Source organism: Pseudoliparis swirei, chromosome 1, assembly GCF_029220125.1.
Source record: "Pseudoliparis swirei isolate HS2019 ecotype Mariana Trench chromosome 1, NWPU_hadal_v1, whole genome shotgun sequence".
In the NCBI taxonomy this organism is placed as follows: Eukaryota; Metazoa; Chordata; class Actinopteri; order Perciformes; family Liparidae; genus Pseudoliparis; species Pseudoliparis swirei.
In genome coordinates this window covers 11,071,493-11,198,438 of record NC_079388.1, presented here as the reverse complement: position 1 = coordinate 11,198,438, position 126,946 = coordinate 11,071,493, and the positions used below count along the sequence as shown (strand labels likewise).

The 126,946-nt window shown below is 41.1% G+C and overlaps 8 protein-coding genes across 13 annotated transcripts; 5 read left to right on the top strand and 3 right to left on the bottom strand.

Moving 5' to 3' along the window:
- Positions 1–438: 438 nt before the first annotated feature.
- LOC130194358 (catenin beta-1-like) lies at positions 439–8,752 on the top strand. Of its 4 annotated transcripts, XM_056415360.1 has the most exons (18): positions 439–554; positions 1,266–1,344; positions 1,493–1,542; positions 2,098–2,307; positions 2,430–2,680; positions 2,836–3,074; positions 4,300–4,501; positions 4,615–4,759; positions 4,872–4,975; positions 5,298–5,432; positions 5,564–5,767; positions 5,912–6,070; positions 6,157–6,276; positions 6,520–6,670; positions 6,769–6,890; positions 7,106–7,163; positions 7,546–7,740; positions 7,842–8,752. In XM_056415360.1, exons 3-17 carry the CDS (start codon positions 1,530–1,532, stop codon positions 7,734–7,736), a joined length of 2,304 nt encoding a protein of 767 aa, XP_056271335.1. In that variant the 5' UTR covers positions 439–554; positions 1,266–1,344; positions 1,493–1,529; the 3' UTR covers positions 7,737–7,740; positions 7,842–8,752. The 4 variants fall into 4 exon arrangements, with proteins under 4 accessions (XP_056271335.1, XP_056271310.1, XP_056271319.1 ...); XM_056415335.1 differs by lacking the exon at positions 1,266–1,344; XM_056415344.1 differs by lacking the exon at positions 1,266–1,344 and having other exon boundaries at positions 439–563.
- Positions 8,753–11,849: 3,097 nt separating this feature from the next.
- Positions 11,850–12,966, bottom strand: LOC130198048 (forkhead box protein Q1-like). Its single transcript, XM_056421099.1, has 3 exons — positions 12,811–12,966; positions 12,601–12,696; positions 11,850–12,488 (listed from the first exon to the last, which is right to left on the bottom strand). The coding sequence occupies exons 1-3, from the start codon at positions 12,964–12,966 to the stop codon at positions 11,850–11,852; spliced, it is 891 nt and encodes a 296-aa protein (XP_056277074.1).
- A 2,284-nt stretch (positions 12,967–15,250) lies between these two features.
- On the top strand, positions 15,251–16,591 carry si:rp71-45k5.2 (uncharacterized protein LOC560783 homolog). The gene is made up of 3 exons (XM_056419033.1): positions 15,251–15,357; positions 15,472–15,567; positions 15,680–16,591. Exons 1-3 carry the CDS (start codon positions 15,340–15,342, stop codon positions 16,316–16,318), a joined length of 753 nt encoding a protein of 250 aa, XP_056275008.1. The 5' UTR covers positions 15,251–15,339; the 3' UTR covers positions 16,319–16,591.
- Positions 16,592–26,100: 9,509 nt separating this feature from the next.
- Positions 26,101–38,243, top strand: ndrg1a (N-myc downstream regulated 1a). 2 transcript variants are annotated; one of them, XM_056425529.1, is made up of 16 exons: positions 26,101–26,208; positions 30,189–30,260; positions 31,198–31,233; positions 33,098–33,203; positions 33,491–33,611; positions 33,949–34,011; positions 34,108–34,168; positions 34,790–34,876; positions 35,013–35,069; positions 35,168–35,271; positions 35,410–35,466; positions 35,556–35,607; positions 36,039–36,086; positions 36,462–36,497; positions 36,819–36,870; positions 37,355–38,243. In XM_056425529.1, the coding sequence occupies exons 2-16, from the start codon at positions 30,204–30,206 to the stop codon at positions 37,591–37,593; spliced, it is 1,176 nt and encodes a 391-aa protein (XP_056281504.1). In that variant the 5' UTR covers positions 26,101–26,208; positions 30,189–30,203; the 3' UTR covers positions 37,594–38,243. The 2 variants fall into 2 exon arrangements, with proteins under 2 accessions (XP_056281504.1, XP_056281584.1); XM_056425609.1 differs by lacking the exons at positions 26,101–26,208; positions 30,189–30,260; positions 31,198–31,233 and adding an exon at positions 32,440–32,588.
- Positions 38,244–38,779: 536 nt separating this feature from the next.
- Positions 38,780–45,135, bottom strand: ccn4a (cellular communication network factor 4a). Its single transcript, XM_056425743.1, has 5 exons — positions 44,923–45,135; positions 42,100–42,388; positions 41,017–41,271; positions 39,731–39,924; positions 38,780–39,640 (listed from the first exon to the last, which is right to left on the bottom strand). The coding sequence occupies exons 1-5, from the start codon at positions 44,968–44,970 to the stop codon at positions 39,341–39,343; spliced, it is 1,086 nt and encodes a 361-aa protein (XP_056281718.1). The 5' UTR covers positions 44,971–45,135; the 3' UTR covers positions 38,780–39,340.
- A 23,889-nt stretch (positions 45,136–69,024) lies between these two features.
- sla1a (Src like adaptor 1a) lies at positions 69,025–73,257 on the top strand. 2 transcript variants are annotated; one of them, XM_056415310.1, is made up of 8 exons: positions 69,025–69,120; positions 69,583–69,675; positions 69,930–70,029; positions 70,230–70,316; positions 70,587–70,690; positions 71,069–71,200; positions 71,647–71,776; positions 72,478–73,257. In XM_056415310.1, exons 2-8 carry the CDS (start codon positions 69,612–69,614, stop codon positions 72,677–72,679), a joined length of 819 nt encoding a protein of 272 aa, XP_056271285.1. In that variant the 5' UTR covers positions 69,025–69,120; positions 69,583–69,611; the 3' UTR covers positions 72,680–73,257. The 2 variants fall into 2 exon arrangements, with proteins under 2 accessions (XP_056271285.1, XP_056271293.1); XM_056415318.1 differs by lacking the exon at positions 69,025–69,120 and having other exon boundaries at positions 69,422–69,675.
- Positions 73,258–80,706: 7,449 nt separating this feature from the next.
- abitram (actin binding transcription modulator) lies at positions 80,707–82,723 on the top strand. The gene is made up of 6 exons (XM_056414773.1): positions 80,707–80,874; positions 81,049–81,100; positions 81,646–81,775; positions 81,899–81,975; positions 82,061–82,130; positions 82,276–82,723. The coding sequence occupies exons 1-6, from the start codon at positions 80,793–80,795 to the stop codon at positions 82,411–82,413; spliced, it is 549 nt and encodes a 182-aa protein (XP_056270748.1). The 5' UTR covers positions 80,707–80,792; the 3' UTR covers positions 82,414–82,723.
- Positions 82,711–125,399, bottom strand: ctnnal1 (catenin (cadherin-associated protein), alpha-like 1). The gene is made up of 19 exons (XM_056414762.1): positions 125,049–125,399; positions 100,445–100,634; positions 97,030–97,217; positions 95,861–95,980; positions 94,585–94,674; positions 94,143–94,313; positions 93,315–93,515; positions 92,282–92,368; positions 91,797–91,955; positions 91,044–91,136; positions 89,509–89,650; positions 88,210–88,247; positions 88,071–88,121; positions 87,620–87,774; positions 87,282–87,330; positions 86,664–86,720; positions 85,243–85,362; positions 84,495–84,578; positions 82,711–84,198 (listed from the first exon to the last, which is right to left on the bottom strand). The coding sequence occupies exons 1-19, from the start codon at positions 125,142–125,144 to the stop codon at positions 84,028–84,030; spliced, it is 2,262 nt and encodes a 753-aa protein (XP_056270737.1). The 5' UTR covers positions 125,145–125,399; the 3' UTR covers positions 82,711–84,027.
- Positions 125,400–126,946: the final 1,547 nt, after the last annotated feature.

Below are 126,946 nucleotides of genomic sequence, written 5' to 3'. Positions count from 1 at the left end.
TAACTGTACAATAAAAGTATTACAAAATGAAATGAAAGATAGATATGAATGAAATAAGATATATAATGGATGCATGATGAAGCCTTGTTCGGGGACATTTGTGTGTGTCTGAGTTAACTGCATGTTAATTACCTCCCTCTATCATATCACAGCAGCTCATGAATCACATTCCATTCCGATGAATACTCCTCGCCCTCCCCTAAACACACATCTTTTATCTACGGCATTTAAAAATGTAAAACCTAAAAACACCGACTTCCTCTAATATTAAACGAACTCAACATCGGCCAACAACTGGAAAATAACAGTTTCTATGCAAAAACTTTATTTAAAATGGCGCTCTAGTTTTCCGAGTGCGGCAGAATACTGTATTTCCCCCCCTCGCCATCTTGACGTGCGATCGCACAGGCGGAAGCAACATCTTCCGCGGAGCAACAGCGGGTGTGGTTCGGACTTCTACGGGTGGTTCACCTAGCAGCACTTTTCCCATTTCCAGCCAAGAGAAAGGACACACAAATCCCCGACAGGAACCACGGAGGACCCGCAAGACTCTGGTAAAGATAGTATGTGAACTACAGCTTTAATTTAACCTATTTAGAACGCGTCAATGTCAATTAAAAACATATTTGGCTCGGAAGAGGGCTCCGTTAGGGTTTTCTGGTGTGGCTGGCAGCACAGCGGGTTTTGTACGGTGGCGCTTGGATCTACTTTTCATACGTCCTGGCTAAATAAAACAAATTGGATGGTTCGCTTTAAAGTCAAGATTCGTACAATTAATCGATTTGTAGAAATGGTGACTTAGACTATTGGTTGCGTCTTGTGACAACTCGTAACAATTTAGCTCGTGCTTTGTGAGTGAAGCCCTAAACTGTGTTTGTTTATGTTAGCTAGTTGGCTAACCAGCGGAGGGGTTAGCTTAGCGAGCCCTCAAGGTAAACCAGCCAACCTGTTCGCTAGCGGTCTTGAATAATATGCCCTTTAAATGTTTTTTTAGTGGGTGGTGTAACCTGTGCAGTTAGATAGGATTGTAGTTTTCGTTAGGTAGCTTGCTCGGCTCCTACTCAGACACCCCGCGAGAGGAGGAGTCATGGAAGTGATTGCGGGCGGAGGGGGTAGTTTCTCTCATTGGAAACCCAAGCTGCGAGGTCGGAACTTGGCCGTGGTGGGGGGAGGGGGAGAAATATCCCTTTGATGTTCTTTGCTGCTGAATGGTGAATTGTGTTCGCGCTGGCCTGGAAATACCCACCACTTTGCTCTCTCGGCAGGAGGTGGAGGCTCGGCATTTCCCCTCCTAGCTACGTTAGCAAGACACAGAAGCTTCTGATCCACAGCCGGCGGGCGCAGGTAACGTTAGTGCAGAAGACAGACGGGCTTATTCTGAGACAGCGTCGGAGAAACGCGTAAATAGTACGATTAGGTTTGGTTCTAGCAAACAACAACTCAAGGTTGAGTGCGAGTTGTCTTATTTTCCCCTGTGTTTCCTTTTACGCAGACATATCTGCGGTGCGGGCTGAGGGCAGGCAAGAACAATGGCTACCCAGTGTAAGTATGAAAAACTTTCCGATCAAGTATTTCCATGTTGATATGAACAGAGCCCGTCATATTTTAATGTTCACGTACATACAAGTTTACGTAAGCGTGTCTCTGTACATAATTCTATGACATATCATAAACCTTGTGGCACGGTCGAAGTTGGAAAAGTGGGAGCTCGGCGAGCACATGTCACAGTATCTAATCAAATGTACTTCGTCTTTTTTTTTACATCTGAATTTCTCCAAACAAATACATTTAAGAAATTGACATGGTTAAATTTTCAATAAGTAAGATACCTGAAGGCATCAGGCAAAGAGTTCTTTCTTTTCTTGTTCCGTTCTTTTCTATTTTAGTTTATGAAATTTCTGTTATTGAAAAAGAAATGGCATAAACTAAACTTTTAATTATTACAACTACCAGTTGCATTAATTCAAGATTACCAAAACCGTTAACATTACTCTGAAAAAGTATTTGCATAAAACAGTAAAATAAGAAAGTGAGAAATATCACCTCTACGCTCCTTGTCATACCTTGTGTTTCACTTAATTCTTTGCTTTTGTGTAGCTGATCTGATGGAGTTGGACATGGCGATGGGAGACAGCAAGGCTGCGGTGACTCAGTGGCAGCAGCAGTCCTACCTGGATTCAGGCATTCAGTCTGGAGTAACAACTACAGCACCATCTCTGAGTGGGAAAGGAAATCCTGATGCTGAGGAGGATGATCCAGGCCTCTATGACTGGGACTTCAACCAGCCCTTCACTCCTGAGTCTACAGGTATACAAGATACTGCATACATCATGATATTTGCAAGATCAGGATAGCCTATATGGCATACATGGTATAAATCTCTCATTGAGATTGTCTTAATATTAATCGCCATCTCGCATGACTTTCAGACATGGAGGGCTATGCCATGACCCGGGCCCAGCGTGTGCGTGCTGCCATGTTCCCAGAGACCTTGGAGGAGGGCATCCAGATTACACCTACTCAGCTGGATGCTGCCCACCCCACTGCAGTGCAGCGCCTGGCAGAGCCCTCTCAGATGCTGAAGCATGCTGTGGTCAACCTCATTAACTATCAAGATGATGCTGAGCTGGCCACTCGTGCCATCCCTGAGCTTACCAAACTGCTTAATGATGAGGACCAGGTATGTGTACTAAAAAGTAAATTAACACATGAAATCACTCAAATGGGGGAAATGGAGCCTGCTGAGTAACATGTGGTGTCATTTAAGTTATTGGCAATACAATTTAAATTCCGTTCTAAAACATGCACCGCTAACAAAACACACCTCTGTCTTAGGTTGTCGTGAACAAAGCTGCTGTAATGGTGCATCAGTTGTCGAAGAAGGAGGCATCGCGTCATGCCCTCATGCGCTCCCCACAAATGGTTTCGGCCGTTGTTCGTGCCATGCAGAACACCGGCGATGTGGAGACAGCTCGCTGCTCTGCTGGCACCTTGCACAATCTTTCCCACCATCGTGAGGGGCTCCTTGCAATCTTCAAGTCTGGAGGCATTCCTGCCCTGGTCAAGATGCTGGGGTAAGGAACTGGAAGAATTGTGGGGCTCTTCACAGCAGATGTGCAGTATCAGTGTACCAACAGCCAAATGGTCTATAACTAGCAAGAAGAATGCAAATAAGCTGTCTTAAAAGTGGTTTGTGTGTCTTTCTTTGCACGTTATCACTGAATGGCAGGTATTAATGTATTATTAAATACCATTTTACAGACTTTTACTTTTGAGTTGGTTCCATTGGCCACTAATTGGCATGACATGTTTTTAGGCTGAGATGTATCAGACAGTGGTGTTCTGTTAATCACACACAAATAAACACAATATAGTTAATTTTCTTACTTTTCTCTAACTATGTTTACTGGTGAAGGCTGGACACAGTAACAAAATACAACAATGTACTCTGCAGCAGTCGATCAATCATGATTAAACACATAAGTAAAGTGGAAAAGAAGACGAACTGTGTTAAAAGTATAACTTTTACGAAGCATTAGTCTACTTCACCAAGTATTAGCTCACCATAAACAAATGTGACTAACTAGCAACTAGACTTCATGTGAAATCTAAACTGACTCATCACTTTGCTTAGATGTGATAAATCCCTAGTTATATAGTGTCTACTCTCTAGAATAACCTGCTTAAAATTCTCACCCACGAGCTATATCTCAAAGAATACTCTTCAATGCGATCCTTTTGAAAATGTTAAACGGTCCTCCTTTCTAACTTTTCTCTTTGTGATCCCCATGAAAAGCCAGAACATAGTCACAACACTATGTTGGCTGGCAAGTTACAACCTGTTGGATATCACATGTGTGTGTTTGAATTTGCACCTGGAATCATATTTCCACACTTCAAATGGAGGATAGAACAAACAGTTGCTTGACTGGTTGGCAAAAACTCGATTTTACAAGACTACAAAAATGTTGTTGCCATGAATATTTAGTTTTTAGCGCAGACTGCGACATACTCTTAAACTGCTCCAAAGTAACAAATAGCTTATTTTGCCAGATTGAGTCCCACTGGACACGGCAGACTGGGGAATCACATTTTAACTTCTAGCTAGTTTCAGTCCAATACTTGATTCAAGGTCATCCTGACAACACCTCTGCACCCACAGATGACTGCGATGAATTGAACCAGTTGTCACCAACACGTGTACTTTATAAAGAAATGTTACATAATTGTGTGTATTTTGTATTTGAAATGGTGTTTTTGGCTGTAGTCTTGTTTTTTTATAGATTTTTTTCCCCCCAGCTCTCCAGTGGATAGTGTGTTGTTCTACGCCATCACCACGCTCCACAATCTGTTGTTGCATCAGGAAGGGGCAAAGATGGCAGTGCGCCTGGCTGGAGGACTCCAGAAGATGGTGGCACTGTTGGCTAATACCAATGTCAAGTTTCTGGCAATCACCACTGACTGCCTGCAGATCCTTGCATATGGAAACCAGGAAAGCAAGGTATTCGAAGATGAACATACTTCTTTATTCAGGTTCAGATTCACGTATCTTCTGACCTACTTGGCTTGTTGCAGTTTATAGCGCATAATAACATAAACCTGCATTTGTTTTAGCTGATCATTCTGGCCAGTGGTGGTCCTCAGGCCCTGGTCAACATCATGAGGACCTTCACATATGAGAAACTGCTGTGGACCACAAGCAGAGTGCTCAAGGTGCTCTCTGTTTGCTCAAGCAACAAACCTGCAATCGTAGAGGCTGGTATGTACAGAAATTGAAGACAATTTCTAGTTGTGATTTGCTAATATGGTGAACTGTTCCTGATGTAATTAATTTGTTTGGTCTGTGTGTGTGTGTGTGTGTGTGTGTGTAGGAGGCATGCAGGCCTTGGGGCTTCATCTGACAGACCCAAGCCAGCGTCTGGTCCAGAACTGTCTCTGGACTCTAAGGAATCTTTCAGATGCTGCCACAAAACAGGTACAACACACTTTGTAGTCACAGACGCTAACTTCTTATGAGGGCCTACATGTTAACGAGATAGTTCAGATTTTTAAAAATGTTAGATGATTTACTTATAAATAGTCCATGCAGTAGGTTGTTCATGCCCCTAGTTGGGCGAAGAAGACAGGAGTACATTCAACATGTATGTACTATACAGAATGGCAGGAGCCCATCGTTGGAATTCTATTTAATATAAAGTATTAGATTAAACAAAATGCTAAATTATTTAGGATGTATTCATTCCTCACCCCTCATTTGTTTCCTTTTGTCCGATCAACCCGTCTTCTGCTCTCTCCAGGAGGGAATGGAGGGTCTTCTGGGCACCTTGGTTCAGCTGCTGGGCAGTGATGACATCAATGTAGTGACATGTGCTGCTGGCATCCTCTCCAACCTGACCTGCAACAACTATAGTAACAAACTCATGGTCTGCCAGGTGCGTACTATTCAAACAACCGTCATCCATAACTATGCATCTCTGTGGGGTGTGTATTGAGTATTCTCTGTCAGCTGTTTAATTTTTGTGTAGTAACATGCATTCCACTGATTGATCCAATGACATGCTAGGTTGGAGGTATTGAGGCTCTGGTGCGAACCGTGCTGAGGGCCGGCGACAGAGAAGACATCACAGAGCCGGCCGTCTGTGCCCTGCGCCACCTGACCTCCCGCCACCAGGATGCTGAGATGGCCCAGAACGCTGTGCGCCTTCATTACGGCCTGCCTGTGGTGGTGAAACTACTGCACCCTCCGTCCCACTGGCCACTAATCAAGGTCATTAGCCATCTCAATTCCTCCGCACCTACACATTTTACCCAGAACATTCTGTTGGATAAACATTTCATATCCTGACATCATTGAATGACGAGATTTAATTCCAATTAACTCAACCAAATTACTAATTTCCCCCATATCAAGGCTACAGTTGGTCTGATCCGCAACCTGGCGCTTTGCCCAGCCAACCACAGTGCTCTGCGGGAGCAGGGAGCCATTCCCCGCCTGGTCCAACTGCTCGTCAGGGCTCACCAGGACACCCAGCGGCGCACCAGTATGGGAGGCAACCAGCAGCAGTTTGTGGTGTGTAATCAAGCAAGCCAACAACCCTTTACGCTTTCTTTTATTGAAATAGTTTGAGTTTACTTTTTTCCCTCTCCTACACACAGGAGGGTGTGCGTATGGAGGAAATCGTGGAAGGCTGCACAGGAGCGCTGCACATCCTGGCCCGGGATGTCCACAACCGAATTGTCATCAGAGGGCTCAACACCATTCCACTCTTTGTCCAGGTTAAACATTAACCCCAATCTTACTACAGACAAACACAAACTATTGCACAGCCATGAACATTTGTATGTTTACAACTTCTAACAACTTAACGGTTACATTTGTGAAAGACCAAAGCTGTCCATTAGTAACTGTAATTCTCCTTTTCTCTTGCTCCGATTATGTTTCCACTACATTCATGTCAACAACTCTCTTTGGCTTTTATCAAATGTCTAATCTTCCTCTCTGCTGTTCACTGTCTCTAGTTGCTGTATTCTCCAGTGGAGAACATCCAGCGTGTGGCAGCAGGTGTGCTGTGTGAACTGGCTCAGGACAAGGAAGCTGCAGAGGCAATTGAAGCTGAAGGAGCCACTGCACCCCTCACTGAGCTGCTGCACTCCCGTAACGAGGGCGTTGGTGAGGACTGGTGCACAAATACAGGCAGCGAAGATGTTTTGGGTTGTCTGTGAACTCGTGTAGACTTAAGTGCACTTGGCTTGTGTTGTCTCCTGTAGCAACCTATGCTGCAGCTGTGCTGTTCCGCATGTCCGAGGACAAGCCCCAGGACTACAAGAAACGTCTGTCAGTTGAGCTGACCAGCTCTTTGTTCAGAACTGAGCCCATGGCCTGGAACGAGGTACACGCATGTCTATAAATACACACACACACACACACAATGTGATAGTCAAGTGATGGTCAGATAAAAAATGGACTTCATGCTGAAAATGTGAGCAAATCTAATATAGATATATACACACATACTCTTAATATCAGTATTTTATCATACGTTTTGTAAGAACTCCTCGCTCCGACATATGCTAACGTTACTCATGACACGTTTGCCTTTTCTAGACTGGAGACCTGGGACTGGACATAGCTCAGGGAGACCCCCTGGCTTACAGGCAGGATGGTAAGTGTCTTATCTTTTAATGAAATCCTCATTCGGTTTCTCGCCTCATATTTCATCATCTGTTTGGTTTATGTAATTTGATCTTTTTAAAAAGTTTTGGATTCTTTTGATATTGATAGAATAATATGTAGTGACTGTATTGAATGTTGTGTGAGTTGCAACACGATTGTATTTCTGCATAGCAGCGTTTGTCTCTTTTCAATCAAAGTTTATAAAATCCTAAATATTTCATTGAATATGAAACTTGATTATACCGTATCTTGCCCACGATATATTATTCGGTGCCACCTATAAATGACGGCTGATCACTCTGCATATGTTTAGAATAAAACAAAATGCATCCCGTTCACCAATTTATCATTTTAAATGTTTCTCCTTCCAGATGGACCGTACCGGGCCTACCCAGCGGCCTATGGCCAGGACTCTCTTTTGGACCCCATGATGGAAGGTGCCGACTACCATGCTGACAATCTGCCCGACCTGGGCCACCACACTGACCCATTGCCAGACCTCGGCCACTCCCAGGACCTGATGGACAGCAACCAGCTGGCCTGGTTTGACACAGACCTGTAGATTGGTAAGACGGGGTGAACGTAACTTACAAGTTGACAGTAAAAGCTATATTTGCTATAACGAGCAGCACACTAATTAAATACTGTGTCTTGTGCTCTTTTACAGTTGTATTCGGATAGAACCTCCATTGTGATTGGCCTCTATTGTCTGAAGCAGCATTATGATTGGTTAAAGGTAAAGAGAGGAATAAGGTCTTGGAAAGTGTCACACACACGAAAATATAGAAGATGGTTGCCATTGGAACGTTAAAGCAAGTTGAAGCGGGAGGAAAAGAAGCGGTTAAAGTATCAGATGTGGAATCACACAATGGTGCAGATTGCCAATATGGATGAGTCCACATGAGGTGGATCTTAAAAAGTTTGAAACATGTTTTAGCCTTGCATGTATTATCATTATTTGTTTCTATTTTTCTTCTATTTTTTTATTTCTTTTTGTATTACTCATTCTCTGTTATGGTACTGACCCAGCTTGCCTTCGCACTAGCCATCTTCATTTTCTCTTTAATGCTAATCATTTGTAATTTTTAATACAAAAAACGTATATAACATGTAGTGTTAAGTTATAGTGATATTATACAATGTTCCTTTGGTTTATGGCCGAATGTGTACAACACTAATAATCAGTTTAAATGTACTCTGACTTAAAGTGTAACATTGTGTAGTTTTTTTAATAATCTCATAAATGGAGAATTATGCATTCTTAATATGTGCTTGTTTAAGCATAAAATATGTGTCACAAATGTTCAAAAGAGGGAGATGGGTAAATTGAGGGTGGGTTGGGGATAAATCTAGAGACAAGTGTTTTATATACAGTATCACCGGTAGGTTAACAACTATTTTGTATGCTATCATTGGATGTCTGATAGAAAAGTCTAACGCTATCATTGGTGGTCTAATAAAACCCAGTTTTATGTGCGATCAAGGTAGCTAGGTTGATGAACCAGTTGTAGTCCTGCTGTGCTTATTTTGGAGACGAGGTTATGACGTGGCTGAAAAATAAAATGGCATTTTATTTCATATAGTCTCTGGCCTGTGTCTTCTGTCCTTCATGTGCTGTTGGCATTGTTTACTGTGGTAGAGGCCTGTGTTCTCACGCTTTTACAAGTATGAAGGAGGAATGTATTGCGCTAGCTCTGGTTCTCAAACTGGTGCCACGTTATTACAGGTGGGGCGGGGCAGTGCGGGGATCTTTACATATTAACATTACATATTTACATTAACGGGTCACGGTTGCCCATGCGCGACGTCACAGATGGGGCGCAGACCATGGCTGGGAAGAGGAATGCAGGCGCTGATCAAGACCGTCTCTCCAAATGTGCAGCGGACACACCGTCGTACAGAGAAACCCAGCTGTGCCGTGAACTACACAAGGTTTTGACCGAGGCTATCGGTGTGGTCAATTTCATAACAAGGTCCCTGAAAGCACCACTGTGTTCACTGAGGAGATGGAGGCTTCAGCTGCTTCACATGAGGAAACGTTGCTGTGCCTTTGAGCTCAGAGACATTAAACATGCATCACATGACATGCGTCAGACAGGACAGTAACATACAATTGAAATTGAATGCATATTATCCATACACATTATTCTGCAAGGAGGACTCTTTATCATTTATTTTATCTTTGTAATGTTACACTTGTATATACCTTGAGTCAAATTTCTGCCGATTAATAATTTCTGATGGAATTGGCCAGTGACGTATTTCTAAAGCTGAGTTAATTAAATCTTCATCTTCAAGGCAGAGAGCAGCATCTTCCTCAGCTGCAGACCAGGCTTCACGAGCTGAGATGTGGTTCAGGAGACTTGATCAAGGGAATATTGACTCCTTTCAGAACCTGAGTGAATTTGAACTAATACTGTTATAACTTGATGGCTCACACATCTGCACTAATGTAGTTTTACACATTGTTTTGAAAAGATATTTAGTGTAAAACTCTGACATATTTGTTTAGTTTTTCACAGGTTGCACATATTGTTATTATCTTGAAAAGATATTCAATGCCAAACATGTTAATTGCAGCCCCAATAAGCTGTTTGCCAAATATTATTTCTTTTTTGCACAACTTTATTTGCATAGTTCTAACAAAGTGATTGCACGTTTTAGTTGTGTTTGTCTGATGGAGTAATCTGGTTTAATGAAGTGATTTTCTTTATTCTATTATTTGAAAAAGCACAGATTTTATTTCAAAAAAAATTCAGCATCTGTGGAAGTTTGAGCATCACTAATTGCAAAAGCATGAGGGAGAGCTTATTTTTTGCACAATAAACTTATTTAAACCATTAAGCATTCTTCAGTATATTTGCACTAAACTAAAACATTCAGTGACATGTCCAAGTTATTTAAGAATAATTATTCCATGTCCTGAAAAAGGCTGAACCCAAAAGAAATCTATAAGACGGCATCTATAATCTATAGACTTTAATTTTAAGATGATCCTGTGACTTTCAAGCTGTTGCCGGCCACATAAAATGACATGGCGGGCAGTATTTGATTCATATATCTCCAGATTTAAATAATACATTGTGCGCCTACTTTCACATCAGCAGAATGCAATAACTCTTGACAGCTTTAAGCCCATGGTCTTTGACTTTCTTTTGTCCTGTGATGATAGACTGATGACATAGCATGAAATAGGAACCAAAAAGAATATTGCTTCTACAACTATATTTCTCTCTTTGGTCGTGTAAGTAATAAGTAAAATTAGTTTGAATATATTGAAATGAAACTGAATAGATGTGGTAATATCAGTAAAGAAGGTGGAACTTTACCGAAATTGCCCTTTAAAAAAGTAGAAATTACCTGCGGTCAATGGTCCTGCCCCAATTTATTTGTGTTATTCTTTCCCCAGTTATTAGTGAAACGTAGCATGCGAACAATCCCATACTTGAATAAAATACTACGAGACGCAAATGAATCATTCCCACTGAATAATGCAGTCACAGATGAAAATGTTCACTGTCATCAACGGGTGTGATAAATATTATACATTTTAGATGGGGAAAAAAATCCAGACAGTCCAGTCCTGGCATGTCCTTTGTAACTAATGCAGAGATGTAGGAGTACCTTTCCTGTTATTAGAGGATGTAGGTCACATTTGTACAATGTTAAAGGCTGAATGGGTTAACACCCTAAATGTTGTATATTTAATATGACAAAAAATAACACTGAGGCAAGTATTTCTGTATCCTTTTATGTGTTTTCAAAGCTGTACACATTCAGAACGCCAAAGCAGTAGAAAGTGGACATGTTCGAACTTCTTTTTGTTTTAAAGGAAACGTAATACATATTTAGTGGATGCAAAACCAGTTTGTCCCTTCAAAAGACATTACCATGAGAGACAACCACTGGACTAAGGTGAAAGACACTGGAATGTGGGTGATTAAACAAGAACAATGCTGCTTTTAGGTGAACAGATTATGACAACCGTTGAGTGATTTTCACCTCATCTGAGCTCCACTGTGTTATTCAGTGGGCTGACCAGACACCAGTAAACATGAATGACATGATGGTGTGTGGATTCATGCACTCAAGTACTGGGCTTGAACACATTCTGGAGGTATGTGTACTTGAGCTACATTTAAACTACTCATTGGACATTTTACCCCACGACAATTATCTGACTGCTTACAAGATGCTTTACAGAGGAAAAATGGTGCACTTATTTTCTTCCTGCTTCTTTATTATAAAAATAAAAATTTACCAAACAGTCACCGGTTGTGTGGAAGAACACCGATGTGTGTCATTTCAAAACAGACAGTCTGTCAAAATAAAATCCCATTTGTATTTAGGACTGTCGTGATTAACACACTGCCCTTTTTCACAGATGGCATGCGTCAGTAGCTAAAGCAGGTGAAAATGATATGGATAATAAAGATGTTTAATTCTACATGCTGACACAACTGACTGACAACTCACTTAAACATTATTAGTAACACTAGTGCCTTTTCCAATATGACAAGTCAAAAAGTGTGCTGTTAACCAGGCTGAATCCTCTTGGTGGCTAATATTACTAATCTTATTGAAAATAACCAACAGCTACAATTGTATTTTACTTCTTCTTTTTTTAAAAAGTTTAGCAAGTTGCAGAAAGCTGATATGTCAGGTACCAAACACTTTACAGCCAGACACAGAGAGCATCATGGGTAAAGGTGGGTACAGAGTGAGTGATGTAATGGGGGCTGATGAAATAAGGAGCAGCGCTGGCTCTTGTGTCGACAGGGAATGAGGACTGAGTGCACACGTCCATCCTGCTGATGGGCTGAGCAGCTCCGTGAGCAGCGAGGATGTGGGGTGTGCTGCCCCCTGTTGAGCAGATGGGGGAACATGCAGCTGAAGCCTGAAGGCCCAGAGGCTCCTCGGAGTCCCATCTGAAGCTCCTCTTTGTCCCACCTAGTCTGTGTGTGGGCCCAGCCTGCTGCTCCACTGTGACCGGCACACTGGACAGAGGAGAAGCTCCGGAGGGCCGAGCAGAGGGGCTGTCTCTCTTCAGGAGGGATTCAATGGAGAAAGGACTGCTGAACTTCACCTTACATCTGATCTGAACCGCTCTGCAGGCCGCAGGCTCAGGAGCGTGGAGAACCGAGCAGAGCTCCGGTGGTCTGCTCGTGTTCTCCGTTTCCACTTTGGAGGCCAACTCAGGGAAGAGCTGCAGGAGTCCTTTGAAGTGACGACGCACCATCTTTGCTGTGATGTGACTGGGGTCCAGTTTCCAGTAGTTTCTCTTACTGTCCAGAGAATCAGGAACCACTGGAGTCTGACATATACAGAACACGGTTATAGAGATTTATAGAGACAGGTTACGTTGTTTATAATATAATTTAAAAGGTCATTTGAAATACCGACAAGTTTTTTGAACGAAAACTTACCTTGACAAAACATTTGTTGGTTGATAAACAAACTCTGATGTGTTTCTCAACAGATTTTCTTTCTTCACAGATTAACGGTGCCAGTTTGTCCATCAACTGAAAAACATTAGGTGGAAATTAAATTAAAGGTTTTGGAAACGACAATCTGTGTTTCATTCGATAGCGTTCTTCAACAGTCATGAATTGGAACATGTCTTGATTCTTTCTCACCTGAGTAAAAGTGAGCATCTTTCCTGGAGTGTCTTGGAGGACCACAGCGATCTTCGCCAGGTAGGTGGTGCTCTTCCTGAACACACCTCGCTGAGAGCTGCTGCCTGGATGAAGGAGCGGAAGCTGAGCTTCACACTCCTCTGTCGTTTTCTGCATCTTGTTTGTTGTAGAATCAGAGGAGTCAGGTCCCACGCAGAGAGACCACAACCTCACTGAGCGCACATGTGGACCTGAAGGGGTCAGCTCTGGCTATAAGTCCTGTTGGGACAATAAGACGTGAGAGGGCGTGCACTGCAGGTTAATGGGGACCTTTTGATATGTAGATGAGCCGTTGCTGCTGGAGGTGGGTGGAGCCCGTGATCACAGTAAGTGTCCATTTTCAGAACATCCATTAGTTTATATGGATGTTCTGAAAACCTGATCTGCCGACTATAAATCTAAACTTATTATGAAGTAATAGAAGTCTAACATCTCAGAATATTTGAAAAATGTATCTATTAGGTGACCATATCCTAAGGTTAGGAACAATCTAAGCCCCTCTAAATCTACAATACATTCTAAAAACATTGACAACTTAGCTGTAACTTATATTTTGGCAGTTCACTTTTGAATTATCTTAAAAAGGGAACTCACTAATGTGTTTTGTAAGACGTTCAGTACTCACATTGAAGTTTCAGTGGAGCAACAAACACACTTTAGCCGATTGACTAAACTAGTTTATATCTGCAGCTGTGTGCTGTTCGGTACCTGTGATGCTGTGGCCTTTTTAAACACCAGTTATTATAACATACAACGTGAAACTACACGATTCCATCTCACAAATTGTTATAAGAGATACCATAAAATTGTGTTTTTTCATTATTTCAAAGGCTGATAATCCACAATACACAGTGTCAGGAGTGACGCTGGCATTCCAATGAGCAATCTAATCAGATTCCATGAATTTGCACATCCCTCATCACTGCTTTAGAGTTAACCTGTTGCCCTTTGTCCCACATAATGAAACAGGTAATTTGCATCAGTGATCTTCATTCAGATGCATCCACACATTACCCAAGCGTTATCGACCTATGACAGGAGTGAGGCGTGGTCCTGTTCTCCCAAAAGAAGATCCAGTGTGCAGCTATTCCCCTCACAGATCACCAAAGGAATCATATACATTGAAGAGATGTTATTCGCTTCACAGCTCGATTCTGATTATTCAGTTTTAAGAGTAAATTATTCGTCTAGTAATTAGTATTTTCTTTAGCGAATGACACTTTATTTTCAGACCAATACAGTCAGTGATTTTTTATTAATACAGATAATCATTTTATGTTGGGAAACATAGTGCATGTCTAATATAAGCTCAGTAAACAATTACTTTAAAATCTGTTTTGAGTATGAGTATAATAAAAAGCAACCTGAAAACTCACACTGTGTACTTGAAAAGGTTTACTGTGTGTGTTCAACATTCTCCAATCCTCCGTTCAGACGGCTGAACTGAATGTGAATGAAACACAGATGAGGTGTAAACTACTGGAAACTGACCACACGCCACCCACAACCATCAGCCATTTAAACTGTTACATTCCAGGACTTATTACAGCCTTTGTCTGTGGGAGCAATGCACTTCTTTCGGGAGGGGCACAGTAGTGTAGTCCACTATATGTGTGTTATTAGAGTAATACCAAATGTTGCTTGATAAACTAAAAGCTTATAGTTTGTGAAAAGAAGCTTTTATGGATTGTAAGTGGGGTGTTTTTATTTATAAAAAATAGCAATTTTGATCAGCACCTGGATGTGACGCAGGTTTGAATTTTAGTAAATTATACCTTTTTACACAAATGAAATGTTTTCCGTTTGCAGTAACTGCAAGGCAATGTATTGCTTATTTCTAAATAGATTATATGCTGAACTTTTATATTTTTTAGTGTGCAATTGATATTCTGAACAAAGTACATGATGAACATTAGGAAATATACTGTTTTTGTGAGCACAGGCTCCACCCGCCTCCATCTACTTATCAAAAGGTCCCCATTAACCTGCAGTGCACGCCCTCTCACGTCATATTGTCTAATAGATACATGTTTCAAATATTGTGAGATGTTAGACTTCTTTTACTTTATAATAAGTTTAGATATATAGTCGGTTTTCAGAACATCCATATAAACATATGGATGTTCTGAAAATGGACACTTACTGTGATCACGGGCTCCACCCACCTCCAGCAGCAACGGCTCATCTACTTATCAAAAGGTCCCCATTAACCTGCAGTGCACGCCCTCTCACGTCTTATTGTCCCAACAGGACTTATAGCCAGAGCTGACCCCTTCAGGTCCACATGTGCGCTCAGTGAGGTCGTGGTCACTCTGCGTGGGACCTGACTCCTCTGATTCTACAACAAACAAGATGCAGAAAACGACTGAGGAGTGTGGAGCTCAGTTTCCTCTCCTTCATCCAGGCAGCAGCTCTCAGTGAGGTGTGTTCAGGAAGAGCACCACCTACCTGGCGAAGATCGCTGTGGTCCTCCAAGACACTCCAGGAAAGATGCTCACTTTTACTCAGGTGAGAAAGAGTCAAGACATGTTCCAATTCATGACTGTTGAAGAACGCGATCGAATGAAACACAGATTGTCGTTTCCAAAACCTTTAATTTAATTTCCACCTAATGTTTTTTAGTTGATGGACAAACTGGCACCGTTAATCTGTGAAGAAAGAACATCTGTTGAGAACAACATCAGAGTTTGTTTATCAACCAACAAATGTTTTGTCAAGGTACGTTTTCGTTCAAAAAACTTGTCGGTATTTCAAATGACCTTTTTAATTATATTATAAACAACGTAACCTGTCTCTATAAATCTCTATAACCGTGTTCTGTATATGTCAGACTCCAGTGGTTCCTGATTCTCTGGACAGTAAGAGAAACTACTGGAAACTGGACCCCGGTCACATCACAGCAAAGATGGTGCGTCGTCACTTCAAAGGACTCCTGCAGCTCTTCCCTGAGTTGGCCTCCAAAGTGGAAACGGAGAACACGAGCAGACCACCGGAGCTCTGCTCGGCTCTCCACGCTCCTGAGCCTGCGGCCTGCAGAGCGGTTCAGATCAGATGTAAGGTGAAGTTCAGCAGTCCTTTCTCCATTGAATCCCTCCTGAAGAGAGACAGCCCCTCTGCTCGGCCCTCCGGAGCTTCTCCTCTGTCCAGTGTGCCGGTCACAGTGGAGCAGCAGACTGGGCCCACACACAGACTAGGTGGGACAAAGAGGAGCTTCAGATGGGACTCCGAGGAGCCTCTGGGCCTTCAGGCTTCAGCTGCATGTTCCCCCATCTGCTCAACAGGGGGCAGCACACCCCACATCCTCGCTGCTCACGGAGCTGCTCAGCCCATCAGCAGGATGGACGTGTGCACTCAGTCCTCATTCCCTGTCGACACAAGAGCCAGCGCTGCTCCTTATTTCATCAGCCCCCATTACATCACTCACTCTGTACCCACCTTTACCCATGATGCTCTCTGTGTCTGGCTGTAAAAGTATTCTTTCTACTTCTGAGTTGCACTTTAATATTTCATATGTTTTTCAATGGACCATACGCTCTTGTGAAGTCAGACACACTTTTAAATCACATAAGGCCGATAAATAGTGTCATCTGTTTCTCTTTGTGTCAAGTCATTTTTTATTTGTGGCTGTATTTGTTGCATTTTGTCGTCAGCATCTGACCAAAGGAGGGCAGCATAGTGTTTTAACGTTTATCTTGAAATACAATAATGTCAACACACCGATACCCTTGTATTAAGCAAAGCATTAAAGTTTTTCTACTACATCCTGGTACTTTTTTTTTTTATTGAGCATGAATATTATTAGGTTTTACTTCTGTATTCCTCCTAAACTCACCTGAAAGTCTATGCCATGCCGTGTTTAGGGTGTAACGTGACTACAACATCTATCACATGTCATGAGTAACCAAACAAAACACTTCTGACCATGCAAATTGGTGAAGTTGTTACATTTGAACTTTAAACCCGTTTTCCTGAGGCAGTCGCTATTTAATCCTTGACTTTATACTGAGTTGACTGACCACCGTGGCAAGGTTACAGTGAGCAAACATGTAATCGATGAAAGCTGTTTGCTTTTCTATTTGCAGTGCATCTGCACTGCGATGTATCACGTCTGAACCATAACCTACTTAGTCTATCTAAACTTCTCTGACAATTCACATTGAGAAATCCTGCACTAGAAGTTGCATGATTCATTTTACGTTTTTGAAGGCAAGCACATTTGAAGCCATAGTAGATTAAGTCGGGATATAAAGGCCCAGAGTCGGGGTTGATTAAGAAAGCCGTATGAATGTGTTCACACTGTGGCTCTTTATATACTCTACTGACCCATTTTCAAACACAAAAGAATGTGAGGCCATTCTCCACCACCAAGCCTTACTGGCAGGTCACTGCGAAGTCAAGCACACAGGCAAGACGGCTATTCATTTACGACCCGCTCAGTCAACATTGGAACTTCACAAACAGGATTGGTCGCAAACAGTATGGAAGAATGTAAAGAGAGGGGTTACCTGAGATGTTTAAAGCCAGAATCGCAAAAAAGAATGCGCCGAGTCAGCCAACATTCAAGAATGATGTTGTTCAGCAAATCAAACACAAGCTCACGATTATTTATTCCACGAATATAAATCAAACATTAGATTGATTTAAGTTTGGTAGTTTCAGGCCCAACATCTATAGATTTGAATCATAAACCCCCACAATCTAGATAATAAACACTGCCAACCCTCCACCATTTTTAATCGTGTCACCACTGAACATCGGTGGTAGAAACTCATATGAGTGTCTCTGTGTTTGAGTTATGAAGCAAATAACTCAAAAGGTCTGAGGTAAAGTTTAGATGTTAATGCTTATTCATTTGAAGTCCCTTATCGAGGTCAGAAATGTCTAGCAGATAACATCAGATCATGTGATTCTTGCAGTCCAGGTCCATCATGGGCGAGATCTGGCCTGGGTAGAGGGCGAGGAAAAGGACTTTGTGAGCTCAGCATTTAGCGTTGTGTGCCCACAACATAGTTCCACCCCGTGGGATTACTGGTGGACGACCTAGATTGCAACACAACCTTCTGCCTTCTATCTTTTTTCCCCTCCCTCACTCTGCTGACTGGTCAACAGAGATTACACTCAGGGAGTCGAGTCTGGCAGTCAGACAGAGCATGTGATCGACTGAGTGACACACTCAGGGACAGGAATGCCTAAAAACGTTTTCCTTTTCTTCACTGCTTGTTATATTTCTCTAATCTATTGTGTTTTTTTGTTATAAACCCATTTCCATTCATCCCCCAGGGAAGTCCTCGGGTGAAAAGAGCTTAGCCAGGTACCGAAACTGCTTTGTTTGGAATGAAGCATTCCCAGAAATAACATAGAAAGTGTTAATAAATTATTGAAAGTTTCCCATTAATAGCACAATCAGAGAAACTTGAGCATGTCTGTCTCACCCCTGTTGAGGATTAACGTCAGCTGCTGCATTAATTTACTGATTGAGTAAACTGGTTTGAGCATTAATCCCCCTGAATGCTGCACTGTGCAGTTGATTCTCTCTGTATTTGCTACAGGCCAGTATCACCCAGAATGTATCAGATTGCTTGAACCTCACACTGTGATGAGGGTCTCTGTATGTATGTCTGTTTTTATGTAATGCTGTTTGTAAATTGGTCTCCCAAAATATGCCCCTCCTCAAATTTGGAATATATGAATTGACCATATTGTGTCCTAGTCAATGAGCGTGTGTGTAGGTTTCAGACTAATCTCAGGACAAGATACTGCAGCTTGTTTACATGTAGACCGGGAGACACCATATTGAGAGTAAAAATGCACTAATATTTGCACTCAAACTTCCATTTCCATTCTCTAGAGTCTAGAGAGTAATGAAAAAAACTAATTAAACGGTATTTTAGTTATTGTTACTCAATATATATATATATATATATATATATATATGTTACTCAATATATATTGAGTAACAATAACTAAAATACCGTTCAATTCATTATTTTCATTACTCTAGAGCAGGGATTCCCAAAGTGTGGTGCGCGCACCCCTGGGGGTGCGCGAGCTGTCTCTAGGGGGTGCGCGAGAGGATGTTTTTTAATTAGCCCCGAATATTAATAAAAAATAAAAAAAAGATTTGGCACACAAGTGGTTAACACCTCCAGGTCGCACGTGACGTCATTCACCCAAAACAGCGGAGTCAGGCTGGCAGCAAGCGCAGGTAACAGCAAGCTGCTGTCTGAGAGTGTTTCTATGTCTACAAATTTCGCTGCTTCACTCCTCTGGGCTAAGCCCAGCGCCGCCGCTCCCATAACGCGCATCGCTCTGCCGTGTTACGCGCTGACATATCCGCGCACACAGGTGAGCACACTCTCACTAGAAAAACTCACTAGCACCCCCCCGTCAACAACTCTTCTCGGAGCAAAAAAAAAGAAAAAGTGCGGGGGATTGGGGTTGCGTGAACCCGGTCGGGATGTAGAAGGGGGTGCGTGGCCTAAAAAGTTTGGGAACCCCTGCTCTAGAGAATGGAAATGGAAGTTTGAGTGCTAATATTAGTGCATTTTTACACTCCCTATTTAATGCATCAGTAAAATATAATTCCCTCTCAAATGTGGAGTATAAATGAACAGATAATTAGAATATATTAAGAAGTACCTCAAAATTGAAGGCTACTTCTGACAAATTTAGCTTCTTGGCCATGAGACATACAAATACCATATAGGCCCTATCATGTTCAATTTAAAAGCAGGTACATCTGAAATACCATACAGCAGGTGGCTGCTACTATGTACTATAGCTCATTGTACTTTGTGTTCTCATGCCGTAATGTCCTGACTGAGTATAAGTCCTGGAGCTGTCCTAAGGTGTAGCACTCTGACGTCAGAGGATAGACAAGCACCAGTCGACATCCGTTCACAACAATCGGTCACGTCGCGCTCGTCTTCCTCGTGCCGGTCCCGCCCTGCACCGCCCACAGCAGCTGCTGTCACCCTCAAACTAACTGATCGTCTTTACAGCCGGTCCATTCAGGCTGTGAGACTGTGTGGCGTTCAAGAACCGTGCATATAAACGTGACGTCCAACATACAAGTCTTTTGGGGTTGACGCTGGTTTAGTCGTGGCTGTTGTATTATTTTGAAAATGACACAAACCTACTTTGTCCGTTACATGAATATAAAAATATACATTTCATTGGGTTATGTGGATTTGTTTTTAAACTGAATCGTGTGACAGTAAAGGCTATATTCCTTGTATCTCTATTCCCTTTATTGTCCAATACATCCGGCACATCTACATCACATTTCTACATCAGAAGTGTCCTTTTTCCCAAAGGTGTAATGTAACCTGCAAACTAAACAAATAAAATACTACTGAGATCAACAGAACATATAAATGTTGTCCTACATGACCAAACAGCACTTTTCATGTCACGTGTTTCTGAATCACACATTCCTGTTACAAGCCTATTGCATCACTATGGTGTTCATTCCTGGTTGAATCTACCTGGCCAGACAAAGACCCATGGCATGGGTGTATCCATTGACCAACGTAGATAATATCTCAAACCAATTTCCCAGCGGGATCAATGGTATTTCTTATTATATATTATAGTATGACACTCCCATGGCTCATTTCTTAAATTGTCATACTACTAAAGGCAGCATTACACACAATGAAAAGGCCCCTGTGGTGTTTACTTTGTGCACGCTCTGTAAAGTGCTAGATAGTTTTTAAGTTCAGTTGAATTCTTTTTTTAATCTACACTCAAGGATTCATCAAGGAGAAACTTTAATACCAAATTATACGAAATACAAGATACATACTTCTATCTTCATACAACATATGATTTGACTTAGATTTACTAAAATAAAGAAGAGCAGACAGATCCATGTTGTCTACTTTAAATCATAATTTACAACCCAATTCACTTTATAGTAAGTTTTATAACTTGTATCAACATCACTGAAATGTGTTTTATCCTCAGGCGGTGAGGCAGTGACCTTTGATTTACAACAGCTAGTGTAGGATTAGATTCTTTGCTTTGAAGAGTGTATTGTTTGATTATCCTCACTATAAGAATAATAAGGAATAATTAACAGCTGGGCTATCTGGGTCACACACTAAATATCTATTAACTATTAACAACTCAGACAGTGAAGTAGGCCATGCTTTCCCCCAAAACAAAGAGTCAATCATTGAAATAATACAACAGTATTCACTCCTTTGAGTAGTGCAGCATGTTAAGCCTGTTCTGAGTTAATCAACTGTAAATCTTCATCAGCCGTGACAGAATCTGTAACTTTGAGGACACGTGGTCAGTCAAAACATCCTACACACACACATATACACACACACACACACACACACACACACACACACACACACACTCACCAGCCTCTCACTAGTGCCACTTGCCTTGTGTATATCGTGTTAATTTGTTTTTGAGGTGTTTTTACACGTCTCTAATCCCCGCTTATTCCCACCGTGTGACTTCTTGCCCTCTACCACCTGGGCAATTAATATTTGAATCAATGACCCCTCATCCCTTATACCTATTAAATTGAACTCCCCATCACCACTTCCTCTTCAATTCAAACAGCTGTGTTCACTGTTATATATAAACCCTGTTGTTCCACAGTTCATCAACTCATTTTCCTGTGTGGATGACAAGTGAAAACACAGTCTGACCTGCGACATAGCAGCGGGTCACAGTTTCCCCTCATGTCTCACAGGACACAGTACATTCACCCTTTTCATTTATAATGTGTGCAGATGGAGGCACGTTTTTGCTTTCATTTTCAGGCTCAAATGGTTCAAATCAACTTGATAGGAACTGAATCGAGCTGAGGGTTGAACATCAATCTGATTTTGTGCTGAGTTCCTTTATCTGTAGATATGTTTGAATCTAGCACGGTGCAGTCGTAGAGCCACCAGCTAACATCCTGTCACCCTGGCCTCACATATTTTCCTCAGGAATCAAAACAGAGGTTGGCTAGGTGCAGCTTCCACTTTAGTAAATGGTCCAACTTTCTTTATTTGTGCAGACCAACCCGCTGCGGCTGGAATGTGACGCTCCTGCCAAATGGAAATGCAGAAAAATAACTTCTGGATGTGTCTGGATTACTACATGCATGGAGAAACACTCTTTGTTTATCTTCTTTCCTTATACAACACAGAATGCCTTCAGTCAGATGCATGCTGGTCATTGATGCAACCACAATCCCCTTTGTACTGCATAGCAGGATGGTGTATGTTCCCCTTCATCCTCATGATTTTCTGGAGGTTGGAGTACCATTAAAAGCAAATATCAGAGGGTCACTTGACTGCATTGTACATAATCAGTTAGACAGTGTGAATGCACACATTCATACACATTAATTAATGGTTTTGTGCCTTTCTTTTTCTTTTTGAAGGTTGGTCATGTCTTTTGAAGGACACAGTAATAATTACAGACTTGTTTGTCTCAGTGCTTTGAGAATGTGTCAGCTGACTGTCCCTCCGGTAATGTGACTAAACCGTCTTCGAAACAACAAGTCTGATTTCCTTTCTTTATCATAGTTTACATGTTTTCCAAGTTTATAGAATTTGCTTTAGATCAGAGTATATATTTAGTGAGAGACCTAATGAGAGCTTTTACAGACCAAACAAACAATGTTAGTCAGGCATTACTGTTTAATGACAACCGTTATGCATCGGTAACCACAGCCTGGTTAGTCATTCAGTAACGACCTTATCGACTTCAAGAGAAAACCGGACAGTCTTATCATAGCAGTTACTCCCCCTTGTAAAGATAATCAATATTCAATATAGGCAAGGCTATGAAAACATCCCATTAGAACCGTATACCAGGAACTGACCACACCGCTATCGGTGCAATTACTTTACAGCCAAATAAGAATCCACAGGGTTTGTTTGTCTAGTGGCCTACAATAAGATGCAACAATTACATGCTGTATACATTCATAAAAGGCCAGAGTGCTGGCTGTACAAATATCTCTGTCTAAGATAGAAAACCACACAATGCCATGACATCCAGCTGTGGTTGGCATAAATCATGATTTGTTAGTTACGCTTGCTAAGTTAATCATGAATAAAGGTGTGATAAAATGTGATGTATATTTATTACAAACACTTTTTTTAGTTTAGAAAGAGAAAGTTTGACAATATGGGACACATGCTTCTTTACTCTCTTGCTAAATGTTGGATGAGAAGTGTATTACTGGCAGATAATTGTAAGTCTTAGGAGTTAGTTTTTTGGACACGAGAACAAATTAGATATGACGTGTTAATTAATAAGCTTGATATGTGCTGGTTGATGGGTGTTGTTACTTTCAGAGATAGCAATGCTAGCTAAGCTAAGCTAACTGGCATGTTTTGCAAACAGGCATGATAGTGTCTGTCTAACCAGAACACACACACTGCATGTCATGATTTTTCTGGACTGCACATGTAGCTTTAAAAAGTTGTACTTTTCAACTTCTATATCAATATTTATCACTGCGGTCAACAGAGGGTTGCTTCGTCTTGCTTCTCACTGAAAACACAAATGCGGGAATACCTTTGTGCACTGATCACATATTCCCATCACCTTACCAACCATTTACTACAGAGACATTTCAAGTCATGTGTGTCTGAATCATACGTTCCTGTTACAGGCCTGTTGCATCACTGTGGGTGTCATGGCTGGTTTGATCTACCATACACAGACTCTGTGATGCGTGTGTCTATAAAGGTAAGGAAACAGACAAAAATAGTATTTAATTAGATGATTGCAGGATTCAGCAGTAGTCTGTGGAATGGATGAGCTTTGAACTTCAGTGTTTCATAATCGTCAGTTTTGTTGGTATCTGCTCTGTTTGCAGTGAATTGTGGTCATGGCCTTAAAGAACAAACTCACTAAAACTGAGTGACCCCTGACTGGCAGGAGACGGTTTCAGCTAGGGTCATCTCTGGATGTACAGTATGGGTCTACTGTATGAGAGGGAGAAGCAGAAGGAAAGGACGAAAAGAGGAACAAGACCAATTAACGACAAAAAATACCGGATCCCATTTACTGTAATGTCACTTAAAGATTTTAATGTTCAAAAGTTATGCTTTTGTCATTCTGTTTACATGGTCCGACAGACCTTACATGCCATGACCTTATGCATTCAAATCTATTGATTGAACACCTAGCTCCCAGAACTCATTGTGCATAATATTACTAAGAACATTACTAACTTGCATTGTTCTTTAAAACAATGATGTGAACAAAAGATCTTCACATGATTAAGGAGGACCTGAGAAGTTATTTAATATGCCTTCTTTAGGCTGCCATCTGCTCTCACAAACACTGCAATCAGCCAGGTGAAAGTCCACTGGTTTTATCAGGTATTGAGACATTCTGTGACCCACATATGCTGCACTAAATCTATCACAGTTCGCAGCCAAATGCAATCTTTATTTCGCAATGATAACTGGACAGGAGCTGTAGGGTCAGACGCACAAGCTCGTTCACAAAGACACAGATGTCACTATGTCGTGTTTTTAGTAATGGCCAGATATCTAAGACTATTTTTGACTTCTATCCATTCGCGTTGATCCCCATGTTGTGCAAAGTACAAAGTAACTGACTGTTAAATTAGTGGAGTGGTTATATGTTTCCCCTCAAACGCGCCTATTGTCCGATGTGTTCCTATCGTGGGCCTCACATTACAAGCCCACAGTGCGGCTATTGTATCTCGACAAGGACCTTTCACGCACGCTTTGCCAATGCAAGCACGCATTGGCAGATCCACAGTGTAACAGTCAGCCTCTTGCAGGTGTGGGAATTTCCACTGCACTGTAGCAAAAGTGTCCAAAGTGAAACTAATGGTTCTTATAGAATACGCTGAGGCCAACATTTATACACACGCACATGCACACACGCTCACACTCAAACATCATCCCCTCAAACTAACATCTGTACAGCAACACACACAATGGGGTAACCATCTCTGTTGAGGTTTTGATTATTGCTATTGTAGTACGAGCTAACTTTGATGAGACAATAGCAGAGAGCTATCCAGGAAAGGTGGCTTGAGGAGAGGGAAGGGCTTGCCTTTGTACAGACTTATCCTCTCTTGGCCTTAAATCAAGGTTGCAGACCGAGCTGCATTCCTAACCCCTCCGCCTCATACAGCAGCCGACAATGGCTCAAACACATCCTAAAAAATGTCAACCATGTGGATTACCAGAGGGTAGAAATACCATTAAGGCTTCTAGTCATTCCTAGTTAGTGTGGTGAATTATAGTTTACAGAAGGCCCGACTGAGACAAAAGAGACACACAGACTTGCCAAGATTCCTGTCCGCACCCTCTTAGCTCATGGAGAGAAGAAGTTCTGTTATACCAAGCTAATTACCACTCAGACATGAACTATAATGTGTCACATCAGACACAATGACGACACACACAATGTTTATGTTTATGTTTATTAAGGATCCCCATTAGTCTTCACTGTCGTGGAGACTATTCTTCTTGGGGTACAGGCAAAAAACATTACAATATAATACAAATACATAAAATGCAGTACAGCATGATCAATTATCACAAAAACACTTAGACTTAGAAAACAACATTTACATTAAAAGTAAAATAATAATAAAAAAACGTAAATACCTTAAATACCTACAATAATAACCTAATCTACTATTATTTCCTTTCTGATTATTGCTGCCTTGAGTTTCCTTTTGAAATCACATTTATTTCTTGTTAGAGTCACATATGAGGGGAGCACATTCCAGTATGCAATGGCTCTGTTACTGTTTTCTTAAGTGCATTGGTTCTGGGTAGAGGGAAAGTAAAGTGACCCCTTAGTGCCTGTCTAGTATTTATAACCATGTTTCTCATTTGCAGGTGATAGCTGTAAAGACAAACTGACAGGTTTCTGTGAGGAATACACATTATTTAAAAATAAGGTGTGAATAATACAATTTCAACCATCTTAGTTACTTCCAATTAAACTGTTTTGTCAGTACCCATGTGAGACAAAGACTACCTAAACTCGATATTTAAAAAAATAAAAATATTTTTTAATCATTTAAAAAAGTGAGCACTTTATAGGAGGATTGAAAAGTATGTTTGCTAATGCTGTGAGAGTTTCTGCAGCGGGGATCGGCCTTCGAGTATTTCCCCTCCATGAGGGGGGGATGAGTGGGCGTGGCCGCACGCCCCGAAGGCTTTATAAAATTCCCTCATACATCCGCCTTGCGCTGCACGTTATAAACAAAGCAACGCTTCTGTCTCTGCATCAATTTGAGAAGAAAACAGAGAGAGAAGAAGAAAAAAGTTGTTGGGGGACTTTTTGTATTCTTCGGAGTGTTCATTTCAGGACAATCACACATTTAATCCAGAGGTACGTTTCTGCTTCAAATGGTGACTTTACTTGAATGTTTTAGTTATTTTCTGAGGCACTGGGTGCTGACTTCTCAGTGTGTTCGTTTCGCAGCATGTCTGGGCTCGTTGTTCGTCCTGCTGCTCCACTGACATGGAGTTTAACAACATGACGCTGTTTCACTTCAAATGTGCCACTTTCATTTGTCCAGAATTAGCAACAAATGAAAACTCACAGAGCAAAATGTGTATTATAGGATGTATTTAGATTGTTGTGCATATTAAGGAAATGCAAAGGACAAGTTATTGTCTATAGTTTATGTTTTTAAATACTTATTAAAATACAAAAACATTATGTGGCATGCAGTTGTACAGTAAGGCAGGGCATGCTTAATGTGAGCAGGTGCAGGAACTTGATCAATGATCAACATGCAACACACACGCACACTCGCGCAGAGTGATTGAATGTCAAATCTAGCAAATTCGCTTTGTTTTCATTGATGTAAAAATAAAATAAAATCAAACTCATGCATGAGGGTGTGGGCAGGGGGGGGAGAAAAGTGCTGAGGTAAAAATATGAAAACTCGTGTTTATTAATTTAAGGCAACTTAATTGCAGTCTGCTAAAAATAGATTGTATATTCTCAATTGGTCGTCATCCAAACACCATTGTATCCTGACCTGCTTTAGGGCTGTTACCCAGATTATTGTAATGTGAGATTAGGAACCTGATCTCAGAAGGACTGCTGATTTTTAGTGATGCAGGAGGATACTCTCACAATAAACAGCTGATTGAACTGGTGACTGTGTGCTCCCCTCCAACCAGGCTGACCCCCACTCACTGACCTACTGTAGCAATGGAGACACCCCCATTTTGATATATTTTTCAATCTGAAAATGTAGGTCTGTGACTGCTTAGTCCGGCAGGCCTGCTGCCACCGTGCTGATATTTCAGAACCAGGGATTTGACAGATTAAGTGAGTTCCCCAAAGATTAGGGAAGCAATCATTGTTTCTGCAGACGGAAGCCACAAGCTTGTGGGTTTAAAACTATATGGAGGAGGGATGAGCTGGCCCTGATTCAGGTTCCCTAGTATTGAGACTTGCTCTCCAAATCTAATCAGTACACATGGTGTTCTCCCAAGCGAGCAGAGAAAGAGTTTATGCTCATGTGGTTTTGTAATTTTGATGTCCTGGCTTAAAGTAGTGTGTCATCTCTGGATTTACTGTGGTTAAACCAGCACTAATGTGTTATGTAGAGGCCCGCATCAGTGTTGTTGTTTTACTCTAAAGCTCAAGCCACTTGATCTCACTATCAAGTGAAAACATTGGATTTTGAACACGTCTGCTTTTTAGGAATCAACAAATCTAATAAATGTAACCCTGAGAGTTATGGTTATTATCAATACTTTGAAGAGCAATGGATTATCAATTGGCTGCTAATAGCAGGAAGTCAAGTGAAGGTTTTATTATCGTCCATGCTGCCATGGGACTTAATGTTTATTTCCATATTTTGTTCTAGAAATATTGCAATTTTACCAGCCAGTATTTCACCGAAGGGTATATAATCTGTATTCCTAGGCAGCTGGTTTGGGTTAAGCATTGGATCGTCCTGGGCCTATTTCCTCCCACTGTTTCCTGTTTATGATTGCGTAACAAAGTCTCACTTCTGCCAGACCAAAGCTGTGTCAGTAAATAGTTTGTTTTCTTCCTCACATCCCAATATTTTACACACACACACACACACACACACACACACACACACACACACACACACACACACACACACACACACACACACACACACACACACACGAGCGCACACACAGTTTCAATCGAGAATGTTCAATTCAGTTTATTTTGTAAAGCCCATTATTACAAATTTGCCTCAGAGGGCTTTACAATTTGCCTCGGATGAAGACAATGTGCAATGACACCAAGCCAATTTAGGAGTGACGCCAGTTTAAAGAGAGAGCCCTGTTGCAGAAGCAACATAACATCCCTGTGAGAAAAAGATGCACTGCAAACATTTTAAATTCCATTTGATTAACTGTATCTGGGTAGTTTGCATCTCATCTTCACACTTTATATGTATATTTTTTTATTGTATATTTTTGTAATGTTCTTTCATGCCAATCATTTGATATGATATAACTCTTAATTTGAACAATCATTACGTAAGAAGAGTCAAGATCTTGGGATTAGGATCCTGTGGGGTTAAACTAAAACACGTCCCTTTCTTCCCTCATCTTGGCCAGGTGAGACATTAGCTCAGCAAAGTAAACAATTGGAGGAACCACTGATGTAAACAAGAGATGACCTAGTTGTCTCAGCCTGCTGCCCATCCAGGATCTCTAACAGGTGGTGATGGTGTTTGCAAATAGGCTTGAAAATAGGCTTAGAGGATTCCACCATGTTGATGCATGTGCTGATTCCCACCCTCTCCCCCACTCACACACACATTTCCTCTTCTGAAATGGCCGGAGTAGTTTTCATTTTTCAACTTCATTAACATGACTTCTCTCAAATGGCTGTGGAATCTCAAAGGGGGCAGATCACTTGTCCTCTTCAACAAAGCTCCTGCAGTGCGATGACGGCCATGTTTCTGAAGGCCTCAGCAGCAAAATGAACCTGTTGTTTGATACTCCTTTTCCTCTGTGCTATTGTGAGATCCAGCTGGCACCAGTCTCTGTTCTCCCAGTGAGAGATGTGAGTGTGTTTGTGTGTGAGTACTTATGTATGTGTGTACCCAGAGCGAGTTCTCTCAGACATCTCCACATTTTAAATGTCATGAAAAACTTCCTCCAAAAGACCGCCTTCCTCCGACGGCGAGATTGTAGTCCTGTTTGCCGATGTTGATTAGTCGTCGAATGTGGCTGTATACAAAAAACAACGGAAAAACCGACAGCACAAAACAGATGGAATGAGTGTGGAAAGAGCAAACATAGCAACTGCAACCAAGCAGAAAGCAAGACGAACACAAACGAGAGACAGAATACTTAGAGTGAGCTGGAGAGCCAGCAGAGGGATGAAAGAGTATGAATGTATTGATGGAAACAAGGGTGTCTGTTGCTTCCTGGTTGACTGTGTGTGTGTGTGTGTGTGTGGGGCCAGTGAAGAAGAGAGGAGAGCAGGCCCCTGGCTCTCAGGAGCCACCAGAGTCAGTGGACAAAGAGGCCTTTTAACTGGCTAATTTGATTAGCATGCAGAGCCTCCTCAGCCCGCTTCTCCTCCAACGCAGCTCTTGGACCCACAGCACAATCGGACGCCAGGCTTTTTTTCACACTCTTTATTTCCTTTCTTTCTTTTTCTCTCTGCCTTTTTCAGGCCATTTATGTTTGTCTATCACAGTGTTCTTTCTTTTTTTTTAAATATCCAACATCTTGAAACCGTTATCAGCGTGGGATTGCTTTAGTCTGTAGAAAGCATAGGCGGTTTGGAGCACAGTAAGTTGTGTTCAGACGGGTGATACTTATCCAGAAGTCACCTGTCTTCTATTTCCCCTCCCCCTCTACTAGACCATCCTGTCGTGTCTCTGTTGTGGGCGGTTCACAGGTGTGTCCCGTTATGTGGTCCGCATGTCAGTGCACGTCCCTTTGTCTGTTCACCTGAGTGGGTCTGTGTGTACGTGAGGGCAGTCAGGTACACAGTGGTGTAACGTTTTGTGAGCTTTGTGTAAAACACGCCCTAAAGTTCAAGCAACCTATGATTGTCTGCAAGTCAGCCCACTACAGCCCGCCAACCTTTGCCACACCCTTTTCAAAAGGGGTTTAGATAGATAGATAGATAGATATATACTTTATTAATCCCCAAGGGGAAATTTGTCAAAATGTTTGAGTAACATGTTGACATCTTTGTGTTATTAAAAAAGACCACACCTTGGAGAAAGGCCAATAGTTTCAGAAACCTTTTTCCCACACACTATCCATTATTACCTGAAGCGTCTTCAGGCTCAAACACAGCTTGGACCAGTCACTCACAAACGACTCTGATCTCTCGCGCAGGCGCAGCTCTTAGAAATGGATGACATCCAGCTTGTTGAGTCCAAACCCCTGCTGGTTGACAGGGAACTGCCGGTATGTATTTTGAACAGAGCCAAGAAAAACAGTGACCAGCTTTGCATGATTTGTACCTGACAAGGTTTCTTTTTTGGTTATTAGTACATCTGTGGTTCAATTGGATTTAGCATGTAATCATTTGTGCACATTTTAAACCACAGGTACTGTTCTCAAACAAATACACAAATGTGATTTTAAATTACTAACTCTATTTGCCTCCTTTTTTAATGTCTGTCAGAGAAATCTGAGCCTCCAAAGTAACATTTTGTGGATTCATTATTTTTGTGGAAGGGGTTTTCTTTGAAGGAGAATACACGAGGAAGACATCTAAGCACTTGTTAATATGAATGTAAAATCTTCATCTGCATTTGAAGCAGTGACATGCAATCATGTCTGCCAAGTTCCTTTTGTTCGAGTGAATGTAGCAGCTTATTGGGAAATAGTAAAGACATTAATGATCTTACAATTAGCAATTCATATTTGAGGACCTGGATTTGGATCTGCACCAAAAATATTGTTACTATTAAGTATCACACTAATTAAACAACTGATACATAAATGGGACTCAAACCATAATCTCCCTGTCAAAAGTGACGTTTTCAAATCAGACAGCCAGAGGGTGGATATATGAAGCTTGCTGATAGCTGTATGCACAAATCTCACATTTGTTATTTTCTTCACCAGATTAGATTCAAATCTAATAAATAAACGTAGTCATAAGTAGATGTGTGTGTGAAAGTTTCGGTGCTGCACAAGTTCTGAAGGTAGTTTCCTGATCTTTGTTCAACACGACAAAGTTGTGGGGCTGAAATTATGCTTCAAATGACAGAGGTCATATGGATGTGAAAATACATTCAGTGACAGGATGGCGCCCTCAGGATATTAGATTATAGCATGTTACAATGTAATTGCGTTAGTTTTTATATTTGTTCATTCCTTCGTTCTTTCCTTGCAGGGCTTGAGAGAGGCTGTGCTGCAGCTCGTTATCAAGGTATGTTTGCAGACACAAGAAATACAAATAAGATCCAGCATTTATCATTCTCACCAGTTATAAGCCTAGCTATAATTTTTGACGCTTGTGTGACTCATTTCTATTATATATCTTATTATTTTAGCTTGTTTGACACCATCTAGTGGTGGATAAAAATGGATACGTTGCCACTAATCAGCATAGCTGTTGCAGTGGTTCATCCATCACGGCGGTGACCTTTCATCGGCTGTGATTTTATCAGGACTGAAATCTTATTGGGCTTTCGCTAATTCAGTCAGGTACTGAGAGTGATGAGGCACACTTTGGACGGATAACAGATGGACCATGCGCCAACGCTTTCACGTGCCTCTCCAGCACATTGACACAGACAGTTTGAATAGTATACTGTGTATGAGTGCTGCTGAGTCTTCACCAATTATGCATGCAGGATTAGTTAAAGGTGAAAATATTACGGTTTTACTCCTGACAGTGTACAGTAGGTGCACATTCACTTGTGTTGCAGGATTATTTTGCCTGTGTAGCCCACGTGTTTGGCTGTAGAAGGGGAGAGTGGGTGGAGCGAGGCACGGTGCATCTGTAGATGTTTTTATGTCCTCTAAATAGGTTATGTGTCCTCGGAAAATACTTTTTGAGTGAAAATATAGAAATGAATGGCTGTTTTTATTATTTATATATATATATATGTATATATATATAATAAAAGCAGCCATATATTTCTGTATTGAATGTATAAAATCCTAAATAAAGTCTTTCCTATTGTGAACTGACCTCTAGGTCTACATAGTGATCTATTGGATCGTTTTCAAACCAGTTTTTACTTTATTATGCTTCAGGGTGTATAAGCCTATTAAGTCAATCATTAAACGTCTTTGTTAAGCTCTTCATAGCCTTTGCTGCTGTGTAAAATTTTAGGATTTCAATTGAAGTTCCTCAGTTCAGCCAATATTTTGGACATGTTTCCCCTAATGCACTGAGCATGTTTTCCCACTGATCACACACTTGTGTGTAGTCATCATGTCAACACAGTAGCCTATGCCCGTCTGTCTGACATTGGTTGATCCAATTTAGGGATCTCTCCATCTCGAGTTAGCCTGTTTTGACCAGCCTGCAGGGCGTCATGGGAGGCCAGAGCTTAGGCCAACTGTAAGTAGGGGGGGTATAAAGCGCAGCTCCCAGAGCAGGTCCAAACAACTTCAGAGGTTTACCAACGTTTGGATCCTTCAGAGGCTTATTCACGTTTGGATCTATAGCTCAGGGAGACACTGCAACTGCATTTCAGTCGCGAGCAGAGCTTTCCTCCTGCAAACATGGAGGATTCTGACATTGAAATGATTGTTGCTGAGATTGAAGTCGATGTAAGTAGAGAGAGGCTTTATTGAAATGTGTGCACTGAGTAGTTTCCTGTGCATTGGCGGATTAAGCTCCCTGCTGGAGTTATAGAACAGGCGTCAGCGCTGATTAGAAATTAGTTTAATATTTCTGATATTTTGCGTATTAAAAACGGACTTGATGCAATATGTGGGCAATCTTTTAAATGGTTTGGCAGTTTTGTAGTTTGTTTGGGGACTCGACATAAACGAGTCAAATACTGAATTTTGTGAATGCGTCATTAAACATGAAGTTCTTGTTTCATTAATTGGTCATTTATTTGTGTTTAACACGTGCATTTTAAGTGCCATGTGGGGGTGGTAAATGTATTCAGGTTGGACATATCCCTTTTTTGCTCGACATAATGTTGAGATGCAACAGTTGTCTCATCTTTGTAGCTTCAAGCTGAATCTCTTGATATGTGTACTTGGAATGTTGTTGAATTGTTTTTAGTCACATTTCATGCTAAGTCTCTTAACTGCTTTTGCGTCTGTAGGAGACTGATGTGGAGACTCCTTATGGAAGAATCCACTGTACTATGAAGGGGGTTCCCAAGGGGGAAAGACCAGTCATCCTCACCTTCCATGACATTGGACTGAACCGTAAGCCTGGCAACCTCTCCAACTCAACGTGAAACATCGCTTGTTAAGCCTTGTGTGTTTTGAATTACCTTACCATGTGAGACCAGATTAGGTTCACCAACATAACTTTATATTGTTATGTCGATTACATTACAACGTCTAAACTCTTACTGATACGATTTTGTGATGGTGACGCAATATTGTAAGACGATGAGGCTCAGCATCTGCATGTCATACAAAACAAGACGTGCACTTATTCACGTATCATTCATCCACCTCCACCTCCTTTTCTTTGTGCTGTTTTCCAGAAAAAACCTGCTGGGACACGCTGTTCAACCACGAGGACATGTCAGAGATCATGCAGCACTTTGCCGTGTGTCATGTTAACGCCCCCGGGCAGCAAGAGGGAGCGAACACCTTATCCACTGGGTGAGCCAGACCAACAGACGCACCTAGACACACACACACACTAATTTATGTCAAGCAGGCTGTGAACTTTGACTCAACAGGTAGATCACTACAGATAAACTTAAGACGACCTAATTGGACAAATGAGTTGCAGGGACCAGTGTTTATCTCGTTGGGTCTAATCTTGGCTTTGATGGTGGGACTTTGCTTCATGTAAAGCTACCTTAGCTGAACATGAACGGATGGCTATGATAGGCTGATATCAACAATACAGAGCAATATAGACCAGGGATTAGGTAGTGGCCATAAAAAAAATTGTTAACAATTAATTTGTAACAATATGCTGCTTTCCCCCCAGATATGAGTACCCTTCTATGGACCAACTCTCTGAGATCCTCCCACTGGTGTTGAAGCAATTTGGGTAAATTGAGCTGCAGTTTTCGTACTCCCTCTCCACGTTCATATTTAAGATTTGTTCTAACCTTTTCTAACAGTATCCCTGTATGTTTGATCGCAGGCTGAAGACTGTTCTGGGAATGGGCATTGGGGCCGGGGCATACATTCTGACCAGATTCGCTGTGAGTTTGCTCCTCTCAATCACACTAAATAATTATGAGTTTTAATCATTTTAGGATTAACAGAGCCAGCTAGTTTTTTCTTTATGCTGATTCTGGCAATACAATGCTGCTTATCGCTTGAGCCTGCTGAGCCATAAAAGCCTCAGGAATGTTCCAGCTCAAAACTAACATGGTGCACAGTGGGACGTCTCAGTCTGAAGATACATAGATACAAGGCTGACAGAGATACAACTTTGAACTTCTTGCTGCAGCCTTCTCTGTAAATTTGCTAAGTCCATCATAGGATAATATATATATATATAAATCTATATTTTTATATATATATATATATAAATCAATATTTTTTATCTATATATATATATATATATTATTCAAAATGTATTTTACCAAAAATCACAATATCACAACATTTGAATTAAACAGAAATTGAATTAAAAACTCATCGCGGAAAAAGAAAATCTGCTGCAACCATGTAGAATATTAAATCCTTAAAAATAACCGAAATAAAAACAAACCAAAAGCTGTCTTAAATCACTCAATAAACTAAAACTAATCCAAAACGCATTTATTTATATAAATGCAGCATTGTTTGGTACTAATATCATGTGGTGCGTGTTTTAGCTGGACTACCCGGACATGGTGGAGGGACTGTTGCTCATCAACATCAACCCATGTGCTGAGGGATGGATGGACTGGGCTGCACACAAGGTAACACGCATGTGAAGCTAAAAAATAAAGACGAAAACCTCGCCAGAGGCTAACTAAAAACTGAAGATTTTGGACTGGCAGCCAACAAAAATCTAAATGTTGCATTAAAGCTCAATATTTTCACATCTGATTTCAGATCAGCGGCTGGACACATGCCATGCCGGACATGATCATCAGCCACCTCTTTGGAAAGGTACAGTCACATTTTATTTTTTGTGTGTGTGACATGGCAGTGTGATGAAGTCTTCAGGTCTCAGTGGTGTCAACATATTTTGTGTTTGTTTTCCTCAGGAAGAGATCCACAACAACCACGACCTGATCGGAACATACCGCCAACACGTCACAAATCACATGAACCAGTTTAACCTGCATCTCTTTGTCAAGTCCTACGAAAGGTAAATGAAACGCATCAAAGTCGGTCGACTATAACAACCTTAAGTAAAGTACAACATTAGGTGCAACAGGTTGCAGGATATTAACTTTGAATTAACAGGAACTGGAAAATGTTCTATAATTGATGTCTGTCTCTGCAGTCGGAGGGATCTGGAAATCGAGAGACCGATCCCAGGAGGCATCTTCAGAACCCTCAAGTAAGTCATCATCATTTAAATCACAATGTTTTATTAAATATTACATTTCACCAATGCTGATTTGTCATGTATGCATCTCCCTTATCCAGATGCCCTTCCCTGTTGGTGGTTGGTGACAGCTCTCCTGCTGTGGAGGTCGTGGTGAGTTAACACAGCCGGTAAAAACAAAGCCCAGATAATGACTATTTCCCACCATCGTTAACCCAGCAAACTTGTGCTGGTCGTGTTTTTCCATTCCCTTCTGTCATCTGTTGAGGTCCAATGTGTAAGATTTAATGCTTAAGGACAACTGGATAACACCTGGGCAACAACAAAGTTGGCAACAGAAATCAAGTGATGCAGAGTAGTTTTATCTGTTTCTGGGAAAAGATTTGTGTGACTACTTTTAGCAGCATTAGATTTTCTAGTATTTATGATCCATAAGGGATGCATTAAAACCAGATTTCCTCGTTAAATAAACACTATCTCACATTATTTTCCATTTGCAACTTCTAATATCCAACCTGCAAAATATGATTACTAATCCGACCAGATACTTTACGAAATAGATGTGTTTTTTTTTTAACCCACAGGTTGAGTGCAACACCAAGCTGGACCCAACAAAGACTACTCTGCTTAAGGTAAGCAGACCCGTTCTTCCTCCTCCTCCTCCTCCTCATATTAACCAGGGGTAGGAAAGCTGAATGTGACCTCAGAGTTGACGTGCGTGACACATCGCCTCTGAGGACGCAATTTGCTGAACTGACCTACTTGTGTTCGCCCTCGGCAACCTTTAATGATCCACAGATGAAGCCAAATGTCTGTTAGAGCTACAACAGGTCCCATTTTATCGGGGTTAATTGCTTATGGTCTAGAGGATCACTTATTGGAAGGAGCAGGGACAAGCTGTTCGACATGTTCAAATGGGACATGTCGAGTGTAATGGGTTGTAATGGTGTGTGTCCACTGCTGAGCGATGCTAATGGACTCTTTTGTGTTTTCTCTCCTCTCTCCAGATGTCTGACTGCGGAGGCATGCCTCAGGTTGAGCAGGTGTGTATGTCTGTGTGACAGAAAAGCTTTGCGAGACACTGTTGATGCTGTGCGGGATAATCGCCGCAGAAGGGTCAGGTGGACGGGTGGATGACATGAGAACGTTGCACTTAAGAGCCTTAGCAAGTGGCTGAAATTAACCACAGTTGTCAGGTTGTAATCCTCCACCCTGCGCAGCACCTGCTCATAGCAGCTGTCACTTCTCAGACTCTCAGCAGTGAGCTGCTTGATGAGAGATTGAATGTGTCATGTAAACAAGTGTGATAATGAATGACAAGATGACTAATTATCTCCTTACTTTTGTTTTTTCTCTCTTTGCAGCCTGCCAAACTGACCGAAGCTTTCAAGTACTTCATTCAGGGCATGGGATACAGTAAGTATTCAATACACACAGTAGTTTTACTTAATTGACATGCATTTTACAGGAATCTTAAGGTTTACTTCACAACTTGTGGAAACAATTAAAATAAAGAAGTCTACTTGAAAGGACTGGTACCATGAGTGTGCAGAGTTCACCCACATGTTCCTCTTCGCCCCTGTGTCGGGTTAATAAATGACCCATGTACTCGCGTTATCACTTCAACCTAAGGTCAACTCCAGATGTTTGTTGTACTGCAGAGTGTGCAATAAACAGCACTGGAAGAAGTAGGCCGATTTTTAAAAGTAGCATGTCGAGTAAAAATGTTGCGTTCAAAACTGAACTTGAATGCAATTATGTCCTAGAAGTATACAATACAGCCACAGTTATGCTGTTGATGTAAAATAATATTATACCATTGGATATTCATTGCTGACACGTAAACATATAAATAAGATTTTAATGTGTCCCCATCCTCATCCTCCTTCTCTCTCCTCAGTGCCCTCTGCCAGCATGACCCGCCTGGCCCGCTCCCGCACCGCCTCCGGCACCAGCATCACCACCTTCGAGGGCAATCGCTCCCGCTCCCACACCAGTGAGGGAAACCGCTCTCGCTCGCACACCAACGAGGGCAACCGGAGCCGCAGCCAAACGGCCGAGAACCGTTCACACACGGGCAGCTCCATGGACGACAACGTGGACCAAGCTGTGCCCAAGTCCACCCAAGTGTCCTGTTAAGTGGACCTTGACTCTCCAGGCACCCACACCTCTCATGGTCCCTTCGGCTTGCGCTGCGATGCCTCTAACCGACACACAAACGCACACATTCCTCCGCACATACACTCCAATGTGGAGGAGGACACTAAGATGGCATACCTGGTAATGGGCACTCACCTGTAGACTATTTAGTGCAGGTGAGATGACCCAATTTGAAAATATGATGCTTCTGAGTGGGAGGTCAGGGTCAACTGTATGACTGTTTTGTCATTCTGAGGGACTCGTACATATCGGAGCAGAAAATGCTCCTGAGCTCCTGTATATATATATGTGTGTGTGTACTTAGAGGTACCGCAGCATCTTGGGACATCGGAACAGAGAATGTCGGAGAAAGCTGTGGTGACGAGTACACCAGCTTGTACATGTATCTCTCATAATCTGTCATGCATATTAAAAAAGTTTTTAATTTCCATTTCTGCATTCCTGCATCCCATTTTTACCACATTTACACAGTTTTGTAAATGACTGTATTATTTTCTCACTGTAATTGTTTAATCATTTATTCTTTACTTTCCATGTTTGGGAGTGTTGTCGTTTGTACGTGGGAGCAGATTTGTAGATGTGGAGAGAGGCACTTGGATTAATAAAAATTGCAGTTTTTCTTAAATTAAGATGGACTTCAAGTAAATCATGTTCATACAGCAAAACAATATTGTTTAACCTTGCCAATATCCATTACCCTTTTTAAGTTACGTTTTTCACAAATATTTAACAACTATACATTTGTTCCCTCTTTACAGGATTAAGGCGATAATTATTAGTACATTGCAATGAGGCTGTATGCTTTGTTGTGAATCAAAATTCTAAATATTTTATATTGTATGCTTTATTAAGGATCATGGCTTTAGATACCCCCCCCCCCTCCCCTCTTTTTATGATTATTACTATACAATCAAGCACAATGGAACAAAGATGTGCCATGGAAATGTTCTTTAGTTGTTGTTTTTTTTAAAGTGATGCTCCTACGTGGTTGTGGATTTTGGGTGAGTGAATTAATAGGTCCACATTTAACATGCCGATAGCCATAGAACTTACCTAACACCCTATTCTCTCATATTTGACTTGCACTACAGCAACATTTAGCAACACATACACAGCTTTGTAAAGAAGTGACATACAACCGTCGAATGCTCTAGAAAAGCATTAGTGACATAACAGTTTGTATTTATTAAAAAAATTACAATAAAACACTTGTAACTGATCTTCCCTGATTCTGTCATTTTTAATATTTGGACATGCGGTCCTAAAATAAGGTTTTTTTCCCTGGCACCTCAGTTAATTTCTGTCTTAACATTTCTTACAAAGTACATTGGAGTAAAATAGTAAAGCCTTATCTAAGTTGACTTAAGGACAATGTTGACTGTTCTTGAAAGCAAATCAACAACATTACATATGTTCTTGTATATGCAGAAAGCTACATAAATAAATTAAGCCCTCATTATTTCACACAGTCACTGGCTGAATATTTGTTTCATTTGCAAAGCAGTGCTTCAAATATTCTTCAAAAGCATGCTTTATGAATCCAATCTGGAGGCACATATATATTTATATAGACACATATACAGATTTTTCCAATAGGAAAAAAAGACTTAAGAAAATCCCTTGTACATAATCATATGCATCACAAATATAAATCATTGCGGAAGAAAAAAGAAGCAAGGAAGCAAGGCAGGATCCTCCCACGGGCAGAGAGTGCGATCGCCACCTGTTAGTTCACGACTTCTGGGTAACCATAGTAACTCTCCAGCTCGGCAAAGATGTCGTTGGGGTTTTTGCAGCTGAGGTTGCAGAAGCAAGCCTGGACCCACAGCATCTTCCAGGTGAACCCGGTCCCGTTAGGACACTCAAACTCCACGTCAATGGTTTTGGACTTGTAGGGGATGCAGCAGCGCTCGTCTGTGCACACGCCACAGTATTTGGGCCTGTACTGCTTCCTGCTGGTGCAGCCAGAGATGGTGAGGCTTGAAGGCAGTTCTTCTCTGTAGATGTTCAGACACTTCTTTCCCGGCTGATGGAGGAAAGTAGTAGAAAGGAGTAAAGTCTGGGAACCCTTTTAAACATTTGTTTGACTGCTTAACATATTTAATGGAATTAGTACCTTGATGTGTTTGGTGATGTCGACCTCACAGGGCCGCAGAGTGCACAGGCGAGACTCTTTGACCAGCTCACACTCCTCGTTGGCGTTGGAGATCCTCAGGGACAGGCCGCGACCACAGCTCCTAGAGCAGGGGCTCCATGAGGTAGTCTGGGTAATGCAGTTCTTATGCCAGCTCCTGGTCTCAGCTGGGGAAGCTGGAAGTGAGGTGAATAGATCATGTCTACAAACTGCCCCACTTAGTTTTTCATACACACTGATACATCTTAGTTCTATTTAGATGAAGTACTAATTAATACAATCATATTGAAGGATAAAGATATCAACATAAATGTTTAATGTGACAACAAAGAAAAATCAAAATGTCCTGAAAACTGTTTACAAGGTTTTGAGAAATGTTCAGATTTGAGGGCCAGATAAGGACAGTTTCTATTTTTGAAAAATGTAACCAAGAGAAGCATAGGGTCCTTGTGTTGTGTCTGTTTTTGATCTAAATTGCCACGTAATCTGGATCTGATCTATATAATTATGCAACACAAAGATATCTTCTTTCACAATGATCCCCCGCAGCAGCGCTACAATAATGAGACACTTGACATGATCCAAAAACTGGGCGAGGGCTTCCACAGGAAAGGATTGGTCTGTCCCTGCACACACACACACACCCACACCTCATGATCCTCCTGGACTACAAATGCTACTCGCATAACAACAGATGTTTGGACGGACAATTTCAAACACAGATGCTGCTACAAAAGCAATCCAATCATATCCGTCCATGAAAAGCAATATTCATTATTTATTCTACAAAGTGTAAATTAACAACATATTCTCAGAACTATCCAAAAGGGTTAACGCTATATATAGTAAATGTCTAACTTTTTACATGTACAATTCATTCAACTGTACATGAAGTTATTCACCATGTACAATGATAACCTCCAGAGCCAACTCCTTTAAAACGCATGCTGAATCTATTAATTAGTTTACATAACCTTAATTATTTAAAAAATGGCAAGACTTTATTTTTATTTTTATCAACCCACTATTTTATTCCCCGCTAGCATGCCCTAGGTGTTGTGTTATATTGTTTTATTTGAAGCATTCCCTTTGACTTAGATTGCCTTAGATTGTTGATTTAGACTCAACTGTGAACTGTGATGCCCTTCAGTGGGCAGGAAGGACATTAGGGGCAGAGCTATTGGGAATTTAAGGAGTTTGCCAGCCCAACGTCACCAAGTAACAGAGTACTACCCCCCTTGTGTGTCTATATGTCTGAGGCGTCCTACCCTCGACTGCGTGTCGTGGCGCGGTCTTGCGCCCTCTTTTGGGCTCATCACAGATCCACTGCTCACAGCATTGCCCCCTGACTTTGACCCGGCGTGGGTTTTGGCACCACACCCGCGGAGGCTGGGACTCTGTGCAAAGCGGCACACAGCCGATGGCGCCGTTCACACACACACACTGGTATTTACAGCTGGGCTTGAAGCTCTGCCCGTTACGGTAGATCACGCCATCATGTTCGCAGCCCGTTCCCACCATATCTGGCAGAGAGAAATGACAAGCAGTCACATATTATACGGACATGCAAAGCATACTGCAAACTAATATCATAGCCTTTATGATCCGAATAGTTAGTAATTATTTTATTCTGAGAGGTAAAAATGTGTGACTTAAGATAAATGACTTTACGATATCACAAGATAGCAATGCTGTAAATAATGAAATGTTAAAATATAAAAATTTATTTAGAAAGTGACTATATTGTATTGTACAACCCAACATTCTCTATTTTAGTGTGACAGAATAAATGTCTAAATAAAGTGATACTCAAAATGTCATTGAGTTGGACATAATTTCCCATGTGGAAACATCCCTAAAACAAATTGAAAGCAGGCTTATGATGTCAACAAGTCCCTTCTATGTGTGGTTTATAATACAAACCACTTCACATGTGTGGATATGCAACTGTTGTTCTTCTATTTTAATTGATTTCATTCAGAAGGATATCCCTCTGTCAGCAGCAAACACACAGCACATAAATATAGGTTGTCAAAATGCCTCACGCAACGGAAAGTGAAAACCAAAACCAGAGGAGGTGAATAACTGGCTTGTGTGCTGCAGCCTGTGGTGCCAAGCAGACACCCTTAAACCACATCAGTATTCTGGTCAAGTGACATCTGTGTGGTTGCTAGGACAACCAGTGTTGATATGGCAGCAAACAGCTGCTTTACGCAAAAAGTCTACAATCTTGTTCCTTGCAATCTGTGCTGCGGTGTGGACAGTGAACCTAAAATACATCAGAGCCTAAACTAGAACCAGCTGTGTAAGATCTGTTGTTTATTTTGTCGGTTTTGGTGAGTGACACTTACATGCACACACTCCTTTTTCGTACCTAGGCTTGTCCGAGCTGTAGTCACAGTACAGTCCCTTGTGGTAGTCGCATGTGTTTGCCTCGTTGCACACCTCGCCCACCTGGCAGGCGCAGGCCTTGCAGCAGTCACAGCCGTCCATGAGGAGGCTCACGCCCGGCGGACAGGGGGGGGGGACCTTGGGGCAATCGCAGGGCCACTTGCAGTACTGTGTGCGATTGTACACGTCCGCAGCTGGGGATGTGATGGCTGTCGCAGGCGGCATGGCAGTGGAATTCTGGGAGTAGGCCTGGAGAGAGCAAAGTGGGCAGATTAAGCCTAAAAAGACTTTCTTAAAAATGAATGCAGTTTGACTTCAATTTCACTAAAAATCATGTCCTTGTGCAGAGTATGTCATCAGTGAACCCTCAAATAGCGTTATCTTCGGTCACACAAAGTTAAACATATTTTATAACAAGAAAGGTATTTGAGTTCACGTGGCGATGCAATATTCTTAATATCCTTATTCCTGAATTCTTTCATATCCTGCCCGAACAAACACGTCGGTTTCACGGTCTACACGGGGGAAACACACAGCGGCCTGCTAACATCGTGCTGTGCAATAAATCATTTAGGCCGATACATATTAATTAAAATCAGTGGAGATTATCTCATAAAAGCTGTTACATGGTAAAATCGTGTTTGTACTTAACCCTCCGGAAGTGTTTCATAATCATATTTAAAATGTGCAACTGTAAAATGAAACTAAATCTCTCTCCCCACCCCCTCAGCAAAAATCACTCCGTAAACAGCTCTGCGGTTCTTTAAAGCAGATGTTCTCAGTGAAGCGGCCACATGATCCACATTAACTTCCCAGTTAACTGGATGTTAGTTTTAGACGTGGATGCACGAGTCACAGCAGAAGATGTCTGTCTTTTGTTTGATTCATGTGTTTTTATGACAATAGGTATCCCTTTTCAAAGGTCAAATTAAGTTCTGCTTGTTTTGAGAACACAGCGCGCTTGAGAAAAATGTCAGTCGATGGTCTCTGCGTCATCGTTGAGTGAGAGAGACACTGAGGAATGCTTCCAAGGCAAAGAAAAGTTGACCAAATTATAAAACCTTTAAACTAATACGAAACTTTTTTGGCAAACATCTGATTATGTCTATTTTCACTCAACTCACAAGAGGTAATAATAAAATGTCAGTTGTAATTATTAAGTCACGTTGGAACTGTCTCGACAGGGGAGGCAAATAATCCACCGGAGGTCCTGTCCTCATAAATCATAATATCATATGATCAGAGCCTTTCACTTTAGTAAGAAACAAGCGTGCACACAAACGCACACACACACGCACACGCACACATGCTTAATCATCAATAACCGTTTCATTGGAATTATGGTCAAATAAATAACTGCTGTGCAGTGTTGAAAGCTAATGCGGATAAATGAGTTCTAATCAGGGCTGTGGCACTATATTCTTCAGAAGAGTTCATTCTGTCCACAGTTATCAGGCTAACACAGGAGGAAAGAAACATCACCTGAAATGGATATCTGTTCTGACTGTCGGGAAAGGGTGGAGTAACAGAGCACAAGGAGAGAAATAGACATTTCATAAAACCAGAGCAAAACTACAAGCAGAGAAAGAGGCTCAAATAATTGGATGATCTCCAAATATTCAGATTTAAATATTTGTAAAACAACCGTTCAATACCATCATCTCTTTGAATGTTTTTCTACAATATAATCATATTTTGGTGATGGCCAGTTAATGATAATGGTCTTTTCTTTTCTGAAAAGGGAAAAGGACTGGTGACCCTCCTTCCTCTGCTGGTTTGACCTTTTTCCTCTGGTCAGACCAGATGACCTTCGACCTCTGCACCAGGCATGGACGAACCCTTCCTCAGGGAAGTGGAAAAACATTTGAAAAAGGACACTTTTTTCCAAAAAGGACAGGAGGAAATAAAAAAAATGTCACTGGGTTTTCTAAAAATCTCCCCACAAAGGCTTGTGACATAAGGAAACATGGCTTTGAAAAGTTCATTCTTTGAACAATAGTGGAAAAAAATGTGAAATAAAATGCATTATTAGGATATTACATTACATTTAATTGTCAGTGAAAAGGATAAAAAGTAATATCCCATATGAAATAATGTATGCATGTATGTATTTTCTAAATGGCTTTAAAACTGTCAAAACAGAGAGAAAAAAACATTCTGTTGTAATAAATGACCGTTTTTATTTATTTGACCAGCATCCAGTCTTTAAAAGCTGAGCCACAGACTGATACATATCGATAATAGGAGACTGTGGAACACATTAATAAAGCCGTTAATGAAGCCACACACAGTTCCCTATATAACCACGAGGGGGCAGTGTGGCCACTGGCAGAACCTCTAGTTTAACTTCGAGATGAAGATGACAAAACGACGCGAATGATGGGTTCATTTAAGTCAGACTATTCAATCAAGCTCACTTTACACTTTTTTTGTTGACGTCACATTAATTCCTTATCTGGAACGACGTGGTTAAAATAAACTCGCCACTGAGTACCACACAAGTCTCTATATGGATTCAACAAGTACGTCATGTTAGTGCAATAGCGTTACAATTAAACACGTTAATACAACTTACTGTGAAACACACCATATGTCATTATCGTTAGTTTAAAGCATATTATGGTGTTACCTAAATGGGAACACTGACATTATAAATGGACATTATAGAGATGCCCATTTTAGAATAATGTAATATCACAACTCCTCTGCATCCTGAATGTTTGCTGAGTGTGCAGATTTCTCATTTAAAAATAAAACAATAAACAATCTATCCTCCATCCCACCTGTTGAATCCCGGCTGCAGTTAGAATCCACACCAGGAGCCAACTCATCACTGGTGAGGAACCGCAAATGCATTGACTCCTGAATCTGTCCCGTGATGACCGCACGACAAGCCGCTCTCCACAGGTGAGCTACATCCTCCTCGTCCCGTCAGCTGCGTGCTCCTCTGTCCGTGTGACGTGAGGTCTGAGAGGACGAGCCCCGCATACTCCTGACAGGGGATGGTTCCTTCTCCGTTCCTTCGCTCCACTTCCCCCCGATCCTCCTCCTCGGCTCTGGCAGCCCCGGTGGCGAAAGGGCGTGTCTGGAAACCCGAAGACGCGCCGGGCGAGGCGGAGGTCCCCAGGTGCTCCTCACATGTCACATGTCAGCTCGAAGAGTTATGCGTTGCTTTCACTTCTTCTTCCCATGCTGGCCGTGAGATGAAGTTAAAAGGTGGGTGACGAAATCCACAGTTCTCATTCGGTCCATAACATATTTAAAACACTTTTATAGTGCCACATTCCAGCTTCTCTCCACAACAAGTCTTTAAATGGGAGTGGGAATGTTTTTTAGAGAAACCAGAATAAATGCAATGTGTACATTGCACATGTCAACATTATTTTGCTCACTTGCTTGATTGTCTTAGATATGTTGTACACATTTATATTATATTATATTATATATTCCTTTATTAGTCACACAGTGGGGAAATTGCAGGATCACAGCAGTGGGTGCACATTAGAGTAGTAGAAAAAGATAAAAATAAAATACAAAATACAATAACAATATATACAGAGGATTACAAAATATATATGCAAGGTAGTGATTACAATGTTACATTATTATTATTATTATTATTTAGATACCTCCCATGCTATAACTGTAAGACCTGAGCCAAAGATGACCCCTTTTTCATATGTGTGTACTTTATTGTAGTATTGCCCTGGATTTCAATCTAAATATTGAATATTTGGAACTTTTTCACTCGGATCAAGCCTCAAAGTGTCACTGACATTTCATTAACATCTCACCTCATTTCACCTCATCTGTATGAGGGGAGGGCCACTCAGCTCGAGCCATAACCAAAATAATATGCACTGCACACATATTTATACAAAGAGAGTAAATATACCTCACAGGTTGCCTAATTCCATTACCTATTTTAAGGCTGGGTCTGCGTCTGCTCGGCAGATGTTCAGTTTAGATCAATAAAGTAATCTATCTCAAAGTCTGCTTCTTTGCTTTCCTTTCCTTTCCCTGGACACTTTTATGTTTCTCTTTGAGGTGACGCGGATGGTTGCCATAAGAATTCCACTTTACCCCGCTGTTAAAACATGTGGAAAATGTCTGTTGTCCCATGTGCTGAATGTCCTGTGTCGGTGGTCTGCTGATGCAAATATCACTGAAAATGATCTAAACTCTGAGAATTATAGGCATCATTGGAAACACACACAGAGAGAGAGAGTGAGAAATGAGAAATGAGCACTTTGTCAAAGAGCAAGGTGCCCCCGGTCTGAACCCCTATTATTTACAGGCAGTCTTCTCAACCCTGTCAGGGAGCTGTCAGCCTCTGAGCTGATCAGAGCAGCGCTTCTCTCTCTGCTCTCACCGAGACGACCTGATCCGACGACACAGCACAATGTACCCTTCTCTCGGTCTCTGGTGCTCTCTCTCTCATGCTCAATTTCTCTCCATCTTTACTTTTCTATCTCTGTCATTTTCTTTTGCTCTCTATCTTTCTTCCACTTCAGTCCATTTCCATCCACCAGTTCAGTTCAGTTCACGGCTTTAATTGTAACATTTTTATCCCATGTAACGTATTCCATCTAAGGTGTAGTACCATTCTCTATGTTTACTTATTTGGTTTCTTTAGGAACATTTGTTGAAAAAAAAAATCATTATTATTATTCCTACAGTATTTAAATGTCTTTTTAATAATTTCAAATTCATGCAACTTTCCAAAACTAAATATAGATGTTCACATTTGATTCTACTCTGCGTTGTCTCATGATTACATTAAGCCTATATGTGATTACCAGTTCCATGAAAAACTAGCAACAATTGGTAATAAATCAAGTTTAATTGTGCGTGAGCTCTTTTTAAAACAACCAGAAATAGAAAAGAAACGTGAAAAGTAGAGCATTAAATAATGGAGATTAAAAACAAATCTTCATTCAACATCAAAAGACTGTGCATAACTACATTGCTCAGTCTAATCCAATATGTCTGTTTAAAACTACACTAAAATTACACACGCTAAAGGACATTTTCATCCTCCACTGGAACAATACCGGAAAGAAAAGTTTCAAGTCACAGGTGGTAATTGGTATTATTCACACTCACGTCACGTCCTCCATTTGTCTAATACCATAGTGGTCGTTAGGGTGAACTGCAGGGCTTCACGTGGACCTTTATGCATCATTAAGGTGACGTCAATCAATGCCGGGCCAACTGGTTTGTTATTCACGTCCTGTTGTGGTACATTTGGCAAAAATATGTCATAATGAAAGCCAGGACTGCTTTGTTCTCCCATGAAGTGGATATAGGGCTCAGTTTGTCAGCTGACTTGAATTCCGAGTCTTTAATGATTTCGCCAAAGTTTAAAGGTCAAGGTTGTTTAAGAGAAAGGCTTAACAGGGAGTGAGAGCAGAAACAAAGAGCTCCTTTATTGTCTTACAGCGCAATTTTAGGACATTTGGTGAAAAACATTCATTCGCTCTTTTACCAAAGGTAGAATGAAAAGATGAATACCACTCTTCACAGATGTATTTACTTGAAATATTTTGTTTGCATAAATCAGAGCCAGGCTGGCAGGCTAGCTGCTTTCCCCAGGAACCAGTCTTTATGCTAAGCTAAGCTAACAGGCTGATGCGTGAAGCTTCATATTTAGCGGAGCCTATATGAGAGTGGTTGACTGATATGTTTTATATTGTAGAACAAAACCTATATCTCTTAAGATTGTGTAAACCACAGACATGATTTAAGGCATCAAACCAAAACACATTGAAGAGACCCATTGACTTTAAGATGAGGAAACCGGATGTGCAAAAATGCTAACTCATTTCCAGGTCTTTGGGCTCATTCCTGCATCACTCTTTTTCTTCAGGCCTTCATGTATATCAACACATTTATTGGTTGGAGAGCTGGGAACACTGTAGACATGTTTTAGTCACTCGTTCATTCTTATCACTGGTGAGCTCAAAGTCTCCACTTGATTTGCATAAACTGTTGGGGTAGAAACATGCAATCTCCATGACCGAATGGGATCACCGTATGCCGGCCTGTGCACTGCTAGACTCTTGGGAAGCATCACATTCCTGTACGTGAGGCAGAATTACCCCCTTGAGCTCTGTGCAGTAGATCTGTGAGGGTAAAGGTGCAGTAAAGCACAATAGGCACAAAAGTGGCCTGATTACGGGAGCCGATTATCTATGGGTGGAGTCGAAATCCCCTCATTAAAATGCCCTCAACTCACAGAGAAGCCAAAGTCAAAACCTGTTTTGGAAATCTTTCGAGCTTCAAAGTCAAGTGCGGTCGGTAATCCTGCTTAGAATGGGGGAATGAATTTACAACACCTGGAGGCGACCAAAATTGGCTGAGGTTGACACATAAAAAAAGTTCCTTCACATCACACACCTATAGTGTGGGAAAACTCCTCTGCAGCTAGAGCCCCAAATTAAACTGTTCACTTCTTAAAACAGCAGAGCGAGTTTTCTTAGCTTGAAATAGTTCAAGATTAGAACAATCAGTCTGGCTGCAAAAACATCCTAACTGTTTACAGTTAAATAGAAGTTTGAAACTTACTTAAGTGCAATACGTTGAAATAATTTAAATATTTCCCAAATTAGCAAGAATAATTAAAACCAAAATACGGAAATTACACTAATTTCTATTCTTGCTTAGATTTAGAAGAGATTGGCCCAGGTGGAAAAACACGGCCTTGCAACATGGCTTCTTCCCCGACGTGTCCCGACAGCACCGTCAGCTATATTTACAGAACAGACAAGCTTTGCTTCTTCTCTGACTCTCAACAAGAAAGCGTAGTTGCGTGTTTCCCAGAATGTTCAAACTTGATTTAACTTTGTGAGCCATATGTCCTTAAACTATATGAGTGGCTTGTTTGTTTCTCTCTGTGTGTGTGTGTGTGTGTGTGTGTGTGTGTCACAGAGAAAGGGCAAGGCAGGCTGTGCTCAGACCAGTCCAATAATTATACTGTCTTTATATAGCTGTGGTCTGAGACTCATGGACTGAGGAAAACATCTGCTGGTCTTCACAGATATGAGAAACCTACATGAACTTAAAGCAGTCTAATAGCTATCAATTCCTCACGCAGCTTTCTGTAGCTATTTGTGAACACCGTTTACCATCTAATACTGTATTCATTAAATATTGCATTGTTGGCACAGGCTAAAAGGTAGAGTTCAAACAAAGATAAGCTTAGTGTCAAGCTCTGTCAGTTACTTAAACCATTGATTTATGAAATGAAAGGCACTCAGCATCTTTTATATGAGTAAGGTTGGGTGAAAATACATATTAATAATTGATGTTTTTATCCATATTGCCTGACTGCAGATGATTATCCAACTTTAATAACTAACAGTTATGGAGCAAAGATATTAGTATAAAAAACAAGTTTCCATTCATGCCTGTGTTTGTTCTTAAGTGGAAAATCCTGACACGTCTTGCTAACATTTTGTAATTCGACCCTGCCAAAAACAACTTTTATTTTTGTTTCTTCCAATGCTGTCGGCTCTGTATAATAGGCTATAATGTCTATCATTATGCTCTCCTCGCTTTTGATTTCCACTGGCAACGATGCTGGATTTCTTTGATGAAACATTTTTGTCTGACATTTCCGTTTCCTTTCCCTTTTACCTGCTTTAATATATATTCTATCTGCAGCTACACACCTTGCCAATAACAGATGGATCAGGAGAGTGCTCGTCTGATTAAAGGGAAATAGGAAATTCAAGGATGCAATCTTTATTGTTGTAGTTCTGGCCGGTTGGGCGTGGATCACTGTTTTAGGCACATGTGTCCACACATCGTTACTGCAGTAGAATTTGGTTTGAAGTGTGGTGTATTTCTCTCTACAAAGGTGTCAAGTATCAATGCTGTAGGTCGGGGAAGCTCTGAGAATAGAAGCCCACTGGGGTGAAGGCCTTGGTGCAGAAGATGACCATGTAGGGTGGGGGTCAGAGGCACACTTTTAGCCCCCAACTGACGTGGCCAGCCTTTATTTTGACCTTAAACGGCCCCTTCCTTCTCCCTATATAACTTGTAGCAGAATGTCACATCTTCGGACTTTCGCAATCCGGCTCCTGAAAGTCTCCAGTCGTTCTAGGCGTCTGTTGTTGACCTGTATCTTGTAGAATAAACTTTGTATTCCTATCAAGTGCTGAGTCGCTCAAACTTCTCTTTTTTTACATTACATGTCATTTAGCAGACGCTTTTATCCAAAGTGACTTCCAATAAGTGCATTTCAACCTAGAGTATAAACCAAGAACAACAAGAACACAGGAAGCAACACTTCCTCAACTCAGTCGAACCACAAAAGCACCACAATAAGTGCCATCCCAGTGCCACTGAAGTGCAAATCTGTGTTTTAATCCAGATATAGATAGATAGATAGATATATACTTTATTAATCCCCAAGGGGAAATTTGTCGTGACAGTAGCAGCAACACACAAGAATAAAAAACAAAACGCAAAATATAAGAAACAGGGATGAAAGATATAGAAGTATACAAGTAAGATAAAAGTAAAATACAAAACAAAATATATATGTAAATATACAACACACATGCATACACAACACACAACAACACTGACAAATCAAATACAAAAATATTAAATATAGACAGAGTGCAAAAAGCAAAGTGTGTGTATGAGTGCAGAGCAAATGAAATGAAATGTGTGTATGTGTGTAGTGCAAACAAATGAGATGTGTGAAGTGCAGATCAACATAGTGTAAGTATTCAGTGATTGCACTATGATCTGGCAAGAGGTGAACTGTTGTAGAGCCTCATAGCCGTCGGCAGGAATGTTCTCCTGTATCTGTCCTTGTGGCAGCGGAGCGTGAGGAGACGTCTGGAGAAAGTCCTCCTCTGTCCCTGTAGGAGGTGGTGGAGAGGGTGGTCCGGGTTGTCCAATATGGACACAAGTTTCTTCAACGTCCTCCTCTCCACCACCTGTTCCAGGTGCTCCAGCTGGCAGCCGATGATGGAGCCAGCCTTCCTAACCAGTTTGTTCAGACGGCTGGTGTCACCGGCTCCGATGCTGCTCCCCCAGCAGACAATGGCAAAGTGCAGTACACTGGCGACAACCGACTGGTAGAATAACTCCAGCATCTTGCTGCACACGTTGAAGGATCGAAGCTTTCTCAGGAAAAAGAGTCGACTCATCCCCTTCTTGTACACAGCGTTGATGTTGGCCTTCCAGTTCAGTCGGCTGTCGATGGAGACGCCCAGGTACTTGTACTCCTCCACCATGTCCACGTCCACTCCCAGGACACTCAGAGGTGGAGGAGCTGTCGCTCCTCCTGAAGTCCACCACCATCTCTCTGGTCTTGGCCACGTTCAGCCGCAGGTGGTTCTCATCGGCCCACTTTACAAAGTCGCTCACCGCTGCCCTGTACTCCTCCTCCCGTCCATCCCTAATACACCCGACCACTGCAGAGTCATCAGAGTACTTCTGCAGATGGCATGACTCCGTGTTGTACTGCAAGTCACTGGTGTACAGGGTGAAGAGGAAGTGAGACAGAACAGTTCCTGTGGGTCAACATCACTGACCACCGTTCCAGACAGCACACGGTCCATTCTGACAAACTGTGGTCTGCCTGTGAGGTAGTCAGTGATCCAGGAGATGGTGGACGCGTCCACACCGACCACCCGCAGCTTCTCACTCAGCAGCAGTGGCTGGATGGTGTTAAATGCACTGGAGAAGTCAAAGAAAGTGACTCTCACAGAGACACCGGTTCCATCCAGGTGCGACTGAGCTCGTTGCAGCAGGTAGATGATGGCGTCGTCCACTCCCATAGTCGGAAAAGATGTGTTTTCAGTCTCAGGCGGAAGATGTAGAGACTTTCTGCTGTCCTGATGTCAGTGGGGAGCTCATTCCACCACTGACATCAGGACAGCAAACAGTCTGGATTTCGAGTGATTAGCTCGAGGTGCAGGAGGCACAAGACGATTGGCTGTTGCCGAGCGGAGCGAACGTGCATCATCATTTCTTCAATCTTCCACGGTCGACGAGAAGATACTACAGAAGCTTTGGCCGTTTTTTTTGGGAGAATAATTCTGAAACTAACACCAGCTGACAGAGCACTCACACACACTATACATCGTCTGCCAACAGGATGGAGTTGAAAGAATATGCCAGTGGTGCGCTGGTTTTCATGATATCAAAACATCAACATCTGTGTCGTCCAGGTAACTTGAGCTGGAATTCCTCACCTCACATCAGCCTTGTCTGTGAGTTTAGTCCAGGCTCAGGCATGCCTCATGTGAATGTATTGCAAATGTTGGTACAGTGCCAGCCACAATAATTAACAGTAATACAGTGTGTGTGTGTGTGTGTGTGTGTATGTGTATGTGTGATAATGTTAGAAGGGACTGCATCTATGTGTAGATATGAACATAATGTGCCTTGAAATCACACTTCTAAAAAGGTTTATTCACGACTCACACTATAAGTACTGGAGCTTCTTGTTGAGCCTCTGACACACTGAGCCTGCATCGAGTCTTTGTGCTGCTTTGTTTAGCTTTGGCAGGCTAGAGGTGACATGTAGACAAAGCGAGGGACTTAGGATGCTGCGGGATCTGCCCTAAAGATGAAGAATTTAAACCAAAGCTGTCTTGTAGTGTGTCAATAAGCAGCCCAGTGAGGCGTGGACGTTTCAGCTCAGTATGGCTTTGGCTGTAATTCAAACCAAACACACAGTTCCACTGCCTTTTGTAAAAACACAATCATATGATTGTTTTCAAATAGGTCTGTGTTATAAATGCAGGGCTCCAGACTAACTTTTTTAACTAGGAGCACAGTGGCCCCTAACTTAAAATGTTAGGGGCGCAAGCAGAAAATTTAGGGGCGCACACAGGGTTTTCCTGGGTCAAAATTTTTCATGCGGTCGAGATGTTGAGTGAGTGATCAGCAGCTGGCCGCTCTGCCGTGATGCGCGCACACATCCGCGCACACGGGTAAGCACACTCCTCACTAGCACCCCCTCCCCCCGTTAACAACTCTTCTCGGCTCGCCCAAATTTTCTCTATGCAGGAAAAACCCTGCGCACAGTATAAATCGACTTGCAAAGTTTTCCCATCATTTCTACTGTATTACTGATAAATAATTTGACAATATACAATCTTATGCCTTTTTGCCTTCATGAACTGCAAAACATTCACAACAGAGAACTCTTCAGAAGTTACTGTATTGAGTGTAAACATATTTGAAGAGAAAACATACCTTGAGCATGTGCATGTTGCACTTCGGTGTGGCCAATCAAAACATTTGTTGGTTTCTAGAGATGCACCGATCAGGTTTTGGTGCCGATCACCGATCACTGAAATCAGTATCTGCCGATCACCGATAATACCGATCACGGTGTCGATTGAAGCATTCTATTTTTGTGTAGCATTATTGCTATGAGGACTATGAGGAAATACATATATAAAGCAACTCAAACATTAAAGAAATTACAGATTTCTTTAAACATTTAGGACTTTACTTTGAAAAATGTCCTAATTGATACATTACAATTGTTTGATTGCTATTGTAGGATTTCAGCTATGTATGGAACACATCTGCATCATTCATTTCCTGGAACTCTTGAGGAAATCTATTTACAGGACTTTTCTTAACATACACAAGTCTGACTAATTTTTATAAACTCTTCCTTGGTCCAGTAAAAATGTTCTAATGTTAGCATATGTTAAGCTAAATCTCAGAAACGATCTCTAAAGATACAAAATCAGTTCATTGTTTACTTTTATATGTTCGTGTATGATTTGTCGACATCTTATTTTGAAAAACGGATGTTGTTTCACGTGGTTCTTTACGCTAACTTTGCAAAACCGGATGTTGTCACTTAAATCCTTCCGCTAACTTTCTCAAAACCCTCGCGCGCTCCCAATCGAATGTGTTTACCGTGAGCATCAGTCTATAGGGGCTCAGACATGTGAGAGTCGGCTGAGTCGACCCAGAGATTCAACTCGGGGGACGGGGACGCCGCTCGGTGCGTGAGGATCCCCTCGTGGGTCCGTGTACGTTTTGTTAGTTTGTTTTTTCGTTTCATTCCAAATACGGAATACGGAAATCACGTGGTTTTTTCGTTTTCCGTTTGAAAACCAAAAACGGAAAAACGGAATACCACCTCCGTATTTCGTTTCTGCTGTCTGAAACCAAAAACAACAGAACGGAAATGCTTAAAATGAAGTCAAAATAAAAGCCAGTGATACATATTCGTATTGACCTTAGAAGAATATTAATTAATCAATATAAAGAATAAAGAATTAAACGGGGATATTTTAACGATGCAAACACATAGCAGGGTAACGTTAGAAGAATATTAATTTGTCAATATAAAGAATAAAGAATTAAACCTGGATATGTTAGCGACAGTGGTGACGACGGGAAGTTTAATATTCATGTACACAGCAAGAATCACCTTCTCACTTCATCGTTGTATTGTTTGATGCAACACAGTTAATCAACATGTAATTAAATAACTATTTCACACTTTCATTAATTATTCAGAATGGTTAACTGAAGATATTGAAATGTGTGAAAGTAAGTTAGTCTGGGGGCGGGAAAATATTTGTTTATCAAGAATCTGAAAATGTCTCTATTTTGCAATGACAGAATCACAGAATCGAGAGAATCTGGCCAGAAATTAACAACCGAGTTGAAAGCTGCATTGGTCCAACTGGTGGATCAGGAGGAGCTGGACATGGAGGACCAGATGACTCGGTTCTGTGTGTCATCTTTGACATGCCAGTTGGCCCAGATCGGTGTTAACCGAACTGTGCAAGCATGGAATGCACACAGGATTCCTGGTATGTCTTGGGTTGGTCTTTCAAGCCTTTTTTAATGTGAATAATTATTTTCAAAATGTTTTACTCTTGAATGTTTCTTAAACATGTTTAATCAAATACTAGAAGGAGCATGTTGCAATACATGGCATGGTTGTGACAGCCACATTGAATTATTATTACAGGGGGGGGGATACCAAATGACTTGGCCAGAGATGGATGCCCAAAGAAGCTGTCGACAGGCCTTATGCCAAATGCATCTGTGGCTGCAGACTGGTACGACCAGGAAGTGGGGTCACTGACACGAGTGTCAGACTTTGGCACCAACCCATTTCCAAGTTTACAGGACCAGGAAGCTGCAGTGAGGGGATTTGCTCTGCAGTGCCCTGATACAAGTGGACTGCTGGACAATGCAGTGAATAATCTGCCACAACCGTTCAAAGATGGACTCAAAGGCCTCATCGACATCTCAAGGAGAAATTGCCAACGCTGATGTTTTTGTGTGTGTCTAAGTTGTTATTGTCTGTGCTTTTAATTGGTTCAACTGACGGAATGTTTTTCTTTTCTTCAAATGTTGGGGGTCTAAAGGGAGAAATATTTTCTTTTTGAATTAACACTTCTGTTGTCTTCAAAGTCTGGCACGAATTTCATTTTTAATCTGTAATGGGAAAGTCTGGACCTGTAACACCAACTATTGATAGTGACACGGTGTGTTGACCCTGCCAGTGTGAGTAAGGCACTGGAAGATAGCTTGTTCAGTGACCTCTGACCTAGGTAACTAACGTACACCCCAAAATATACACACACAAGACGGATGCAGCCGGTTTAGGGCGGTGAAGCCATGATAACTTCATACATTAGCCATGCCATTGTATCACTTGTTTCAGGCTCATAAATCGGTCTCCCCGACAGCCGGACATCACAGATTTGGACCCAGTGTGAAGATTTCCCACTGGAGGAGGACACCTATGTGGTTGGGAACCTCGCTTGTTTATGAAGGGCAGCTTAAGGACCCTGACACCCTCAGTTTGGATGTCAATCTGACACCTATTGCTTTACTAAGAACACAGCTGATGTCTGAGCACTACAATCAAACAGCAGGAACAAACATCAATGATAAACAATCTGAGCCAACCTCGTAAATCACATAATACTAAACACCATTTTGACCTGAGCTTGTAGCAGGTATGAAGCTTCAGTGAAGCTCAGTCAGGACGGTTCATACATCTGACATTCACTTTTCATTTGGAACAGCTCTTGGAAGGCAAAACTTTGATGATGTAAATCATGAGCAGATTGACTGCAGATGGAAGAATCAGAGGAATTGAGATCCAGCAATACAATTCAAATACAAGAATGTAATCCTAATGCAATGCTACCACTAATTCTGAAGGCTCCCTCTTTAGGGGAGTAGTTAACTTGTGCTTGACATAAATAATTAGAAAATACCAAAGATTGTCTTTCTTTACGAATCTAGAAGTGTGCAGATGTCATTGGATCAGATATAAGTACATGTGAGCTGCTGCTCTGAGCTAAACAAGGCCACGACCTGTTGCTCTGAGCTAAACCTGTTGCTATTAGCTAAACAAGGTCATGACTTGCTGCTCTGGAGAAATATTACATGTTAGGGGAAAAAAGAAGAGAAAAGGATATTATGGTTATCTAGTTTGGAGACCCTAACTAGTTAACCATAATACTCTCAAGTATTTGTTTGTAGCTTTCCGATCTTGATAAAGGACTCATAAAGCCCCCACCAGAATCAGCTTTATGTGTACAAATCCAATGAATATGGCTTATCTAAATCTATGTGAGACATGTTAGAGATGTGAGGAGCTGTGCTCTCCATGTTTCACTCTGATACAATAACTCATGTAGTCAGCTCCTCAAAACATGTTCACACACAACACAGAGCTCCATCCTTCTGGAGACCAAAGTACGACATGATGATGATGTGATGTAGTCAGAGGAGTAAAGACACTGACAGCAGAGTCACAACAGAACAGGTTACATGTTTATGATGAGTTAGTTTATTTCGATCAGCAAAATATACAACAATCATAATTCAACAAAAGAAGAAAGTGGCTGACCGAAGGCGTCGTGGCTGAAGCTAACGAGCTTATAAGTGCCCTAAGCTATGATTTCTAAAAACTTATTTCAAAGAATCATATATATATATACACACATACATACGTATACATATACATACATATACACACACATATATACATATAAACACACACTCTATACATACACACACATGCATATAAACATAAAACGAAAAACAAAACAAAAAACTTGTCCCCATTAACCGTTGATGTAATGATGATGTAGTAATGAAGGTTACAGGTGAAGCACAGGTAGTGCTGTGACTGGGTGCTAACTGAACGCTGCTTAATAAGAAAAACTCAACTGTCTCTTTATTTTACAATTGTCAATATGTATTGCCTCGTGGTCATCATATCCTCACTCTTCCATGTGGGAATGTTTAGTTCCAAAATGACCCAAATAAAACAAGTAAATACATGATGTATACAACTATGCTGGAAATTAACCATGAACATAAATATCAGAGGAAATAAACGGCATTAAATACATATGTATCAATAACAGGTATACTGCCATCTAGCGGTATAAAGGTGAACCGTTTACTCTGCGGTGGAAATATAGTCTCTGCACAGAAACATTACTTTGATTAATCTATATTAGGAACTGTGTTGCATCAAACAAGGCAACGATTAAGTGAGAAGGTGATTCTTGCTGTGTAGGCTACATGAATATTAAACTTCCCGTCGTCACCACTGTCGCTAACATATCCAGGTTTAATTATTTATTCTTTATATTGACAAGTTAATATTCTTCTAACGTTACCCTGCTATGTGTTTGCATCGTTAAAATATCCCCGTTTAATTATTTATTCTTTATATTGATTAATTAATATTCTTCTAAGGTTAATACGAATATGTATCACTGGCTTTTATTTTGACTTAATTTTAAGCACTTCCGTTCTGTCGTTTTTGGTTTCAGACAGCAGAAACGAAATACGGAGGTGGTATTCCGTTTTTCCGTTTTTGGTTTTCAAACGGAAAACGAAAAAACCACGTGATTTCCGTATTCCGTATTTGGAATGAAACGAAAAAACAAACTAACAAAACGTACACGGACCCTCGTGGACCTCTCACTCTGCGGCCCTCGCCCTCGTTGTGTCTCCGCTGCGGTGCGCCTCTTTTCACACATTAGCCCCCCCCCGCTCTCACACACAGGCCAGCCTTCTTCTTCGGTTTTCGTCTCCTTTCTTCTTCTTCTGGAGTTAATGTCGGTTAGCAAACCAGTCATTCAGGCATTACCGCTAACTATAGTGGGCTGAAGTGTAGAACAAGTTTGTCAGCAACAAAAATATTTAATAACAAAAAAAAAAAATCTGCTAATTTACTGGTCGCGCATGCGCGAGTTGATGAAAAATTTACTCGCACTGTGTCTAATTTTAGGCGCAAAATGTCTGGAGCCCTGAAATGGCTGATTTGTTGAGGACCAGGAATTTCTCGATTTGAGCCCAGCCTACTGGAGGAATGCTTTGTCACACCGCCCTTTCCCACCTGGAGGGGAGGAACTGTTGTGTGCGAATGCTGGTTGTGGACTACAGCTCAGCGTTCAACACTATTGTTCCCGCCAAGCTCGACACCAAGCTCAGAGGTCTAGGCCTGCACTCTACCATGTGCAGCTGGATACTGGACTTCCTGTCGGGCCGCCGCCAGGTGGTGAGGATGGGCAGTACCACCTCAGAGCCGCTGACCCTCAACACGGGAGCCCCTCAGGGATGCGTGTTGAGCCCTCTCCTCTACTCCCTGTACACCCACGACTGCACGGCCATGCACAGCTCCAACGTCATCATCAAGTTTGCTGACGACACAACAGTGTTGGGGCTGATCACCACGAGACAGCCTACAGGGAGGAGGTTGGATCACTGGTCCAGTGGTGCCAGGAGAACAGCCTCGTCCTCAACGCCAAGAAGACCAAGCAGCTGATCGTGGACTACAGGAAGCGGAGGAGAGCACACCCCATCTCCATAGACGGAGTTGCAGTAGAGAGGTCAGCAGCTTCAAGTTCCACATCTCCGAGGACCTCACATGGACCACGACACCACTCACGTGGTGAAAAGGGCCCAACAACGCCTGTATTTCCTTAGGCGACTGAGGAAATTCAACATGGCCCCCGGCATCCTCAGTAGATGCTACACCAGTACCATCGAGAGTGTTCTGACACGCTGCACCACCGCCTGGTACGGGAACAGCACCGCCCTGGAGCGAGGGCACTACAGAGGGTGGTGCGGTCGGCACAGTACATCGTTGGAGGTGAGCTTCCCTCCATCCTGGACATATACACCAAGCGGTGCGTGGCCAGGGCCAAACGGATGATGAAAGACAATAACCACCCGGCCACAAACTGTTCACCCTTCTACCGTCAGGCAGGCGATACCGCAGTATCAAGTACAAACAGACTGAGGGACAGCTTCTTCAGTCAGGCCATCAGGCTGCTGAACAAGGACTGAGACCCTCATTAACACTACACACCAGAACATATTCTGTGAATATCTATGGCCATGGTGTATATTTTATTACATTGTTTATATATATATTGTATGTATATACATATATATATATATATAGTCTCAAAAAGTGTATATTTTATTACATTGTTTTATATATATATATTGTCATGATGTATATTCTATTACATTGTTTTATATATATATTGTTAATACTTTCTTCTTTTTTGTGTGTGGATATTGTATAGTTTATTCTCATTCTTATTCCTTTTTTAGTCTGCTACTGCTGTCGGGTGTTTTGCACATAAGAATTTCACGAACCGATTATACTTGTATAAAAGGGGATGTGACAATAAAAACTTGAAACTTGAAACTTGAAATCTTAGACACATCTCTAAAGGCCTTGTCTCAGGATGTGTGATTTTGAAAAGTTTCCATTTGCAGCCAAGAATAAGCACAAGGTGCCATCTGATATGCAGATGTGTACACAGCACAGAGATCAGGTCTTGGCTGAGGCTTTTTTAGCAGCGGTTTATCACCATTCCTCTGGATCCTGTGCATGTCCAAATGACTGTCAGGGCTAAACGACTTTGAGACATTCTTAGGCTTTAATGCCAGATCTCTTACATCGGCAATGAGTAATTCCCCCCATGGCATGAATAAAGTACATATCTTATCTTAATCCCCTCAGCATTCATGGACTCAATCATTGGCACTTTTGCAGGTATTTACCTTCATTCTGATACGAATTGATGTTTTGAAATAACAGAATTTGAAACGCTGGAAGAATTCCATGCACCATCAATAGCACAAGGAAAAGTAGAATATATATATAAATATATATATATACAGTGGGTACGGAAAGTATTCAGACCCCTTTAAATGTTTCACTCTTTGTTTCATTGCAGCCATTTGCTAAAATCAAAAAAGTTCATTTTATTATAGGGTCTGAATACTTATGACCATGTGATATTGCAGTTTTTCTTTTTTAATACATTTGCAAACATTTCTACATTTCTGTTTTTTTCTGTCAAGATGGGAGTGTACATTAATGAGAAATAATATTAACTTTTTCGATTTTAGCAAATGGCTGCAATAAAACAAAGAGGGAACATTTTAAAGGGGTCTGAATACTTTCTGTACCCACTGTATATACATATATATATATATATATATATATATATATATATGATCTGTGTGAGAGTCTAGGCTATATCTGCCCATCTGTTGAGAATTTCAAAAGGTTAAGGGAAATCTTGGAACCATCGTGAACGGATTTTCTCAAAGTGAAGTCAAGTCATAAATAAGATTTAGAGTTCCGCACATCCCCTGAGATCCTGCTACAGCAAAAAAACAAAACAAGAAGAATTTGAAATGCCTGTCTGGTTTATGCAATCACAACTCCAAATCTGCAGGGACCAGTTGAAAGTGAGACTGTATAACCGGGCGTCCTTTTATGTCTTGCTTCATCTTCATAGAACTGTATAAATAAGAAGACTACAAAGCCGTCCGCAATCATTCCAGATCGCTCCAGTCTCGATCCTTTGACCTTTCCTGCTATGTGAAGTTGGAAATGGGAGTGAACGAAGGCCAATTACTCAGTGGGATGAAAAACAGCCTTCACAGAGTGGAAGGCTCTTTGGTAGTGTCTGCCCTCGAACATGGAATATGTCTCATTACTGACACAACGTCAGGATATAGTTGGGTCACGGCATGTGGCTGCTGACAGGTAATGCATGGGATCAAAGTTTGAATACGTTTTTTATTCATCATCTTGGAGACTAACTGAAGTACTTGAGTGAATCACCCTATCCTTGACTTTGATGAAGGAAGGCTTGATATATTGAACACGGATGACAAGGTGAATTCCAAAGTTAAAAACATCAGACAGGAATGTCAGGAACGAGGGAAGTGACAGGAATCACATTACACATATTCAGAGGCGGTTAACTAAGTGGAATGAACGGGACTACCGAAATGGAATATTGGTATCATCCTTCGTTAAATCCTAAAAATAATAACAATGAAACTACTACAAATACTACTACGACTACTACTACTACTAATAATAATAATAAAAAGAATACATTCTCAAATCTGTAGAACTTCAGTTTTAGGAAAATAGATTCAATGTACAACGATCCCGTTTTTGGCCATTTTAAATTTTGGGAAGTGTTTTCTTCAGCATTTAAAGTCAAATGTCATGCAGAGAATAACATATATGCAATTTTATAAGGCCACTCCTCTTTTTAACTTAAAACCGTTTTTTTCCTGCTCAATAAAGCTACATTATGAGCCTCCATACAGAATATTTAACATTTTGGTCGAATACATTTTTATTACAGTTGCATACAAAATGTATCTATGTTATGAAGGATGATTATTTGATATTCAGATATTCAGACACCAACTACAAGGTCAACTCAAAGGGGAAGTTAAAGCTTTGGCTACTTTGTTCACAAGAGACGATAATAACCGGATCGCAGAAAGTGCGAATCTGAAGTTTGCCAACATTAGCCACCATGACTGATCCTAACAGACCAGGTTAGTCCTAACTTAAACCCTTGAGTGTAAACTTGAACAAGGATGGGTTGCTCATGAATTCAACTTTTAATTTGTAAGAGGTGACTTTGTTATTCATATTACAAAAGTTACATCACTGTAAAGAAAACATGAAAAATGCCTTCAAACTCTAAAATGCAACATTAATATTACATATAAAAGACCTTTTGGCCAGCTGCAAGGCCGAGGTCGCGGCCTCCATTTCAACCTTCTCTGTCTCACATCAAACACCCCATGTGGCATTGAGCTTTCCTCCACAGAACGCCTGCATCCATGACAGGATCTATATTATTCTAGCCAACAGCCTTAGACATGCATACAGTTCAGCTGGCAATTCATTTTCACAGTTCAGTTGTGGGTTGTTTCCCAGAAACTATGAAAGCAAAAGAGCTGCCTGGAGTGCCAGCAGGAACCAACCAGTGGAAAAATACATTTCCTTTATTATGCAACAGTTGCTTGTATTTAAATGATGCATCAGCATCAGCTAGTCAGGGCATAGCTTGTGAAATAAATTAGGTTTCGAATCACATTTGACGTAAAATCTTTTCTTTAACTCAACTAACTGATAATATAACTTTTCGTTGATTTCATGTGAACTCAGCTAACCTGACTCTACAAGACATTATCTACTCAGGACTGTGAATTATTACATTCCTCCAGTTATACGTAAGGTCAGTCCTTAACATTACATGTTTCCAGAGGGCAAACATATGCTTACATCAAAGCTGATAACAGCATTACGGTATTTTTAAGATCTGGCTCTAGGGCTTTTCTTGGATCTTAAAAACAGCAGTGTGTCTATGTTTGTAGGGAGGGAGGGAGGGATGCACTTTCACAGGTGCACAGTGAAAACATACATCATGAAAATAGCTTGCTGGCATATAATGACTGGGTAATAGATGATGACACAGCGATAAATGGTAAACTCCCATCTGGATTGCTGAAGAGAGATCGACTGCATCCACTGATGCAGACTCTCATTATGGGCAGGGCTCGCTGGCAAGGTAACCGATAGTTACCCTGCCCGGTATGGGAAGGCTGGCATTATCCTTGATGTGTATGCGTGTAAGCGTGCATGTGGAGGTGGAGGGCGGGGCTTCTAGAATACACAGGTGGCCCACATGAAATCCCTGATAACAGAGCTTGAACGATGCTCTGACATTAGGAACACTTTCCCTATTTGAAGAGCACACCTTTAGGGATTCCTCTGCAAAGAGACTTGTTAGTTTAATTGCACAATTAGTGCAAGTCTGCACCTCCTCCACTAATGGATGCATGATGATCTGTCCTGGAATAACCTATCGTAGCCTTCTTGACTTTGAAGCGGCTCTCCAGAGAGTTGGCGCATCAAAGTCAGTTTGCTCGTCATGTGGAGTACTACTCAGCCAGTGAAAACAGTCGTATAATGTCTACTCTGGCTCTGGGGGAGCTTTCTTCTGAGAAAAGAACCCTGACAAAGTCATCAGGTACAGAGTCTAACAAAATATGCTATTGAGTTGCTTTATGGGAAATGCTGTATCTCCTGTGTTTTTTGAGCTGGAGCCCAAACTCAATGCTGAATGATATTTTGGCATCTACTCTATCAATATTGTCCATTCTTCTTTAAATGTGTTACTTTTAACCCCTATTTCATATAATGCATATTGTAAATGCATGTTCACTTTGTATTTTCACAAATATCTGCGTTTGCTGTCTGTCCTTATGGTTCTAAGATGTTAAAGTTGTAATCAATTCATTGCTGGTTGATTTTGCAGCCCATAGTTCCTGTGGTGGCAGAAAGTGCAGTTTATTACTAAAGCAACCATTGCCATGAGCAAATGTTGTGTCAAAACATACAAGCTTTAGTGCTAACTGAGGTGAAAACTACTTTAGGTTTCCTGTAACTGCGTCACAATAAAAGCCACATCTGTTTTTCTAGTTGAATGCTTATAATGTGAAGCAGCAACGGCTGGGTTTGTTACAAACAGTCAGTGGATTACATGCTGTATCCACAATTTAATCCAGTTTAGAAATGACAACCTCCGCCACAAGCAATTAAAATCACTATATAGTTAATTACAGATGTTTATTGCAGATTACAGAAATAGTAACACACAATTGATTGATTGTTGGATTTCAGACCAGTATGAGAAGGAATACTGGCTTCACGTGTTGTTTTGCCATGATGGTCCAGCCACAGTTCTCCTAAGTATCTCTACTTAGATATGTGACATCACATGGCCCAGTCTTGGGATCTTTTAATGGTGGTCGTGGTTCACAGTAATGTCAGTGATGTAATTGTGAGTAATATTTTCCAATACACAGCAGAAAAAAAGACATTAAGTCCGGTCTTATTATCGCAGCAGACAGGAATGAATGTTGCCAGTATGGAAACGTTTTCAAGTCTAAAAGTTGTTGTTGATTGACAAATTTTCATTTTTCTTTCATGCCAAAAAAGACCAAACCGAGGACAACATCACCGCCTTGTGCTCTCTTCCCTCACAGAGTCTGCTAGAATGATGTGGTTTGCAAGTGCAGGCTCTGATTTATTAATGCAATTTCATCCAATTATGTTCCCATTAAAATCACCAAAATTATCCTGCTGAAGTGCATGTGCTCTTGGATAAGATTTGATGCTATTATCGTCATTTTAAATCTCTAAATAAGCAAACAGAGATAATGCCGCTGACAAAATTCACCTGAGGATTATTTTCGAGAAATATGTTTGAAAGCTGGGAGGAAGAATGGTTGTGAGAAGCAGGCTGATTACTGGTGCAGATGGTTTGCTGGATAAGATGCCTGAATGACCCACATGCAGTGACCACATTACATTAATGATTACAGGCTAACTGGTGGAGGATTTGGGGTCTATGCATATGTCATTTTGGCTCTAAGTCTGTGGCTAAAAAAGCAGCAGATACATACACGTTCACATATAGCCACACATATATAGTTCCTGTCATCGTGGTTTGCAGTCTAGTGGGATCAGTCTTGCTTTTGTATTTAGATACTCTCATTACAGTGAGACAACACTACCACATAAGGACTAACTATCGGTGTCCGAGCATGTGGAATGTGTATTGTTTTTAGGAAAAGAGGAACTGTTGAAATATTCACTATAACAACACTCACCTCTCTTGCTTCCCCTCCCAGCCAAACAGCCTTAAAGGCATATGAACACGCCTTGATTTAGACTTCTAGAAGAAGAAAAGTGATATGGGGAATTCTTTACAGTCAGTAATTTTGTAATTTTAGACGGAGGGCGTGGAAGTCACTTCTCCTTGAAATGTTCAAACACATCCAGTCTCCCACACAGCAGCCAATGGCAACTGTGGCCAACGCCAGCCACAGGCGGAGAGCATCTGTCTTTACAAGAGGCAAAGAAAGACTGTATTGCCAAGAAAAAGTGCTTACAAATCATCATCTTCAGTTGGACATCACACTTCCCCCAACATGTGTTATAAATGGAACATCAATCATGCAGCCCTCTTTCACAATTATCCACACGAGGAAAGTCTCTGACAGCTTTACTGCCAGCGAAACATCTGCAAACACCTGCTGCACAGTTTGTATGAACGTTTCATGAACAGAAACATTTGTTACAAGTGTATTTTTGTATTCCCTCAAGAAGGATCGTGGATGGATAAAACAATAATATTTTAATTCAATTATATTTGTCATGGTTATGATGTGTGGCAGCTTCATTTCTACTTATGATTTAATCTCTAGTTTCTTTCTAGTTTCTCAGATGTATACAGCCTGTAAGACGCTATTCATGTCATTTGTCAAATAAACACCTGTCTAATCCAATTATATACAAACATTGCTAATACAGGTCATTTAAATGGGAGGGAGTCTCGATCGATTACCTTAACTAATCGGGTAATACGTTTACAAAGAGTCCATTGAGCTGGAGGTCAGTGTGAACGGCCTCACTGCTTTAGTTTCACCTGTGTTATGTCTGCCAGTGACTCATTTAAAGAAACACATGCTCTGTCAGTGACGTGAGCCAGGAGCGATAAAAATAAAAATCTGTGTTGTCAAGGAGGAAAAGGATCCAGAGTGAAGTGATAGCCTTGTATGCCTAAATACTGCATATTTAAAAATGTATTCATCTTTTTTTGACACAATATCTTTTGCATATGTTATATTTTTACTTGTTGTTATTATTGTTTTTCATTTAACTATGACATGTAACTTCAATACGACTTTAGTTCTTACCCTTTTATCAAAGTACGGGATCTGAATATGTAATACACGTACTTCTTCTACTGTCATTTAGATCTATTGATCCTGAATGTTGCTGCACCTCCCCAGGAGACCAAGTATTCTCTTTGTGTCGTGCAATTGTGAATTATATAAACAGTAAATAAAAGACAATGTTCAGTGAGACGGTATGTTTTGTTTTTCACTTGTTTTGTAATGAGGCTGAACCAAGAGTTCACTAAAGAAGATGGAGACATTTTCCTTGTACATATGCACCAATAATTACAATTCTACTCTAAAAACGTTCTAAAAATGAATAAAACTGGCCACAGGAAATGTGCAAATACTTTTCTGTGAGCTCTTCACACCACATCACCACAGACAAGCTACACATTGACCTTGTATTTATTTTCATCGACGAGGAAGACTTCCTTCCTCCATTGCAGCCACAACAGTCGAGAGTCCTGGCATCACCAGCCACCAGCCACCACCCACCAAGCTTCAGCCGCTTCAGAGAAAACCTCTTTGGTAAAGCCTGTAATGAAAATGCGTTGCACTTCAGTTTCAAAATGATTAGACGGATACGTCTTGTGTTCTTCCACCGAGGAATATTTATCTCTCAGAACTGACTCTCTCTCTCTCTCTCTCTTTCTCTCTCTCTCACACTCACACAACCACACAAACACATAGCAGGAAGCCAACAAAAGGAACTGACAGCTCAGTGTCTTCTCACAACAAAAGAAACTCCTCACTTTAAAAATCCACATTGACACCAAAATGAAAATAGTTTATATTTATAGCCCTATATATCAACTTTTACATCCCCAAAGATAAGTTTACTTAAATAATGAGACTGAACGCTTGCTCTGTCTCAGTTTTCATTTGATTCCATCACTGTCTTGCATACAGAAAGGAAAGGTGGCAGGAGATATAGGCCTCATGGTCGGGAGCAGACTGATCCAGGTTTTAATATGGAAAATAAATGACCTAAGTTTTCCTGAGAACAGTTAGGTGTGTCAGGAACATTCTTATGTAACCAGGGATCTGAGGTAGAATTGTGAGATCTAAATTTTAAAAAAATGTGTGGAGCTGAGATGAGAAATACATGTGTGCTGAAAAGAGGAAAAAGCTAAATGAATATGAGATAATAGGCCACGCAGGAGGGAAAGAGCTGGTCATTCATCATGAGTGAAGGTGGAAAGGAACGTTTTTCACTCTAAGAAATGTGAAACCGCAAAGAAAATCTCGATTAAAAATGTTTGTGAAATAAGCAGCAGTGTGTCAAAAATCTACGTTTATATTACATCATGCAAATAGCACAGATTCCTGACACACAGAACATGGACATTTAAATATATGCATCTCACGCAGACTGCGATGCACTGTCCCAGAAGGTCATAATTTAAACTTCTGCATTATTATTCTGGGATATTTTTCAGACACCAAACACAACAGCTGAAGGTAAGAGCAACGCATTTGTATTCATAGATATCATTAAGAAGAATGTATCGCATACTTTCTAATACCATGAAATGACCACTATGCTATCCCAGGATACATTTCTAGATAACCACAGTGGCCGCATGTCATGTACACGCTGACTTCCTCTGGCCAAAAAAGTTAGTTCACTTATTTAATATATCAGTATCTAAAACATGTCACAATAAATATAATTATTGATTATTTTCTCTTGGCCTTTAAGAAAGAGAAATTCAGTTTTAATGACACAAATGGTTTAAATACACAACCATTTATCCAAATATCCTTATTTTAATTCACTTTGTTGCTGCAAATAATACTTATTTTTATTTTGGATGTATCGGCTTATTATCGTTTTGATTAACTGAGTATAGTAGGAATAGTTTGCATTTGGGGAATTAGATGAGAAAACTGCCAACACTCTGTTTGTATGGTAAATATGAAGCTGCTATTAGCCAGAGGCCCATCAGTTTAGCATAGCACAACGCATGGAGACAATTAAGGTGAAATAGCAACTTAGGTTGTAAGTCCCAGTAAGAAGTCTCTATCTGTCAGGAACCAGTAACTTCCTGTGGTCTCTGCTGGCTAACAAACAACTGGTCCCAGCCAAGATAGTCTGACACATAACCAACCGTAAAGCCAAAGAAGCATGTTTTTTGTTATTTAGTAGGTTTTTAGAGGTGTTGTGCTCGATTTGGTTCGCTGTCCAAAGTTTTACTTTCAAGACAAGCTAACCATCTGCTGACTGGAGCATGTAGAAACTTGAACTTAGTATCAATCTTCTCATCTAACTCTGGCAAGAAAGAAAATATAAAAAAAATGTTTTCCTGTCGGCTACCTGTTTGATTTTAGAAGATAAAACCCAAGGTGACGTCTTCAGATATTGTGCTCTGTCAGACTAACAGTCCGAAACCGAACAATATTTAATTTACACATACAACAATAAAAAGCATTAGGCCTACAGCAGAGAAGCTGGAAAAGATCATGCTGACAAGGTCATGCTTGGTATGATATAAATAACTAAAATCATTAATTTTCTCACTGACTAATCATGCAAAAATGATCTGTAAACAATAGTTTATTGGGCAATAATAAAATGAAGTTGAACGAGAATTCTTACATATAATGTAATAGATTAATAAATTGCTTTCAGGTACTCTAAACACCATCAGAAGGCTGTTCTGTGTTGCATGATCTGTGCTGTGTGTCTCAACAACACCTCTTCCTCATTTCAATACAGGAAGTGAGTTTGCAGATGCAGCGCTGTAACCATACTCTGTGACAGGTCACTGCTGTTAACTCTTATGAACATGGTACTGCTCTAGTACCGGACTCCACTGCTGCCACCATGCCTCGTTTGGACCATCATCTCTCTCAGCACACTTGATGCCACCACAGCAGGCCAGCAATAGGTTCCACAGGTAGGTGTCTACCTTTCCTCACGTCAACTTCCTCTGCTATGTGTGAGCTTACAGTTATTGACGGGACTGTTATATTTCCATATCGGCCGACTGCACACTGTAATGTAACGTAAGAGTGTTGACACACGGGGCAGGAATTATCTGTTGAAATGCATCACAATGTAGATTATGTAATATGAATTGTGCTTTGCAACTTGCTAGGAGTATTTTCGCAATATATGAATTCACTAGTCACTGTGAGTTGTCAGTACACAGAGCTCGGTGTTGGAAAATTGATTGATAGCCGATTTAGTCGCTTCCCCATTTTGCAAGTGGGTCAATTGAGATCTGTAAATGGTCAGCTTATAGGAAGTTAACAACTTGGTGGTGCAGCAGCAAAGATACGTTCTGTGGTATGAAAGATAAAGATTGGACATTGGTTATTAACTTTATAGTACACCTGTCTCTCTGCTCTGAATTCAGGCTGGAGTCTGGTCCGTCTAGTCTCGAGGATGGGGAATATCATGCGAGGCGTGAGTTCCACGGGCAAAGTCAACACAGACAGCTCTTTAAAAGGTAAGATCTCCCCAAGTTTCTTTTTCAAAAAACATCATATTATTTTCCATAGTGCATAGTGGAATATAATATAATATCTCAGCAATGTTGAGAATAGTGGTGAGATATCATGGTCTTAATAAAAAACATTATTTCAAACTAAAAATAGAAAGAAATGAATTGGAAGTTTGGTCTTCGACATCTTTGGACTTTATCAATTCATGATGTCTGTGCATCAGCATGTGGCTGAAGGTTATAATGATTGTGCCTGACAGGTTCAGAGGATGACATGGTGGTGGTGCTTCAGGACTACCCGTTGCCTGAAATCAGCGAGCCCATCTACAGGACCGGGGAGAAGCTCAGGCTCATCGCTCAGTACGATCATGTTTTGACATTCTTGATAAAAAAAAAAAAATCCCATCCAGATGTACATTTGGCACATGGAAGACCTCAAACAACTACAGGGGAAATAAATCTAATTTAAACTTGATGCTCTGAGTTTGTTGCAGAATGGAGAAGTGTTCACACAGAAGGGTCAGTTGTTTAATTCCTCTTTTCTTTTTTATGGTGGTTAGGGAGGCTTATTGGTGGAGAGTACGCTCTGTACAAACACAAAAGGATAACTACATACCTAACAGCCATGTGGCAAAGGTGTACCATGGGTAAGTACAAATATACTGACAGTATTCTCTCAAATCAGCCTTGTTGATCTCTTTGAATTTGCTTCAGATTGATAACAGCAAAATACCAAAGACATCTTTTTCCACTACAATAATCTAAGATCTCATGAAGCGGGAGATATTAGTAACTCCAGATGGTTGTTCGTGTAGATTTGAAGGCTTAGTCATTAATAATAACAATATTTAACTGCTTAGGTGTAAAATGTGCATGTGATGTGATCTTTAACTCGTGAATTGTTTTTGTTTGGTCAGCTGGCTGTTTGAGGGCATCGAGAGGCAGAAGGCTGAAGAGCTGCTGGCTCTCCCTGGGAACAGAGTGGGCTCCTTCCTGGTGCGGGAGAGTGCCAGGGAGAGAGGTGGGTACAGCAGAGTCCGCCATCAGACCTGTTGCTATGGTTTCAAGAGTCAAGAAAATGGTATTCACTGGAATTTCCACCTGAATACATACATTCATATTAGATTAGATTAGATCACAGCAGCGATCCTTACATTCTAAGGATATCTGAGGATTTTGCATTGAAAATGTTTCAATATTATTGCCGTAATTTAATACAGTTGAGATATTATCACAATGGAAAACATTTACAGAATTTACTTGCTCGAACCCCATCATTTTTTCTTGAGTTCTGGCGAAATTGCATTGACCTGATATCATTTTGTGTTTTCTAAAACAGACTAACTTGGTCATGATTGAGATATTGTTGTTAAGCGCATGGTTTGTGTCCTACCCTCAGGTCTGTATTCGCTCTCGGTGAAGCACAGGATCGTAAAGCACTATCGTATCTTCAGACTGGACAACAGCTGGTACTACATCTCCCCTCGCCTCACTTTCCAGTGCCTTGAAGATATGATCAACCACTACTGTGGTGAGTGGATGCACCATCATGGAGATAAATAACTAAACAGCTCTAAACGCAACAAAAAGGAGACAAGCACCACAACATGTTGAGCCATACAAACACACAAACAGTCAATGACACGCACTTGAGCACTGACAAATTCACCATGTTCTTAATTTAGCACTCTTTCTTATCAGCGACGTTTCACATATTTCCTGCTCTCACAGGAGATTTTTGGGACCAAAACAGAAAATGAGATGCTTTATAATGACTAGTCTTGCTTAATGAGAGAACATTGTTATCGTTATGTGTTGTAATCGTGAACCTATTCTGAATCAATGTGGATGTTTGGTTTGTGTTTTTAGCTGAGCAGTAGAGTGTGAAGGTAGTGACGGCCAATGATGCCAAATAAGTTCTGTTTGTTTGTCAGCGTGTGAGCAGTGTTTTACTTCCTCTATCCTTGCCTTTTTCAGACTTCGCGGACGGCCTGTGTTGTGCATTAACCTCCCCGTGTCTGTCAGGAATGACCCCGCCATCAGATTCATCCCCTGGAGCTCCACCTGTCGTCATGCGACGAAACTTTGATTGGAAAAAGATCGACAGGTACATTAGACGCTTTGGGATGATATGCACCAGCTTTAATCTGTCAGCATGACATAATCCTGTCAGGTGGTGAGTCCAAAGAACAAAGATGCTATAGTGAGTTATCTTATTTATTTATTTTGCACAATTCAAACAATAAAACAAAATAAAAATCACAACAGAGATAAATAAATATCTCAGTGCAGGAAGAGACAAAAAGCCAACTAAGCTTATTTGAAGCCTCCACAAATATAATATTTAACATTTGAAAAAATTACAAAGATAAAATGGAAAATGCATTACATTCTCTTCTTCTTACCTTCAAATAATTTATCCAATAATAATCAATGAATTGTTTTGCATATTAAATGGTGCATAACTGTGACCATGAACCATTACAAGATGACTTTTTATGAATGGCTTGTTTTGTCAAACCAACAATAAAGCAGAAGAAAAGCGGAACCAGCTGTGTTTGGCATTTTCTCTTGAAAGATGTCTGAAACAATTAAGCAATGATCAAAATATATGTTCTTTCAAATGGCTAATTGATTGATGAACTACTCGTTATTGAATACAGATATTCGAGTAGATTGGTGGTGGATGGATTTGGAAACCCACGAGACGATACACATTTTTTTCATAATTTGTTCACAAGTGAACAAGAACATTTAGACATGAAGCTGCTATGTTGTCATGCATTTGTTCATCTCCTCTCTTAACAGGAGACAGCTGGTCAGCACAGACAGCCACAGTGACAACATGGTGAGCTACGGAGTCAGAAACAGTATCGCCGCCTACTTGTCCTTTTCTGGGAATCAGAACTATGAGCAGACGAGAGCAGAAAGCAGGAAGAAAAAGAGTAAATCTGTTTATGCGCTCCCTGAAAATGGCCTTGGAAACATTGACTATGAAGAGGATTTCTAGAGAGAGCAACAAGGGACTGGAAGGCCTTCTCGTGGAAGGCAGTGCAGGGCATCCTGCTCTCAAGTCCACCGCCTTTCTCATGTCAGCTGTGAAACAACATTTAAACATTCCAGACGGTTTCTAATGTGAGCACTGCAATACTTTAAAGATAACACACGTTGCATGACCACTTACACTTTGACGCATACGGATCTTTATGGAGTTGAACTGAACGATGGTGCAATTGAACTGTGATGTGTATTCTGCATATGAATTATGATGACAAGGAAACCTGCATGTTATGGATAGTGTTTGGTATTATTATTGTCTATGAGTATTAGTGGCTTTCAAACTTTTTTCCTGTGCTCTTAATAAATGTGATATGTCCAAATGGTTGTGACAGCAACTTAATCATGCATGTTTACACATGGTCAAGTTGATGTGGAAAACATGTCAGCAAACAGTATTTATAAATGCAGTATAGATATGAAGCCGCATTAGCAATGTTTTGGTATCCACCAACTCCAGTGGGAAATATTTCGGTCTGAAAGAGTTGGTGTCGTAGAATTATAATAAATAATAATATTGAAAAATGTCAACTTTACTCAGAGGTTCACAAATTCTTCCGAAGTGGAAACAACTGTTTACGGAAACAAGACATACTTTGTTTGTTGAACTTCTTCTATGTCTATTCTCACTCATTTGACACGTTCACCAAATGACCTAACATCTGCTATCTTAGAGAACAGCAACTCTTTGATAAAGGAATGCAAACAGTACACACTCACCACTGCAGAATACTTATTCGTGCCAGAAAACAACTTACTCTTCTGTTTCTAAGAGCTTGACCAAAACATCTTTAACCGCTAACCCCAAAGAGCCGACTATGTGAAGACATAAACTTTGGTGTTATCCATAGTTGTCTGCTCCGTGCTGGTGCATCTGAGTCAGACATAGCATGGTACAAAGTCATAGAATATCAGCAGAAACATAGCAGGCAGTTAGTCAGTGAGGAAAAGTTAGATACATTTATGTTCCACGACACAAACTGGTTTCTTCTGGCCTTTGAGACTATTCATATAGTCTAAGATGGAAGACAATCACTTCATCACTTTACAATATGTTAGGAGGATCTGGTTTAGATGGCTTCTGTGTTCACTTGTACATTACATTTCACACAAAAGTTATATGTTATCTGAGACCAGTTTCAGGAAGTTGATGTAAATTCCCAAAGTTGGCAACTCTGCAATCCTGTTTTTCGTCATTTGCCAACTGCGTGTGACTAGTTAAGACGAGGTCAGCACTTTCATCGCAGATAAAAAGCAGGATCATTTCATGCTTCCTGGTTTTAAAGTCTCGTAAAATACCTGTAACAGATTTGGGAGAGAAGTCAAGCAATGTGTGTGTGTGTGTGTGTGTTGAGTGGAACAATCAGTGATGCAGACACACACACATCTGGTGCACCATGCAGAGACTGCTGTCCAGTCAGCTTTACTCACTCCTCACACCAGACGGTCTCTCCAGAGTCCAGACCACGTGGAAAAAGACCGTTGGCTGATTTTGCTGTTGATGTCATTCATTGACAGTTTGAGAGTTCGTCTTTGAATCAGAATGAAAGCAAAGTTGTGGGAAATATGTTTTTCTCAAAAAAGGTCACTTGTGTATTTAAAATAAATTCCCTTTGACCGATCTGTTCATGGGGAAACATTCAACAACAAAACATTCTCTTCTCTGAAATCATCTTAGCATTCACGGTATTACCAATGTAGATAAGAAAGACAATACTGCATCACGCTGCCAATCATCATACATCTGGTTAAACAAAGGCACTCAGTGGGATAAAAAGCGGAAGAATTACAGCTCAAGCTTAACAAAACCAGACCCCCGCACAGTGCATGCTGTCTTACGAGAAAACCCTGGGTTCAAGACAACTTTACGATGAGACTAAAGGGATTCCAAGTTGAGTCCCTTGCTCTCTATGTGCATTTCCTTTGATGTTACAGTGGATGTAAGCACCAATGAAAACACTGTAACAATGCCTTTTGACCCTGGATTCTTTTTCCCTGAACTAAAACAAGAAGAGGAAGAAGTGTTAAGGCCCGTCCACGTCTCTATCTCTAGGAATGGGATCAAGGCACGGAGAGAAGAGCGGCATAAGAGAAGGAAATTAAGAGATGGAGGGATATTCTTCTTCCTCAATCTGTTTTCTGTTCACCAGGCTCTTCTAATCTTGCCACGCTATAGCTTCTATCCTGAGGCCCAGCTTCACAAACCTCTGACTTCACCACTTCTGCATCCAAAAAATGTCAAGATAAATGTCAATCAAATACTAATTCTGTACTTTCCCTTGTTTCTTCCCACTGATGTTCTCCCCATCCTCCTCCTCCCTTTGCTCTTATCACATACAACTATGTGCTAAAGTGGAGTGTTTCCTGTCAGAAAGCCTCACTGTGAGCTGCTGTTATTTCCAGCTTCATTTTGGTGCAAAACACGACGCTAACTTTATCTCGTACCACTTCCTGCAGGTTTAGAATATAAATCAGTCTCGATCACTATCTAGCTCTACAGTCCCAAGATGGACACAAATATGGCAGCTGCAGATTGAAAGATAATTCTGAAATTTTTTCCAAGACAGCGAATTCATCAAATAGTGTGAACATAGTGAAAGTCAGGGAGAAAGTCCACACATTAACGTCAGCCTTTCACCAAACCTTTGAAATAACATCCCCAAAGGAGCGCTGTCAACATAATTGAGTGTTTGCTTCAGAAACAGCACATGTTGAACCAAGAGCTTCAGCCATGACACACAACCATGTCTGTGCAGAGCCAGGGGAGAATAAACAAAACCCTATGGCTACAAAAAAAGCTTCCAAACGTCCACCTCTTTGCCAAGAAATGAAGAGTTCTTAGATGACCTGCTTAATCTGTGTCTGCTATCATCCTCAAACTATTCGTTGCACAAGATACTGTGGAATGAGGCGGTGGTGTTCATTGAGCTCATGAATTCCTGCTTTCAATGTTCTGGTAACATAATCAAAAGATGAGGCAAGGAATATTTCAGTGACAATATCTACCAAACAATATCATGGGTATACAATGCTGTGTTTCTGTGTGCTTTCATTGACATGTTACAGGTTTGTGACCATTGTAATTTCTGCAACAACAACAAAAAAAGTTCCTTAGCTTGCGGTTTTACAGAGTGACCATGACATATTTTGACATTACAGGATAGTTGTAAAAGCTCAATGAAATACGTTGAAGCCTATTTAAATGGGAAAAACTGAAAGAATATTTTTTCAGAAAACACCCATTTAGATCTGGAAAGCTTCAGTCAAGGAGAGCAGTGGCATACATTAGTTTTTTTATAGGAAGCAGTTGAAGGCTGGATATTTAGATATAAGGGACACCATGGCTCCGCTGTCATTCAACCGCCAGCTGTGTTAGAGCTCCGAGCATCCTGCCTGCTGCTACGCTACAAGTGGAAACAAGACATGGAGAATTCCTCTTGGAGAAAAGGACTTTCCATGAGGATATGGTCAGTAGGTTTTGCCACGTGGCTTCTTACAAATAATTAACACAAGCACTGTGCAGGCACTTTCTAATTAGAAATGGTTGGTAAACCCATAAAAGCCCAGTTGGTGACTTAATGTATTTGCATATATACCTTTTCAGTGTCTTGTAAAAACATCCCGTTAAATTTTACTGCCTCGGCCACAGAAATCCTGTGGTAAAACTCCAAAGCTGAAAGCTCTTAATACCTGTAAATTATTCCTTGTGTGTGCATGTTGATTTGGCATCTTACAGTGTGCATGTTCTTTCCATTGCTCTCAGCTCCTGTTGAAGCCCATTTGTCTCTGGAGAATGCCAAACAGGATGACAGCTATGAACACATCAGGAATGAATCCGAAGCATGTCGTAGTCAGTGAAATGAAATAGGATGGATAAAGAAATGGATGTGATTGATGGAACCAGATCTCTTCAACCAGTGACTCTTAATTATTGGACTATTTATTTTTCAACTAACCTCTAACCACTAAGATTGGATATAAAATGATCCAAAAAAACACCCTTTAAAAATACAGATTGTCTTTACCAAGTTCAAAATTAAAGTAGTGTCCCCAAACTGACCGGTAACAGTTGAAACAAACCAGTTCAGACCACGTCCTCTTGTTTCCGCCCTTCAGAAGTTGGGTGAAAAATATCATCTGAAATGCTAACTTTTAAGGGAATCATAAGAGACGTATTTGGTGCGCACACATTTTTGTATTATAATGGTTTCCACAGAACAGGAATATGGGAGCATTGTGGCTCTGGGAGGAGAGTCCGGCTCGGCAGCCAGGGACACCTAATCCCTTTCACTCACACAGTTCCTGTAAACACACACCAATATCTAAGATACTGATAGCTTTATTATCCTTTATCAGAGGCAGATGTCGGTGTTACTGGCTTTGGTCTTGCTCATGCAAATAAGGGTATTATTACCAGCCGAGGATGTGTGGCTGGTATTGGTTTCACCCTGTGAGTCGGTGTGTGTGTTATCATAGAACAATGTGGTCCGGGAGACACCTACTGTAGCAGGAACTACCACAGAGACAGTTTTAAATACTTTGCCAGGTGTTTATATTTCTGTCTGTCTGTCTGTCAGTGGGAAGATTTCATGACCACAATAGTGTCACAATCGTGTAAGATATAAAGTCACTAAGCTTTACTGGTGAGAACAATTTATTGATGTAGTAATTGTATTTGTCGGCAGAACAAAGGAGTATACAAACAAAGAAATATAACACTTCAGTAATGACAGCTGTTTTGTTTCTCTGGTAACAATACATAAATTGGTAATATAAGCAATGCGGAGTTAAATGTTGTGATCACTTGCGTCTGCTCTTTAGTTTTTTAAAATTTATTATTACCACTGTGAAGGGAAGATTAACCACATACACACACACACACACACACACACACACCTACACACACACACACATACAGTCCATATTTTCCGAGCCTCAGACCTCTTGCCTTTGGAGAGAGGCCAGAAATAACAAAGAAACTCTGACATGATTGATTGCACCCTTGGCTACTGATCATTATAGTGAAATCTAATAATAACTTGACATGGGCCCAGCTTATCGCAGTGATACCACTCCTCGGTAGTCACGAAATTAATAAAGCTCACTGGACCTCCATGCATGGGATTCAAACCAGAGCTCTGGGGTTTCTATGCTGCAGCACGTCAGCACATTTACTGACAGCAGCCGGACCACTTAATGATTCCCAATCTAAACTTTAAAAGAGAGAAAACAGATCACTGCAACATTGTATTTAGTCTGACTAAAATCTAACTATTGGCCTGTGACACAAAATCCCTATTGACAGCTCTTCAAAAACATTACCCACAAATTACAGTGCCTTAATTGACACCTTCTCTATACTCCAGTGACTCAAACAGTATTTTAAATGTCCCTTTCGGCAGCATATGACATAATCTCTTAAATGGCAACGTGTGCGCCCCGATGCTTTCCAGGAAAAAGATGGGCAGCATCTTTGACTGCGGCATCCCTCTCTCGATCTTCCTAACCTTATCAAATGATGAGATATTGTGGGCGAGCTTGGATTGCATGCAATCTTCTCCCCTATAAACAATGAATATCTGAAAGTGGTACTGATAGCTTTTCTGCTTTAAGTCATAAAAAAGAAATCCCCTTTCACTCAATAATTCTCTCCATCTGCATTACATCACATACATATCTCGTCTGTCTCTGGCTTAAGACCCAACTATGTGCCACGAACCAGGAAATCTCAATGTTCTGGTCTGGTATGAAGACATTACTAATAATATAAATAAACCATTGGCTTTCTCAAAACCATGCAGGCAGGCATCGCCCCCTTGGTTAGAGCGTCTCTCTTCCCTTATCAGGCTCTGAAGACCAGCTTTGGGAAAACGCTGGACAAGTTCAAAGTGGATGGAGAGACCGCTGATGACAAACTGCAGGCCAGAGAAGGAGGTTGCTCGATTAACAGCTGACGTGGAGCTAGACTTGCATCACACACACAGAGGCCTGTGCAGCTGGAGGCACTCAAAGTGCCTGTCTGAGAAGCAGCCAAGTGGAACTTGAAGTCAAGTCTTGAAGAGGGGGAGATGGAGCAGTGGTTCATTCCAACAGAGTGTAGTTCAGGCTCTGGAATGTACACCGACTGAGAGATACATGTAGGCAATGAGCAGACTGATAAACACAGATGCACATATACACTCTTTCAAATACAAATATCCACGGAGGTCACATGATAGGGCTCTTTTCCCTCTCCCACAACAATTTAAAATGAAAAACTGTGAAACGTTCTCATGAACTTTCACAGAATCTGTAGTCTGATGATCAAATGATAAATCCTTCAATTTATTTTAGTGATGGATATGTTCATTGTAAATGCCTGATGCAAAATTGCACATCCATGACATACTCTATTTGTGTCCACTGTTTCCTCAGTGATTTTGTGTTTCATCTCTGAATTAAATACAGACGAAGGTCTACCACAGACGGAGGAGTAATGGAAAAAGTCATTACGATGGGTCTTGACAGCAATCCTTTCCAAGTCGTGGTAGTGGTCTGCATGGAAAACTCATTGTGCCCCCAAATATCAGTCAAATCTATCTCTTGTGGTCAGATTGAACCATTGAAGTGCTCTCTCTCTCTCTCTCTCTCTCTCTCTCTCTCTCTCTCTCTCTCTCTCTCTCTCTCTCTCTCTCATGTGACCATGATGAAGTCATCATTCCAAGGCCAATCCCTGAACATTTTTCACGATGCAATTAAAATGTTCCGTGTGTGACTTGTCTTGGGTGGAAAGGTGATATTTTAGAGGTCCAGTCTCTCAATACTGCTCACTCTCTCTCCCTCAGACCTCTTCATTACATCATCTACTCGGATGCGCACTCAGCATACTGATAATATCTATCGGACTAGAAGAATCATTAGAGCCAAGTGAAAACAAATGACACACAGTTGATCACATATAACAAATGCATCTTAATCAAAGATGCGATGTTTAAATGGAAACATTACTGTAGTTTAAATATATGGAGATGTAGCCACATCACTGGTTCACATTCGAATAAACGTTGATGTTGTCTGAGGAGTTTGCAACTGTCGAGCCAAATTACACATGAAAGAGTTCAGTGCAGTTTTTAGTGGTAGCCTGCCATCTAGTGGTCAATGTGGGCATTGCTCTCACAGTGTGTCCCAGGTAGCAACACAGCTTCCGCAACACCATGAACAACGACCCTGCTACACACACATGATAATGGTAAAGCATTTGCTAGAGGCTGTCGTTGACTTATTTGAGTGGTTAGTCGTTTTAACAAGATTTAACACATGGGGTGAATTCAACAGCAGATTAAGATTCAACCCTGTTCTGATTAATTAAATAGTTATATGACTGTAATAACATAGAATGTTTATCCAGTGGACTCTATTAAAATGTTAATTCCAATTTCGAAAAGGAAATTTCAGTATCATATTTCAATACATTCAGAGATTAATGTTTATTTCTTCAAATAGAAGAAGAGGACGGCATGTTAAAACACTATTAAATCAAGTAAAAATGTAGTGTTTGCAGGGTAACGCTTGCAATGGTCACACAAACCCAACAACAGCAAAGTTAGTTTAGTGACCTTTCATCATCTTATTCACATAATCATCGTTATGCTAAATTTAAAAGTGTCACCCGAGTGTCGTTTTTTCCAGAAATCCTGACCGAGTTTCTCAAGAGAATCCACAGACCAGCTGGTTGTGAACAGTTTTGTGCGTGAACTATTTTCTTTCTCCCAAACAACAACCTCATCACCGCGCAGTAATAATGATCAAAACAAACGATATATAGTATATACTAAATAGTACTAACGGTAAGTAGACAGACGAAAAGTTATTTGGTAAATACGTGTTCATTTATAAGTGTTCATTGCCATTTCAATAAAGTCCCGTAAGGTGCATTATTAATAAATCGAAAATAATATCCGGAACCCTTTTCCTTTTAAAAGTGTCGGATTCATTTCCAGTCCGGACTTCCCGGTGTAACACATCTCTGTAAACGTACTATTCGTCTTTTCGTTTTCTTTTTCCAGCTTTTATTGTGAATAGTTTTCATGGACTGTGTGGAGGAGCAAGACCCAAAAGCGAAGGCGCCGTCAGTTATCGACCGATATTACACACGATGGTTCAGAGCCGGTAAATAATGTCCCTGACCTGCCTCTCGTGTTGTGCTAGCGGTCCGGAAGCTAATCGAGCTAACGTTATCTTGAGATCTCCGGGAAAGAGCTCTGACGTTACATGTTGATTAGATTGTCCAGCATAATGCATTTAATTCAAATAAGTTGAGTGTATTGTGGTTGTTTTCTTTAGATATGAAGGAGAAACCGTGTGAGGACCACTGCATCATGCAGCATTCAAACAGGTAACGTTAACAGGAGTCACGCCATTGATGTGAAATCAACACGCATGGTGATTACAAAACGTCGTTTTTATTACTGGTATTTAGATATAAACTGCTTTCCATGGGCAGATGATACAACATCTTTCAGTTTTGTTGATACTTTCTTGTATCAATATGATTTTGTGGCAGTACTAAATTATATTGATAGATTTCTAAAATAAATGTAGAACTTTAAGTGTGTATATGATGCTAACAAAAATACTAGGTACAGCTTAAACAAAATATGTAAGTCTAAACATTAAAACAACACATCATTCCTGCAACGTTGATTGCCTATTTCTATTTTTAGGTCACAGTTTATTAAGTTGATGTTAGATTTCCTGAGCCAATATGAATACATAAGTTTGACAACCACGACTAAAATATACATCCACAATTTACCTCATCGATTTGTGTTTTTAACTTGATATAATCCTCACTCGGTATGAGGGACTGGCCAACACTGATGTTAACTTTTGGTATTGTTTTTGAAGGCCCACTTTTGGTTTTGTATTTGTTCTCTGCAGACTATGTGTTGTCACGTTGGCAGAGACTCATCCAATCCTTCAGAATGGGCGGGCAATCAAAAGCATCAATTACCGGATCACTAATTGCTGCAGTCGGCTAAACAATAAAGTGTCTGGGAAGTCTAAGAAGGTAAATACATAATAAAGCTGCAAATTATTTTGGTTTATGTACATATATTTCTACCCCTGTAGCTACACATTCGTTTCAGCTTGGCCTTAAATGCCTGTCAACAATTTTCTTTTCCCATTTTAGGGGGGTCAGTTCCTTACCGAGTTTGCGCCTCTGTGCAGGATAACCTGCACTGATGAAACTGAATACACAATCTACAGGTGAGATAATATATATATATTTTTAGCCATATATTCCACATGCTTGTCTGTCATGATCAGTCACACAAATCTGTCTTCTCTTCAGCTGCATCCGGGGCCGTCTTCTCGAGGTCAATGAGAGTATTTTAGAAAAACCTACTCTCTTGCTGGAAAAGGTAAATTCTTCCTTCTGTCAATGGTATTTTTTCCTGTATTGCCCTCCTCCAAATGGCCTTACAATAAAACACGATCATTGAAGTTTCATCTCTTATTTTAAAAAAAAATGCATTAAATTGTGGTTTTTCTGTCAAATCCAAACAGCCGTCCACTGAAGGATACATTGCCGTCATCTTGCCAAAGTTCGAGGAGTGCAAGACCATAACAAAGGATCTTCTGAGCAGAGAGGAGTTCGAGAGCGTTGTCTCCAAACGTACTGTTGCGCAATCTCTACCATCATGACTGAGCAACACCGTCTTGCCTTATTTAAGTCAAAACTATTGACACTCATCAGGTCTGGTTAAGACTGAAGCTATACTTTAGTGTGGTTACTTCAAAAGTATGATTTGCATATAGTGCCAGTGGTGCACTGAGCCTATATACTTGTACTGTGTTTCAGAAACTGGAGGGTTATTTTTTTTTTTTTAAATAAGGAAATGAAGAAAAGCATGACCATTTACTTGAAGTCTGTTGTTTAATGTTCCCTTCTAATATTCAGTTTGAATTATTTTTCTAGAAAATAAATGAAACCAACAGGTGTTTAAGAAAAATATTTTTATTTTGTTTGTCACTTTTATTAACCTTTTAATTGTCAAGGTGACAACTAGATCCAAGATTTCTTCACAAAGCCCAACTACAATACCCAGCATTCTTAGCTGCTCTTAAATTGTTCAGAGTAGCTCTAAAGCCTAATGTATGTTATTCAGCTCAGTCATTATTACCTTATCGAGTACCAAGTCATTACCTTAGATACATACTATGCGTCAAGTACCATATTATAGATACCATATACATTTACATATTGGCCTACAAGGCAGCTTCACAATGATAGTCTTAATAACAAGTACACTTCAAGTCTCCATTGACACGGGTGCCAATTCAGAATTATGTTTCAGTTATTTTGTTAAAGGAAAAAGTATTTAGAACTACACACAATGATTACAGCATAAAGTAAGGTCCCCATCGTAGTGATGCATTTTAATTTGTCACCTGACTGGAGAAACCAGGCCATCCAGTGATGTAAAGTGGAGGTGTATGAGCTTTATATTTTACACTAGTTGCAAGATGAAGATCATAGCTTATAATTGAAAACAATCGTTTTTGGCATTAAATTGTGATTTTTTTTTTTTTGGATTAACATTCCATGGCAGACTGTAAAGTTGTCAATCATATGGCATGGCGCGGTTTACTTTTAAATACATATCTATCAAAGTGAGATGAATAGAATGCCAGGACACATATCTAAAAGTACAGCTGATTACACAGACCACAAGAGACTCAAACACAAAGGTTTGGTGGTGATTACATCATGCATGCCCCCACCCCCCCGAACATGTGCAACACAATTACAGTACACCACGAAGCAATTGGGCTTGTAACACAGGCACATAGTGAAGACAGACGTATGGTGAAGCCGAGCATTAAGATGAGCTCTGATCGGTTTATCAACTCGATATCCAGAGAATTGCTAAAAATGACTCAAGTCAGTGAGGCGGCTGACAGCAAGTGGCAAAGTAATAGTGTTGGCTGATTGTCTCCATCTTGTGGACTGCTGTGGAACTGGTGCTTCAGGTAACATCTACCCTGGGTTCACGTCCCCATTTGGCACAGCAAACTCGGATCTGCTTTTTCCTCTGTACAGCTTACACCTCATCATCCAGACAACACATCCCAACTTTATACGACCTGAGGCTTCCGTCTTCACCACACACACTGCTCTAGTCCACTCTGGTGGCTGCATGAGGATGAAGGGAGTAAAGGATGTGCAGGAATTGGAATATTTATCCAGAAAGGGGAGGTTGTCTATGTGCTGCTCCGAGGGAGAAGCTGGTACAGAGGAGGTGACGTTATTCTGGATTATTTGCTCTCGAGGAGGTTAAGACCGACCATGTGTTGCTCCAGAGACGTAACACCAAAGCCGTTGCTGTTCTTGTTGTGAAGAGCTTCCTCCTCTCTGACAGGTGTGGAGGCATCCTGCATCTCTCTCCAGCCCTGAGGGGAACCCAGGGTACTCCTCTCCAATTTGTACTGCAAATGGACATGAGACAAAAATGAATGGAAAGAAACAAGATATGCGATAGGAAGAATCCTTTGCTGTTTTATATACGTGCAAAAACCACATCAACCTAAGGTGGTATATGTCCATGTTGTGTTCAAAGCAAGCTTCCACTGCCCCGAAGTGGCCTTCAAATGAGTTATTGCAAGTTAAATAATACTTTCTAGGGCTACATCAGGTTTCTGAGGTCTTTCTCTTTTAGTGGATTGCCATGTAACTGGCTAGGTTTCTAGTGCCAGTCAATCAGTCATGAGTCCTGTTGAGTCACCTTTCTGGTGAGCTTGTTGCAGGATGGTAGAAGAGAGAGAACCACAGTCAGGATACCTCCGGTTGTCTGAATGGATGAATCCACCTAGAGGCAAAGACATACCAGTATTATGCACTAGTTTGACATCGGTAGCATGAACAAATACCCGTTTGATTCAACGGCAAAACATACATGCACTAATACCCAGCAGCCAACACACACACATCAGAATATAACACACTCATCCATAAGAGACGAATGATGAAGTGAGGATGGAGAGACAGAGAATGGAGCCGATACATATCAAAGAGATGCTCATTAAATCGGCAAAGCTATTCTTTATCCCGTCCTTTGGATTACAACCTTTGCCTTTATTACAAGGTGACCTACGGCAGCTCATCCCTGCCCAAGATGCTCATTAATTCCTCAAAGACATTCATTAATCTAGCAACCATGTGACCAATAATGGTGTAACTCGCAGACCACTGGAAGATTAAGCTGTAGCCGATTAATGAAGTGACGCAGTAAGTCATGCCCTATTGTGTGTGCACTGAGAATAGTGCTCCATTGATGCCCGTCGGTTGTTGGGGACGTCGTTTTGATGCTTTTTAAACCTAATTATCCCTTTAAGAGAAAAACAACAGTAAGTCTGATCTGCAGACTCTGTGTGATGTCGCCGATTTAATGTCTACTTAACCAAACAGACTAGGGGCAGGAATAAGTCATTGTTTATTTATTCTAAGTATACACACAAGCGTAGTATGAGTACCTTCTGGAAGGTGGCAGTCTTGCCCTGAACAGGAGTTTTGGCTCCCATCTGCAGCTGTTGGCACAGTGCCACCATCTTCTCCATCTCTGTCATCACCACAGACTTCTCCTCATCAACTAGCTGGAACAGAGATGAAGACGGAAACAGAGGGAGACAGGACAGCAGAGATGGTTTATGGTGATGGTATGTCTCGGTTCATCCAGACACCCTGGCTTATGTACAGACACTGATATATGTACTTGGACTAGATTTACAGTGCTCTTGTTTCAACACAAATTAAGTATCACAAAAAGCCCAAAATGTAGTGTAGCTTGATGTAATCCATCAGCAACAGCTAGAGCGTGATCTACTGCCTGAGTCTGCTATCCAGCTGGGTTAATCCCTCGATCTTCATCACGGGGGCCATCAATCTATTCCTGTTACACGCCGCCAGCGACTGAAAAACATCAGCTCTTTTATTCAGTGTAGCATTACTCATGACAAACACAATTATGCGAAACCTCTTAACCCTCAATTACAGAATTGCTGAAACTTATTTGCATAAACAGCATCACAATTTCAATGTAGGCAACACAGGTGTGCTACAAGTGTGTTTGGTGCCAAAGAACTGTGTGAGTGGAGGGTGAGACAGAGGGACTCCATTAGCACCGGTGTGTTTGATGTAATTAATCAGAAAGCATGAGGCAAGTTGACGAGCTGGGCCTCCCGATTATGAATCAGACCTGTGCGGTCAGTCAACTCCTGCACCCTGATCCCATCCACACATGTGCACAAACATACCCAGCCACGGACGCAGCACTGACAAATGACAGTCGTTAACGGCTGTCAAAAAGAGCCATTTAATTACACTTGGAGGACCTGTGGAAGAAGTTGGTGGAGGGCAAGAGGAAGGAAGGTACCGGGGCTACGGTTGCTTGTTGGATCTCTACTCAGAGAGGTAAAGAGGACGGTGAAAGTTTGTGACAGCCTTAATTTCCTGCTCTTGCTGTGTGATTTATCAGGTGAAGCTTGAATCCGTGGTATGCCAGAATAAGTTAAACATGTGCGTGTGTGTGTGTGTGTGTGTGAGAGAGGTGTAACAAGGGTGGGGGCCCAGGACCCTGTGTATCTGAATACAGATGGGTTAGCGGCTCATCCTACGCAAAAGAAAATAAACCGCTTTCTTTTCTCTTTGGCTCTATACTGACTGAGCTTCATATCACTATTATTTTCTCAGATTCCACCAGAGAACATATGGTACACAAAAATATATATATATATTTTAGAAATGTACCTAAGTCACATAACTCACATTATATGTATTTTCTTAGAGTGCTTAATGTGCAACACATTTGAAAATGTTTTTTTATGCGAGTACATCGTGATTTGCTATCCAGCCTTTAACTGTGTGTTTAAGAAAGATTTATTGCATCGGTATATACCTGAGTGGAAAAAGTGCGAAGAGCTGAGCACAGCTGGAGCCCCTCTTCAGAGAGAACCTTAAGAATGAGTAAGAAAATGGAAAAAAAATCAGACAAAACATAAATACAGGCAAAACTATATTGATGTTAACTTCCACCAGGTAGCCGTTAAATGCTTTAACGACAGTCGGTATATATATTTGCGATTTTTAATTTTTCTCCGCTCTTCTTATCAGCATGCCTTCCCAACTTTACCCCCATCTGCTCCTCTTCCTCTCTTATCTCAACCGCTCACCCCAAATGGAAATACAAATAATCCTGTTAGCATTTTGGACCCTGATTCTACAAATTACTGAACATTCCCAATTCAATAGACACTCGCCTCCACGCTTTGTTATCACCTCATGTGTCCAATGTTGCCAGGGACACACAGCGCTATGTTTCCATCATAATGACAAGTCCTACTAGTCGTACCCCATCAGATGCGAGGGGATGCTGATATTCACTAATCTATTGATCTGTCTGCCACAGTATGTCTTTAGCTTGATGAAACAACGGATGCAATAATGTGCAACTTTGATCAAATGGGAGGAAAAAAGAACAGAAGGTGGAAAGATTAGCAGATTTGGACACACATACCTCAGCTTGATGGAAAAGATCTAGGGTTGTTTTCAGCAGCCCCTCCCCTCTAGGGAATCAATGTGGGAGACAGAAAATGAGGAGAGGAATCATGGATGGAAACAAACACTTAGATAAATCAAAACAATTGTATTGCCAAAATCAGTCATTGATGTCCAGTGCCTCTAACTATGCCTGGTGAATATCGATAGCTGGGGGCTCGAGAATCTCATGAACAGTTAGCCTCGAAAGAGATTCATGTGGATGCTTGAGAGGCTTCACCATATTGAGAACTGAATTGAATGCAATGTGAGCATGTGTGTGTGTTTCTGTGTAGTGTGTTTCGGCTGTGCAGTCACCTGGTGAACAGATACATGTCGTATGCCATACTGGCCAGGCTCTGGCTCTGCCGGACGATGTCGTGTTCCTGCTCCTCCCACTTCTCCACCTCTGTGTCCACGTCTGATGACAGCAGACGGAGCTCCAGGCCCAGCTTGGCCATGCTCGTCTGCTCCTGCACGCACACAGAAAGGCACACAAAGTCATCCGAGGGGAAATATTATGCATCTCATTTCAGAAAAATTCATATTAGCAAACAGCGTATTTTAATTTGTTAACACCATAACTTCTATAATCAGCATAATCCTACTTCCTGTGGTGGTTTGTAATAAAACTGCCGGCTCAGCAAAATAATCGCTGCCTCTGAGCATATTAACACCGTCAATTCTTCAAACGAGTGGCACAAAGTTTCCCCAGCGATGAAAACTGTCACACGTGTGGTGAAAGCCAGAGGAGTATGGTGTACGCTACCTCTGGGTCCAACTTGACGGCCTTGGCAGTCTTCAAGTTCGCTGAGTGTTTCTGTGGGTAAAGAGAGTGGTATTATTATTAAGATTACGAAATAATGGATCAATGGAATATTCATGAGGATGGATATTGTGATACTCACCCCGGGTCTGGGAAGTGACAAATAAGATTGTTTGTCTCCTAGGAGAAGAAAGTAATTGTGATTTTCTGACCACATGGTAACACGTAAGGAATCTAATAGATAGATTCAATAGCTCTATGCCACCAACTAAGTTGCAGTTTACAGCTATGTCTGTCCAAAACTTCATACACTACACATTTGTGTAGAGTAGTAATCATAAGTAGCATATAAAACCGGAGTTACGGACTAAAATATGTCAAGTGAGGTAACAGTGACCTTCGACCAACACATTTGATCTTTGAGTCCAAGTGGGCATTTATGCCAAATTTGAAGAAATTCTCTCCAGAAGTTCCTGAGAGATTGCGTTCACAACAACAGGAAATAAAGCTGTTGGCGCTGCAGAGGCTTAAATATATTAAAAGCAGATATCTCTTTGAATGAAAAAGATGTTGACACACATTATTAGGGTGGCAGTTATGGCTATTTAGTAGCTGTGGTACTGAAATTGTTTTGCTTCACTGTCCACCCTTGAAACATTTTTATCTTTCGTCATAAACAGGAGCTGCATTATTATATTATTCATACGCATTTACAGGTACCATAAACGCTTCTGTCATGTGCAAGGGGGAAGATTACAAGAAAATAATAAAAGCAACAAACACTTTAACACAGCATTTGGACTTCTTGGCAATACAAATGTGTGATGGATTTGATCCCATCACACGCTGAGCTGCACTGCAAAAATAAAGCAACCGCATCCTGGATGTCTTCCGAAACATATTCCTCCTGTCTTTGAGATTTCTCAGGCTCACAGTGTGTGTGAAAGCACAAGGTTGATACAAACATAGATCTGTGTGTACATGGACAAATAGTAAAGTAAATGCAAATACACACACAGTCACGGAGGCCCGTCAGTGAGGAAACGAACAACGGATTTGTAAGAGTCCATCATTTGAGCACCATAATGAATAAGAAAGTACAGAGGAGGAATGAATGCAGGGGTGTTTATTGTCATTGACATCATTTCTCTTACAAAAGGCTTCCCACAGTGTATGATAATACATTTTTCAAAGATATGTGCTCGCTTTGCTCAAATTCATGAATGTTATTGAAGTGTTCAAGGGCAAAATGACCATCAAGGTTTTATCAGAACATGTTATTCTTTCAGGCACAAATTAGATTGAGAGCATATTTTGTGCCTGCATTCTCTTCTCACTCTTCCTGAAAGACTCTCTGGTCCTCTCTGGTGTTTGTGCTGCTGACCCACACAGGTGCACTAAAGTATCCATTAACAGCTAAACAAAAACGCATCTCGCCTGCCTTCAAAGACGTCGTTGATCTCCCTCAGCAGCAGGGCCATGTCACAGAGCTGCGACTCCCAGGCCTCGCAGAACACCTCCAGGTTCTCCTTCGCAATCTTACTGGACGGGTGGAGGGCCAGCGTCTGGGCTGCCGACATGATCTAAGTGGGAAGTGTGTGAAGAATTGCAACATGAGAAAAGTTCTATTTAAATAAAGTTGGTCAGTAACTCGGGAGAAAAACTACGCGATTACTAGCGAAAGACAGAGAAACTAGATGTAAGCCTGCCTCTCCTCAGCCCTGTCGTCACCTGTACCCACTTCCCCATGACTCAGTCTCCATTTATACCACCCCAGTTCCTTTGTTGGATTGTCGTCAGCTTGTCTGGAGTTCTGTACTAGTTTGTCGGGGTCCCTGCTGTTTCCTTTCTGTTGTACTGGCTTTGAATGAAATCATTACACAATACACAAAGTAAACTGGACAATAACTTAACCAAGTCATTATTATGGCCCATCTCTCTGGGCTGTGGCTTCTATAAACTGGCTACAGTTGGCTTGGAATATGGTAATCTTCTTTAATCAACATCACCACAACAGGACAGCAACTTTCTGCATTCACATCAGAGTCTCTTTTCTACGCAGGCCCTCATTACACTCAACACTGGACCAATCACAACAGCCCTCCATGAAACAAAGGCAAGTAGGAAATAAAATGGGCCAGAGGAAGTTAAATGTTAACCATTAGTAATAAAAGACATTCACACCATGTCATTTAATGTGCCCAAAAAACAATGTGTTCGGTAACTAACGTTACTGCTGGTTTTCACCAGTTAAGTTTATGCTGATATGGTCAAATAAATTAAGCATTGAGCCTTGAATGCTTTATTATCAAACTCGTGTTTTCGAAATTAATGGATTGAGGTTGATGAGTTAATTTAAGCACATTTCTGATGCATGACTCATTTCCAACTACAACTTTAAAAAAAGAAGTGTGCACAAAACACACACACACACACACACACATCCCACACCCTTTCCCTACAGTGTAGTATGTAATAGCCAATTACCCTCTGGGCCACCCCTCTATTACTTTGGGCCAATACAGACACACATCACCCCTGTCGCCCCATGCTGACGTATTATTGATTGGTTGACCTTTGAACTTTGAGTGCTGCAGAGTCAAGCGGAGCCTGACATTTGTACCGCAGGACGGGAACATTCTACAATGCTGGATAATTAGTGGCATGGATAGTTTCCGAGAGCAAACATAATTAGATAGTGTACTAGGTGTCAAAGGTCAGCTAAGGAGACGTGAGGTAATTTGTCTTTTTTTATGTAGAATATAACTCTATTTTTGATTTCCCTCTCAGACCACTGTGTGACCAGTTTGATAAACTGGCAAGCAGTTGAATTTAAATGAATGGGTCTCAGGTTCAATCTGAACCTGTTTTACGTTGCAGACTGATCCTGTCTCCCCTGCTTACTGTCAGTCAATGGGTTATTATATCAATATAGAACAAAAATAAAAGTCCCTCCAGAACATGTTTGGGTGTTACCTGCGGACCAATGACATGGAAGGTCTCCTCAGCGTGTATGCAGGTAATCTCCAGAGGCTCGTTCCCCGACACATGGCACAGGAGACGACACGTCTGAAGTACAAAAAATGTATGTAAGTCACACTGTCGGAAATAGATGCAGGTTCTAACTCCATGTCTTCATACCAAATTAGTAGTTACTTGAAAGAACACAATCATACATAATTGTATCACAGTGGATGAATTATACTATATAAATATATATATTATATAATCATTTTGTACATGTTTTGATCATGGGTGCATTGATAAATTACAAAAGAAACTGGAAAAATGTACATTCTTCGTTATTGGTTTCAGAAAGACAAAAAAGAAATGTAATGGTGTTTAACTTTGTGAGTAGATAATAAGTGCATTTTAGGTTGCTTTAAGGTTAAGAAATGTTTTTTTCTGTTGTTTGTTTGGACCCTGAACAAAGACATGACAACTCCTGCATGGCATTGTCCTGTTTGCATAACAGAGCCTCATGAGGACTTTCATTTGGTTGAGATTAGACATGTAGTCTCCAAGTTCATTCATTTCAAGCTCTTTGTGTTTACTCGCACAGTATTTTCAATCTGTTTTTAGCAACTCAAGGCAAACCAGCTTTTAAACTTAATATTATTTTTTAAAACTCACAAAAGATTTCCTTGAGTATATAGTTTGCCAACTGAAGACTTGGTGGCACTACACCAAACCTCCCCCTGCCTCCTTGCTCCCTTTGCCCCTACCGACCTCCACCAGCTGCTCCTTCTGCTCGGTGAGTGTGCGCGAATACTCCGCCACTGCCTCCAGTTTTCCCTCAGCGCCTGCAGCTTTGAGAGCCCGTAGAGGCAACTGCTCCCCATGAACTTTGAGCAAGTCGGAGGCCCGAATGATTGCCACCTTATGGAGCTGGAGGAGGAATCAGACATTTTATTGCAGGATAAAAAGAGGATAAAGTAATGGAGGCTGGAGCAATCACAAAAAGAAGGAAAGACGAGCGGGAGACATGAATGAGGGTGGCATTTGAGGAGGCAAAGAAAAAAGAAGAGGAGCCGAGGTGACACAATTCCATAGTTGAGGTAGGCAAGCTGAAGAGCGATGTGAAAAAGGAAAGTGGGAAAGCAACCACAGAGGCAGAACATCTAGTGAGAGACATCCCAGTCTTGTCTGTGTCTCTTTACACATCTTTTCAGACTCAGAGGGCAGACGAGCAGAGCGGAGAGACGGCTGCTCACCTCGCGCCTGAGGTCACTGACGCTGTGGCATGTCTTCAGGATGGCCACCTCCATGTCCTCTGTGGCTTCTTTGGCCTGGGCAGACTGCTGCTCCAGTGAGACAGAGAGGGGAATACAACATGAGACGTAACATGGTCTTACATGGCCACACACCACGCAACATTATTACCTGGGAGAGTTTGGAAAATGAACTTGGGCTCTTTATAACATGTTTTTTTACTCTTTACAGTTGTGACCTGTTGTTTAATCAAACTACAATGACGTAACCTAATTATTTATTTTTAAATACTTTACAACAATTTTCTAAATGTTATACTTCCAGACCCATGAATCGAATGAAAACCATATATTCCGCTTTCAACAACTAGAGTCAAGACCTCAAATTGGACTGTGCAGAACACCCAAGAATATTTACACATTCGGATGAGTTTCAAAAACAGCAGTGTTCTGGTCTTTTCCATTCTCCAGAGGCTAGATGAAGCACTACTGTACAACGATGTGGAAGCAGTCACGACACTCAACGACAAACTGAAACACAAGGACTTGTGTTTCATAAGTTCATCAATTACGAAGGCCAAGGAGACAAATCACAGGACACCATGTGATGTTTTTCTCAATGCGACTCAATGAGCCTTGGTAAATGTGGTTTTTCAGGTTGGTTATTATGGTCTGTTGTTCCAGGAGGGATGTATGAAAAGAAAGTGAGGAGGCAAGAAGAAAGATGAGCTGGGGAGGCTTATGATTCTTAATGTGTGTCGGTCTGTGGAGCATACTGTGTGTATGTGCAAAGGCACACACAAGATCATAAAAATGACATTTAGTTCATAACCGTACGAAATTTACATAATTCCTTACACGACAACAGTAGTTCAACCAACAGCTCTTCTGGTTTTGCATCTTATTATCATACTTTTACAAGTGTCTCACATATGAGTTACTTAATCTTCTTCTTCATATCGTAGCATATGTTTTTATGAGAATTTCTGTCGGTGTATGAGCATCTGTGCAAGCGTGCCGGCTGGTCCCAACATACCGCCTCAGCCCAGGTGTGCACCAGCTGCTGAGTGTCCTGGCGTGCCAGCTGGCACAGACCTAGGATGGCCTGCCGCTGCTCGTGGCTGGTGTAGGCGGAATCGGTGAAGTCCTCCGTGCGCTCCACCAGCGCCTCCAGCTGGCTGCCCATGCTCTGGGGGGACGAGGAGTTCAGGTTTTCCCGCAGGCACTCCACGCTAAACTGCAGGAGCAGGGTTGGGAATTCAGGAGCGGATTGAGATGGCAACACACACAAGAGTTTGACTCATACATAACTAATAACTAATGTTCTGAGCGGAGAGAAAAAAGACATCATTTATTATCTCACTATCATTATGCACATGACCTCATCATCAAATTCAAGGGATGTGGGTTTAGCCCAAGTCACCTTGGACTATCCAAGGTGCACAATACATTCTGCAAAGAGCATCTCAAGTTCGAAAAACATAAAACCTAATGCATTTGTTTCATCCTTTTCTTTTCTTGAAAAAAAAATCTATGTTCAATGCTCTCTGTTTATGTATCCTAAGATGACAAGCCATCTATTAAAAGCAATACACATATCTTGAGCCCTTTAATTAAAATCATTTCTTCTTCTTTAACCTCATGGAAAAGACCCATTCAAAACCCTTTTTTGTGGTTGTCTTTCTTTAATTTACAACAAAGAGGATTAGTCAAAGGTTAATGGTGATTGACCCAACCATATTAACCAGAGCATATAACAGATAGGTCTGGTCCTACATATTGGTAGCTAACATCTACTTTGTTAAGCACACAAGAGGATCATTTCTTAACTTCACGGACACCTTCACTCAATTTCTGATCCTACCTTGAAGTCCTTGATGCCGTTATAGATGCTGGCGGGAAGGATCTTGTTCTCCCCACAGCTCCGTGCCTCGGTGACTATCTCGATGACCTGCTCCAGGGCACAGCGCATCCGGTGAAATACAGCATCCTTGTTGATCCGCGCCGAATCGCAATCTGGGTGCCTCAGGCAGGTCTTTGGAAGGAATTCGATGTGAAATGTCAAAACTCACGGCCTCCTCTACTCTCTTCAACTTTCAGCCCTTTTCATGTTTTGCCACCATGATTATTGACTCTCTTAGGAGTTTTCTATGATATTGTGGCTTTCAGTTTTGAGCATTACCACTGGTCACAGTATTTGAGAAGCCATGAAATAAAATACAACTTGAGAAGGCTGTAAATCTTTAATCTGGACGTGATCTATAACCCTTGCCCAGAGGTCCAGTGTCGGTGCACCAGCTGTTCACCTTAGAAGCCGTGAGGAGCATCATGGTGCATTTCTCCAGCACGGCTCTGGCTGCTGCCATCCGTGCTTTCTTCTTCTCATCCTTCAAGTCCTGCAGCACAAACACAAACACACACACACACACCAGATGGCAATGGGTGGCTTTACTTCAGTTGTAACATCTAAGAACTCTCTGGGTGTCCTAGGGACATGAAGCCTCAAAAGTGAGCAACACATCTCTTTTTTCATGCTGGTATGAAAAGACACACGCATGTGACACAGATTACTAAGTTTACAAACATATGAAAACTTCTGAATAAAAACTCAGAGTATAGGACAGAAGAGGCTGCTGCATTCCCACCCATGTTTTTCTAAGTAGAAAAAGACAGCTCGTATTAGGTATTTGGAAAAAGGCAGCTGAATCAACTTCTCTCGCATTACTGTGCTGTGGATTACAAAGACGATGTGATTATCTGTCATTATTTTTGCCTCTGTGCTCATCTGGCTTCAATAGTAGGAGATGGTAGATTTCCTAAAGGGCTGTGTGCTTGTACATGCGCTCGAATGAGCCGCGTTGCATTGGTGAGGGAAATTACTTGTGTCCAAAAAATTCAGAAAGAGAGATGGTCGATTGCACAGCCGGCGCACTTTACATCAGCTTCTGCAGACAAAGGCCTTTAGCTGAATGTATGCATCAAAGAAGCATTCGCAGTCTTTGACAAAACAAGGTTAAAAACCCTCATTTGGATGTTTTTTCAAAAGCTCAAAGCAAAAGTTTATGTTTTGCAAATGTGCTATAGCCTAAGATAATATAGTGCGGAGAGAAGGCTCAATTTATATTAGCAATGAATCGTAATGTAAACAGTGTATGAGGAGTATGAGTCACATCAACCTTTACATTTATCTTATGGATTGAGAGATGAGTTTGAACAAATATTGGTCGAAATAAGATAAGCCAGCAAGAATCCTTGTTATTTCAATGTTTTAGTTTTTTGGAGTAGTAAATATTTGATGCCTGAATTATTGAACTGTTCTGGGTCTGTAAGTGCTGCAGGTTACACAGTCCAACTCCACCACCTGCTTTCACATTCAGAATACAATGTTTAGAAAAGCACAGCTTATGAGAAGATTACATCTACATGAATAAACAAATGTCCATGGTGTTGCAAAAATGGGCACATTACTACATGTTCACAAACACAAGATCGACACGATTTATTCATTTATTGAACGAACGTTACAGTGTGTGGATGATTTTGGCACTAAAGAGATTTGGTTTTTCTTCACATGCTACTCACGTTCTGTCTGTCTCCCGTAAGGTGGGCAAACTCCACCATCTCGTTGCCAAACTTGCTAAATATCTGTACGAATTCCTGGAAGGTGCTGACTCTTTCCAGATGGTCGAGGGTAACCAGGACCTGAGAGGAGTGAAAAAATCAGAGTACCACGATGAACATAAGCTTGTGTTCTTGAAATCCTTCCACACTGTAACAACCTATTTCCGATCTATTCATACCCCAAGAGTGATGCCTCGCCTTACAGCAGAACCAAGAATAAAGGTTATTTGACTGTGTTACATTTCAATATTCAATTTTAATATCCTATTTCTGTGTTACTCCAGCTCTCCCTTTTGTAGTATTAACAGTTCAAATTGGTGTTATTGTATCTGTGATGTTCTCAAATAAAAACACCAGATTAAGTCATTCCTAACCTGTATTTTAGTTAATAGTAGCCTATATGGCTGCTAATGGCAGGCTAGCTGGCAGCGCTAATTACATTACATTACATGTCATTTTAGCTTTTTTATCCAGCGACTTTATAACACAAGTGCATTTCAACCTAGAGTACAAAAAACAAACAAACAAGAACAAGAATTTCCTCAACCTCAACATAGAGTAAAAAAACAAAAGTAAGTAAAGTAAGTGCTATCTGTGCCCACTGTGCAATCTGTGTTTTAATCCAGATATAGTCGGAAAAGGTGTGTTTTCAGTCTCCGACGGAGAATGCAGCATCTTTTATTCTCCCCAGATAAAGAGAAGGAAGAGATGTAATTGTGTTTGCCAGTAATAGAAGGGGGCAAGGGGCTGTCGACTGCCTGTTCAGATGAGGCTAACCAGCCATAATTAGGCCCCCTGTTTCCATTCTTGGCTCAGTCTACAGCTACATCCGTATCACATTGTCTGGCGAAGAGCATAGCCAGGTACGATGAAGAGGGACAGGTTCTTGCTCTGTGTTTTTATGTGGTCGCTAAATGTGCTGCTTCCCTTCAATTACCTCCAGAGTACTTCTTCAGAGAGCCACTGCTTATCTATTAGGAAATAAAAGACTCCGGGTGGAGTTTGCGGAGGTGTGTGTGTGTGTGTGTATGTATGCGTGGATCGTATGCATGTGTATGTGTGCGCGTGTGCTTGTGTGCAAGAGAGATGAAGCAAGCGAGCTTGTGCATATCCACATTTGCATGTCTCACCTTGTTTCGCGATGTGATTATCTGTTTGATGACGATGCGGTCAGCCAGGACCAGGACTTTAGTGACTGAAGAGAGGAGCAAGCGGGCAGCCTTCACCATCCCTGTCCTATCACTGAACACTGTGACGAGTCCATCCGACTGGGGCGGCAAGGCTGGTCCCACATCAGTCAGCTGGGCTATGGCATCACCTACAAGACAGGAGAGAAAGGTACTGCTTGGTGCAACAACTGCTCAGGCTGATAAATTATGTTTGTGTCTCGGGATGTTTTCTCTCCTGCTGTTTCATTTCCATAAACTCTCGTTAACTGCAGATACGGAGTACTGATCCCAATCCAGTGTTCTCTTTTTCCCAAATGTTTAATCTGCACAAGGCTTCCTCCACGCATAGTGCACACTGGAACAAACGTGTAAACTAAAACACACTTTCTTAACTGGAAGTGGACATCCATACAGCTGTCTTTCTAGGCGTGTGCATATTTTGATAAGATTGAGCTCGACAGTTTATGGGACTTTTCTATCTGCCTGTCAGATGATTCAGGAAATGTCCGGTTGGGGAGGCCGACTCAGGGCATGCTGCAGGGTTAACATATCCCATCTGGCCCGAGAGCGCCCTGGGATTCCCTCTAAAGAGCTGGAGGATGTGACTGGCCAGAAAGACCTCTGGGTTTCTTTGCTTTGCCTGCTGCCACTGAGATCTAGATCCAGACAAGAGGAAGCAAATGGAAAGATGGCTGGCCAACTGATATGCCCTTTAAATTAAGCCAGACAACATAACTGCACATTGTTCTTCCGATCTGACTCTCTTCACCTCTGGGAGAACGTATTTTCAGAGACAGGCTGAAATATATATATATATATATATATATATATATTCAGTACAGTGCTATGACAGCTATGCCAGCCTGCCCTAATCAATACTGGCATGCTTTTTGAGAGACTGGAGACTACCAAGGCCCTGAAATGCAATGAATAAACATGCCAAGCATGAATTTACTCTTGAATTAAAATATTCATTTAGATTCCATCTTTCCCTTTTCTCTCTTTCTAACCTGCTCATATTAGCCCCCAAAAAGCTAAAATCCCATCAGTTAAATAGTCCCTATAAGAGGAAAATGGGCCAGAGTTAAGAGCGAGTGGGAAAGGTAGGGGAAATCTCCCAGAAAAAGAGATTTATAAATGAGGGTGCTGGGGATACGGCGATGTCTCTATCGGGTCATGCAGCTTACATTTTAAACAGAGCCATTTCCTACTCCTCTGGTCCTTCAGTTATCATATGTACTCAAAACCTTTGGAGCCTCTGTTCACTGTAAAAATCTGTCCTTTTTCTGTATGACACATTTATTATTCATAAGTGAAAACTTGAAAGGGCGATCCTTGATGTGGTGGTACAGCACATGCAAGCAGTCAATCTTTCATGACTCAATGGATGGCAATGTCTGTCTGTCTGTCTGTCTATTGGTTGATTGCAATGCAACTTGATACACACATGCATGTCCCCCTCTCTGGATTACTTAATGTTTCATCTAGTACCATCACCAAATCAACATTTTGATTCTTCCAATACTTTTGGCCAAACTACCTTTAAAACTAGTGACATTCCCAACAGCCTCAGCTGTTCCTCTGTTTAATGAAAATTAGCAAATGTTGGCATGCTAACAATACAAACAATACCCTCTTCTTTTTTTTACCAACACCTGTGGTCCTGTATTTAAACACTCACATATTGTACCTGCTATGACTTCAACAATCTTTGTGAGAAAGAAAGAAAAAGTAAGACAGAAGAGTGCAGAAGTGAGAATGACACTGAGAGACTGAGTGGAAGGGACAGAGACAGATCCAACACAGATTGCCTTCAGTGACCTGCCTCATTGGATCTCTGCATCGCTCTGATGATGGATGGCATCTAATTAAACTAGTGCTTCCAACCTGCCTTTATTTAATTAATTAGAGCAGACAAGGCTGAAGCCAGCCTGATTAAACTCTCCCTGCGGCGAGGCAGAGGAAAAACACCAGTCCTTAACTAACTAGACCTCTCTCTCCAGAAAAGAAAGAAGAGGTCAGAGAACACAAAGTTTCATATTTTTCAACTCAGGGAACAGTTGTATTGTGTCTGTCAGGAGAAGTGTAAGTGAAAGCTGTAAAAACACCTCCCTAAGAAGAAAAAAAGAAGAAAACTAGAATAAATTAGTCGCAGTGGGTGCAGACATCCACACATGTGCACAAGCACACACACATAATTCACTTGGCCTCACCTCTACACACACACGCATTCAGACATTTTCTCAGCAGTCTTTTCGCCTCCTCCCATCACTACTCTCTTTGTCTGAGTTTTAGCCGTCTTTACAAATCACCGCTGTGCGAGGATTAGACGCTTTACTACACAAGCTGGTTCCCCCAACATAAACCTATTATCATGCTGTTGCGTCTAAATTCTTATCAATTGTAATTTTGTAAATGAGGCCCTTGTTTTGCCTGATCAGAAGTACGTTTTCTAATATAAAGATTTGTTTCACCGAGCAAGTGGTGTCAACATATCTAAGCTAAGGATTACAATGAAGTTTAGACTGACAGGAAGATACAGGGTTGATGTTTGTCTTGAGTGTGTACTTTTAGAGAGCATTTTAATGGAAAAAGGTTACACATTCCTGACGAAACCATCACTTCTTGTTCCTCCGGTTCAATAAAAGCTGACAGTCCTGTGAAAAAGTGATCCACACATTCTTGTTCCTTCAGACTCGTTGTCACTGTTTCCACCCCCAACCCCACCCCCCTACAATCCTCTGTACCTCTTGGTTTATCTCAGTTGTTTACGGTTTTAACCTTCATATATCCATATAGATCCATTAAACGGATTATCTTTGCAGATGTGCACATTTGGGAGAGGACAGGTTGCCACACATCACTCAACCTTGCCTTTAGAATGGGAAGGAAAGGAAATTCAACCGTCTATCATAATCTATGCAGTGCTTTCTAAACTAGTGCAGTCGCATACTCTCTCATTCTACACAGCACCCCTGGGTGAAGTTGTACTGTTGCCTTTACTCCTAACCTAATAACTACAATGTATTTAGAACAACCTGGATGTCCTCTGGTGTGATGCAGCTGATAGCCAGGCTGTTCAGACAAATCTAAACTAGCTCAAATTTGATAACACGGAGGTCTAAAGGGAACGCCTAACATCTATCTTAACAAATAAACACTAATTGGTCTTGTTAACTCACTATAACACCCTCAATGGCCATTTTTTAACACCATGAAGCCATGGGTGGTCTCCACTGTGAGGATCACAATGTTTTATGACATTATTATATTCTGTGTGACCACAAAATAAGTGAAGAGAAACACTCAACAATGTGTTGAGTTTAGGGACAGAAATTCATAATTCACAGCATCTGAACCGGCGAAAGAGACCCACCTGCTCTTCGTGCCTCGAAGCAGGCTTGACCCATCTCATCCTTGAGCTCTTGGTTCTCTGTGGCGATGGCCTCCCCGACGGTGACAAAGCGTCCCACAGCCACATTCACTGCCTGGCCCACCCGGTGTATGGCCGCCTGGGTACGCTCAGACTTCTTTGGCTTGTCCTTATGGTTGATCAGAGTTGTGATCTGCAGAAAAGTGTGGAGAAAGGAAAATGAGGGAGACGTATTTTAAGACACATTCTTTACTTTTGTTGTAGCCAGTCTATCTAGCCCCTGCATAGTTTGGTAATTTTTAGGGCTGTGAAACGATTAAAATTTTTAATCGGGTTAATCACAGGTTTCTGTGGATTAATCATGATTAATCACATATTACCGATATTCTCGGTATATTTTGTGAGAACATAGAGATTTATGACAAAAGACGGATATATACATTTATACATTCTTCTATACAATGGTGCTGCAACTCAGCAGTTATTTAGCAGTTTTCTTCCATTCGGAACATAAATACATCTTCATCCTAAACAGAATGTTTAACCCTCCTGTTACCTTTCGGGTCAATTTGACCCCATTCAATGTTTAATGTCGGTGTTCTTTGGGGTCAATTTGACCCCAGGCTGTTTTTCACTGTGTCAAACATATAAGAAATATCAACTTTTTTATTTATTTAAAGGGCTATTTAGGTAGTCAACAAACAAACATAAAGTACCTCACACTTAAACTTGGGAAGCAATATTAATTCTAATAATTTTCTGGAGGTTTTAATTGCTGGGGTCAAATTGACCCCGAGGGTAAAATATGTTAGTAAATGTAAAGGTAACAGGAGGGTTAAACAGAACATTTTTCTCTTGTTTGTCAACCATTAACTCCACCATGATACAATCTAAAGGCCTCTAGTCTTCCTTTAGCAGCTGCTGAGGCAAACTGACTGTGTGGGTTTTCTTCATGAACTGGGCCGTGATGAAAGGGACGACGGGGACACCGCTGCAAAGCTGAAACCTCACCGGCCCGGACACGGACAGGTGGACAGATTGACAAGTGACTTTTTTTTTGCTCGGTCCCGATGCGCGCGCACGGAGCTCTGCGGCGAGCGAGACGGAGATCGATAAGTGTTAACGCAACGCGAAGAGACATAAATGACATGCTGCTGTGGAGATACGATCAACAACAGACGTTTAGTTTGATAAAAGAACAAAGACGTGCTCTAGAGAACATGTCAGGGGGCGGGCCAATCTTTTTAATGTCATGCGATCTACCAACACTACGCCGCGATCGACTGGCAGGTCGCGATCGACGTGTTGAGACCCCTGATCTACAGGAAGTAAAAGTCGTAACAAGGTTTCCGGAGGTGAACCTGCGGAAGGATAATTACCGATGAACAGCACGACCGTCTGCATGAGAGCGGACATAGTTCAGATTGAAGTGGTGTATTGGAAGCTCATTTTGCAAGTGACTTTTTTTCGTCCCGATGTGCGCGCACACGCCGGCATCCGAGCTCTGCGGCGCGCGAGACGGAGATCGGAGTCGTGTTAACGCGACACTAGAGACAGAATGACATGCTGCTGGAGAGACGACCAACAACAGACGGATTGGAAGCTCATTCTGCGCATGCGTTAAATGCGTAAAAAAAAAAAACTAGTTAAACCTGTAATTTAATTAACTGAGTTAACGCGTTATTTTTCACAGCACTAGTAATTTTCCATCCACCCATCTAAAAGTAGGGAGGGGGAAAAATGAAAAGACAACTTGCATGCCTATCATTGCCTATCGAGAATCACAACTACTTGTTTGATAGTGTAAGTATTTCCAATTGTATCCAGACAAACGATAAGGGTGCATGTTGAGTCTGGAGCACGCACAGGAGAGAGGGGCTTCGTGCCTGTACAGCTACCAGGGGAGATAACATTTTGCATGTCTGCAGTACAAACATGTGCCCAATCTGCAACAACTCTTCCCAAATGTTTCATGAAATTGGAAATAACAGCAGTAACAAACACAGCGGCTTTGACATGGACACACGTCTTCTGTGATATACACGAGACGAGATATGATACACAGAAACACACACACCAAACTCAGGTGGGGCCTCTTAGTGATAATTGAGGGTATGAATTATGAATGGGTTGAGCCAATTATCATCAATTATTCATTGATTGCTTTCACTCTCTCCAGCTGTTCTCGTTGTGGGTGTCAGTGGGTGTATGCGAGTCAAACCTAATGGGTCAGGGAGTGATGGGTGGTGATTTTAATTGGTCCACAGCTGCAGGTGGTCCAAGTGGGGAATCTATCTTTGTGGGATACAGAACCCACGCTGAACACAGCTCAGCCAGCTGTTTGAATGAGCAGCATCCCTGACGCGGGAACAGGGAACCTGTTTTGTTTCACAAACGATTCTGAATGAAATCCTTTGAAATGTGTTCAGATATATTTGACATTGTGTAACACAATAATCTCTTGGAAAGTGGACAGGATAGTTTTCTAGATCAGCAGCTGATAGATAGCACCCACACAGCACTGTGCCCAAATATGATATTAAGGTTATTGCCATCTGGGTACTGAGCTTGGCTTGAGAATCAAACCAAATACAATTATCAAGGTAGATTAATTATCTTTTCATCAATTTAATACTCAATCTTTAAATTTCTTGTTTTTACTGATCAACAGTCCAACATATTAAAAGAATACCACAGTGAAAGACCAAGAAAAGCAGCACCTTCTGTCATTTGAGAACCGTAAGCCAACAAATAGTTTGCATATTTGCTTAATATACAAAACCAATCAAAATAGAACCAACATAGTCTTTAATTAATTGTCTTTCGCTTTAATCAGATGAAATCACATTGTAGCTTTTAGTTGATCTGATTATTTTTCAACCTATCAATTAATCATGTGAAATTTGTCAAACGATTGTGAAAAATGCCAATCTCGATTACTAGGTGGTGAAGAAATATTATTTGTCTTCATTAATGCAAGTTCATGCTTGCCAATAGCACGCCACTAGAGTGGGACCATAAACCTGCTGCAGTGCAAATCCTCCTCAATCTCAATGCCACAATGCTAAATGATCCTGAGTCAGCCTTCCTCTTGAGCAGCAGCCCTTTGAGACATGACCCACATTACAACTGTACATCACACATCATCCACACTGAGAGTTTCAACAAGCTTTAAGAGTTTCAAAGTAATGTTGATGCTTCACAGGGCCTCACAAGCTCATTAGCACCACGCAAGTCAATACATTACCATGCTATTAAGAGACAGAAAAATAACAAAATTGTGTCAGACTTTCTATCTTCAAATTACTGAGAAATTTAACTTAACTGGAGATGTATAAGAAGAAGAAAAAAGATTACTTTCTGGTTTGGAAAAAAATCTGCATAACACAGAAAAATGTGCTGCAAAAGTTGTCAAACAATGAAGGCCACATTGAAGTTGATAGTTCGGTTCAATCCCAAACAAACACTTTCATTGAAATAATGGCGGAATTTCTAAAAAGCACATAAGTCCTACATTTTAATCATGAAAAAGAGACATGAAGAAATAAGGATAGAAAGAAGAAGTTGACTCAAGGGAGCCAAAGAATATTTTCAAAAACAGAATAGAAAAAAAGAATTGGGGCAGAGTGTCACATGATTCAGGTCTACGTTATGATATTGAAAGTTGTTCGACTTTAGGTGGGCTTCAAGTTATAAAACAGACTGACGTAACATGTCCGATACTTCAAGTATCCGTCCTTGGCTTTTCTGGAGGACTCCATTGCACAGGTGTATGGGTGGTATTTTCATGTGTGCATGGATGTCTGAATTCAGGGAAAGGAATGAGTCTCCCAGACGGCTTGGACATGCAGAGAGATGGTGGCTCTCATGAACAGTGTTTCAGGGGGTCAGAGCATGAGAAACCATCGTGACTGCACGTGTGCAGGTACACAAACAGCAGCACTCACAGAGTGGGGGACAGTCAGAGAAAGCCTGATTACAGATCTTCCTGTGCGAAGTATTTTCTTGTAAATGCCAGCAGATGAGCGGAGGGTGAAGTTAGTTTTACACTTTGTGCCTGTGAAAGACAAACAACAGTGAAAAAGTCTGTGTGAATTACAAAGAGAGACAGGGACAGAGCAGAGGAAACCCACAGACTGGAATTTCCTCCATTAGAGATTACTAGGTGGGTGCATTTACTGGGCTGTGCAAACAGGAACAGAGCAGGGTGGAGAGAACATAATATTGAAACAGTGCCATCGCATCAGAGAGGCCATTGTGTGTGTGTGTGTGTGTGTGTGTGTGTGTGTGTGTGTGTGTGTGACAGGATTAACTTGTTTCAGTTTTATTTAGCAGAGACAGAGATGTGTTGATAAAACCCTTAAAACATAGTGTAGATTCAATTTGAAGTACTACTTTGGTGTCAAGTGACATTTTTGGATACATCGTAAGCGTACAATATGACCAGACATACATGCCAACTGTTAAGTCATTACATATGTTGCTACTTAATGGAACAGATAGACAGCTTCACTCCTTATAGACACCTGCTCACTCATTGAAGCTGCTCTCAGTTCATTTGTCAACTTTAGGTTTGACATTCATGCTGCTGTCTGCAGCACTCCAGCAGTGTTTGAATGCCAATGAGCTCTACCAACCAAGCAGCATCCATCCCAAAGCATTCACAGCTCCACTGAGGACTTACACACTATTACATTGCAGCACAAATGTTGCTTTTTTTCAAAGTCCAGCAGATGTGTTATTGACAGGGCTCGCTGGTTGGCTTAGCTTCACAAGGGTTTGCTATCAAGAGAAAGGGCTTTTTCTACTATCTATGTCATACATTTAGGGCTCAACTTGTGGTGCACATTCTGGTATTCATGACAAATGGGCTACGTGAAGAATTTGTCAAACAAACTCCCTGTCGTCCCTGATGTGGGGGAAATGACATACCTCTGGTCATAAATGAAGCGTGTTCACGCTGCTGCTACACATACGTAGTTCATCAATCTCTGATAAAGTCCACAGCGGAGGCTGTTCATCCCCCTTTTCTCACTTTCTCCCCTGGCACACAACCAGTCATTCCCAACCATCCACCTCACACCTCTTTGTTGTCCATAATTAGGAGGTCAATTTCAAGGTCATAGAGGCGAGATCAACTGCTCACCCTGAGCATAACAATACACCAACAGAGCAGGAAATCTAAACTAGCACCTCAAGGACACAGTGAGCAACTATAAATCAGAGGGTAACACAAACTGGAAACATCTGTGGCTGCCTGCCATGGCTACTGAGTTTCATTGAATGGTTTTTCTCTGAGTCAGTTTGGAGTTATCTGAGTCATTCTTTCTCTGCATGTTTTTTATTCTGTATCGATTCTTGGATAATGCCATTCTATGAACCTGGAGATGAATGGATGTACTTGTGGAAGAAAAATCCGGTTTGCTCAAAACGGATCAATCAAAAGTCTCTTTCCAATTGTCAACGTTGTCATTTAATAACTGCAAGAAATCCTTCACAAAGGCAGTAAGATACACGTGAGTGTGAGCAAGCTCATCCGTAACACACATTGTAGCTATTCATAAGAATAAGTCCTTGCTTGGCAACTGTTATATAAGACCTGCTTCTTTGTCTGAATCACATCTCTGATTCATTTAAGCTCTCTTAGCTTGCTGAGGAGAATAACAGCTCAAAAAGAACAGTTTTCTAGAGAAAAGAGATTAGAGGTAAAGTTGAATCCAGAATTAATAGCAAAGAAACTCACAATGCATTCAGCCATTGGCAGTCTAGCTCAAAATAAGTTATGTGTGGATGTGGGTGTGTTCATCAAAGAAGGATTATTGTCCAACTATCATGACAGCAGAATTATTTGTTATTTTTGTCTACCCAGGCCTGAGTGGGTGGGCGCCGATATGAGTGTTTAATTTACTACTAATAATAATGTATTTCATGTGTGAAAAGGAGAAGACGAGGAGAGCTTGTCCTTGTTAATTTGAAAAATAATTTCAATTTGTGTAACTTTGGTAGCCTCCCGTTTCTGTACAGCTCGCATCGTTGCTCTCATTACACAAACTCTACAGCATATGGATCACTTTGTTAAAGTAAACAGGAAAAAGAATACTTCCCGGTCTCATTTTGGCCCGTTAGAGTACAAAGGGATCATTGTTGCAGGGAGAGCTGCACCTAAAAGGACCAGGGCAATGTTTGCAGTCTTATCCATGTGCATTTCTCCTGGAGGTCTCCAGACATTTTGCTTTCGTCTTCCCCAAAATACAAGAGAGAGAGAGAGAGAGAGAGAGAGAGAGAGAGAGAGAGAGAGAGAGAGAGAGTCACACTGAACATGCACTTCACTGGTTGGGCAAATTCTTTTTAATCTGGATGCAAGCAGATGGGAGTTTAATGCTGCCAGACTGGAGTTGCAATACAAGGACATGAATAGAGAGACAAGGAAGCCTGGAGGAAAGTGGTAAAAGATAGATGGGGAGAGGGGAAGGGAGCAAGAGAATAAAAAGTAGAACATGTCACATCTGCATCCCACTTTTCCTTGACTTGTTCTTTTCTCTAACACCATCTCCTCTATGCCTCTGTGTGCAATATTGTAATTGATTTAAGTCTGTCTCTAGAGCCTGGCTGCTGCCGTGCCCTAGAGTCTGTTACACTACAGCAGAATATTACTAATGAAAAGTGAAAAGGTAGCACATCCCATAGTTTAAATTCAAGGATGACACAATATTAACATGTCACTCGCTTATTTGGCTCACACCACTGGTGACTAGTGAGTCATAGAGCGAGCCAAATAAACAAGTGAAATGGTATTTTGTTCTCCTTCACTGGGATTTGGTAAATATGTTCACTTTGGGTTTAGCATTCAATGTGAATCCCATTGTTAAAGCTGAGCCTCCTTTTCCCAAACATAATACAGTGGCAACTTGTGATGGTTAACATGTACACGGAAACCGCAGAAATAGGAGAGTGGCTGCACCATCCAATTCATACACTGCAAATTAGTTCATTTTCAAGGCCCTAATTACGAGTGTGCAATGCACACAGTGAACAACACATTGGTCCAAACTTTTCCAGTTTTCTGGACAAGAGGGAACCATTTTGTCATAACTGAACAACAAAACTGTAAAACTTGAATAGTGGCCAATGTTCACCTGCACTCTTTCGTCTGCCTGCAAACACAATGGAGAGTGGCAGAGGTTTACCGTGTTCAATTAGAAACACAAAGCAGCAGTTCAAGTCAGCGTGAACGCTGAGCTGAACCACATGTAGTCTTTTCGAGCCATGCATTCTTTAGGAATTAGATCGCATTTACAATTAGTACTCCATCACACACCACGTCTGTTTGAGGGGCCACCCAGATGAGAGACATAACCGTTTCATCTTTTTGGCGTTAAGACCGAACCCAAACACGCCTGAGGCTTTTGGTTGAATACTCTGTGAACTTGAATTAACATATAGACAGACACCATTATTCACACACTTAGTAAGGCTATCTGGAATGCACATTTAAAAACAGAAAACACATATTAACATATATAATTAACTAGTGAGTGTGTGGGTGGAGAGAAGGTAAAGAATAAGAGGTGAAAACAGACAGACAGACTAAGCTTGTGGTGAACCTGTTCCTGAGACAAACTGACCTCAGATCAGTCTGATTCTGCAGCTCCATTTAGGCTTCCCTGAACCAGCGATATAAACTCTCAAACCCCTCTGAGTAAAGCTCGCTTCCCCTCTCCTCTTCATCCACGCAAAGACACACCTATCAACTGCCTTCCCAGAGATAAGGAAAGAGACTGCAGTGAGTTGGCAGTAGTGGCTGTAGCCTTTTAGGATGATTGCACGCAGATGTTTTACAAAGCAAGACAGATAATTCCAGAGAAAAGATAGTCAAATCCCTGCTCGCCTATACAACCACATGATCACAGGGATAATACCAGCTGATTGCCTCAGAGAGGAAGAGGGGGGAGAAGGGCATAGCATGCTGGGAGCTGATGGATGTGGGAAGACTACAGAAGCCAACAGAGGCATCTTTATGCGCGTATGTCCCTTTGAGAGAGTAACATTTTCATGAGCTTATTATTGAACTTTAACTGCAGTTGCACAAGGACATTTCTTCTGTATTGATTTCTCTTCTCCATCGCAAGCATCACAGCATTAGTTTGATGGTGTTATTATTATTATTGGACTTCCATTCCCTCGGTGGCCAGAAACATGCCTCCAAATGAATGATGCTATTTCAACGTGTAAAGAAGCAAATGTTTGTTTACAGCTTGGAGATGTTTTAATTTAAAAAGAGATAATGTAATGACATGTTATGTAATAATATGTTGCTCTTGCTTTTACAGCTCGTTTATGCTAATCCCAAGAGTGGAGGGAACTCTGCTGCTTTAAAAACATAGTCAATGGAATGATATGGACTTGATTCAATTATTCACATTTCAAACTGCTAGTGTAGGAATTCTACTCGTTAGTCATGATTTTTTTATTGATGTCATTTTAGATGAAGCATTAAAACAATGATGATAATACTAACCCTTTATTTAAGAACTATTCCGAAGTGCATGTTGGCAGGATCAGTTGTGAAGTGGAACGAGTGGTGTTGCTCAAGGGAACTGTATTTGTTGGCTTTGTTTACTTTTCATTGTCGTGTTTTCATGTTCCAAATTGCTCCCAGCTGGCAATCATATAATGTGCTGAGCCAGTTTAACTTTGTTTGACTAAAGTCTGGGCAGTGGTTAGTCTCAGTAAACATGGTGGGGGAGAAAGTGGGTGACATATCAAAAGGAGCACATGAACATTAGCCCACTCGCCCGTGTAAGCATGCAGACATGCAGCCAATGAGACGGACAAGCAGACGCGACTGATGGCTTGCAGACACAGAAACAAGTGCAGACGTATGAACATGCAGGCAACAATTGTTGATTATTGATTAATCTGCTCATTACTTTTCCAATTAATCAGAAAATAGTGAAACATGTGCATCCCAGTTATAAATGTCTTGTTTTATCAGTGCAAAACCAAGATGTCCACTTGAATATAATATAGAAAGACGGAGAAAAGCAGATAATATCTAGATTTGAAAGGAAGAAAACAGCATTTTCTCACATTTTTCAAGGAATCTTAACAATGAATCGATATTTAAATAGTTGGTGAATATATTTCTGTCTATCGACTTATCGTTGCAGCTCTGACAGACAATAAAGACATCGTGAACACCATAAAGGATAACGAGTATGAGTATATTGAGTGTGTATCAGATTGTATCCTCTTGGAGTTGGACTTGTTTGGCTCAGCAATTAGTGCCGACATTTAGACATGAGGACAGGCAGACGGGAGCCATGGCAAACATCAGAGAGAGGTTATCGCTAACGACCAACTAACTAGCTATTCACCGGTGTGTGTGTTCAACTTCTCAAGATGGACCACGACCAGTGATGGAGTATCATGTCTCATACGGTGAGTTTGAAGTACACATAGTGGGTCTAGGCATGAAAGAAATTACTGTTGGAAATACCAACACAACAATTACTTGTGTAACAGTTATGGCTGGTTAGTGTTTGAATTGTTTTGTACTAATACCAATAACACTATACTTTTTGAGTAATTTATCTGACTAAGACATTCAGTGCAATCTTTTTGTTATTTGTGTTTGTTGTTACTTTGTGCTACAGGCCAATTTCTGTCAGTACTAAGTGAGTATTTAACCCTAGTGCCAGTGCATGCTGTTCACATATCCCGATTTTTAAAAACAAGGTGTGAAATTACAAACATTGATGTGCTTTCCTCAAAGGGCTCACGCTAAAAGCATGCTGAAATATGTCTTCATTCTCACTGTGAACAATCACGTGCACCTCTCGAGTGCTGCACAGAGACAGAGGCAATGCACTATTCACAGTGCAATTTCACCAGGCTGTATACAATATTCTGAAAAACAACTTTTGAGCAGCGATTGTTCCACTGCTCATGTAAAGGCACATTCTGCGTGTAGCATGTATGATTTTACCCTGACATCATGGAAAGGACAGTACATATGCCGCAAGTTAAAAAGACCAGTGTGTTATCAAGGCTGTGATATCTGCATAGTTGTATCGCATAGCGCTAGAGTACAGACAGCCACTGAAACGCTCACACACACAGCTCACATTCAATAGAGCACAATACCTCTTTTCATTCCTTTTTCCTCACGTAATTCTGGGAGGGAGTTAGAGAGAGACAGAGAGAGACAAAGGGAAAGTTAGGGAGGGGTTCAACCAAGGAGAGGAGAGATGTGCCCTGAGCACAACATGACCGCCAGGTTAAACTCCCTCTGGCTGGCTCAAAAGTTCACCTTCCTCTTCTCCGCCATACCTGGGAATAATGTGGGGGTCAGCATCAGATCCAGAGCAACCCAAGGCGGTGGCTCACCTGGGCCTTGAGACCTACATCCACCAAGCGTTTTTAAACGGTGACTTCTCTTTGCCATAACCATTTACTTTACTGGAGAAACTGACTGAGTGCTGCATGTTTTATAGTATATAATCACTATTGCAGTCTTGACTAGGGCTGGTTATATTTTTATGATAATCATATCAATACGGTACCGAAACAAGATTTTCTCAGTTGACTCAGCACATGTACTGTACACAGGGGAGAGAGGTATCAACCCTCCTCAGTTCTATCTCTTAGCAAGAAAGTGAATATGAGTATTTCCCAAAATGTTGAACTATTCCTTTAATATACAAAACAATACAATAACATATATTTAGCAACAGACTAAGGCACAGTCTAAAATAAGCAATGGTAATTATAAAATGTCTCATTGAAGAATAAGTAAAAAAAGACTGAATTGTATTCCAGAACTAAGATTGTAGCTGCTTCCACTGAGCGTTGTCATAGTCGAAGCCAGTCTGCCTTCAGTTGCCTCCTCTGTAACTGCTGTGATTGTGAAGTCAAGTTGCCTCCATATTACAATCTTGACAGTCAATCAGCTCGTCCACGTGGACGCTGAAAAGACAAAACTGCTAAATTGATTGTAAGGTTGTCACAGTAGACAAACCCAATAAACTCGGCTCATATTTTCCCAGGAACCATTCACTGTCAAATAAATGACAAATATAGTCCGACTTATTTCTTGGTATTACAGCTTGGCATCGATTCCTTGGTGCTCCGCCACAGTTCAAGTGTTCACGGCCTTTCTGAAACCTCTCGGAGACAGATTTCTAAATGAAGGGATGGGAAAATGGACCGGGGCTTCCAGACTACATATTTGTTATTGTTTCATCTCCAGGGCATGGCTGGCAGTAGACTGGTTTATCATGTATGTGCCATAAAGGGGTAGTGTGTCCATTCAGGGAGTATAATCTAAAAGGAAAGCAGACCAGTCTGCGTGCTACCTGGTGCTCCAGCATAGCTGTCTAAAAATAATGAGAAATCTATCAAGTCTTAAGTAAGGGCGTAAAGCAGACGGCTCTCCGGAGTCTCTCTGACCTGAGCTAGTTGTAGTTTACTGTGTGACAAATTGTGACAAGCCAAATAAAATCTGTCTTTATTGAAGCAGTCGTCCTTTGTAAGCAGTTCCCATAATACACTTGTATTCAAATGCATCACGCAGACATTAGTTCCGATGTGGATGAAAGCTGCACTTGATATTTGAGCGTTTGTATTATGGGACCCCATTGACCTGGTTTGTTAGTGCACTGATAGTAACGCATAATCTCTCTTGAAAGCAGAGCATTGCTACAATGTAATGAGTCAGGCTGATAGGAGGTGCAGGAAGCCTAGAGGAGCCAGCAGCTGATAACAGTGAATGATAAACCTGGGAGAAAAACAGACAGACAGCTGTGATGGAGAGATAGACGGGTATACAGTAAATAAGGGATGATGGTGGACAGCTAAGATGGAAAAAAAACAGAAGGCACGGCCGAGAAGAGCTACAGAGGAAATAAAGCAAACATTACCGGTAGTTTTTACCAGCTCACTAGACCATAACTCAAACTACTCTTGTGGTACACTGATCTCGTTTCTCTTTAAAACCCTTTAGAGTTGCTGTTGGGCGATGAGTGAATCAAAAAAATCTGATTAAAACTAATTTAATAACAATATTGGATTAAACAGTGCACCAAGAGGCACTTTATGAGCATGATTGACAAGCGGTATCTTATAATTAAAAAAACTCACTTTTTTTCCCCACTGCTGTGCAAATGAAGCCATTAGTTTTTACAGTTGAATTACCTGTCTGAAAGCACAGCATCAACCTCCTTTAATGAGCTATTTAAAAGTTTGAAGGAAAATCATTTAGTAATGTTTTTTCAACAGAAGCAAATCATCGTGTAAGGGTGAGTAACAGCGCTCTGGAGAGCTAAAATAGACTGAAATAATACAAATATTGACAACATCTTTGACCCAGGGAGCAATTCAGGTGAGATCCCACTCATTTGGAAATGTACACGGTATGCAGTTACAGTTTTCTGCAGGCTACACTGGGCTCTTTGTTCAACAGAAGAACCATTTTTTCCAAAAAGACGTCTAATTCAGACTTTTGCCTGGGAATAAATCTTCATATGGATATGGCAGTTGTTTATTTTGTTCAGGAAACATTAAAAAGGGAGAAACATCACACATATTACCTCCTTATGTGAGGTCTCCAATCTCTCCATCAGATAAGGATGCTGACATTCAAACAACATTCCTCATTAAAAAGCCTTTGCCTGGACACTAAAGTCAAATTTATTTTCATTAATTGAATACGACTTGCAGCTCCTTCATAGAATATTCATATACACTACCGTTCAAAAGTTTGGGGTCATCCAGACAATTTCATGTCTTCCATGTAAACTCACTTTTATTTATCAAATGAATTGAAAATTGAATTGAAAATATAGTCAAGACATTGACAAGGTTAGAAATAATGATTCATATTTGAAATATGAATTTTGTTCTTCAAACTTCAAGCTCAAAGGAAGGCCAGTTGTATAGCTTATATCACCAGCATAACTGTTTTCAGCTGTGCTAACATAATTGCACAAGGGTTTTCTAATCAGATATTAGTCTTCTCAGGCGATTAGCAAACACAATGTACCATTAGAACACTGGAGTGATAGTTGATGGAAATGGGCCTCTATACACCTATGGAGATATTTCATTAGAAACCAGACGTTTCCACCAAGAATAGTCATTTACCACATTAACAATGTATAGTGTGTATTTTTGATTAATGTTATCTTTATTGAAAAAACAGTGCTTTTCTTTGAAAAATAAAGACATTTCTAAGTGACCCCAAACTTTTGAATGGTAGTGTACATATATTATGCAAGTAGTTACATTCCAGGAAGACAAGAAGAAAAGAAAACAAACAAACAGTGTTTTTTCCGGGGAAGGGTGCTGACATGGCCTGTTGCTGGTGTGCATAAACAGACCAACATTTGCAATTCATGAATAACACACGAACAACAACAACGCCGATGTGCATTGTATTCTGGAAAGTATGTCCAAAAACAGACAAGCTCCTCAAAAGGAAACCCTGAAAATGTCTTACGAATTGAATAATTTAGATCAGTCTCACCTTGTGAGATGAAGCACCTTCAATTGAAACAGGGAAAACATTTACATAAGCAGTACCATTGTGACAAAACACAATGTGGCCAAGGGCACTGTCCCTACTTTGTTCTTGTCATCTGACTTCAAACTTTGAATATCCCCCTCCATGATTGCTTTGCTGTTGAAACTTGATATGAAAGAAAACTCCAGTTCCTGATGAGGCTCTATTGTATTCTTCCTTCTGAACCTCAATTATCTCAGTCAGGATCTCCTGGCCCACCAGTGAAGATTGATGAGCACCTGTGAAAACCCAAAATGTATGGATCCTGTCAAGAACTGTCTCAACGTCCATTTTCACCTAACATATTTTAGATAAAGCCCAATTCAGAAAAATCATGACAATCAGAGCCTGCATCCCCTCTTCGTCATCTTCATCATAATAATCATCATCATCAGCTCGGTTTGTAAAACCAGCCTCACAAAGCTTTGTCCTGAGAACAAAATACCAGTCTTGGGAGATGTTCTACTCTCCAAATGAAAGCGATGCTGCAGCTTTTGAACAAACAACATTTGTCCCAGAGTCACTTTCTTGGATGCAACATAGCATGAAGACAACAACCTGCTCCCAAAACCTGGAGTTACCAACACAAAAACAAAGTCGCCCCCTTCAGGTTGTCTTCACACTGAGCCGTGTTCATGACTGGGTAATTATATAAAGTCCTCAACAGGATAATCCTAACTGCTTGCCAACTCAGCCTCGAAAACATTCCATCAGTCATCGTGATGGGTAATTACAAGTAATGGACAAATAATGGTGTGCGGTGAACAGCGTGTGAAAGTGGCTTAACCGGGCTCTGTGACAGCCTCCCGCAGTGATGGCATGTTTGGGGGGAAAAAAGACATGCAGCGGCTGCTTGGAGGATGCTGACCTAATACACCTGACACAAAGGCACTGGCTTGCTTCTCATATAACACGGCTTGTTTTTCTTTAACAGCAAAGTGAAGAAACAAAGTTGTCTTTGCTTCTGATGTACCAATTGAGACATTAATAAAAAAATATAAAAGTGTCTGATATAAACCCTAAAATAAATCTCAAAAGCTACCACTAGAATGTTTTGCCGTCCATGTTTTTAAGCCTCTGAAAATTCTTCACAGATGAAAGGAAGGAGATGGAACGATAAGATGTCAGGTGTGGAATAAAGTTGGCCAACTATCCCCGGAGTGAGACAAATCCTCACACAGAAGGAGAAAAAAAGCAGGTCAAATAATGTGGTTTTTGAGAAGTGAGGGGCTAAAAAATGTGAATGACTGCGTGAATAAATCAATGAATTGTGTCAAAGTAAACATCAGAGCCCTCATTGCTAAATGACAGTGGCTGAGAAAGATGATTCATTGATGAAAGTGGTGAGCGAACAACGCAAGGCCAAGTTCAAGCCCTGGGGGGGGGGGGGCGTAAAGGTCACACCCTTTGAGACTCTGACTTTTGACCCAGGCTGTGATGCCACGAGAAACAAAACATAGACACAATTTCAGACGGAACTCTATTACACATTGTAGGAGCTTGAAATATGAGCCCGGTGAAGGAATGCAGCCCCCCTGACTTCAGACTGCATGATGGCCTGTGTTGTGACACACCACCTCTTCTACACATACTCATGGGGGGCTTGGATAACATGCTTTCACTACCTGACACATACCCATGTATTCAAATGATGGTCAGGAAGCAGAAGTCTAATCTAAACAGGAATAATAAATACTCATATAACTCCACGAAAAGACTCTTACATTCACAGACAAGTACATTTGTGCATCATCGGCAACTCCAAAAGCACCTTTCAGTCCTTCAGATAACAGACACGCTTGAATGTAGAGAACAACCGGAACATTATTTATAGAAGGTGAGTGACTTTAACTTATTCATAGGGGTTGGACACTGTGTGTGTGTGTGTGTGTGTGTGTGTGTGTGTGTGTGTTAACCCAGCGACTCGTCACCCAGAAACCGTGACAAGATGAGAGCACGCTCCATGTGCTGCATCGGGTAGTCTCAGGTTATTGATCAGGGAAGTGATCCGATAGAGTTGGACGACAGGACAAATGCATCATTAGGCTGAATTTGCCATTGATGGACCTTTATGGGCCAATGTTTTGTCATGGCCTGTGAAGGGGTTTACCTAATGAAACGGTCAATAAAGGATTCACAATGCTGTCTTTTCATCACAGTTGATGGTCAGTTGAACACATATAGACAGGCCCCCTAGCTGCCATGAGGAAACACAACTCTAAAATGGCCTGCACAAATCCGGCTTCTTCAAATATACAGCAGCTCCATCCTGCAGAGCATTTGTACACAAAGCATGTTTGTTCAGAAAAAGCAAACCACCACTGTGTAATACTGATCAGTGTCAAGTTAAAACGATAGTGTCCTACTCATGGTACTCGGTCTTTTCACAATGTTTTCGATGATATCTGCTTACAATTGTGCTCACGTCACTGCACTGGCTCCAAGAACATTTCCCCTGAAGACAAAAGATGGTAAGAATACCATCATCTTTCTGTGTTAAAGAAAAGGACAGCCGAATCTGGATGAGCTGCTTACATGGTGTTCCCGTTGCTCTTCCCCAGAAAAGGTGGGCTGAGCTCGGTTTACAGCACAGAAGAAAAAAGTGAAAAGATTGAAGTTGAAATGGTGAGGCTGAACTTTCTGTGCACAATTTGTAGCCTCTGGCTAGGTTTTCCGTAGGCTGCATAATTAATGAGATGATACGGGGAAACTGGACTCTCTGGAGAGATCGAGATTAAAAGAGGGCTCAATGTAGAGAGATGGGGAGCAACAAGGCTGACGACAAAGAGTTAAAGAGCTAAAGAGTAAGGTGTATGACAGGAAAACAAAATCAGGAAATTGGGCCGAGCCACAGAGGAAGGGTGGTAGGCATACACACAGGGTGCTGTACAGAGTCTTACAAACTGATACTTCCTCACACCCTGAACTCACATCCGAAAGAGATATTCCAGTGTGTGCTCAGTACGACTACTTAAAGTGTCACTCTGCAGAGCTCTCTACTAGTGCACAAGGTCAAAGGTGACATACTTGCAGATGTAATTTTCAGATGTATTGGATAGCTGCCAATCAAACAACAATGGCCAATATTTGCATTAAAATAGTATAGAAATAATACCTTCTCTAGAAAGAGATGTGAAAGAGAGACAAGAAGGTTGGAGGAACATGATAGACTTTCAAGATATATTTTTTTTCTCACTTTTTCTAACTGAATTAGAAAATAAAATAAAAAACGTTTGGTATTCTGCGTTTTCCTTTTCCTTCACGCTCTCTTTGTTCTGTCATGTCAAACTTCATCTCTTTAAAAGAACCCATTATCGAGAGGGGAGAAGTTCAAAGACGCTTGAAGAAAGCAATCAACACATACACGTCAGACTGAAGGATTCCTCCGAGGTGCTGCTGGAGAGAGAAACAAACATGATGGCTTGGAGAGCTTTTGGATGTCCATCATATATTCCTGTTTTGTATGACCTTGAAGACTTCTTTAGGACTCTACAGGACACTCACATTCAAAGCAGACAACAGACATATTTTTTTCCAGATAGAGTTGGATATTATAATATTAATTTGGCCTATTGCAAAAAGCAGAGGTTTTCTGTGAGGCTCTCCTCTCCAGGGAGGCAGAGGGAGGGGGGGGGGGGGGCTGAGAGTGACATGAGGAAAAGTTACTGCGTGAGCTGAAAGGCAAGTACGGGACTAACAAATGGTGTCTGATTATGAAAATGGTTCTTCTTCTCAGAGTATTAACTCATGATACACATATTTTGGAATTCACTTTCTGAGGATGATTATTGACTTAACGGCCATGAAATAAGCGTCGAAATGAGAAGGTAAAAAAACACTCTTATGAATGCAGCACTTTATAAACTCAGTAGTCAGTACGAAAGTATTCAGTGATAGTCGTCTGTAGAGCAGCAACGATTAATCAATTCGTTGTAAACCATTAAATCTATTAAACTATTCGATAAGTCATTAATATATTTGACTAATTGTTTTAGAAAAATAAAGAAAATCTCGGATTCCTCTAGCTTCTTAAATGTGAAATCAAAATAAGTAGTTGTAGCCCTATTTGTCTGTACACCCATGAACACGTTGCAAACGGGAACTGCTAATAGCTAATTAGGCATACTTGCCAAAATGTAAACAGATAAAGGCTAAAATTCAGGGCTCTAGTTGTAGCCAACAGCTAACTAACTGACTCCAAGGCAACATTGACCTGGCAAAGAGAGAATAAGTCACATTGGTGTACTACTTTCATTTGGGACAAGATGTGAAGAAACATATTTAAAGGCACTTATTGATATAGCTTAATCTAAAGACGACACGTGAATGTAGTCTTGTGTAACGTTTTATCAATATTTGTTCAATAACCTCACAGCTGGCAAGGCTTCTTGCCCTCTCCAGGGTTGCATGGACCAGACTCCACATCGTGCATTGAGTGTCCTCGTCAATGTCATGTGCTCAAGACTGAGAATATCACGACATCGGGCCCAGAAACCGCCAACAGAAAAGCAATGGGATGCAAACAGCTGCCAAATAGTGATCTGTTTAGCTGTGGTTGTCCAGGCAGCAGACACTATAGATATGTTGTGTGATATATCTGGCAATACAAGCCAAGACGAGTGGCCGGCTACATGCTAACAAGATTACAGTAAGTGGGCTGTCCCTTCACCCTCATCCGTCTCCTCTGTGCATACAGCATGGGCAGTAACACTTTATGTTTCTGTCCATCTGTATACCAAACTGTACAGACCATACCCACATCATATCAGCCACATCCTTTCTGATGGCGTGCTGTTATTGAAACATTACCTTGGTACAGGTATCGATCAGTATTCACAGATGGCCTCAACATACATGCAACAACATAGGAATTAATGTCAATAAGTATGTCCTTGGCTATGCTTTTGTGCATGTGTTCATGCATCTGTTTCAATCCGCAGGGTGCTTCCTGCACGGTTGGACAACACACACCGCTAACACATTCCCACTGTGTTCACACTTTGAGATGAGACGTCTCATCACTATCTTATCTTGCAATATTTTTTTGATTTAATCTAATCGATTATATATTATCGATTAATCGAATGAAGAAATAAAAAAAAAAAAAAAAATTTTCAACCCCTATTCAAAACAGGGGTCCGGTGCGGTCATGGAAAAACCTGGAAAAGTCATGGATTTTTTAAATGGCTAATGGCCTAGAAAAAAAAGTAAAAAAATTTTTTTATTGAGTATAAAAATAATGCGACGACACGAAATAAAAAATGAAATTCGTTGCTATTTTTATAAATCGTTTTTTTAATTCGTTGTTGCAGCCCTAATCTTATCATAAACTATAAAAAAAGAAATATCCTATAAACACTAACCTGTTTGTTGAATACCTGGTAACGAGCCAGGGAGTCACTTCATACTGAACAATAATACCTCTAACAGCCTTTGCAGGCCTTCGAGGACCCTTTACACATGACACACAGAGGCTGCTCATTGCGAAGAATCATTTACACAGGGGGCAGCTCAGATTATTTTTAATTAGTTCATGGCGATAATAGAATACAAATATATTTGAAAAATTAAATAGCAATATTTACATAAATAATGTCCTGGTTTATCTTTATAAGAACTCACTGTCAAAAGTTGTTTGACTATATATTTGGCAGAAATCTCAATAAGGGATGACTCTAAACAAAATAAACTAAACTGCATAACCAAAGGCCAGCAGAGGAGCATACTTGTAGAGAACAGCTCCTAAAATGGCTTTCCATTTTTAGATGACAACAAATGCCAGACTGAGCTTTGTAAGCACAGTGTGCCACTGAGCCTCTCTGATAAGCTGTTTGATCAATACACTATCACCCTACCAACTATAGCAATGTGTCTTCATCAGAGGCAGAAGCTTTTATGGAGGCAATTAGAAGCGCTTATTGTTATTAGCTACAACCTTCACATACCTTAAATGGCAAAGGGTGAGAGAGCTTTGTTGACCATTAAATGAACTTGGCTGTTCTCTCTAGGTGACAGATCCCTTTAGGCCGGGTTATTTGGAGATTTCGGTCACACACGTGCAATCACTCTCATACACACACACACACACACGTGAAAGTTTGTTAACGAGGAAGAGGTCAACGGATCGACATGTGAGACGGAGCCTTTTATCGGCACTTAACAGCGATCAGTAATGACTCCCCTGGTAGCAATTGTGAGAAGAGCGAAAGGGGAAGGACGAGGGGGAAAGACTAGTCATGCATGCCATTTATGTATGTGTGTGTGTGTGTGCATGTGTCAGAAAGATTTTGAAAAATGAGAATGAGTGAGAGTGGGAGGATAAAGGGAGTGAATTCTCTAAACTGACACAGTCAGCTGACTAATGCAACCACTTTACTAAAAAACAGGAGATAACTGAAATTGCATGTCATTTCAGTTTGATGACACCGGGTTGTTGACTGCCTGTATCTGTACTTTACCACCAAGCAAGAACTTGCCTCAGATCTTCATTTACACAACAACAATGTGAGTCAAGTTCAAAGTCACCATACTTTGTTTGACCTGGGGGGATCTGCTGCAAAGGAATCTAAAAAAAAAGAGAAAGGTAACTGTCTGCTTTTTAATGAGTGTTAGTGTATACACTCGCCATTCTTTAAAACCTTCCACTGATAATGGCAAAAGAGGAAAAGTTGTGGCCTTGTGGTGACGATGATGTGAAGGTGACATGGTCGTGGTGGCAACACACATGAACCTGAAACACCGGCACCACAAGCACTACCATTTAGTTGTTGTCGTCCATGAGCAAACAATTACACATACTAAGACACACAAACCTCACTGGAATCCCCCACCTTTCTTACACACACACAAGTGCTTATTTGATCTCATTCCCAGGAGGCTAGTATATTTTGGTCTGTGAGTGTGAATGCACACGCATTGCATGCTTGTGGCACAATGTAATCCTCGGGTGGATTCACCTTCATGCCAGAGACTCATTTGTCCTCATTATCATCATACGGCGAGGAAGCAGATCTGTTCGGGCTCGTTGCAACAGTAATGCCTCTCTGTCCTGAGGTAAAAAACAACTTCACTGGACGTTTCATGTCACCCTTCCTCAGGATCAGGGACATTATGAGGGAAGTGATGCCCTGTGCCTCAATAAAGCTGCATTTCCCATGTTTCTAGAAAGAAAGATTAAAATGTGACTGATGGTTGTGCTTTCAGAATTTTTAAGAGAGGAGTATTTATATGAAAAGCATTTTGTGCGATGGAGAATTTATGCGGCAAAATGCTAATGCTCTCAGCAAATCCCATCCTAAAAGTTTCCACTGAGCTTTTGTTTGGGTAATAAATATGTCATTTCAATCCCGTTTGTTTGCAAAATGAACATTGAAAAGTTTTCTCACCCATTCCTTTTTAGCACTTCAGATGGCAACACTGCAAGCACCACAACACCTCTGGCAGCATGACAAAGTCGGCACTAACAATATTGGACAGTGAACAGATTTTCCAGGCCCAATTAAAGTTGAACTTTCTTTATTAAACTCCTGGCATAGCCCTGCAAAACAAGGATGGAGCCGGCCTAGCTATGTAATCACAAGGCCAGTGTGTCACAAGTGTTTAAATGTTTACCTGATCAAAGTCTCAGATATTACTTCCTTGCCCTTTTTCATTCCCACAAAACAACACCCTGACACCTCGTCAGCTGGAGGACCACCATGGCCGCACCGTGTGTTTTTACGAGGAACACACCTCAATTATAAAAACCCAGGAACAGAGCTGTTATTTCACTAATCACCACTTCAAAACAGGAATTGGATCTCGTGGAAAAAGCAGCCACATTATCACTAATTGCCTTCCAGTCGGCTGCAGGTAGGACACACACAACAACAGACACATTCATGTCGTTTCCCTTCCCTCTATGTGATAGCCAATGCATTTTTAACCACCGCGAGAGCAATTAATTACCCTCGCCTTGCCCCTCATAATGCTAAATCGATTGGTATGGAGATGACTGTAGCAGAGAAGGTGAAACACATTAGTAAATCCCAAAATGAGGAGGCTGCTTCTGTCAAATCAAGTAAGGAAGGGCCCCTTCTCTTTTGAAAAGGGTGAAGTGAATGGTAACATTGATAGGGGATGCAGATGAAATACAGCCACATTACACAAATAGGACTTGGATGTATTCAGACATCATTGGCAAAAACTCTCAGTAGCACAAATAGGAATAAAGTCCCCATTCAGAATCACTGTCAACATGAATGCATGGACCTGGACTTAATACAGGTAAACATACAAGCACGGAAAGAGAATAAGTGTGTGAGACTGTGTGCGTGTTCTGGTGTGTATCTACGTAGTGCAAGGCCGTAAGACTCCCATCCCTATAATTACACTCTGGTGGGAGTGAAGCTGATAACAGAGGCCCGAGGATATCAACGTCATGAAAGGAGAAGAGAGATACATAATACAATTTTTAAAAGGGAGATAGTGCACAACATGATACCTTATCAAACACTGGCTTTTCTCATTGACACTGCTTTTCATTTCCTCCTTGATAGTCATCTAACAATCCCTAAAACACAGGGATGTGCATACACAAGCAAACGCACACATACAACGCTCCTTTAAAAGAAAAGCCACACAAACCAGCCTACACAGTGCGTTTACACTCACTATAATGATTCAATTATAACCCATGTATGGCAATACTCATTCTCAGAACTGTCACGTAAACCCTCAACTGAATTATCGAACTCACATTAGAGCTAATCAGAGTACCACAGCTGCATTAAATATCAGTCTTTCTAATGGCCACCGACACAAGTTAGACAGATTTGTTTTGGCATTTGTATTCTGTGCGTATGCCTCAAATGCCCTCACACATCTAGTTATAGCCTGATATACAAGAAACAATTAATAGCTGCAAGGTGCATTCAATTTCCTGTTATATTCCTATTTCCTATTACACAGGATACCACACCTAACCAACAGTTATTCATTATAATATTGTAGAAAACAGAAAAACAGCACATATTTCCATTTCAGAATAAAATGTTTGCTTGAAAAAAGGAGATTTACATGATGATCAGAATTGTTGCTGTATCTGTCAATTGACTGATTGATTAATCTTTTCAGCTCTGGGAAGATGTTTGGTGCATATTTGCAGTACTTTGTGTGCATGTGACCACACTGGATGAAAAGCACTCACAGCGGGTGGAACTAATGGACCGGTCAGTACCTACCGAGTGACCGTCCTCCAGATGACATCACAACGACAAAACATTACATATGGAGATAATGGTCCATGGAAATGGTGTTTCTTTCAGCATTGCAGAGCTTTGTTGCTATGGGGACAGGCCTCACAGTGAGAAACAAAGAAAGTTAGAAAAGATTGTCCTTGAGGCCCACTATTCAACACAGTGGACTGTTACATGCTGAATGCCGTTAGCATATAGCACATTCTTCTATACTACATACCGAAGACCAGCCTCTCCAGGGCCGGAGTGCACCATAGGTCTGCTGCAGCATACATATTATTAAGATAACGCAGAGTACAGTTTACTTCACGCTTTTGCACAATAGTACATCATTACTTACTTTAAATTAACGTACAGTAATTGCTATTTGCATCATAGGTATAACCTTACCTGAATTCACCCTTAATGTCTCATATTATATAACAAAATGTATCAAATGTATTTATTTTTGGTGTACTTTTGAATTACTTCAGATTTAAGTGAACAGGCCACACAAAGAGCACATCCCGTAACAGGTGTCCTTTTCCTATAACTAACCCATTTTCATTCAGTACAGCATGACCTTATATCATTCTGGGCAATGAGAGGGAGGACGCCGGCTTTCAGTGTTCTCAGCGGGAAGGACAGTGTCAGGGACCTTCCATCATGGTATTGTCCAGGCTCTGTTAAACCACCAGTGAGGCACCTCTCAGTGGAAACAACAGGACATTTACAGGCCTCTTGCTCTATACTATTGTGCACAAGAAGGGGATATTAGCATTTATAAGACCGGTGGTTATTCAGGAGATGCAACCCACCTCCCAGGAAACAACAGTGGATAACACTGAGGTTCAAAAGATAAGGCTTTGCCGAATAAATCTTCTGCTGTTGTCCCTAAAATGACATTACTGCTTCACAAACCTTTACAAAACAGCGGTGGAGTTTACAACCTATAGCCTACTTTGCAGCACGATACAATAAAATGATGAATTAACTCATTGACCTGAACGCCACGCTTTAAAGCTGGGGCAACTGTGTCGAGTGTGCAAGAGAAGAGCTGCTGAGTGAGTGCAGTGGCTTTAAGTGGGACTTTCTTTTACTTCTGTTTATTGAGAAACAAAACACGTGCCCCAAAGTGGCACAATTAGAGAAGTGGGAGTCACAGGAGCTTAGCACTGGACTGCCAAAGGACAGAAACACAATTTCTGGGGAAACTGGTCTAGCCCCTTCAGCAGTGTGTCCTCAAAGTGGAGTCTGCTGACTAGCAGCAGAGTTTCTGGTGATCTCCAGCACACAGAAAAGAGGGGGGATTAATATCACAATGAAGTTAATTGTTTTTTGGTTGGCTGATCATTGGTTTAATTGCTCCCATGTTCACTTTCCCCTTTTACAGTAGAGTAGGCCTATAGCCCGTTATGTAAATCTATAGCGAACCAACTTCTGCCTAACAACAATATATCTCTGTCCTCTAATGTACACTTAACCTGTTAAACGTGTACGGTTCCTATGACTTTACTATGTGCAATAACTTGTAACGAGGTAGTAGCTGTAATTAAAGACCATTATCGAAAACAATCAATGACGGCAGGACAACGTAATAACGTATAGTCGTCTCCACCGCACGTGGGACACTCTTTGAACTCAGCACAAGAGTCTCCGAGTGCAAACAGGTAAACACCAGAATCAAAGTGAGCCTCATGAGTGAAAACACTCCTGTTGTAGTGAAGCCAAAGTACGGTTTAAAGTAGGCCTCCGGTGGGTTCCGGGGGGGGGGGGGGGGGGGAGCAAATAAACACAAAACGCCTTGTTTTCCGCGCGGGAGGGCACTCACCTGCGACACTAGAGGAATAAGAGTCTGCTCCACGGAGCGAGTTTTGATTTCCAGACCGGAATCAAAGTTGCTGTTGCTGCACGGAGATGAAGCCATTCCCGCCGAGCTCTCCCTGGCTGACACACACAATGCACGGCGGAGTTTCCTGAGAGCCTTTTCCCCCTTCGCCGTCTCGCAGCCGCAAACTGCTGTAGCGGACTCGCTCTGGCAACGCCGGTCGGTTTGTGACTCGGTCACACGGTGGTCGATCGAGTGGCTCTCCGCGCGCGCGCGCACGCTGTTTTAATCCACTGTGGCTCGCCGGAGCCGCGGATGTCCATGTAGTTCACTCAACACCGGCAGGGAGCAGAATGCCGCACGCACGCTGCGCGGCGCACACTTCTGGAGGGGTTTCACTGCGGGCTGCTCGTGTGCGACTCAAGGTTGTGGTCATTGTACTCGGTCTGTTTACTCACCAACAGCAGCAATAGCTACAACAAGGTGAAACACTATCAGATATATTGAGGATAAAAGTCAAGTGAAAGACGACATCAATGGTGTATCTATCTGTTTGACCATAGTGTGCACAACAAGGGGAAGATTTCATATTATATAGGACTTTTTTACTTTGTTATATATGTCATGCACAGTGCAGGATGCTGTATGTCGCCCTCCAGAGAGAGGAGCAACGCTTTCCTTCCAAGACAAAAATAAATCCCACATTATCCCCTGGAGTCTATAAGCATCCCTTATCGTTCTCTCAAAATACACACTAGATATGCCAATCAAACCCGGCTGCACCGAGCCACATGGGACAGCTGCAATACAGTGCCTGTCTCAAAAAGTTAGAGACTTTACCATTTATATGTCTGGGGAAGCATTCATTCACATAATAGGTTGTGGGTTACCCAGGGTTCAACACTGAAGTTGGCCCTAAAGATGACTAAAGTGGTTCCAAAAGGTTTATTTATTATTAAAATGTTGAGATGAGTAAAATGTCAAACAAATGTAAAAATAGAGCCGCTCTTGTTGTTTTGATAACACAAATGGAACATGGAGAGCTGGCTGGAATTGTGTTGCTGCTCAGACTAAAAGAGAAGTATCCTTTGCTGAGTCCCAATGTCCGCCCACTACTTTCCAAAAGTGCATCAGAATCAAACACATTTATTAGCTACGTGTGTTAGACACACAAAGAATTTGACTTGGCGGCTGGTGTGTACACATTAGACAGACAAACAAAACAACAATAATTAAAAACAATGAACAGTCGACATATAAGATAAAATAAAATAAAGAAGGTAAGAAAAGGACATGTTGGGTGATTGTGACTCTTTGAATGCATGAGGGAGTTGCACCCATTTAATCTTACTGAAGAGTTCTTTTGTTCCTCAGATAAAAGTCTGGATGACATTTCATGTTCAACAAACTGACTGACTTGGAGGCTACGATGAATGTATGGCTGTTATTTCTAAATGGAATAATGTTGGTTTTCATGGGGACGAGACTAGCATCCCCTGCCCAGTATAAAGTTCATAGGTTTTACTACATCATCATATTTTGTGACTTTATCCCCACTATAACTTAGAATTCTTTACGGCCATCTGGATCAGAACCCGACCAAACTATTTGTCAAATTATCTGTATCCTCAAGTTGCTCCAGTGGCTCTAACTTTTCTAACAAGTGTAGTCACTGGATGACAAGTGCTGAGTAACACTTCATGTTTCAAACACACCAGATGACTGAGAGCAGATATGGCATATAAGCACTGATAGTGAGAGCTTTTGCCTGCTTTATCATTAACTATGGTGCCTGGCTCACACTCTGTGTCAGCAGAAGAGACAATAGTTGTGTGTGTGTGTGTGTGTGTGTGTGTGTGTGTGTGCGTGCGTGTGCGTGCACGCTAAGGCTGTCTGCCTCA

Coding starts and splice junctions, on each gene's coding strand:
- sla1a (XM_056415310.1), top strand. CDS start 69,612: ATGGGGAATATCATGCGAGGCGTGAGTTCCACGGGCAAAGTCAACACA. Junction 70,030..70,229: donor AAGCTCAGGCTCATCGCTCA/GTACGATCATGT, acceptor TATGGTGGTTAG/GGAGGCTTATTGGTGGAGAG. Junction 71,201..71,646: donor TATGATCAACCACTACTGTG/GTGAGTGGATGC, acceptor TGCCTTTTTCAG/ACTTCGCGGACGGCCTGTGT.
- ndrg1a (XM_056425529.1), top strand. CDS start 30,204: ATGGATGACATCCAGCTTGTTGAGTCCAAACCCCTGCTGGTTGACAGG. Junction 35,272..35,409: donor TTTGTCAAGTCCTACGAAAG/GTAAATGAAACG, acceptor CTGTCTCTGCAG/TCGGAGGGATCTGGAAATCG. Junction 36,871..37,354: donor CATTCAGGGCATGGGATACA/GTAAGTATTCAA, acceptor CTCTCTCCTCAG/TGCCCTCTGCCAGCATGACC.
- LOC130198048 (XM_056421099.1), bottom strand. CDS start 12,966: ATGCAGAAAACGACAGAGGAGTGTGAAGCTCAGCTTCCGCTCCTTCAT. Junction 12,697..12,810: donor AGATGCTCACTTTTACTCAG/GTGAGAAAGAAT, acceptor AATGTTTTTCAG/TTGATGGACAAACTGGCACC. Junction 12,489..12,600: donor CCAACAAATGTTTTGTCAAG/GTAAGTTTTCGT, acceptor TGTATATGTCAG/ACTCCAGTGGTTCCTGATTC.
- abitram (XM_056414773.1), top strand. CDS start 80,793: ATGGACTGTGTGGAGGAGCAAGACCCAAAAGCGAAGGCGCCGTCAGTT. Junction 81,101..81,645: donor ATCATGCAGCATTCAAACAG/GTAACGTTAACA, acceptor TGTTCTCTGCAG/ACTATGTGTTGTCACGTTGG. Junction 81,776..81,898: donor TGTCTGGGAAGTCTAAGAAG/GTAAATACATAA, acceptor TTCCCATTTTAG/GGGGGTCAGTTCCTTACCGA.
- ctnnal1 (XM_056414762.1), bottom strand. CDS start 125,144: ATGGCTTCATCTCCGTGCAGCAACAGCAACTTTGATTCCGGTCTGGAA. Junction 94,675..95,860: donor TTACGGGAGACAGACAGAAC/GTGAGTAGCATG, acceptor TTTGTGCTGCAG/GACTTGAAGGATGAGAAGAA. Junction 87,331..87,619: donor GACATGTATCTGTTCACCAG/GTGACTGCACAG, acceptor TTGATTCCCTAG/AGGGGAGGGGCTGCTGAAAA.
- LOC130194358 (XM_056415335.1), top strand. Junction 4,502..4,614: donor ATGGAAACCAGGAAAGCAAG/GTATTCGAAGAT, acceptor CATTTGTTTTAG/CTGATCATTCTGGCCAGTGG. Junction 5,768..5,911: donor CCCACTGGCCACTAATCAAG/GTCATTAGCCAT, acceptor CCCCATATCAAG/GCTACAGTTGGTCTGATCCG.
- ccn4a (XM_056425743.1), bottom strand. CDS start 44,970: ATGAGTTGGCTCCTGGTGTGGATTCTAACTGCAGCCGGGATTCAACAG. Junction 39,925..41,016: donor GCCACGACACGCAGTCGAGG/GTAGGACGCCTC, acceptor CCTCACTTCCAG/CTTCCCCAGCTGAGACCAGG. Junction 39,641..39,730: donor ACATCACCAAACACATCAAG/GTACTAATTCCA, acceptor TTCCTCCATCAG/CCGGGAAAGAAGTGTCTGAA.
- si:rp71-45k5.2 (XM_056419033.1), top strand. Junction 15,568..15,679: donor CCAACAAATGTTTTGTCAAG/GTACGTTTTCGT, acceptor TGTATATGTCAG/ACTCCAGTGGTTCCTGATTC.